Source organism: Podarcis gaigeae (genome assembly GCF_964106915.1).
Source record: "Podarcis gaigeae genome assembly, chromosome: 16".
NCBI classification, from domain to species: Eukaryota; Metazoa; Chordata; class Lepidosauria; order Squamata; family Lacertidae; genus Podarcis; species Podarcis gaigeae.
In genome coordinates this window covers 10,100,937-10,220,253 of record NC_139693.1, presented here as the reverse complement: position 1 = coordinate 10,220,253, position 119,317 = coordinate 10,100,937, and the positions used below count along the sequence as shown (strand labels likewise).

The window sequence follows — 119,317 nt, the reverse complement described above, 5'->3', positions numbered from 1 at the left end:
GAAGAGACCACAAGGGCCATCGAGTCCAACCCCCTGCCAAGCAGGAAACAAGTTGTTAAGAGAAACACACCCCTTCCCCTCACCGAAGTACAATTCCCAGAGTTCCCTGGGCAGAGGGATTGATTGTTAAACCACTCTGAGAATTGTAGCTCTGTCAGGGGAATAAGGGGTCTCCTAACAACTCCCACCACCTGTAACAAACTACAGTTCCCAGGAGTCTGGGAGGGGGGAGGTCATGATTGCTTAAAGTGGTATAAAGGTAAAGGTCCAGTTGTGGCCGACTCTGGGGTTGCGGCGTTCATCTCGCTTCATTGGCCAAGGGAACTGGCGTACAGCTTCTGGGTCATGTGGCCAGCGTGACAAAGCCGCTTCTGGCGAACCAGAGCAGCGCACGGAAATGCCATTTACCTTCCCGCCGGAGCGGTACCTATTTATCTACTAGCACTTTGTGCTTTCGAACTGCTAGGTTGGCAGGAGCAGGGACTGAGCAACGGGAGCTCACCCCGTCGCGGGGATTTGAACCGCCGACCTTCTGATCAGCAAGTCCTAGGCTCTGTGGTTTAACCCACAGCGCCACCCGCGTCCCTTTAAAGTGGTATAAACAGCTTTCAGTTTCTAGCACAGATAGGGTCTAAGCGTCCATTAGACTTCCTCTGTTGTTTTTGCTGCAACGAAAACAAAGACGACAGCTACGTTTCTGGAATTTGGCAGATTTAGGAATGAGAGGTTTGAGGGATGTCAAAATCTATTTAAAATGGCATATTGGTACATCGACTAGGATAGGTTATGGAAAACCCATTGATCGGTTAAAAAGATGGCCTGGGTGGTGCTGAAAAAGATTTTTAAAAATGAAATACAGTAAATGTAACTATGATTAATAAATAATGTGTGCAAAAACGACGCCTTGGTGGCTGGCCCCACCTCATTCCTCCCTCCCTCCCACATGGAAGATGACAGTGGCCAAAATATGTGATTACTTCCCATTCCATACTGTACTTGAATGATGATCCGTCCCACAGGAAAGAGGAATTTGGTTGAGGGTTGATTCCAGCCTGCTACCCACAACAGGGTCATGTGCCATTGACACGTAAGGCCAACATTTTTGGGCCGGTAGGAACATAAGGAACATGCCCTCCAACATTTTTCTGATGAAATAGGAGAGGTTTTGTAATTTATACTCTGTCTACCTGACTGGCTTCCCAAGCCACTCTGGGCTGCTTCCAACATATACAAAAAAACGCACACACAAAAACTAAACATTTTTTAAAACAAACCTTCTCTGTATAGAACTGCCTTCAGATGTCTACTTAAGGTTGTATAGTTACTTATCTCCTAGGCCGGGGGGTGGGTGGGTCGCATAACTCCATAAGGTAAAGGTAAAGGTAAAGAGACCCCTGACCATTAGGACCAGTCATGGCCGACTAGGGCTGCGGCACTCATCTCGCTTTATTGGCCGAGGGAGCCGGCGTACAGCTTCCGGGTCATGTGGCCAGCATGACTAAGCTGCTTCTGGCGAACCAGAGCAGCGCACAGAAACGCCGTTTACCTTCCCACCGGAGCGGTACCTATTTATCTACTTGCACTTTGACGTGCTTTCGAACTGCTAGGTTGGCAGGAGCAGGGACCGAGCACCGGGAGCTCACCCCGTCGCGGGGATTCGAACTGCCGACCTTGTGATCGGCAAGCTCAAGAGGCTCAGTGGTTTAGACCACAGCACCACCCACGTCCCATGCACAACTCCATACCCTCCAACATTTCTTTGATGAAAACAGAGACATCCTAGGGGAAAGTGGGACATTCCGGGATCAAAATGACGATGAAGATGAAACAGGACATCCCTATTTTCATCAGAGAAATGTTGGAGGGAATGGTCTCATTCGCTTAAGAATGCTCCTGATTCTGGCAATAGACATAAGGATATGTACAACTGGAGCCTGGTTCTCAAGCTCTTCCTCCTCCTCTTTCTATGCCAAGACGGCAAAAAACTGTGCTAACTCAGCACGCTTGGGTATCAGTACTTGCACTGAATTTATGGAGAAGCTCAGACTCTTCTCTGGCATTTCTGAGGGAGGTTCCAGGCCTGGGGAGAGAACAGACATTAATTCACCCTTTCCCACCCTGTTTAATAGACCAAGTGTACACTTAATTAAGTGCTTAAGAAGTCAGACATCAGAAGGGCCGTGGCAGACTTTGGTGCCTTCAATTTCAGAGGTCCGCTGCCTTACAATTTTCACGACTGGCCTTGATCCTCAAGAGCCCTGCTGGGTCACACCAATGGATCATCTCTTCCCGTATCCTGTTCTCACAGTGGCCAACCAGAAGCCTATGGGAGGAGGCCGTGTGAGCTGGATCTGAGCGCAAGAACACTTTCTCTGCTTGTGGTTTCCAGCAACTGGTTTTTAGAGGCTTAATACCTCTGAAAGTGGAACATAGCCTCGATGGCTCCTAGCCACGGATAGCCTTGTCCTCCTTGAGTTTTCCCCGTCCTCATTTAAAGCAATCCAAGTTGGTGCTCCACCACAGCCTCATGTGGGAGGGAGTTCCATAGTCTAACTATGCGCTGTGTGAAGAACAGCATTGTTTTATCTGCCCTGAATCTTCCAACATTCAGCTTCTTAACCAGACCTTCCCAGTGTCCCTATTTTCCAGGGACAGTCCCGGATTTACAGAAGCTGTCCGTGTTTCTGATCTGACCTCAGAATGTCCCGCTTTTCCTTAGGACACCCCTATTTTCATCCGAGAAAGGAGTTATGTGACCCCCCCGCCAAGCCTTTAGAAGACATCTGAAGGCAGCCCTGTATAGGGAAGTTTTAAAATGTTTAATGTTTCATTATTATTTTATATATGTTGGATTCAGACATGAATTGATGTGGGAAAATGATTGCTTGTACATAAGAGCATGAGCAAAGTTCTTATTATTGCAGGGTGATTTCATAGCTAAAAGCATCCTTGGAGCATGAACAGCGCGTGAATAGCCCGTGCTGTCCCAAATGATTGGTCCACGTAACATAGCCTGATCGTCGGCGTGGTCTAGTGCGATGGCCCTTATCTGCTGGCTGAGAACAAGTTGCATTCCTTGTATTTTGTATCTTTCTGACTTTACACAATAAAGGCTGTGCTGCAGCAGCTCTAAGGCAGCCAGATTTCTTCAACCCATCTCTGTGTGAGACTGATTCTTACTGATGGCGAGCTGGATCTCGTCAAATTGAATCAAAGCCTTTTCATAAAAATAAAAAAAGGTTCGATCAGAGCAGCATTTAACAACAATAACAAAAAGCCTTGTGCTTGCCATCTCCTGCAATGTACCATTTTCAGTGTAAGCGCCTCGGGGCAGGAAGCTTATTCTGATTTTTTGTTTATAAGGTAAAGGGTAAAGGGACCTCTGACCATTAGGACCAGTCATGGCCGACTCTGGGGTTACGGCGCTCATCTCGCTTTATTGGCCAAGGGAGCCGGCGTATAGCTTCCGGGTCATGTGGCCAGCATGACTAAGCCGCTTCTGGCAAACCAGAGCAGTGCACGGAAACACCGTTTACCTTCCTGCCGGAGTGGTACCTATTTATCTACTTGCACTTTGACGTCTTTTCGAACTGCTAGGCTGGCAGGAGCAGGGACCGAGCAATGGGAGCTCACCCCATCGCGGGGATTCGAACCGCTGACCTTCTGATCGGCAAGTCCTAGGCTCTGTGGTTTAACCCACAGCGCCATCAGCTAATCAGCAATTTAGTCACTGCCCCAGTGAGGAGGTTTTAACAATTCTTTCTTTGTATTTTACAACACACCTCTTTTAATCGCTTGTCTTTTTTGCCTCACTTGGTACAGAAAAAAAATGTTCCAGTGCGGAATGTTCTCTATTTCAGCCAGGCGCGCCCTCTTCTAGGAGACACTATTCCGTGTGCATTAACCTGCACATTGTGTCAGAGGGAGGGTCTGTGTTCCCTTGAGAATCAAGACGTGGCCGACCTGTTCTCTTGCATTGCCAGTGGCCCCCAGTGACCCGGGTATTGTTTCTTAATGTCCTAGGCTAGCTCAGGAATTCCTCTATAGCTTGTATTTCTCTTTTCCCACCCCAAATAGAGTGGTACCTTGGTTCTCGAATGGCTTGGCTCCCAAACAAATTGGCTCCCAAACACTGCAAACCTGGAAGTAACTGTTCCGGTTTGCGAACGTTTTTTGGAAGCCAAAGGTCCGACGCGACTTCCGCTTGAGTGCAGGAAGCTCCTGCAACCCATCGGAAGCCGTGCCTTGGTTTTTGAATGGTTCTGGGACTTCCAGAACAGATTGCGCTTGAGAACCAAGACACCACTGTAATCAAAATCCCACCATTTATTTATATCAATATACAGACACACCTCGGGTTACAGACACTTCAGTTTGCGTTTCTTCAGGTTACGGACGATCCGAAACCCAGAAGTACCGGAACGGGTTGCTTCCAGGTTTTGGAGTTTGCGCATGTGCAGAAGCATTAAATCGCGCTTTGCGCATGCACAGAAGCGCCGAATCGCAACCCGCCGCAGGCTGTGAACGCTGTGGGTTGCAAACGTGCATCCCGCACGGATCACGTTCGCAACCCGAGCGTCCACTGTACACAACTTGCCCATGGGCAGAGGGACATCCTAAGAGGAAGCAGGGCATTCCGGGATCAAATCAGAAACCAGGACGGCTTCTGTAAATCCGGGACTGTCCCTGGGAAACAGCGACACTTGGAAGGTCTGGAATGTGTCCTTGAGCTCTTGACTTGCTTTGTGGGTAAAGTGAGTTTGTGTAGAAACCAGCCTGCTGGACAAAGACAGAGGGGCTGTTTCCAACCCATTCCTGCTCAGAGTAGGCCTGTTGAAGATAGTAGGCCCGAGTTCACCATGCCCACTGGTTTTAGTTTGTCCACTTTGAGCAGAACCAACGCTGATGCAACCCCATAACAGCCCTGTTCCCTTTTGCCTCTGGCTGCTCTCGCCCCAGTCATATGCGGACCCCAGAAGAGAATGCCGCCCCCAAGCTGTATTCAATTTTACCCTGTGTCAATTTTATCACATGCGTATCACAACTTTGTCCTCACAAGGAGCCTGCGAGGGAGGTTAGGTTGATGGCCTATGAGATTTGTGGCTGCCTTCCATGTTCCCCATTTGAACCACAACACCACATTTGGCTTCTCAGGACTGCAATCCCAGTTCATGATAACGTTATGTGCTTTTAAAATTAAAAACTAGACAGCATCTTAAAACTAGACAGCATCTTAAGAAGCAGAGACATCACCTTGCCAACAAAGGTCTGTATAGTTCAAGCTATGGTTTTCCCAGTAGTGATGTATGGAAGTGAGAGCTGGACCATAAAAAAGGCTGATCGCCGAAGAATTGATGCTTTTGAATTATGGTGCTGGAGGAGACTCTTGAGAGTCCCATGGACTGCAAGAAGTTAAAACCTCTCCATTCTGAAGGAAATCAGCCCTGAGTGCTCACTGGAAGGACAGATCGCGAAGCTGAGGCTCCAATACTTTGGCCACCTCATGAGAAGAGAAGACTCCCTGGAAAAGACCCTGATGTTGGGAAAGATGGAGGGCACAAGGAGAAGGGGACGACAGAGGACGAGGTGGTTGGATAGTGTTCTCGAAGCTACCAGCATGAGTTTGACCAAACTGTGGAAGGCAGTGGAAGACAGGAGTGCCTGGCATGCTCTGTTCCATAGGGTCACAAAGAGTCGGACACGACTAAACGACTAAACAACAACAAAATAAAAAATGGTGGAGAGCAAGCCTGATGAGAGGGAAGCCTTTCCCTGAAGGCCTTAAACCATGGGTAGGCAAACTAAGGCTCGGGGGCCGGATCCAGCCCAATCGTCTTCTAAATCAGCGTATTTTTACATGAGTATTTTTATTTATTTACTTATTTTGGGGAGGCAACAGCCCCTGTGCCCCATGCTCCCCACCCAGCCGCCAATCCTTTGAAAGTCCAAAATGGTCAGAGGTGAAAAACTCCATATTAAAAGGGTGCGAGAGGTCAGGAACCACACAGAGATGGTGAGGACATCATGTGGACCCCTTGCTTTAACTGGGAGACAGGGAGGTACAAATGCATTTAAGCCACATACCATAGCTGTCAACCTTACCTTTTTTTGCAGGAAATTCCCTTATTCCAGTGCCGTTCCCCGCTGCTTCCCGCTTATTTCCTGGATTGTTAGATATCCTGTAGACTGTCCCCGGGACAGGTGAGGCTGCTGATCCCTTATTTTTGAATGGCATATACATTTAAGCCACATCCCACAGCACATTTCAAACACATTACTTGCACCACAGAATCCTGGGAACTGTAGTTCTCTCTCTCTCTCTCTCTCTCTCACACACACACACAAACACACAGCGCTACCATTCCCAGCATCCTTAAACTACAGTCCCCAGGTTTCTTTTTTGGGGGGGGCGGGGGTCATGTGTTTTAAACATGCATTGATTAAATGTATGGCGTAGTAGATCTACCCATATTATATTCACCATGGAGTCAGCGAGCTGTATTTTTACAGATGACGTTTCTGTATATGATGGAAGCTGTTAAAGAGTAGCTGTGGCGACCCAGTCAGATGGGCGGCGGTACAAATAATAAAATAATAATAATAATAATAATAATAATAATAATTATTAAACACTTTTTCGGGCTTATTTTTTTGGGGGGGGCGCAGCGATGAAAGGAGGCTGGGGGAGGCTACGACAGCAGATGACCGATCACGATTTACCAATTATCATGAATCACGATTAATTCCAGAGGGTGAGTGACAACGGGAGTCTCCGCTGCAGCCAAGAAAACTGCCTCGACCCTTTTGCAACCCAACAGATCGAGTGGGGAGAGGATGCAAAAACCTTCCCACGCCGGGAGAAATTTCCTTGTTTTAAGTCTCTTTGCAGGGCGGATCCGAGCCTGCGGCATCTTTTTTGCTCCGAAGCAAGCAACTGCCTCCCTCGATCCTAGGCTTGCTCCCAAGTAAAGGAGACCCTTCTGCTCCCATGGGGTTAATTGCTCGAACCCCGCCCGCAACACAGGTGTCATGTGACCGCAGATCATATGATCACCTCGCCTTGGGCTGGCTGTAAAAGTCCAGCTGTAAAATCGTTATCGGCTGCTTCCTGGTGGCTGCTGGAAAGGGAAAAAGATACCGACTTTCTTCTTTCTGGGTAAGTGGGTCTTTATATTTTTATCTTATTGCTGGGGAGAGATGCTTCTGACCCTCCCCACTTCGTTTCCTGGCACCAACTCTTTTATGAGCTGGCTTAAAATAAGGTTACCAGATTTTTTTCAATGAATCCGGGGACACAAATAAAATAAAATAAAATAAAATAAAATAAAATAAGAAGTAAAGTAAAGTAAAGTAAAATTAAAATAAATACTACACGTTCAGGACGTTGATGCAGCGATGGCAGTGGCAGAGGGGCAGCCTCCGCCTTGACCTCAACCGCCCCCTTTCCCCTTCCCCTGAGGCTTTTATCTCCTTTCTCCATGAGCCTGGGCAGCCCCTGACTTGTTGGTTCTTTGGTGGTGGTGGGGAAGCGTTGTGTGGTGGGTCAGGCATGGAAGGCAGAGAAGGAGGGCGGAGAGCGGCCCCAATCTCGTTCCTACTTGCGTGCAAGCAGGAGGGTGTGGGGTTCACATTGCCTTTCGACATAGCTGTCAACCTTCCCTTTTTTTTTTGCGGGAAATTCCCTTATTTCAGGGCTGTTTCCCACTGCTATGCCAGATTGTTAGATATCCTGTAGACTGTCTCCGGGACAGGTGAAGCTGCTGATCCCTTATTTATAAATCCGAAAGTTGACAGCTATGCTGCTGACCCCTTATTCTTGAGGCTGCTGATCCCTTGTTTTCAAATCCGAAAGTTGACAGCTATGCCTTTTGGAGCAGCCCCATCCCAACTCCTACTTGTGTGCAAGCAGGAGGGGGCAGGGATCTCTCAGGCAGCACGATGCCTCCCTTTCCATCGGAGCAGCCCCAATCCCGTTCCTACTTGCCTGCAAGCAGGAGGGGGTGGGGAATCCCTCAGCTGGGAAGGGAGGCTTCCTGTTGCCTAACTGAGAGATCCCTGCCCCGATTCCTCTTGCATGCAAGTAGGAGTTGGGATCAGGGTTGCTCCGATAGGCAGCATGAAGCTGCCCTTCATAGCCTAGTTGCTGGGGTCACGGAAGGTGGAGGCAGCCCGGAAGCTGCATCTTTGAGCCCCTGCACCACCACCGTATGGAGACTTCCGGGCAGCTCCTGAAGCCAGCCAGAGCCAACTGCTCCGAGCTGCTGAGACTGCCGCTGCTGCATTTCCCAGGGACGTTAGATGAAATCCGGGGACATTCCAGGGATGGAATTTGTCTCATAAATCCGGGGACTGTCCCCAGGAAATGGAGATGTCTGGTAACCCTAGCTTAAAACTTAACATCAAGTCTCTCTCCCCCACCTCACCTCCTACCTTTAAATATTTATTGTTAGGGTGGCCATATTCCAAAGGTTCCTGTGCATTGTAACTATTGTGTATAGAAAAGGGGATTCCGGCTTCTCCGGTGAAATCCAGCTGCTTAAAGACCCCTGCCCCCCTATTATTATTATTATTATTAATAATAATAATAATAATACATTTTATTTATATCCCGTCCTCCCCAGCCGAAGCTGGGCTCAGGGCGGCTAACAACAATCAAAATAGTCCAACATTCTAAAAACATTCATTATAAATTAATTAAAATCAAATTAATGGCAACCATCAAGCAAAATTCTGTGCAGATTGCCAGAGGAGGGGGTCAGGCTGCGCCCTGACCAAAGGCCTGGTGGAACAGCTCTGTCTTGCAGGCCCTGCGGAAAGATGTCAGATCCCGCAGGGCCCTAGTCTCTTGTGACAGAGCGTTCCACCAGACTGGAGCCACAGCCGAAAAAGCCCTGGCTCTGCTTGAGGCCAGCCTAACCTCTCTGTGGCCTGGGATCTTTAGGATGTTTTTTTATTATTTGCCTTCCCTTAAAATGCTTGTCAGTTCATTAATAGAAGGCAGGAGGTCTCTGCCCCTAGATGCTTACAGTCAAACAATTGCTGCAGAAGAGAGAACACCCGAGGGAATGGAGTGGGAAGGAGGCTTGGGTGGATTATTTAGATTTCATAGCGTTAGGCTTAGATACTGTAGGTGTAGGAAAAGGAGAGATTTGGAGGGAGCGAGAGTCCCCACTGCTATATGTACATGCTGTGTGATTTATAGGAGGTTTGTTGCAGTTTTCTACTGCGGGCCGGAGGGTCACCTCAGCAGCATATATTTAAAGCACTAGACCAGCCTTTCTCAACCTGTGGTTGTAGTTGAACTACAACTCCCATCACCCTAGCTAGCAAGGCCAGAACTCAGGGACGATGGGAGTTGTAGTCCAACAACATCTGGGGACCCACAGGTTGAGAACCGCTGCACTAGACAGTCACAGTTTGTCCCCCCCAAAGAATTCTGGGAATTGTAGTTTGTTCAGAGAGTTGGGGGGAGGCCCCTATTTCCCCCTATGATTCCAGTTAAATGGAGCATCCCTCTTCCTGGGGAATTTCCCCCTTTGTGAGTGGGCAAGGTGCAGAGTGGGTGGAACCGGTTCCGCTTCTTCAGGCGTGCTGGGACTGGGCCAACAAACCAAACCCTGTAAAGCCAGATGTCAAACCTGGTGACAAAGTACAGGGACATAGCATTGTAGAGTTGGAAGTGGACTCCTACGGTCATCTAGTCCAACCCGCTGCAATGCAGGAATCCTTCACCCAATGTGGGACTCGAACCCCCAACCCTGAGATTAAGAGTCCCATGCTTTGCCAGGTTTCTTCAACCTTTTCAGACCCGGGGCCGCTTTTAACCCAAACAGGGCTGCTGTCAAGGTTACTGAGGCACTGAGATGCTTAAGGTCTTCTGCTGAGGCTCTTTTCCATGGAACTAACCCAGTGTTGTCTACACTGACTGGCAGCAGCCCTTCAGCCCACCCGCAACCCCACCTGGAAATGCTGAGTATTTTGTTTGGGACTTTCTGCATGCATAGGAGATGTTCTGCCATCAAATTTAAAAGGTAAAGGGACCCCTGACCATTAGGTCCACTCGTGGCCGACTCTGGGGTTGCGGCACTCATCTCGCTTTATTGGCCGAGGGAGCCAGCATACAGCTTCCGGGTCATGTGGCCAGCATAAAATCATAGAATCATAGAGTTGGAAGAGACCACAAGGGCCATGGAGTCCAACCCCCTGCCAAGCAGGAAACACCATCAGAGCACTCCTGACATATGGTTGTCAAGCCTCTGCTTAAAGACCTCCAAAGAAGGAGACTCCACCACACTCCTTGGCAGCAAATTCCACTGTCGAACAGCTCTTACTGTCAGGAAGTTCTTCCTAATGTTGTTTAGGTGGAATCTTCTTTCTTGTAGTTTGGAACCATTGCTCCGTGTCCGCTTCTCTGGAGCAGCAGAAAACAACCTTTCTCCCTCCTCTATGTGACATCCTTTTATATATTTGAACATGGCTATCATATCACCCTTTAGCCTCCTCTTCTCCAGGCTAAACATGCCCAGCTCCCTTAGCCGTTCCTCATAAGGCATCGTTTCCAGGCCTTTGACCATTTTGGTTGCCCTCCTCTGGACACGTTCCAGTTTGTCAGTGTCCTTCTTGAACTGTGGTGCCCAGAACTGGACACAGTACTCCAGGTGAGGTCTGAGCAGAGCAGAATACAGTGGCTATACTCCTATTGATGCAGCCCAGAATTGCATTGGCTTTTTTAGCTGCCGCGTCACACTGTTGGCTCATGTCAAGTTTGTGGTCAACCAAGACTCCTAGATCCTTTTCACATGTACTGCTCTCAAGCCAGGTGTCACCCATCTTGTATTTGTGCCTCTCATTTTTTTTGCCCAAGTGCAATACTTTACATTTCTCCCTGTTAAAATTCATCTTGTTTGTTTTGGCCCAGTTCTCTAATCTGTCAAGGTCGTTTTGAAGTGTGATCCTGTCCTCTGGGGTCTTAGCCACCCCTCCCAGTTTGGTGTCATCTTCAAATTTGATCAGGATGCCCTTGAGTCCATCATCCAAGTCGTTGATAAAGATGTTGAATAAGACCGGGCCCAAGACAGAACCCTATGGCACCCCACTAGTCACTCTTCTCCAGGATGAAGAGGAACCATTGATGAGCACCCTTTGGGTTCGGTCAGTCAGCCAGTTACAAATCCAATGGGTGGTAGCATAGTCAAGTCCGCATTTTACCAGCTTCTTTACAAGAATATCATGGGGCACCTTGTCAAATGCCTTGCTGAAATCAAGGTAGGCTACATCCACTGCATTCCCTTCATCTACCAGGCTTGTAATTCTGTCAAAAAATGAGATCAGGTTAGTCTGACATGACTTATTTTTCAGAAATCCATGCTGACTATTGGTGATCACAGCATTCCTTTCTAGGTGCTCACAGACTGTTTGCTTAATGATCTGCTCCAGAATCTTCCCTGGTATTGATGTCAGACTGACTGGGCAGTAATTATTTGGGTCCTCTCTTTCCCCCTTTTTTAAAATAGGGACAACATTTGCCCTCCTCCAGTCTGCCGGGACTTCGCCTGTTCTCCAGGAATTCTCAAAGATGACTGCCAGTGGTTCTGAGATCACATCTGCCAGTTCTTTTAATACTCTTGGATGCAGTTCATCTGGCCCTGGAGACTTGAAAACATCTAAACTAGCCAAGTATTCTTGTACTATCTCCTTAGTTATTCTGGGCTGTGTTTCCTCTGCTGAATCATTTGGTCCAAATTCTTCAGGTCGGGCATTGTTTTCTTTATCGGAGAAGACTGAGGCAAAGAAGGCATTGAGGAGTTCAGCCCTTTCTGTGTCCCCTGTTTGCATTTCACCATCTTCTCCTCTGAGTGACCCCACTGTTTCTTTGTTCTTCCTTTTGCTACGAACATACCCATAAAAGCCTTTTTTGTTGCTTTTAACCTCTCTAGCAAGCCTGAGTTCATTCTGTGCTTTAGCTTTTCTGACTTTGTGTCTACACGTGCTGGCTATTTGTTTGAATTCCTCTTTGGTGGTTTCCCCCATTTTCTATTTTTTGTACACATCCTTTTTTAATCTTACCTCAGTTAAAAGTTCTTTAGATAGCCACCGTGGCTTCTTTAGGCACCTTCCATTTTTCCGTCTCATTGGTATTGCCTGAAGTTGTGCTTTTACTATCTCCCTCTTAACAAACTCCCAGCCATCATGAACTCCCTTTCCTTTTAGTATTACTGTCCATGGGATCTCACCCAGCACTTCCCTAAGTTTTATGAAGTCGGCTTTCTTAAAGTCAAGAAATTGAGTCCTAGTATGCTTGGCTGCTCCTTTCCACTGTATAGTAAACTTCAGAAGAGCATGATCACTCGCGCCTAATGATCCTTCCACTTCTACCCCACTAACCAGGTCATCAACATTGGTTAGGACCAGATCTAAAATGGCTGTTCCTCTTGTTGCTTCTCCCACTTTCTGGACAACGAAGTTGTCTGCAAGGCCAGTGAGGAATCTGTTTGACTTTATGCTCTTGGCTGAGTTTGACATCCAACAAATATCTGGGTAATTGAAGTCCCCCATTACTACTATCTCCCTTCCTTTTGCATGCTTGGCCATCTGTTCCAGGAAGGCATCATCTATGTCCTCCGTTTGGCTTGGGGATCTATAGTAAACTCCCACAATGAGGTCACTGTTATTCTTCTCTCCCTTAATTTTGACCCAAATGCTCTCACTTTGGCTTTGAGGTTCTAAATCTTGGATCTCTTCACAAGTATACACATCCCTGACATATAACGCCACTACTCCTCCTTTCTTGTCTGGTCTGTTTCTCTGAAATAGATTGTATCCCTCCATTATTACATTCCAATCGTGGGACTTATCCCACCAGGTTTCAGTGATGCCTATTATGTCATATTTAGTTTGCTGTACTAAGCCGCTTCTGGCGAACCAGAGCAGCGCACGGAAACGCCATTTACCTTCCCGCTGGAGCAGTACCTATTTATCTACTTGCACTTTGACGTGCTTTTGAACTGCTAGGTTGGCAGGAGCTAGGACCGAGCAACGGGTGCTCAGCCCATCACAGGGATTCGAACTGCCGACCTTCTGATCAGCAAGCCCTAGGCTCTGTGGTTTAACCCACAGCACCACCTGCATCCCTGCCATCGAGTTTATGGCCCTTCTATTCTGCATGGGGATTTGCAAACTGCTTGGCTAGGCCTGCACCTTTAAGAGCAGCCTAGGATGTGGGAATTCAAGCAGTGATGCTTTTCTTGTTATGGAGATAAAATGCAGATAAAATCTTGGGCTGGAACTGAAGTGACTGGGAGGCGGGGCGAGATCACTTCAAGTGTGGGATTTCTGTCTAGCGTGTTGTATTTTGTAAAAAAAACCCACATACCGTAGAGCATGGGTAGGCAAACTAAGGCCTGGGGGCCGGATGCGGCCCAATCGCCTTCTCAGTCCAGCCCTCGGATGGTCCGGGAATCAGTGTGTTTTTACATGAGTAGAATGTGTGCTTTTATTTAAAGTGCATCTCTGGGTTATTTGTGAGGCATAGGAATTCGTTCACATTTTCCCCCAAAATATAGTCTGGCCCCCCACAAGGTCTGAGGGACAGTGGACTGGCCCCCTGCTGAAAAAGTTTGCTGACCCCTGCTGTAGGTAAAGGTAAAGTGACCCCTGACCATTAGGTCCAGTCGTGACCGACTCTGGGGTTGCGGCGCTCATCTCGCTTTATTGGCCGAGGGAGCTGGCGTTTGTCCGCAGACAGCTTCCGGGTCATGTGGCCAGCGTGACTAAGCTGCTTCTGGTGAACCAGAGCAGCGCACGGAAACGCCGTTTACCTTCCCGCCGGAGCGGTACCTATTTATCAACTTGCACTTTGTGCTTTCAAACTGCTAGGTTGGCAGGAGCAGGGACCGAGCAATGGGAGCTCACCCCGTCGCGGGGATTTGAACCACCGACCTTCTGATCGGCAAGTCCTAGGCTCTGTGGTTTAACCCACAGCGCCACCCTGCTGTAGAGGAAGGGTAATGTTCTCTCTGAGGCAGTTTGTCCACCTTTGGTTCCCAACCCTGCACTCATCTCTCACCTGTGGCTCCTGGAAGCTGTCAGCATGTGACAGCAGCCATACCCTGGGAATGGCTTTGAGTGAGGGGAGCCGATGGGTCTCAAACCCTTGGTGAGTGAGGGGCTTCCCCCGCATGCAAAGACAGGCTCTGGCGGATGGAGCGGACGAGACCAGGATTGGGTCAAGAAGGGGATTTCTTTACATGCTGCTGAGGGAAGTGAGGGGCAGATTGGGCTCGTCCACCTGGGAAGGGAGCCTATCTCAGAGAAGGAAACCTCCAATCCTAAACCTCCGCTGCCTTGTGGGATATTTTCAGGAGAAAAAAAGGCTCAGGAGTAAACCCTACACAAATCCGGAACAGAGTCCCTAAGATGGGAAAGGAAATCGTAAGATGTTGTTGTTTAGTCGTTTAGTCGTGTCCGACTCTTTGTGACTCCCTGGACCAAAGCACGCCAGGCATTCCTGTCTTCCACTGCCTCCCGCAGTTCGGTCAAACTCATGCTGGTAGCTTCGAGAACACTGTCCAACCATCTCGTCCTCTGTCGTCTCCTTCTCCTTGCGCCCTCCATCTTTCCCAACATTGCTCTTTTCCAGGGAGTCTTCTCTTCTCATGAGGTGGCCAAAGTATTGGAGCCTCAGCTTCACGATCTGTCCTTCCAGTGAGCACTCAGGGCTGATTTCCTCCAGAATGGAGAGGTTTGATCTTCTTAATCGTAAAATAGGCACAGTTATATTTGTGGGTCGAGGTACGAAGTCCAGGTCACGAAAGAGAAGAAGTGAGAATAAAAGCTGTCTTCCAGTAAAGTGAGATGTGGCAGGTAAAAGGTAAAGGACCCCTGGATGGTTAAGTCTAGTCAAAGGCGACAATGGGGTTGTGGCGCTCATCTCGCTTTCATGCCGAGAGAGCCGGCGTTTGTCCACAGACAGCTTTCCAGGTCATGTGGCCAGCATGGCTAACCTGCTTCTGGCGCAACGCAACACCGTGACGGAAACCAGAGCGCACGGAAACGCTGTTTACTTTCCCCTCCGCAGCGGTATCTATTTATCTACTTGCACTGGTGGGCTTTCAAATTGCTAGGTTCGCAGGAGCTGGGACAGAGCAATGGGAGCTCACTCTGTCACGGGGATTCGAACCGCCAACGTTCAGTTTGGCAAGCCCAAGAGGCTCAGTGGTTTAGATCATAGTGCCACCCATTTCTGGGAATGTGACAAGAATCTCCTGGCAAATGGTTGTCTTGAAAATTATAGTTCCTTCTGTGGGCAAAGCTATTTTTCCTTCTGCCTAATAACAGTGGGTCACCATTCTGCCACTAGGTCTTAAGTTGGCTCACCTTCCTCCTCCGCTGTCTCTTGTGCACACCCACACCCCAGATGTGTAGTGTGATAAATTGAGTGAAACATCTGGGTTCCCTATCTGTACGTGACATCTATGATAATAATAATGTATTCTTTATATCCCGCCAGTCTGGTTGGGTTTCCCCAGCCACTCTGGGCGGCTTCCAACAGAACACTAAAATACAATAACCTATTAAACATTAAAAGCTTCCCTAAACAGGGCTGCCTTCAGATGTCTTCGAAAAGTCTGGTGGTAGTTCCCTTCTTTGACATCTGGTGGGAGGGCGTTCCACAGGGCGGGTGCTACTACCAAGAAGGCCCTGTGCCTGGTTCCCTGTAACTTGGCTTCTCACAGAGAGGGAACCCCCAGAAGGCCCTTGGCACTGGACCTCTCCCTTTGGCACCCTTAGTTGTGGCCTTATCTTGCCTAGGCTGGGGTGCGGCCTACCTTACGTGGAAACAACCAGCAATTTGGGACACACGTTGCCAGGAGGAAGAGATGTGGACCTACTTCCAGACTATGTGTTCACTGATTGGTTTGCGGGGAGCGTAGAGGATGTCGGCTGCTTAATGTGCGTCCCGTAATTCCCACAAAGAGGGACTCCCTCTTTAAAGCAGAGCTTTCCAAACCGTGTGTCATGACGTGTTAGTGTGTTGGCTGTAGTGTGCGGTTGTGTCGTGCTGAAGGAGTGGGGACCAAGGGTCCACCTGGGTCCACTTTGGAGAGCCAGACTGAAGCCATTTTATAAGAAGCAAGCTAAAAGCTAAAAACTATTTCTCTCCTCTGCCTGCACACAGCATTTTTGTAAATGCTGCAAGTGTGGTCAGAGCGCTTCACACCTGCTCTAGCTATTGACCCAATTCCCGTAAACAGACCGAGAAGAGAGCAACAACAGGAAGATGTAGCCCACCACAAAAATAAGGTGGGAACACGGATGGCCAATGTGGTTTTACAAGGAATTGCAAATAGGTCAAGAGGATTATAAGCTTACAGCGCCACCTAGTGGATAATGCAGCTTGGAACCGAAGGGCCACCATCAATTCTTTAATTGGTTGAGCTTCAATGAATATGCATAAAGGGGAATGTTTAAGGGGGGTGGGTGAAGGGGCTGAACTTTGCTTTGCCTAAGGGGATAAAAACTGTCTGCCCCTGGTGTTCGGGGGCATTCTCTCATTTTTGCTGAATGTACCCACTTTGCTTTGCTTGTCTGACAAATAAACCAAAGTCAATAAAACTTCTTTTAAAAATATTGCTGCCTGGATTTTTCCATTCTGGTCCGGATTCTGAAGTCTCCAACAGTGCGAATGCTCCCCATGCTCCTCCCAGGGTTGGAAAGGGGCTAGTTTAACCCCTGGTTTGCAAGTAAAACTGGATGACCGCATTGCACAACGATGCGTGTCTAAAAATTGGGTTGCCAAAGTGAAAAGTTTGGAAAGCTCTGCTTTAAACCACAATTGTAGTTCTGGAGGGGGAATAAGGGGTGTCTCCTAACAGCTCTCAGCACCCTTAACAAACTGCGTCTCCCAGAATTCCTTGGGGAAGCCATGACTGTCTGCACTTCTAATACATTTGTACCTCGGAAGCCAAACGCCTTGCGATTTGGGACGTTTTGGCTCCTGAATGCCGCAAACCCGGAAACAAGTGTTCCGGTTTGCGAACGTTCTTTGGAACCCGAATGTCCAACGTAGCTCCCAATTGGCTGCAGGAGCTTCTTTTTTTGATATAATTTTTATTAACAAAGCAATCAAATCACATTAATTCCAAATTACAGAGCCAAATTTTTAAATTTTTGTTGTGGGTAACCCATGCTTCGAGCTCAGAAAGGGATCCAATCATCTCTTTTGCTGCTGCTTTGATGTTCACAGTTCTGTCCAAATAATATTCACATTTTTATCCATTCTTCTCTTTTTTAAAGAAGATATTTATTAAAGTTTCCAATATTAATACAAAAATAAACATCATAAAGAAAAAAGGAAAAATAACAGAAATACAAAAATAAAAATAATTAAAAGCACACAAAGTTTCCATAACTTATTTTCCATTAACATATTTCCCAGACCTCCTCATACCTCCCTTTTTTGTATTCCAATTCAAATTGTTAATTCAGCAAATCCTTATCAATAAGTTTTAACCTGCTTCTAAACCTTTTTTTTCCATACTCTCTTAAAACATTACAGCTGGAAACCGCTTCATTTCTATCCGACATCATTCTAACATTCAATAATTTTACAGTATTTCTGTAGATAGTCTTTAAATTTCTTCCAGTCTTCTTCCGCTGACTCTTCTCCCATGTCTCGGATTCTGCCAGTCATTTCTGCCAGTCCCATATAGTCTATCACCTTCGTCTGCCATTCTTCCAGAGTGGGTAGATCCTGTGTCTTCCAGTACTTTGCAATGAGTATTCTTGCTTCTGTTGTGGCATACATTAAGAAAGTTCTATCCTTCTTTCTATCCATTCTTCTCTTTATGGTTTTCCTCATCTTCTTGTTATCGTATATTTTTCCTTTCTTTGTGACCTCTGATAGTCTCCACAAGCGAGTTGAAAACAATCGTCCTGTGTGGATTTTTCATTTCTCCAAGAGCTATATTCAAACAGACAGACGCCATTTCAACACTTCTGTACAAAACAATCTTAACGTCTGCCCATTAATCTGCGCAGGCCTGTCACTCCCTCCTCAAGCTTCTCAGAGGGTTCTGGCAGGTCATACTCAGAGTCCAATATGATGACAAAGCGGTTGGCCTCCTCCCCCTCGATCGTAAATCTTGCAACAAAGCCTGCCTCTGGCGAGTCTCTTTTTATAAACTGTGTCATTCCAAAAGCCTTTCTTTCCTTTCCAGATATTCCACAGACCATGTCTTTGGTTAGTAATTCATTTCCACACAGTTCTTAATCATCCCGCTTATAATCAATTGTTACAATGTTTCTTCTGGGGGGGATTGTTAGGTAATCACATAAAAAAGAAAAAAAGAAAAGTCCCCCCCCTTTCCGTCCCATTCCAACATACCAACAGCTTTGATGTGTCTTCTTCTTGATATATTTTCCTGTTGGATCCAGCCCGTCGCTCAACTTCACAGAGGTCACTTCACATAGCAGTCTAAACTCCCGTTCTTCACTCGAAACATGTGCATTTGCTGCTCTCTAATTGTTTATTTTGAGCTGCTGCAACCAGGCGCGCGATCAGAGACAGCGTCCGGGAGAGCCATAAACCCACACAAGGGCTGTGCGCCTAGTGCCCTCACCCCTTGCATCTTTCGAACTCGGGGGTGATTTATTGGCAACCGCAGGCGAAGGCAGTGTTTCCCCATTCCCTGGGGTGACAAACGGAGGCTGCATACTCCCATATCAGCCTCTTAATTACCTCGTGTGAGCCGGAGAGATGGTATTGTCGGCCATCTTCCAATGCGCCCCTAGCGGCCCCCCGGCTGCAGGAGCTTCTTGCAGCCAATCGGAAGCTGCGCCTTGGCTTCCGAACGTTTTCCGTTCAACGGATTCCAGCAGAGGTTATATTTTTTGAGAATCCTCTGGAATAACAATCTCTCAAAGGACCTGTTGATGGCATTTTACCATTGTACTGTGGAGAGCATATCAACTGATGGTCTGTGTGTGTGGTTTGGCAGCTGCATGGTCAGGGGAAAAACAATGCTGTCCAGGGTTGTAAAGACTGCAGAGAGAATAACTGGGTGCACTCTTCCCACCTCGGATCTAATCTATGCTTTCAGGTGCCATAAGAAAGCTGCAGAGATAGCGCAGGATAGTGCGCACCCTGGAAATGATCTCTTTCAGCTTCTGCCTTCTGGAAGAAGGTACAGGGTTATAAAGACTAGGACTAGCTGCTTGAGAAACAGTTTCTACCCAAATGCAATTCTGGTTTTAAACGCAGTGCAAGGAGTCTCTATAGGAGTATATTGTATTTAAAAAATGGGGTATCAGAGTATTTAGAGGGCTAACCAGGCTGGGATAGCTGGGAATGTTTTATGCAGTTTTGTAGTAGTTTTATGTGGTTTTTCAATTTCATTGTTCTGCATGGGACAATAACAATAAAGATATCGTTTATCGTATACAGTGGTGCCTCGCAAGACGAAAAGAATCCGTTCCGCGATTCTCTTCGTCTAGCGGTTTTTTCGTCTTGTGAAGCAAGCCCATTGACAGCTTAGCAGATTAGCGCTACAGCGGTCTAGCTGCTTCTAGTGATCAGCTGTTAAGCGGCTTATCAGCGGATCAGCTGTTTAGCGGCTTAGGAAAAGGGGGGGGAGCGAAAAAAACCCGCGGGGACTCGCAAGATTTTTTCGTCTTGCGAAGCAACCCCATAGGGAAATTCGTTTTGCGAAGCGCCTCCAAAACGGAAAACCCTTTCGTCTAGCGGGTTTTCTGTCTTGCGAGGCGTTCGTCTTGCTGAGCACCACTGTATCGTATTGTATAGTAGGCTTGTTGGTTTTTGAATGTCTTGTGTAGATTTTTCAATTTCGTTGTTCTGTATGGGACAATGACGATAAAGATTATTGTACTGTACCATATCGTATATGCCTTAATTGGACACAGCCCTCTCAGCTGGAGGGTGGGGGCTCTGGATTCTGCCACAGCCCTTGGAGCCAATGATGGGTGCTGCTTTGTTTCTCAAGTACCAGGTAAGCTTGGTCCCATCTGCCAGCCACCTCACACCCTGCAAAAAAGAGGAGGCGGATGTAACAGTTAGTTTCCCGGAGATGTGGAAGCAATGGGGAATTACAGTCTGGAACCAGTTCCTCGTATCAGTCTGTGGTTTGGATGTGACTCCAGATCTCTGAAATCCCAAGATTGCTCTGTGGTCAGAGGTTTAATTGTACTTTATTTGCTATTACAAATGCTGTGCCTTCCAAGGAGTACCCGATTCTCCCTATTACAGTGGTACCTCAGTTCTTGAACGCCTCTGTTTCAGAACCCGAACGCCAAAAACCTGGAAGTAAAGGCTTCCATTTTCGAATGCGCCTCAGACGTTCCGCTGTGTGTTTTTGAATTTTCTCAGTTGAATTTGCAGACAGCCCTTTGCGCCTCAGTTTTCGAACGTTCCGGAACTTGAACGGTCTTCTGGAATGGATTACGTTTGAGAACCAAGGTACCACTGTATATCCTCACTACAGCCCCATGAGGTTAGGCTAGGCTGAGTGACCGTGACAACAATGACAACAAAAGCCAAAATACCTTAAATAAAAATGGAGGGGGAGCAGGAGGCCTTAGCCAAGGGGGTGTCTCTGAATGCCATGTTGCCACGGGGCACTTGAGTGCTAACCTAAGAAAACAAAGAAAACATAAGCTTTAGCCTTTCCTCATTAAGGTGTTTCAACACTGTGATTGTTTTTTTGAAGCCTGAATTACACGCGGTTTTCCAAATGCCCCCTAGAAATCGATTCCTCAGCTCAGGAATCTCGTTCTTAAAAAGGAACCTGTTCCAAGTTCAAAGTGCCCCTAAGGAACTAATTCCAGCACACGTCTTTCCCTTACAACATGAGCCAGTTTGGTTACTTCAATCCATCTTGGTAATATTTTTATTTATTTATTTTTAATCAAAGTTTTATTCAAGACATATTATCCAAAAACATATCCTTATCCCCCCCCCCCATTTTTCCTCCCTCCCCCCCACAACCCCCACCCCACCTCTCGACTTCCCTCAGTTCCAGTCTTTGGTTTCTCTAATATTGCTATTTTCTGCATGTTACAAAGTTGTATAGATCCTCAAACTGTTTAGCTGATTATTATCAGTAAAAAAAATTGTGGATGTTTATTCAAAACCTGCCAAGGAGTCCAATTCACTTTGTTGCATCTTCAGATACTTTGTGAAAGGTTCACATTCATCCTTAAAGTCACAGTTATCCTTGTCCTGTAGCTTATATGTCAGTTTTGCCAGTTCTGCATAGTCCATCAATTTTTCTTGCCATGATTCTTTAGTTGGGGTTTCTTCATCCTTGCGCAACCAGAACTCTCGCGGCTGTTGTCGCATACATGAAGATGTTTTTCAACTTTTTTGGCAGATCTTTCCCTACAATCCCCAACAAAAATGCCTCGGGTTTTTAAACAAATGTTAAATGGAACATTTTCTTCAATTCATTGTATATCATTTCCCAATTTTTTAAAATTACCTTACATTCCCACCACATATGATAAAATGTTCCCTCCTTTTCCTTACACTTCCAACATATATTTGAACTAGTTTTGTACATTTTCCCTAACTGCACTGGTGTTGTATGCCACCTGTACATCATCTTCATGTAGTTCTCCTTCAATAGGGAACAATCTGTAAATTTTAACTTTTCCATAATTCAACCCAATCTTCCATCATAATGTTGGGTGACCTACATCTTGTGCCCATTTAATCATAGCTGATTTTACCTCTTCATCTTTCGTCTCCCATTCTAATAGTATGCTATATGCGGCCTTCAGTAGTTTCACTTTCCCTTCAATCACTTCCGTTTGAAACCTAGATCTAGTATAACTAAATCCTTTCTTACTGTCTTCTTTATGTGTTTCATATAGTTGTCGATAATGCAACCAACTCTGAAAGTGGTCTTTGATTTCATCATAATCTCTTAATTTCCATTTTCCATCATGTTCCTTTAATAAATCAACATATGTGAGCCATTTTCCTTTCTTTCCAAGTGGTTTGAGCAGTAATGCTTCATGTGGTGAAAGCCACCACGGGGTCTTTTGTTCCAATAAGTCTTTGTATCTCTCCCATACTCTCATTAATGATTTCCTAATTATATGGTTGTAAAAACGTCTATGAATCTTCCCTTTCCCATACCATAAGTATGCGTGCCAGCCAAATCTGTTATCATGTCCTTCTAGTTCTAATGCCTCTTGCTTGTCCAGTCTCATCCAGTCCCTGATCCATACCAAACAAGCAGATTCGTAATGCAATTTAAGGACCTCATCTTGATAATAATTTTGATTAGTTTTCAGTTACATCCAATCATAGCCTCATTATAACAATACCAATTTATAAGTCAATTATTAATACCAATAGTTCACATTATATACAGTGGTACCTCAGGTTGTGGACGAGATCCGTTCTGGAGCTCTGGTCGGATTCTGAGGTTTCCGCAACTGGAGACACCGCTTTTGCACACGCACGCGGGATGGTAAAGCGCTTCTGCACATGCGCGCGCAGCAAAAACCTGGAAATATACTTCTGGGTTTGCCGCTTACGTATCCTGAAGTTTACATAACCAGAAGGATAAGTAAGCGAAGGTAGGACTGTAATTTAGATAAGGTGCTAGAATTGATGGCTTAATTATTTGCTTTATTTCTGCGTTCCAACATCTAATTAATTTCTATTCCATTGCGGTCATAATAATAATCCCTTCTACCAGGGGTGGCCAACTCCCAGGAGACTGCGATCTACTCACAGAATTAAAAACTGCCAGTGATCTACTGCCTTTTGAAAGTGCAGATCAAAGCCCCATTTTTTTGAAGATCCGTCTTTCGTTCTGCAGATCATGCAACAATGGAGGGCGGGGCCGGATTCTAAATTACAAATAGATTTGGAATGGAAAGGGACCCGGCAAGATCTACCAATACCTCCCAGGCGTCTGTCTACCAGTAGATCGCGACTGACCTGTTGGACGTCCCTGCTTATACAACAACTGCAATATTCATAACTTCTATTCGTGTTGACACATTAAATGATTGATGAAACTACAGGTGGAACACTCAAACTATATTCTTGTTCTTCCTGTGTGTGGCAATTATACTGTCCGTGGTGTTTCTTTCTGTCCTTAAAAATTTTTTTGTCTGTCTTTTCCCAGTTTGTGCTGTTCTCCATCATGCCTTGGGCAGAGCTGATATCCCATTGTTGTTCCAGAAATTTCTCCCTCCCTCTGTCCTTTGTTGTTTTGCAACTTTAAGAACAACTGCAAAAACCACGCATTCCCAATAAATATCCTGTTTTCGCCATTTTTCCTCTCAGTCTGGGAAGAAGAGTGGTCTGTCGAACTGCAGAGGACTCAATAATGAACCTTATCAGTTCCTTGGCAAGTTCGCAGGCGCCTTTCGTTCTTCCGTCTGACTGAAGATAAATGAGCAGTTTTACTTCCAATTACCATAATTTAAATTGCAAGTCGTCTTAGCGTTATTGTTATTCAGAGTCAGCTCAAGTTTCCATTGTAAACCTTTTGCAAAATAGAGCTTCCCCTCCCCTTTCCCCCCCTTTTTACACACACAGTTCCCTTTAATGTTATATTCCATATCTATAATCCAATTCCTTCCATCCTCACTTGTCCAGATATAATTTGAAGTAAATATTCAGTGTGTTTCCTTGGAAAGGGTGATATAAATGTGACAAATTAATAAATAAAACCAGACACGTGTAAATCACCTGATACAATCATTGAATACAATTCCATGCGTCATACGTAATTTGGACTCTTAGAGATCTCAATCATCATCAGTAGTATAAATATCGTACATCCTAGGCCTAGGGCCATTCCTTCCTTTCTGACAAATTGCAAAAGGTCGGCATAGGGCAGACATTCTGTGCATGTTCTACCTCCTCTGTCAGAGGCAGTGAATGCCCATTGCTAGGAATCACAAGAGAGGAGAGTTGCTGTCGCACTCAGAACCTGCTCACAAGCTTCCCATCGGGGCAGCTCCTGTGAGAACAGATAACACCGGTCCTAAGGGATCTGTATTGGCTCCCAGTATGTTTCCGAGCCCAATTCAAAGTGTTGGTGCTGACCTTTAAAGCCCTAATCAGCTTTGGCCCCGTATATGTGAAGGGCCTTCTCGGTGGTGGCACCCTACCTATGGAATGCCCTCCCATCAGATGTCAAGGAGATAAACAACTCTTTGAATTTTAGAAGATATTTGAAGGCAGCCCTGTATAGGGAAGTTTTTAATGTTTGATGTATTATTGTGTTGTTGATATTTTGTCGGGAGCCGCCCAAAGTGTCAGATGGGCGGCATATAAATATTATTATTATTATTATTATTATTATTATTATTATTATTATTATTAGGGGCCTTTGGCCTCATCCAGCAGAGCTCTTCTTAGATTCTTACCTCTAAAAAGGATAAAAATATAGCAAGTAAATAAATAGATGATGGGAAAGTATAATTTAACAAATCGTGTGGTTGCTCCAGTGAACTGAGCGTATCAGATTATGAAGTGGAAGGCAGCAAAAACCCCAATTCCAGGAGATGTGGTGCCCCGTTATGGACTCTTCAGCAGGTTGGGCAAAACAGAACAATTAACTTTTGCTTGCTTTGTTTTTAACTGTGAGTAGATCGCAGTTTCTTGGGAGTTGGCCACCCCTGGTATAGACCCACTGAAATGCATGGCTCCAAGGAGTTTTGATGACAAATTTCAGAACATGTGCTTTGAGTAGAATTAACACAAGCTCAAGGGCAGGACTATTGACTGAAATAATTGGCAGGCTCATTCAATTCTGGAACACGTAGTACTTTCCTTAACAGATAGGGAACGCAGCCCAAGGAGAGCAATTAACATAACCTTTTCATGTTCAGGTAGCCTCAGTGGCATGAAGAACATTGTTTGGGTTGAGGCTGATGCACAGACAGTGAGCAGCTGCAGTTATCCATGCCCTGGGAACTTCAGCGCTTGATTACTGCAATGTGTGTTACGTGGGGCTGCCCTTGAAGACAGATGGGGAACTGTAGCTAGCCCAGAATAAGCATGCTATGTTGCTAACTGGATCTGGAGAGGAGAGCTCTCTTGCTGGTATTGAATCACATGTTCCAAAAGGAAGGAGAGCTTTCCCCCTTCAGGAAGATAGTTTTATGCTCAGGCAAATGCATGCAAATTAAGCTGACCAATCCACGAATCGGCTCAACGCATGCAATTAATCCAGATGAGATTTCTCTTGGCTGGATTATGACTCAGTTGTTTTTGTTCTTGCTGTTATCAATTCATATTGACTAGTTGAATTCTTTTGCGCCAAAAATTGACCCGAAACGGTAAAGATGGAAATAGCAAGGTCATTGAAATTAGATATAATAACAGTCACAGAAATATCCATCCGAAGCAGGGTGGATTTGATTTAAATCACTAGTCAGTAAGACTTGATTTAAATCAATTTTTTTACAGAAAGACTCATTCTTGCTGGCATAATCTTAATATTTACAACCAGACAAAGGTTTCATTTTTTGAATAATAAATTTCCAGAGTAGTTTTTACACTTATATATCAACTGATTTGGTTATACTATCAGAAATACATAGACCGATAATTTTGAAATTATTCAGTGTGTTTCCTTGGAAAGGGTGATATAAATGTGTCAAATTAATACAGTGGTACCTCGGGTTAAGTACTTAATTCGTTCCAGAGGTCCGTAGTTAACCTGAAATTGTTCTTAACCTGAAGCACCACTTTAGCTAATGGGGCCTCCCACTGCTGCCGCGCTGCTGGAGCACAATTTCTGTTCTCATCCTGAGGTAAAGTTCTTAACCCGAGGTACTATTTCTGGGTTAGCGGAGTCTGTAACCTGAAGCGTATGTAACCCAAGGTACCACTGTAAGTGAAATTGGACACGTCAAAATCACCTGATACAATCATTGAATACAATTCCATGCGTCATACGTAATTTGGACTCTTAGAGATCTCAATCATCATCAGTAGTATATCCTAGGCCTAGGGCCATTCCTTCCTTTCTGACAAATTGCAAAAGGCCGGGATAGGGCAGACATTCTATGCATGTTCTACCTCCTCTGTCAGAGGCAGTGAATGCCCATTGCTAGGAATCACAAGAGAGGAGAGTTGCTGTCGAACTCAGAACCTGCTCACAAGCTTCCCATCGGGTCAGCTCCTGTGAGAACAGATAACACCGGTCCTAAGGGATCTGTATTGGCTCCCAGTATGTTTCCGAGCCCAATTCAAAGTGTTGGTGCTGACCTTTAAAGCCCTAAACAGCTTTGGCCCCGTATATGTGAAGGGCCTTCTCGGTAGTGGCACCCTACCTATGGAACGCCCTCCCATCAGATGTCAAGGAGATAAACAACTCTTTGACTTTTAGAAGATATTTGACTTTGACTTTTAGAAGATATTGAAGATATAGGGAAGTTTTTAATGTTTGATGTTTTATTGTGTTTTTGATATTTTGTCGGGAGCTGCCCAAAGTGTCTGGGGAACCCAGTCAGATGGGCGGCATATAAATAATAAAATCATTATTATTATTATTATTATTACTGGAGAGCCAGTGTGGTGTAGTGGTTAAGAGAGGTAGACTTGTAATCAGCCTTACTCACCTCACAGAGTATTTGTTGTGGGGGAGGAAGGGAAAGGAGAATGTTAGCCGCTTTGAGACTCCTTTGGGTAGTGATAAAGCGGGATATCAAATCCAAACTCTTCTTATTCTTCTCTGTTGTTGTTGTTGTTGTTGTTGTTGTTGTTGTTGTTGTTGTTATTGGCCTTTGGCCTCATCCAACAAAGCTCTTCTTAGATCCTTACCTCTAAAAAGGATAAAACTACCGCAAGTAAATAAATAGATAATTGGAAATAACTTAACAAATTGTGTGGTTGCTCCAGTGAACGAGATGTTTCACTCAATTTATGACACTACACATCCGGGGTGTGGGTGTGTGCAAGAGACAGCAGAGGAAGAAGGTGAGCCCATCTTCAGACCTAGTGGCAGAATGGTGACCCACTGTTATTAGGCAGAAGGCAGCAAAAACCCCAATTCCAGGAGATGTGGTGCCCCGTTATGGACTCTTCAGCAGGTTGGGCAAAACAGAACAATATTAACTTTTGCTCGCTTTGTTCTGAAATATTCGTTGACATTTGATTAGTCGGATGCTAGGGAAAGGATAATGCAGATGTACAGCAGAGAGTAAACTGATGAACCAGGAAATAGAGTGGAAGATCAAATTAATGAAACAAAAAACCTTTGAATCGGCAAACAAATGTGGGAAACTGCTGGCTTGGCAGTTGAAGAAGAGACAAAAGTTAAATATAGTCACAAACCTGGAAATTGAAGGAAGAAACATTCAGAACCCCGTGGAGATTAGAAAGTGTTTTCAGAAATATTTCAAAAAATTATACACTCAAGGGCCGCAGGATGAGGTTGAGATTAAACAATTTTTGGAAAAAAATGGACTTAAAAAACTGTCACAAGAAAACAGATCTCTCCTGAACAGCAAAATAACACGACAAGAGATCGAACAAGCCATTCAGAACATTAAATTTGGCAAATCTCCAGGGCCAGACGGCCTGACCTCCAAGTATTATAAGACATTAAGAGATTACTTGATACAACCATTGATGGAGGTCAGTAATGAAATTATGGAGGGAAAGAAGGCGCCGGAATCGTGGAAGGAAGCTTTCATCACATTGATACCAAAATCGGAAATTGAGAAGACACAACTCAAGAACTATCGTCCCATCTCCCTTTTAAATGTGGATTACAAAATATTTGCAGATATCTTGGCAAGCAGACTTAAAAGAGTTTTAAATGAAGTAATTTATAAAGACCAGGCAGGCTTTCTCCCAGGTAGACACATGTTTGCTAACACAAGGAACATCATTGACATTTTGGAACTTTTGCAAACAAACATAAATACAAAAGCAGTGTTAATTTTTATAGATGCGGAGAAGGCCTTTGATAATATCTCTTGGAAATTTATGAAGGGAAACTTAAAAGAAATGGGAGTGGGACGGGGTTTTGAGAATGGGATTGGTGCAATATATTCAGAACAGAAGGCAAAACTGATAGTTAACAATGTGGTTACAGAAGAGTTTAAAATTGAAAAAGGTACACGACAAGGCTGCCCGATTTCCCCTCTGTTATTTATCTCGGTTCTGAGGGTGCTCTTGGATTAGAGGGGACCAGTTGGTGCAAGGGATTCAGGTCGGAGCGAAACAATACAAACTTAAAGCTTTTGCAGATGACCTAGTTTTGACTCTGCAGGAGCCAGAATCTAGTACAAAAAGAGTATTACAACTGATTCAAGACTTTGGTCGGGTGGCGGGATTTAAACTAAATAAACAGAAAACTAAGGTGTTGGGAAAAAACTTGACAGATACAGAGTCAGAACGGTTTCAGAGAGAAACAGAACTAACTGTGGTTAAAAAAGTAAAGTACCTAGGGGTAAATATAACAGCAAAAAATCTGAGTCTATTTAAGGATAACTATGAAAAATGTTGGGACGCGGGTGGCGCTGTGGGACGCGGGTGGCGCTGTGGGTAAAAGCCTCAGCGCCTAGGGCTTGCCGATCAAAAGGTCGGCGGTTCGAATCCCTGCGGCGGGGTGCGCTCCCGCTGCTCAGTCCCAGCGCCTGCCAACCTAGCAGTTCGAAAGCACCCCTGGGTGCAAGTAGATAAATAGGGACCGCTTCCTAGCGGGAAGGTAAACGGCGTTTCCGTGTGCGGCTCTGGCTCGCCAGATGCAGCTTTGTCACGCTGGCCACGTGACCCGGAAGTGTCTTCGGACAGCGCTGGCCCCTGGCCTCTTAAGTGAGATGGGTGCACAACCCCAGAGTCTGTCAAGACTGGCCCGTACGGGCAGGGGTACCTTTACCTTTACCTTTATGAAAAATGTTGGTCTGAAATTAAGAGAGACTTGGACAGTTGGACAAAATTGAAGCTTTCTTTGTTAGGCCGAATTGCTGCTATTAAGATGAATGTATTGCCAAAGATGTTGTTTTTGTTTCAAACATTGCAAATTGTGGACAAGACGGAGTGTTTACGGAAGTGGCAGAGAGATATTTCTAAATTTGTCTGGCAGGGCAAAAAGCCCAGAATTAAGTTTAAGATTTTAACTGATGCGAAAGAAAGAGGGGGCTTTGCCCTGCCAGACTTAAAGCTGTACTATGAAGCCGCAGCTTTCTGCTGGCTAAAAGACTGGCTACTTCTCGAAGACACTGATGTATTGGATCTGGAAGGTTTTAACAATGCTTTTGGCTGGCATGCATACTTATGGTATGATAAAGTTAAGATCAATAAGGCCTTTAAGAACCATATTGTCAGGAAAGCAGTATTTAATGTCTGGACAAAATACAAAGACTTATTGGAAAATAAAACTCCGAGGTGGCTTTCCCCTCTGGAAGCTAAGGCCCGAAAAAGACCCAATATGGAGGCCAAATGGCCAAAATATTGGGAAATATTAGAAAAAGATGGAGACAATTGGAAATTGCAGAGTTTGGAGAAAATGAAGGATAAAGTGCGAGACTGGTTACATTACGCTCAGATTAAAGAAGTTTTCAAAAATGACAAAAAGTTAGGGTTCCAGGTGGAGAAATCAAAGTTGGAAACAGAATTGTTAGAACCAAAGACTAAGGTACTATCAAGAATGTATAACTTGCTGTTAAAATGGAACACACAAGACGAAATGGTTAAATCTGCTATGATAAAGTGGGCACAGGATATTGGGCATAACATTATGTTTGAGGACTGGGAAAGGTTGTGGACCACTGGGCTGAACTTCACTGCATGTAATGCGTTGAAGGAAAATGTAATGAAAATGATATACAGATGGTACATGACCCCAGTTAAACTTGCCAAAATATACCATTTGTCTGATAACAAATGTTGGAAATGTAAAGGAAATGAAGGAACATTCTTTCACCTCTGGTGGACTTGCCCTAAAGTGAAGGCCTTCTGGGAAATGATATATAATGAGTTGAAAAAGGTATTTAAGTATACCTTCACTAAGAAACCAGAGGCTTTCCTCCTGGGTATTGTCGACCAGAAGGTGTTAAAGAAGGACCGAACATTTTTTATGTATGCAACAACGGCAGCAAGGATACTCATCGCTAAGAATTGGAAAACACAAGATCTACCCACACTGGAAGAGTGGCAGATGCAGCTGATGGACTATATGCAATTGGCGGAGATGACTGGCAGAATCCGAGACCTGGGAGAAGAAAGGATTGAAGAAGATTGGAAGAAATTTAAGATTTATTTACAAAAATATTGTAATTTGGTTGAATGTTAAGAAGGATGTTCGATCATAAATAATTGGCCACCACTAAACTAGACTGGAATTTGATGATATGTGAGACTAAGGAAAACATAAACCTTTTGGAGAATTGCTAGACCATATTTAAATGAGTGGATATAAGATTGTAAACAAGATGATAATTTGCTTGGAAAAAAACTTTTTAACGATGTAAGTGGGAGCAGGAGACGTGAGGAAGTCCAAATAAGTTATGAAATTTTGTTATGACATAAGCAATGTTGTTTATTATCTATGTATTTCTTTTTTTAAAAAAAATCTTAATAAATATTTATATAGATGTACAGCAGAGAAGTTATAGAGCAGATGTTTGGGAGTCTGCGGCCTTCCAGATTCTGGACTCCAGCTCCCATCAGCCCCAGCCAGCATGGCCAGTGGTCAAGGATGATGGGAGTCGGAGTCCACAAACATCTGGGCAGCCTCAACCCTCTCCTTGACACGTGTCCTAATCAATCAGGGGTCACATAACAGAGGTGTAAGGCAAGGATGGAGGAACCCGGTGCCTTCTAGAGGGCGTTGGTGCCATTGGCTAATCGTGAGGGGGTGAGGGGAGGGCACCAGGTTGGGGAAGGGTGTTGAAGGACACTAGGTGCTGTTTAGTGTGTGTGTTTGTTTAGCTTTTAGGGAGAGAAAACAGGTAAGTTGGCGCATATCTCGCTAAATATTGTTTACTCCAGGAGTAATTATTGTTTGCTTCAAAATGATACACCCCAGAAGTAATTGGCTAGCCAGCCCCACATTGCAGGGCTGATGGGAAGACAGGGTGGGAGTTGTGGTCCAGCAACTTCTGGAGGGCCACAGCTGCATCATCACTGTCCCAGACACATGTCCCAACCAGTCAGGGATCACATAATCACAGTCACAGGGGTGTGGAGGAGGGATGAGCTGTGTGTGGCTCTCTGTAGACAGATGCCATCGGGCCTCGAAGCCGGAATATGACTGATCGTCACCTCCTGCAACAAGTCAGGCGAGATCTTTGCAGAGATTTGATTTTGGAACGTTCTCAAAAAGCACTTGGGCACGCAGTGCAACCATCGGCCTACTGATTAGCTTATCTTTATTGCCACTGTAGTGTTGCGGGCCCCTTGATTTCATATAGATACAGGGTGTCTTGACCTAGAAAGGGATGCCAGGGGGAGGCCCGTTGCCCACAGAAGGGGCGTGGCAAGAGTGGGTGAGTCAGCGGTGCAAATAAAACTGCCGAGGGTTGGCATGGAGGTAGGCAGGTGGCGGATGAATGGCACGGAGGGCACAACTGCCAATCTGAAGCAGAGAGAGCGAAGCTTGACGGGTAGGTTAAAGAGCCATGTGGCGCAACGATTTCAATCAGAGATGGGGAACTTTTCGCTCTGTGGATGGTGACGGACTACAACTCCCATCATCCCTGACCGTCCTTTGTGCTGGCAGCCGGGAGCTGGAATCCAGCACATCTCGAGGGACGCAGGTTCCCCAGCGTCGCTTGGAAAAGTGGGGGTCTGCGTGAGTTTTTGCCAGTGGGGGCGAGTAAGATGAAAGGGGGGGGGGGGAGAGCAGGCTAATTTCTTGCGGAAAAAATAAGAACAGGGCCTGTAACTTTTCATTTCATATCTCAGGTTCTACCAGTGCTGGAATCTCTCTCTCTCTCTCTTTCTCTCTCTTTTTAATGCAAGATGGGGATTTGGGGCTTATGGTTCATTTGGTTCAGGGGGGCTTGGCCTGCGCCTTTTTTTTTTTAATAGAATATTTATTAAGGTTTTTAATAATAATACAATGGTGGTAAAAAGAAAATAAAAAATAAAAAATCGTAACAAAAATACAGAAGTAAAAATAATTAAAAAGAAAAAGATAAAACATGCAGATTTTCCATTTCTCATTTTCCTTTAACATGTTTCCCGGACCTCCTCATACAGTACCTCCATTTTTTGTATTCCGATTCAAATTGTTAGTTCAGCAAATCCTTACCATTAAGTTTTAACCTGTTTCTAAGCCTGTTTCTCATATTCCCTAAAGACATTACAGCTGGAAACCACTTAATTTCTATCCAACATCATTCTAACATTCATTTATTTTGCAATATTTCTGTAGGTAATCTTTAAATTTCTTCCAATCTTCTTCCGCCGACTCATCTCCCTGGTCTCGGATTCTGCCAGTCATTTCTGCCAATCCCATATAGTCCATCATTGGCCTGCTCCTTTTTGCCCCTCCCTCGTGACACCCATGAGGGTGAGCTGTGAGCCAAGATGCTCTAGGTTCAGAGGCCATCCTGGCTGTAAACTCACTAAGGACGCGATCCCTGCGGCTGTTTCACGGTGTCGGTTTTCTTAGGTCAAGACACCCCCTTATAGACTGGGATGCACTTGCGGAATACTTACAGTAATAATGCATTTTTGACAGTCATGTGCTTTATAAGAGTGATAATTATCAATAGTTGTAAGTCAGCTAAGTTCTGGCTAGTATAGACCAGGTATGTCCAACAGGTAGATTGTGATCTAGTAGATCACTGGACTGTGGTAGATCAATGGCTCTCCCCAAAGAAGCTCAAGAACATAGGCCTGAACCCAAAAAAACAGGCCTTACTTCTTAAAAAAAAGCTCAATCCTGAATCCCTAAAAAACAGGGGTAGATCACTGCGATCTACTCACTGTTTTTAACTGTGAGTAGATCGCAGTTTCTTGGGAGTTGGCCACCCCTGGTATAGACCCACTGAAATGCATGGCTCCAAGGGGTGGTGATGACAGATTTCAGAACGTGTGCTTTGAGTAGAATTAACACAAGCTCAAGGGCAGGACTATTGACTGAAATAATTGGCAGGCTCATTCAATTCTGGAACACGTAGTACTTTCCTTAACAGATAGGGAACGCAGCCCAAGGAGAGCAATTAACATAACCTTTTCATGTTCAGGTAGCCTCAGTGGCATGAAGAACATTGTTTGGGTTGAGGCTGATGCACAGACAGTGAGCAGCTGCAGTTATCCATGCCCTGGGAACTTCAGCGCTTGATTACTGCAATGTGTGTTACGTGGGGCTGCCCTTGAAGACAGATGGGGAACTGTAGCTAGCCCAGAATAAGCATGCTATGTTGCTAACTGGATCTGGAGAGGAGAGCCTCTCTTGCTGGTATTGAATCACATGTTCCAAAAGGAAGGAGAGCTTTCCCCCTTCAGGAAGATGGTTTTATGCTCAGGCAAATGCATGCAAATTAAGCTGACCAATCCACGGATCGGCTCAACGCATGCAATTAATCCAGATGAGATTTCTCTTGGCTGGATTATGACTCAGTTGTTTTTGTTCTTGCTGTTATCAATTCATATTGACTAGTTGAATTCTTTTGCGCCAAAAATTGACCCGAAGCGGTAAAGATAGAAATAGCAAGGTCATTGAAATTAGATATAATAACAGTCACAGAAATATCCATCTGAAGCAGGGTGGATTTGATTTAAATCGGACCCGGAGGCTGAACCTGAGGAATCCCAGCCTGCACAGGATTCCCCGGCTCCAGAACCTGCTGAGTCGGGGCTGGGTCCTGAGCCTGAAGGGTCCTCACCTGTGCTGGATCCTCAGGTGCAGGCACCAACTGAGTCTGCTCTGGCTCCTGAGGTGATGGAGGACCCATTGCCTGCAGGTGCTCCACTCTCAGCCCCGTCAGGGGAAGCTGAGGTTGCCTCTGGGTCCGGTGACCCTCCAGCCTTTCCTGAGCTGCAGAGGCTCAGGGCAGAAAGGCAGAGGGAACTAAGTTCCCGCAGGAGGAGTGCTCGCCTCCAGGCCAGGAGAGGCGAGTCACCTGTGGACTGGGGCTGCCCTATGCCTCGGGGCAGATAAAAGCCAGTCAGCCCCAGTCCCAGGTTGCAGGAGCAACGTTGTTGGTAGCCAGTTCCTGCCTGCACATTTCCCACAGGAAGTGATGATGATTCTGATGATGATGATGATGTTGATTTTATTGAGTTCAGTAGTACTGGTGATGACAGCGATAGCTCAGACAGCTCAGTTGTCACAGTCATTGAGAGGAAATCTCACATAATGACTAGACCCTCAGAAGAGGAGGATGAACCACTGTTTACAATTGGTACTGGTTCTCCAAAGAGTCCAAAGGTTGAACCAGAAAGCAAAGAAGAGCAGCACCTCTTACGTAGGTCTGAGAGAGCAACGAAGGGTGTACCACCCAAGAGGTATTCACAAGAGTTTGCTAACTTAGCTGTTGCTGTTGTAAACGACCAGGGTCAAATTGAAGCTGTGTCTGAGTCAGAGACAAAGGCACAACAGAGAGTTGCTAACCAAGGTAATGCAGAAGCACTCATTCCTTGGAAGTCACACAACCAGAGAGGTACATTGGTAAAACCAGTGGCGGGTAGTTCCAAGGGTGGAACTGAAACAACAGGGGAATGTTATAAGTATAACAACTGTTTGTTTTCTTCTCTGGATGACGCTTTGCTCGCAGCACACATTGATACTTTAGGGGGAGTATGTTATTCTAAAGCAGCAATGCTGCAGCAAGCAAAGGCTCTAGCAGCTCAGTCTGCTGGTTGTGGCTGGAAAGCCAAACAGGAAGTGTGTGACTGTTGCCATGGGAACAAAGGGGCAGTCCATTCTGTACTGAGCACCGGATGTTAGCTCAGTGTGTGTCATATGACCTGTACTGGAAGTACATGGGTGGAGTTTGGAGTTTCTCTCTGTTTGTTGAAGAGAGCAGACATCTTTACTGTATGACTGCTAAAAGACACAAATAAAGACATGTAGATACGTTTACTGTCTGTGTCTGATTCCCCTCCCTGGGGATATGCAGGGAGGAGGAGAAGCAGGAGAAGCAGTTGGTGTGTTTTTCTCACAGCCTGAGGAAAATCGCCGGAACGGACCTCGTGTATGTTTTATTCTGCCGGGAGTCGCCGGAGGGAGGTCTAAGGAATTCAGCCGGTGCCTGAACAGATAGGCACATACCTTTGAACGGGCTTGAATTCTAACACTCACCCGACTCCCTGCCTTGGACCCAGCTTCAGCTTTAATGGACGGCCTCAATACTGCACCCTTGACCTCTTGTCTGGACTCGGACTCTGTCACCCTTGTCTGGACTCGGACCTCGCCTCACAGAAACCCACGGGACCAGCACTGGGGCAAAAGTGGAATCAGCTGCATATGGCGCCACCTACTGTTGGCTCCCTGCCTTCCGCTCTCCTAGTCCAAAAGGGCGCTAGCAGCCACCGTGGCGCAATACATATCATGCAGTTTTTGATCTTTGTCTATAATGTCTTCGTACACCTTACCTGACCGGAGAACGGCATTGGGAAATTCACAGAGGCATGCCCTGGCTATGTTTCGGCTTGCCTGCAGTTTTCAAAAATGCAGATTAGGAAGGGCTGCCTTTAATCGCGAGCTGGGGCGGATTTCTACACCACCCGCCTTCCCGCTGCTGGCTCGGAAGGGTTGCGGGTCAAGCTGGTATCTGAAGAAAACAGGAAGCAACTTTAGAGTGAGTCAGGCTGCTGTTTTTGTTGTCATGCCGGTTTCCTTTCCATTTCATCACCCACCCTTTGCCCCAAGGACACAGTTATAATAATATAATAATTTATTATTTATATCCCACCCATCTGGCTGGGTCCCCCCAGCCACTCTGGGCGGCTTCCAACAAAACACTAAAATACAATGACCTATTAAACATTAAAAGCTTCCCTAAACAGGGCTGCCTTTAGATGTCTTCTAAAAGTTTGGTAGTTCTTTTTCTCTTTGACATCTGGTGGGAGGGCGTTCCACAGGGCGGGCGCCACTACCAAGAAGGCCCTCTGCCTGGTTCCCTGTAACTTGGCTTCTCGCAGCGAGGGAACCGCCAGAAGGCCCTCGGCGCTGGACCTCAGTGTCTGGGCAGTTGCAGCAATTATAAAAACGCATTAAAAATTAGTTTAAAACAAATTAGAACAAGATGTGCCCTAATCTGTGGTTTCTTCCTGAAAGAAAAGGTGCTGGAACTCCCCTTGAATGAACCTTTATTCTAGTACAGGGGACTCCCCATTTACAGAGCTTCTGTTCCAGGCGCCTGCGCACATTCATGATATTGCGTGTGGTGATGAGCGGGGAAGCTCCTTCCTTATTCCCCAGCCCTGTGCTGCCCAGCTGAGGGGTGGCAGTGCTGTGCTCTGGCAAGCTCCAGCTAAAAAACACCCCCCCCCCCCGATTCTAACATTTGAGCATTTATCTCAGTTGTCAAAGCCCGGAGTAAAGGGGCGCACCTGCAGCATTTAGCACCATACCTCACCCTGCTGCAAATGCAGAAGAGCCTAGACTTTCTGGAACCAACGCTGGGTTTGGGGCAACTGTCTAAAATGCTTTGAAAGGTTTTAAAAGTCTCCTCTCCTTGTGTGCAGATGCGAAGAGGCGTCGCAGTGGGCCTCGCTCTCCCGGGTCCATCCTCGTCCAGCCTTGACACCGTTTGGACTCCAGCGCCACGATGGGGTTCTGCCGAGCTAGACTTCTGGGTTTGCTTTTGCTGCACGTAGCAGCTGGAGTGATGGGTGAGTAAGATGTTGGTGAAGCTGTGTGCGCGCTGGGGAGAAAATCACCAAGGACTTGTGTAGAGTTTGTTATTTGGAGATATTCCCTAAGTTCTGAGAAGTCGGTCAGTTGGCAACCTGAATCAAGAGCCCAGTTGCTGCTGCACAATTTTGGCCCCGGAGGCCCTGAAGAGTAAAGCTGTTGCTCATTCCTCTAGTCCAGCAGTTCTCAACCTGTGGGTCCCCAAATGTTGTTGGACTACAAATCCCATCATCCCTGAACTCTGGCCTTGCTAGCTAGGGGTGGTAGGAGTTGTAGTTCAACAACAACTGGGGACCCACAGGTTGAGCAAGGCTGCTCTAGTCTGTTCATGGGTCTAGAATCATTACCTCATGTCCGAAGTGCAGAATGAGGTGTACCTAGAACCAGCTGGGAGCAGTTTTCTGGATGCACAGCTCAAAACAGCTAGATGCTAAGGCCACATTCATTTAAAACACTTCATCACTTTAAGCAGTTTAAACATTTCAAACACTTCATCACTGGCTCTCCCCCCCCCCCCACAGAATTATGGGAGCTGTAGTTTGTCAAAGGTGCTGAGAGTTATTAGGATACACCCATATTCTCCCAAAACTAGAATTCCCAGAGTTCTTTGGGAAGAGGCATTGATGGAGAAACCACTCTGGAATTTGTGAGGCCTCCTGCTGCCTTTCCTCACCAATAGCAGAGGCCAGGGTTCGCATGCCTCTGATTCTGTGGCTCCAGGGCACTATGCCATTTTTTAAAATTAAATACTCTGCAGGAATATAGGCGGAGGGGCTTCTTGGTAGTTGTGCCTGCCCCCCTGTGGAACGTCTTCCTGTCAGAACGTAAAGGAAATAAACAAGTATCTGACTTTTAGAAGACACCTGAAGGCAGCCCTGTATGTGGAACTTTTTAATGATGGATTTTTTACTGCGGTTTTATAATTGTTGAGAAGCCCAGTCAGATGGGCGGCATCTAAATTATTGTTGTTCTTGTTCTTGTCATTATGCCTTTTCTGATTCACACTGCTGACAGGCATTTTGAAACTGGCTAATGAAGGCCACAGTCTGAGTAGTCGTTATATTTATAGAATTCTCTTGACTATTTTGGGACTGCATTGCCCGGAGCACAGCAGAGGAACTATTTCAGGTCAACTGTTTCAGAGGACCGGGAACATCAGTATACAACAAGTGGGACCTGCAACTGGATTTTGCAGTGTAAACAGGGCCGTTCCTAAAGGCGTGCAGAGCCCCAGGGGTCAGTCACACTGTTTAGGGGTAGCGGCCCAGTATAATGTGTGTACCGTATTTTTTGCTCCATAAGACACACTTTTTTCTTCCTAAAAAGCAAGGGGAATGGAGCAAATGCATGATCCCTGGAGCCGAATTGCCCAGGGGCAAAAAGCAGATCATGCTCTTTTTTTTTTTTAAAAGAGGGAGATGGGTGTTGAAACAAAGCCGCTGACCGTTTGCCGATCAGGAGGGAGATAAGAGACGCTAGCAATAAAGGAGGCTGCCTGGGAGGGGGGAGGTAAAGACAGCAAACTTGCAAGGAGAGGAGACAGGACCAAAGCAATGAGGAGAGAAATTAGAAGAAAAGGAAGAGCAAAAAACTGCTTCAGCTAAGGAAAAGACACTAAGGCAAACAAAAGGAAAGGGAGTGTTGAAAGGAAGCAGCTGATCAGTAAGGGATTAGGAGAAAGATAAGGGAGGCTAGCGATAAAGGAGGCTGCCTGAGAGCGGGGAGGTAAAAGCCCATGGATCCTCAGGATTTTTACATTGGGTCTATCAGTGTTTGTAAAAAGCAAAAAAGGAGGAAAGGGTTCTGACCTCCCTTTGTCTCCTCAGCCTGGTCCTCGGACCCTTGTCGGCACAAAAGAGTCCACGAGAATATCCTTGCAGAGTTTTATTCTTAAAAGTCTTTGTGCAAAACACGACTGAATAAGAATACACACCAGCACCAACCAACCCAAACACCAGCCTCAGCAACAAACTAACATTTCTCACTTATATATACAACTTGGTGCAGACCACTGAGTCATGCTGACCCACCTTTATTCGCATTAAAGAAACAGCGGCCATTTTAGCCGTGACAGGGTCACCCCAAATTCACCATCAGATCACATAGCATGTCCATGGCTACAGTCTGCACCAAAAAAATCACGCACCCACTGTTTCGTGGGGCTGCAATGGTGCAAAAACATGGTTACAAAACACGGATCCACATGGATCCTCAGAATTTTTGCATTGGGTCACCCCAATTTCACCATCAGATCACATAGCATGACCAATACGATATATCATTTTTGGGTTTTTTCCATGCTGAGTCCCCTTATAAGGGCTGCCCTGTTCTCCTTCCACATCTGTCTTTCCTGGGGGGGGGGCTCAGAGTGAAGATGTGGGTCTTGCTCTGCCCCACCCAACAACTGACCTCTTCCTTATCGCATCCAGGCAGCCGGCCCTGCATCCCAAAGTTCTTTGGCCGGGACTCGATGGTTTGCGTCTGCAACAGCACCTATTGCGACACGCAGGACCCGGTCTCCCTCCCGCCCGCCGGCTACTTCGTCAAGTACGAAAGCAGCAAGTCCACTAGCCGGATGGAACGCAGCGAAGGGAAATTCCAGGGGAAAACGACCACCCCAGGTACCCCTTTTTGTTTGTTTTTTTCTTTCTCATTTATTGCTTCACATAAAACTTTGCTATTAATGTACATAAAAATAATTACACAAATCTAGAGGGGAAAATGCCTGTTGTCTTTGTGCATGGAGTTTTCTTGGCAGGGATACTGGAGTGGCTTGCCGGTTCCTGCTCCAGATGGATCATGTTTGGTCAAAACTCTCCACTATGACCTGTTCATCTTGGGTGGCCCTGAATGGCATAGCTCATAGCTTATCTGAGTTATTCAAGCCCCTTCGCCACAGCAAGGCAGTGATCCATGAAGGGGTTTATGGAAGTGATGTATGGAAGTGAGAGCTGGACCATAAAGAAGGCTGATCGCTGGAGAATGGATGCTTTTGAATTATGGTGCTGGAGGAGACTCTTGAGAATCCCATGGACTGCAAGAAGATCAAATCTCTCCATTCTGAAGGAAATCAGCCCTGAGTGCTTACTGGAAGGACAGATCCTGAAGCTGAGTCTCCAATACTTTGGCCACCACAGGAGAAGAGAAGACTCCCTGGAAAAGACCCTGATGCTGGGAAAGATGGAGGGCACAAGGAGAAGCGGATGACAGAGGACGAGATGGTTGGACAGTGTTCTCGAAGCTACCGGCATGAGTTTGACCAAACTGCGGGAGGCAGTGGAAGACAGGAGTGCCTGGCATGCTCTGGTCCAGGGGGTCACAAAGAGTTGGACACGACTAAACGATGAACAACAAAGAGGAGAAAATCTAAAATATTCTATCCTATTTTTTTCTGCATTATTAAATCTCTCTGTATAGTGATTTGTCTTCCCCCAAATTAAGATGACATTGACATGAAGATGACACTGGCCCACTTTGCATACAGCCTTGAATATTTGCTTTATGAACAACAGCTGCAGTTGCACATGAAGTGTTGATGCTGACCTTTAAAGCCCTAAACAGCCTCGGTCCAGTATACCTGAAGGAGCGTCTCCACCCCCATCATTCTGCCCGGACGCTGAGGTCCAGTGCTGAGGGCCTTCTGGCGGTTCCCTCATTGCGAGAAGCAAAGCTACAGGGAACCAGGCAGAGGGCCTTCTCGGTAGTGGCGCCCGCCCTGTGGAACGCCCTTCCAGCAGATGTCAAAGCGATAAACAACTACCTGACATTCAGAAGACATCTTAAGGCAGTCCTGTTCAGGGAAGTTTTTAACGTGTGATATTTTACTGTATTTTTGGTTTCTATGGAAGCCGCCCAGAGTGGCTGGGGAGGCCCAGCCAGATGGGCGGGGTATAAATAATAATTAATTATTATTATTATTATGAACAAGCCGCATTCATTGGAACTTCCCTTCCTGGAGAAATGAGCCTGGCTCCCTCCTTTTGGCCAGCAGGTCAAGGCTTCCTTGTGCCAAGAGGCTTTGGGGAAGTGACGGCTTTGCGTGAAAGCGCTGGTGACTTTTTGGAGTCCTCTGGGTGTGAGAGAATCAGAGAGTTGGGATGTAAGCTAGCTGTCAAAGCCAATCCATGACACTAGCCCAGTGATCTTGAGGTTTTTTGACCTTCCAGGTCAAGGGAACTCATTGTCCTGCTCTGTTCCGCCTTGGTCAGACCACACTTGGAATACTGTGTCCAGTTCTGGGTGCCTTAATATAAGAAGGATATCGACCAGCTGGAAGGTGTGCAGAGAAGGGCAACCAAGATAATCAAGGGCCTGGAAACCGAGCCTTATGGGGAACGGTTGAGGGAATTGGGCATGTTTAGCCTGGAAAAGAGGACATGATACCCATCTTCAAATATCTCAAGGACTGTCACGTGGAAGATGGAGCAAGCTTGTTTTCTCCTGCTCCAGAACATGTCCTTGACCCAGAATATTGTCTCCCGTTCTGAGCACCACAATTTAAGAAGGGTGTTGACAATCCGGAACAATTGCAGAGGAGGGCAACCAAGATGATCAAGGGTATGGAAACCAAGCCGGATGAGGAACAGTTGAGGGAACTGCGTATGTTTAGCCTGGAAAAGAGGAGACTGAGAGGAGATCTACACACGGGAGATGGGGGTGGGGGAATGCTATCAATAAGTCAGAAATTAAGTAGTCTGCTAATCAAGTTACAAGAAAGGAGATTCCGGCTAAATATCGAGAAGAACTTTCTTACAAAAAAAATTCCTTCCAGTAGCACCTTAAAGACCAACTAAGTCAGTTCTTGGTATGAGCTTTCGTGTGCATGCACACTTCTTCAGATAGCACTTCAGGTATCTGAAGAAGTGTGCATGCACACGAAAGCTCATACCAAGAACTGACTTAGTTGGTCTTTAAGGTGCTACTGGAAGGAATTTTTTTTGTTTTGACTATGGCAGACCAACACGGCTACCTATCTGTAACTGGAACTTTCTTACAGTAAGAGCTGTCAACAGTGGAACGGTCTTCCTCAGAAGGTGGTTGCATTCTCCTCCCTTGGAGGTTTTCAAGCAGAGGTTAGATAGCCACCTGTCATGGATGCTTGAGTTGAGATTCCTGCATTGGACTAGATTTCCTTTGGGGGTTCCTTCCTAATCTACAATTCTATGATTCTATAAGCCTGGCTAAACACAAATGTTCTCAAATCCCCCTGGAAAGGTAATAATGATGGCATACCAGGGAGCCAGCACTGAAAAGGCCCTGGTGGATGTCTCACTCCTGCTGAAAGCGCACCCTTCTCTCCTTCTGTATTTCTGCTGCTCAGCCCTTGTCCTGGTTCTGGAGGTGGCCCAGCGGTACCAAATCATCAAAGGCTTTGGGGGCTCCATCACTGACTCGGTTGGCATAAATGTCTACTCTCTGACAAAAGAAACCCAGGACAATCTGCTACGTTCCTACTTCTCAGATGAAGGTAAGGGCTCAGGGACTGGTGGTTGGGGCAATCAGCACTTGGGGAGACCAGGGAAAGGGCTGGATCCATCCAGCAGTGACCAGGTCTTTGGGTCTGAGGCTACATTGTCAACAGCTAAGGATCCAGACCTGGTTCCTGGCTCTGAGCTGGGGGGATCAGAGGGGCTGCGGAGCCCAGGATGGTGGGCAGTGGTCCATTGAACCAGATTCAGCAACAATTCCCCTAGAACTAGGAACCTCACGCTTTATAGTTTTAATAAAAATCTCAAAGCGGTTTACAGCATATTAAGTAAATCAATCAATAAAACAATAGCCGGGCGATGTTTCCCCGGCCTCTTGTTCAGCCTCTTCAGTAGGGCTGGTGAGTCTGGGCCTCGCCCCCTAGACCAGGTGGAAAATACCTTGCAGGGAGTGGCTTTCACAGCCAGGCAATGTTCCTCTGGCCTCATGAATTAAGATCTTTAGAGGTCCCAAGCACTTCATAGCTTTTGGTGCCCTCCATATATATCTAATTCAAAATATAGACAACAATAAATTGTAGAATAGCGTATTTTTCGCTCCATAAGACGCACCTTTTTCCTCCTAAAAAGTAAGGGGAAATGTCTGTGCGTCTTATGGAGTAAATGTGTGGTCAATCGCTGGCTCCCTTTCTGGTCCCACCCCCTTGCCCAGGCTTCCATTGTTCAATGTTCTGCAGATGGAGGCTGTTTGTTTCCCCAGTGACATGTGACAGGCCGATTAGATTATCTGTCTGGAAACTGTAGAAATGGCTCCTTTCCTTTCCTAAAGAAGTGCAGAACTGTGAGTTGAACCCCATAAAAACCGGATTCTTTCCCTTTGCAAAGTACCGTAATTTTTGCTCACTTTTTCCCTCCTAAAAAGTAAGGGGAAATGTGTGTGCGCCTTATGGAGCGAATGCCGGCTGCACAGCTATCCCAGAAGCCAGAGCAGCAAGAGGGATTGCTGCTTTCACTGCACAGCTATCCCTCTTGCTGTTCTGGCTTCTGAGATTCAGAATATTTTTTTTCTTGTTTTCCTCCTCCAGTCTTGTGGTCTGATGTGTCTTATAGAGCGAAAAATATGGCTAAGCTCAACTTTGAGCTGATCCTCAAAAAAGGAGGCTTTCCCCCTTTGCAAAAGCAGCTGCACAACTTTCAGCTGATCCTCAAAAAAACAGGGCTTTTCCCCTTTGCAAAAGAAGCTGCACAACCGTGAGTGGATCCCCTCAAAAATGGGGCTTTCCCCCTTTCCTCCTCTAAAAACTAGGTGCGTCTTATGGTCAGGTGCGTCTTATGGAGCGAAAAATACTGTCGTTTTTTAGTTTTTCAAAACAAAACAGACAGTAAGATGGGGAATAATGTTTGTTTTTTTATACTCCACTTTATTTATATTTCTTTAAAAATCTGCTTTTTTCTAATTGCAAAGTCTTTGATCGGATCCTTATGTAACACATCTGCTTCTATGCATGGTATAGGGGCATCCAGCCTGCCTTGTTGCATAGTAGTTCTGCTGGAATTTTTTGATACTCTCCAGCTGAGAAAATGAACGCTCAGCAGAGCAATCTGTGGCCATTAATGTTAATGGAAAATTTACGCGGTGCCCCCTTTCCCTCGATGCCCTAAGCATGTGCCTGTTTTGCTTAATGGTTAATCCAGCCCCGGAGATCATAATAATAATAATAATAATAATTTATTATTTGTACCCTGCCCATCTGGCTGGGTTTCCCCAGCCACTCTGGGCGGCTTCCAACAGAGATGAAAAATACACTAAAATGTCACATATTAAAAACTTCCCTGAACAGGGCTGAACAGAGGCTCTGCATGCAGAAGGCTGAGTCCCCAACATTTCTTCTTGAGTAGAAGGGCTGAGAGAGATCCTGGAAGAGTGGCTGCTGATTGGAGTATACCATGGAAGCTGTCGTCCTCCAGATTTTGCGGAACTACAACTCCCATCAGCCCTGCTCATTGGCCATGCTGGTTGGGGCTTGGTGGGAGCCGGAGTCCAGCAGTTTCCAGGAGACCCACAGTCAGTCAGTCAGTTTTATTGCACATAGCCAAATGCTGCCACAATATACACAGAATCATTCAACAATTAAAAGAAAATATACTGGCTTGATACAAAAAACTTAAAACATTTATATTATCAAGACATTACCTACTCTAAACAGAGCTATAAAAGTACCTCAATATACAAGTTAAGACATTAAACACTAAAATTTATAAGCTAAACTTATCACATGGCCACTAATATATTAAAAAATAATGTTAATTAATACAATGTGCAATTATATTCGGAGTTTGGTGATAAAGATAGAATATACAGGTGAAACTCGGGAAATTAGAATATCGTGGAAAAGTTCATTTATTTCAGTAATTCAACTTAAAAGGTGAAACTAATATATGAGATGGACTCATGAGATGCAAAGCGAGATATGTCAAGCCTTTATTTGTTATAATTGTGATGTACAGCCTAGCATGCTCTGGTCCATGGGGTCACGAAGAGTCGGACACGACTAAACAACAACAATAACTGAAATAAATGAACTGTCCCACGATATTCTAATTTTCTGAGTTCTACCTGTAGCTTGATGCAGCACTCAGCTCGATGGATCGGTGCTCTGACTTGGTATAAGGTGGTCTTCTCTCCCTCCACACCTGCAGGAATCGAGTACAACCTCTTGCGCATGCCAATGGCAAGCTGCGACTTCTCCGTGCGCCCTTACTCTTATGACGACTCGCCGTACGACTTTGAGCTGAAGAACTTCAGCTTGGTTCACGAGGACATCAAACTGAAAGTGAGTGGGGCGGCTGCGGAGGTGGCAGGGGGTTGGCAGGCAGGGGGTGGCGGCTGCAGCCTTCCTCCTTCGTGGGCAGAGGCCTGTGTCGTTTATCTTGCTTACCGTATTTTTTGCTCTATAAGATTCACTTTTTCCCTCCTAAAAAGTAAGGGGAAATGTGTGTGCGTCTTATGGAGCGAATGCAGGCTGCACAGCTATCCCAGAAGCCAGAACAGCAAGAGGGATTGCTGCTTTCACTGCGCAGCGATCCCTCTTGCTGTTCCGGCTTCTGAGATTCAGAATATTTTTTTCCTTGTTTTCCTCCTCCAAAAACTACCGTATTTTTCGCTCTATAAGACGCACCAGACCACAAGACGCACCTAGTTTTTGGAGGAGGAAAACAAGAAAAAATATTCTGAATCTCAGAAGCCAGAACAGCAAGAGGGATCACTGCGCAGTGAAAGCAGCGATCCCTCTTGCTGTTCTGGCTTCTGGGATAGCTGCGCAGCCTGCATTCGCTCCATAAGACGCACACACATTTCCCCTTACTTTTTAGGAGGGAAAAAGTGAGTCTTATAGAGCAAAAAATACAGTAGGTGCGCCTTGTGGTCTGGTGCATCTTATAGAGCGAAAAATACAGTAATTTATATTCTTCTTTGGCGATCTCTCGTAGCCGAGTAAGATTGTCTCCATAAACATGGTTTTAACAGTGAGTCTGTAAGCCACTGTGGAGGCCAGTTCTGGATCCACACGTCCTTCCACAGTGGGGACAGAGGTTTCCGGGCGGGAGTTGATCACAGTGAGGGTTTGCCAAGCGTGCCTTCCTCTTAGTACTTTTCTCTTTTTCGTCCTGAGTTTGAGCATCCTCAAAGCCCATGACACCTTTGGTAAAGGCTGTTCTCCAACTGGAGCGCTCGCAGGCCAATGTTTCCCAGTTGTCGGTGTTTATTTAATTTATATCAGGTGCGGGGAACATCTTTGGCTTTCCAGATGTTCCTGAAATTCAACTCTTATTGTCCCTGGGTGTGAAGTCCAGTAGGCCAACCTCTCCCTGGATGACCTGCAGTGGGACTTTATTTTTCAGATACGGGGGCCAATGTCGATAAAATCAATTCCCTGCTGCCCAGTTCGAACAAACCGGTTATGTTTAACACAGCGAAGTTTGCAATAAAAGCTTCTCAACTCAGGAAAGCCCAAGAGTCCTGTCTGGTGCCCTAAGTTTTCTGCCATTTGTGGATTATTATGTTTTCATCATATGAGCTATATTATGCTTTTGAGACCCGTCGTTTCTTTCTTTCTTTGTTTTTTGCTATAACCTGTATTTGGTTTGACCACTAGATCCTGATGATGATGATATGGCAACAACCCCCAAAAATGGTTTTAAAAGGATTTGTTCTAGAATATGCAGAGGCGTCCTTCCGGCCTTGAGCTGTAATCAAACGAGTTGCACCTCACGAAGGAATAACTGGAGCTTCAGTTCCTTTTGTCCGAAGTCTTCCTCACCGGCTCCTTGTTCTCTTTCTCTCCACAGATCCCCCTCGTTCACCGTGTCAAGGCTATGTCTAAAAAACCCTTATCCCTTATGGCCAGCCCCTGGTCCTCTCCGCTTTGGATGAAAACCAGCAATGCGTGGAAAGGGAAGGGGTCCCTCAAAGGGCAGGCGGGAGACCGGTATCACAAGGCGTGGGCCAACTATTTTGTCAGGTAAAATCGGTATTAGCGGAGGGAAGGGACTGAAGATGAGAGAGAGAGAGAGAGAGAGAGAGAGAGAGGACAGTGGTGTGGCAGGGCGATCCGCGCCCATGCGGACAGGGCGAGCCTCTCCGCCGCCTCCACCTCAGATGTAGGGTGGCTGAGGGAGAAGCGGTAGACAGACGCAAGTCCCACGCTGCCGTTTCAGGCAGCGCAGAACCTGCCGGCGCCTAAGCCACCACTTCACTCCTAAAAAGTTTCATGAGCCCAATTTTTTAAAAATACATTTTGTTGCCCCCCCCCCCAGTGATGACACCTGGGGCAGACTGCACCCCCCCTTCCTCCACCACTGAGCGTGGATTCATGGTGCTGGACACTGGGAGACCAGGATTCACATCCCCACTGGGAAGGTTTGGCCCAGTCGCTGAGTCTCTCAGCCTGACCGACCTTGTTGTGAGGATGGATGTACGAAGCTGCCTCGTGCTAAGCCAAAGCCCTTGGGCTGTCTAGCCCAGAGGCTGCCAGCCATGGCATGTGTGCAAGGGCCTTCATTGGCCAGGGGCTGTGAGCTTTCATTTAAACACACACACACAGAGTAGTCTCTAGGCCAGAAAGAAAGAAAGAAAGAAAGAAAGAAAGAAAGAAAGAAAGAAAACAGCCACGTACTACCCATCTATGTGGACGCGGGTGGCGCTGTGGGTTAAACCACAGAGCCTAGGACTTGCCGATCAGAAGGTCGGCGGTTCGAATCCCTGCGACGGGGTGAGCTCCCGTTGCTCGGTCCCTGCTCCTGCCAACCTAGCAGTTTAAAAGCACGTCAAAGTGCAAGTAGATAAATAGGTACCACTCTGGCAGGAAGGTAAACAGCATTTCCGTGCGCTGCTCTAGTTTTGCTAGAAGCGGCTTAGTCATGCTGGCCACATGACCCGGAAAAACTGTCTGCGGACAAACGTTGGCTCCCTCGGCCAGTAAAGCGAGATGAGCGCCGCAACCCCAGAGTCGGCTACAATGGGACCTAATGCTCAGGGATCCCTTTACCTTTACCCATCTACGTAGTTTTTGTGAGTTGGGCCAGCCTGGCTGTTGCCTCCTGTCAGCAATCTTAGCCATTGTGGCTGCTGGCCATTTGCAGCCTTCTCCTTGAATTGGTCAAATCCTCTTTTAAAGCCATCTAGGTTGGATCTTCCGGAGGCGGCGCGAAACAGCAATGGCGGTCCTCTTTACTTAGTGAAGAGGGGCTCCGCGAAAAAGGGTCGTCCGCTACGGCAAAGCGGAGACCCATCAAGAAAAACCGCAGGCAGAGCGAGCCTGCGGCCGTGGGACTCGGCGGGCGCCCAAAGCCCCCCCGGAAACGAAGAAGGAGCTCCGTAAGGGGCTCCGGAACGCGAAAGGGGGAGCGGCGCTGTGAGTTCATCGCTCTTTTCGTGGACGCAAAGCCGCGCTGCTGCTGCTGATGAGCGCCGACCTTTCTTCTCGAAAACATCAAAATTGGCTGCTACATACCCGTGAGTAAGGGGAGTTAAACATCGGAAAAATTTGGGAATTTGGTTGAAATTCGGCTGAAAACAGGAGGCGAGTAACAGGAAGTCCGCCTCCCGATCCTGCTAACCAGATTAAAGCAATTGCGCAGAAGAGTGCTGAAGCGCTTAAAAGGGACTGTAAAAGTAAAACGAGGGTGCATTTGACAGAAGTGAAAAGATAAGTTGGAAATCTTTGCAAAAGTTGTGGATCTTATTTTTGGGACCTTCTTCCTAATTTTGAGCTATGTGGAGTTAAAAGGGACAACCCAGCTATCGGGCTGTCAGTGTGTAAAAGAGAACTGTCAAACTGCTGATACTGTTATTGGAGTTTAAACTGATACATTGACTGAGGCACTAGAGTTTAAACATTGTTGCTGGGACCTTTCTTGACACCTTGTGGCCTTTCTTCAGGAGAAAGAAAGCCTGGGGAAACTTCCTTTTGTGCTCTGGAACTACTAAAGATTTAACATAGGGAATATAAGAACTTCAATGGCGGACAAGAGCTCTCTCCTTCCTTGAAATTTTGAAATACCCCCACCTAGAGGATTGTGGAGATATAGAGGCCTGGGAACTGTACTTTATTGTGACTCTCTGTGGTTAAATTGTTTACACTCTGGTCTTGTCTAACTTATGAAACAAAAGAAAATTTGACCTTGAACAGAGGCAGGTGTGGAATGAGTGGCACAGGGAGAACAAGAGCAGCTAAAGCTAAAGAAAAAGAAAAGAAACCAGGGCAACTTGTTCAAACAACCCTATCTCATCAACGAAGATCATCCGTCCCAACTGTGCTGACAGCACAGGAGGTGGAAATTGAAGAGCCTGCTGTAGAGCCTGCTGCAGAAGATATGGCAACTGGAGGATCTGAAACAGTCCTGAAACAAATCTTGGAACAACTGGCAATTTTAAACCAAAAAGTGGACAATCAATCATCAAAAATTGACCAAGCTACATCCTCTATTACTAAATTATCCGAGCAAGTTTCTCATCACACTCAGGCAATTGAAAAATTGCAAGGGGCAACGACTGAAAATTATAAACTTGCTGTGGAAGCTAGTCAAAAAGCAGAACAGGCGAACAAAAAGGTTGATGAGATTAGGGGGGAAGTAAGGCCTCTGAAAAGACAGGTAGGGGAACAACAAGCCTACCTGTCATTGGTTGAATTGAAAAGTAAGGAAAATAATCTCAGATTAAGGGCTATCCCAGAACTGGAGGAAGGAAATCTACAGGGATTTTTAACACTTTTGTTCTCCAAATTCTGGGGGATTGAGGAAGATAAGGATTTTAAGATTGTGACTGCCTTTAGACTGGGAAAATTGATAAAGAAGGACAAGTCCAGAGACTGTTTGGTTATTCTGAGATCGAGAGAGGAAAGAGACAAGATACTAGGCCTACATTTTAAAAAATCTTTGGAGATAGAAGGTAAAAAGGCTGAAATTTACAGAGACATTCCTAAACACCTTTTGGATCTTAGGACCACTTATACAGATTTGACCAAACTGTTGAGATACAACACAATCCCTTATAGGTGGGAGTTTCCGCAAGGACTATCATTTACCTACAAAGGAAGGAAAGTAAGAATTAAAACACCGGAGGACCAACAGAAGTTCCTACACGACCACGAGGAGGACCTCCAGAAAGGAGCTGCAGCTTCTTGGCCTCCACCACCACCGGGACCATCTCCAAAGCCTACACCGCCTGGATCTGGACCAGCACTACCACCTCCGGGATCGGAGGGAAACCTAGACACCCCATTGTAGACCCACCAATTAGACCAGGATGTCGCTGCAGCTTCTTAGTTGGAATATAAATGGCGGAAATTCTCCGGAAAAAAGAAGAAAAGTATTTCACATTTTGAAAAAAGAACAATTGGACATTATTTGCCTGCAGGAAACGCATGTGACAAGGCTCCACAGAAAAGTGCTAATTAATAAAAGACTAGGCCAAGAATTTATCTCTTCGGACAAAGTGAAGAAAAGAGGAGTGGTGATATATGCAAAGGAGAGCCTGTCACCGAAATTCTTATTTAAAGATGAACACGGCAGAATTTTGGCGATTGAAATTCAGACACAAGGAGGAAAATTTTTGATATTAGGAATATACGCCCCAAATGAAGGAAAATCGGAATTTTTCAGGAAGCTGCATGAGATTATGCTGGATTACTTAGACTATAACAACATCATCATGATGGGTGATATGAATGGGGTTGTGTCTGTAAATATGGATAAGTCGCAAAGTGCTAACTTAACGAAAGATGGCAGACTACCTAAAACTTTTTTTGAAATGACTGACAATGTGGATTTAATTGACATATGGAGGGTTAAGAACCCCCTAGGAAAAGAAGGGACTTTCTTTTCTGAAGCTCATCTGACATGGACACGAATCGACCAAATATGGATAACTAGAGGACTGGCACCCAAGACTAGAAAGGTGGAAATCTGCCCAAAAACCTGCTCCGACCATAATGCTTTGAAAATGGAATTGAGACTAAATACAACCGGATCCTTCAGATGGAAAATGAATGACAACTTATTAAGGGACGAGAAGATTGTTAAGAAGGCCCAAAAAACTTTAAAGGACTATTTTGAGATAAATTTAAATACCACTGTGGAAAAAAGAACAATCTGGGACGCAAGTAAAGCAGTCACGAGAGGGTTTCTAATACAACAAAATACGATCAAGAAAAAACTCTGGAATGAAAAGAAGGAGAAGATATTGGAAAAAATAAGAGATGGAGAGAAAAAACTAAGATCCAGGCCTAGGTCGAAGGAGGTGCTGAGAGAAGTGAAATTTTTCCAAGCACAATATTTGAAACTGATAAATCAAGAGGTGGAATGGAAAATTAAACAAATGAAACAAAGATCTTTTGAATCAGCAAATAAGTGTGGGAAACTGCTAGCATGGCAGTTGAAAAAGAGACAAAAACTTAATACTGTTACAAATCTAGAGATTGAAGGGAGAATGGTTCAGAAACCCGAGGAAATCAGAAAGTGCTTCCAGAGATATTTCAAAGAACTTTATTCACAAGGGCCACAGAAAGATTCGGAGGTGGACCAATTTCTCAAAACCAATGGATTACAGAAAATACCTCAGGAAATGAGAACAATCCTGAATAGTAATATCACACAGCAAGAAATTGAAAGCGCCATTCAGAACCTCCAATTAGGCAAATCTCCAGGCCCGGATGGACTTACCTCCAAATACTATAAGGTTCTGAAAGACTATTTGATACAACCTTTGTTGGAGGTCTGTAACCAGATTATGGAGGGGAGGAAGGCACCGGAAACGTGGAAAGAAGCCTTCATCACATTGATACCCAAACTAGAAACTGAGAAGACCCAGCTTAAGAACTACCGCCCCATCTCACTCCTAAATGTGGATTACAAAATTTTTGCAGACATTTTGGCAAGTAGGTTTAAAAAAGTGCTTAATGAAGTGATCCATAAGGACCAGGCCAAATGCCTGGTAGGCATTTGTTTGACAACACAAGAAACATCATCGACATTTTGGAACTTTTACAAACAAAGCTTAACACTAGAGCGGTGTTAATCTTCATCGATGCGGAGAAAGCCTTCGACAACATTTCTTGGATGTTTATGAAGAAAAATTTGGAAGGGATGCGAGTGGGGCGGGGGTTTGAAAATGGAATAGAAGCAATATATTCAGAACAAAAAGCTAAATTGATAGTAAACAATGTGGTGGCAGAGGAGTTTAAAATTGAAAAAGGGACACGACAGGGGTGCCCTCTATCCCCTCTATTGTTTATTTCAGTTCTGGAGGTGCTATTGAACATGATTAGAAAGGACCGGTTGGTACAGGGAATTGAGGTCGGAGTGAAACAATACAAATTGAAAGCATTTGCAGATGACCTGGTATTAACATTACAGGAGCCAGTCTCTAGTACTAAAAGAGTGCTAGAATTAATTTCTGACTTTGGTCGGGTGGCGGGATTTAAGTTGAATAAGCAAAAAACTAAGGTTTTAGCAAAAAATTTGACAACTGCAGAAATAGATGAGTTCCTGAAAGAAACAGAATTAAATGTGGTTAAAAAAGTAAAATACCTAGGGGTGTATCTGACCTCCAAAAATTTGAATTTGTTTAAAGACAACTACGAGAAATGTTGGTCAGAAATCAAAAGAGACTTGGAAACGTGGTCAAGATTGAAACTTTCCTTGTTGGGCCGAATAGCAGCTATAAAGATGAAGGTATTGCCAAAAATGTTATTTTTGTTTCAGACCCTACAGATCGTGGACAAGGTGGAATGCTTTGGAAGGTGGCAGAAGGATATCTCTACGTTTGTTTGGCAGGGCAAAAAGCCCCGAATAAAGTTTAAGATATTAACTGATGCGAAAGAAAGAGGGGGATTTGCCCTGCCAGACTTGAGGTTATATTATGAATCCGCAGCCTTCTGCTGGTTGAAAGATTGGATCTTACTGGAAAACACTGATGTCCTAGATCTGGAAGGGTTTGACAACGCTTTTGGGTGGCATGCATATTTGTGGTATGACAAGGTTAAAGTGCACAAACTGTTTAAAAACCACATTGTCAGGAGAGCAATTTTAATGGTCTGGACAAAATATAAAGACTTATTGGAGAGTAAGACTCCGAGGTGGCTCTCACCGGTGGAGGCCAAGGCACGTAAGAGACCTAATATGGAAGCCAATTGGCCTAAATATGAGGAAATTATTGAAAAGATTGGAGACAATTGGAGGTTGCAGAGCTTGGAAAAACTAAAAAACAAGGTGCGAGATTGGTTGCATTATGCACAAATTCAAGAGGTCTTTAAAGTAGACAAGAAGGTTGGATTCCAGGTGGAAAAATCGAAACTAGAGACAGAACTGTTAGAACCAAAAAGTAAACTACTTTCGAGAATGTATAACCTGCTGCTCAAATGGAATACTCAGGATGAGACAGTCAAATCCGCCATGATAAAGTGGGCGCAGGATTTGGGGCATAACATTATGTTTGAAGACTGGGAAAGGTTATGGAACACCGGAATGAAATTTACGGCATGTAGTGCCTTGAAGGAAAACATTATGAAAATGATATACTGGTGGTACATGACCCCAGTCAAGCTTGCTAAGATATATCACCTGTCTGATAATAAATGCTGGAAATGTAAAGAGGCGGAAGGGACATTCTTTCACCTCTGGTGGACCTGCCCGAAAGTGAAGGCCTTTTGGGAAATGATTCATAATGAACTAAAAAAGGTACTTAGATTTACCTTACCTAAGAAACCAGAGGCCTTCCTCCTGGGCATGGTGGACCAGAGAGTGCTTAAGAAGGACAGAACTTTTTTTATGTACGCTACTACAGCAGCAAGGATCCTGATTGCAAAACACTGGAAGACACAATATTTACCCACACTGGAGGAATGGCACACGCAGTTGATGTATGATATGGAACTGGCCGAAATGACTGGCAGAATCCGAGACTTGGGAGAAGAAACAATTGAGGAGGACTGGAAAAAATTTAAAGACTATTTGGAAAAATATTATAAGTTGTATGAATGTTAAAAAACGCACCTTTTAGGAAATTCTAGCTTCAGTAAGGTTAAATTAAAGAAATGGAAATCAAGGTACAAGAAGTCAGAGATAGAATAATGAAACAACTTTATTGTGTTAAAATGAAAACGTACATGATTTGGGTCATAATATATTTGAAATTGGGTAACATGATAAAATGGAAGATACAATAAGTATTGAAACAAGTTAACAAATTGCAGATGTTATGTATCACAGAGAATGCAGGGTTGGGAGGACGCGGGGAAGTCCAGTAGATTTGGAAAAAAGAACAAGAAAATTTGTAACTTTCTTTTTCTACTTTTATAATATGTTCTTTATTTTTTTTTCTGTATTCATAAAACTAATAAAAAATATTTTTTTAAAAAAGAAACTCTAGCTCACATGGCCCTTGAATGTAAAATGTATGATGATCTCCGCCAACAATTTCTAGACCATCTATGTATTCCAACATAGAAACCAGAGATGGAGGTTATACGCTTCTTATTACAGGGGAGAGACCAGGAACTCACCAAGACAGTAGCTAAGTTCCTCTATTTTATTTTTTGTCGCCAAAGTACGCTACAGGATCCTGCCCTTGCTGGAGACCCACCTAGATGAAATAGATTGCTCACCTCTTCTTCCCTTTGGCAAATGACTGTACTGTTGAAATGGCAAGGAGATTACACTGGCTTATTTATTCTGAATGTTTGTAAGTGATACCAATAAAGATTTGATGATAAAAAAAAAAAAAAGCCATCTAGGTTGGTGGCCGGTCACTGGCTGGTGTAGGAGCAAGTGCCATCATTTGCCCTGTGTGAATAAGTCACTTTTTAAAAAATTCTGTCCTCAAACCTCCATCTTTTAACCTTCATTGAACATCCACAAGTTCTTCTGATAGGAAGGAGGGAGAAAAGCTTTGCTCTGTCCACTTACCCCATGCCAGGTGTAAATTTCGTAAACTTCTCTCTTTACTCCAAACAAAAAGGTCCCAAATAATTGCTTCATCCTCGTTTCCATTGCCCTTTCCCCCCCCCCCCGAACCTTTTCCAACCCTACAGTATTGTTTCTGAAGCGACCAGAACCGAACACGGCATTCGCACCACAGATTTATACCTTGGTATGGTTGCTTAGAATCGAAGGTTTCAAGGCAGTCTCACTTAAAGCAACAGGTATATTCCCCCCGTCCCTCTGCCAGGTTCCTGGATGAATACGCCAAGTGGAATGTGACCTTCTGGGCGGTGACGGCGGAAAATGAACCTAGCGCGGGGCTTCTGGAAAACTACCCCTTCCAGTGTCTGGGCTTCACAGCTGAGCAGCAGCGGGACTTTATTGCTCTCGATCTGGGCCCTGCCCTGGCAAACAGCTCCTACAAGGATATCCGGCTCATAATCCTGGATGACAACCGCATACATTTGCCCAGCTGGGCCAAAGTGGTGAGTACCGCACGGTGTTTTATTTGAAAAAAGGAGGTGGCAATAAACTCCCTCCCCCATAGCTGTCAACTTACGGATTTGAAAATAAGGGACCAGCAGCCTCAAAAATAAGGGATCAGCAGGCAAAATAAGGGATTTCCCCAGCACAGGTATGTTCAACTTCTGAGCCCCTCCGAGCCAAAGGCAGAAAGCCCAGCCAGCAGCCAAACGAAGCCTCAAGCGGTGGTTCCCACAGCGCAGCAACCCGGCAAAGGGGATGCAGCAAGGAAAACTACCGTCACCTCTCCGCTGGGAAGCGCTGAGCAAAGGCGAGTCCCCAGGCAACGCGGCCGATTTGATCGGCACAAGGCATGCAGGTTCCACCTCCCAGTCGTTCTTAGACTCCTTATTGCGTGAGCAACGCAGCCAAGCAACACAGTTGGAGCCTCTCTCCTCCCTGACCGGCAGGGAGGGAGAGGGGCTGCTTCCTTTGAAACCCGGAAAATTTAAGGGACATCATCAATAAGGGACAGCAGCGGGACATGGCTCTGGGATAAGGGACTGTCCCACTACATAAGGGACGCTTGACAGCTATGCCCTCCCCTGCCTGCCCCTCCCCCGCCACTGCTGCTTTCGGCCCACTGGAGGCGTTTTGGTGTGAAAGTAGCACTGCTAGAGCTGAAGGACTTGATTTCCTTCCTCAGGGCCTGTAAGACAGAGCTATTCCACCTGGCCTTCAGTTTGAATTAGCCTGATTCTCCGTTCCCTTTTCCCTTTCCTTTTTTTATTAAGATACCCTTCTGGGACCCCACATTTATACTCTTCCCTGGTCTCCTTGCTGGCCCTAGTAGGACAAACTTGGCCAGCAGTTAGCCCTGGTGATCATTTGATGTTTTCTGACTGGGTCGCGCGCCCCCCCCCCCCGCAAAAAAATGACCCTGAATTTTTGAATTTTATTGACATTGATACTGCATTATGTGTTTTTATGTTGTTTTTAAGTCGCATTTTAATCATTGTTTTATATTTTTTAATGTGATTCCCCCCTGCATAATAATATTAATTATTATTATTATTATTATTATTATTATTAATTTGTATGTTTTTAAATGATTTTTCCCCCTGCAGGTTTTTTGTTTTTTTGAATTAATATGCCCCCCTTCTTCCCCTACAGAGGTTGGCAGTAATCAGAGGTGCCAACGAAAATTACGGGTTGCCGGACGTGACGTCCTGACGTTGCTGTTCCCTTTCTTTCTCTGTCCGTGTGCATTTCTTCCCCCTGGCTCGATGATCAACTGACGCTTCCTTCTTTTCTTCTGCTAGGTGCTGAGTGGAGACAGCCCGGCTCACCGTTACGTCCACGGCATTGGCGTCCACTGGTACCTGGACTTCATTGCCCCCATCGCCAGCACAGTAGGAATCACCCAACAGCTCTTCCCGGATTACTTCATTATCTCCACCGAAGCCTGCGCCGGGTCACACTTTTGGGAGAGCGACGTGATCCTCGGCTCCTGGGATCGGGGGAACCAGTACAGCCGCAACATCTTGGCGGTAGGACCTGTGGTGGCTGGGCTGGGGAGGTGGTTTGGGCCGCCCTGGCTCCTTCTCTCCTCTCCCCTCCAGTTGGCAGCGCGCGAGACTCTTGATCTCAGGGCTGTGAGTTCGAGCCTTGCGTGGGGCAAAAGTTTCCTGCATTGCGGGGGTTTGGATTAAATAATAATAATAATAATAATAATAATAATAATAATAAATTTTTATTTATATCCCGCCCTCCCCAGCTGAAGCCGGGCTCAGGGCGGCTAACAACAATTAAAAAAACCAACATTCTAAAATCATTTCATTATAAAATTTATTCAAATCAAATTGATGGTAACCATTGGGCTAGAGTTCTGTGAAGATTGGCAAAGGAGGGAGTCAGGCTGTGCCCTGGCCAAAGGCCTGGTGGAACAGCTCTGTCTTGCAGGCCCTGCGGAAAGATGTCAAGTCCCGCAGGGCCCTAGTCTCTTGTGACAGAGCGTTCCACCAGATCGGATCCACAGATGACCCTTCTGACTCTTTGCAGTTAAAACCTAGCAGCTTCTCCTTACAGAACCTTAACCAACACGTCACGGGCTGGATCGACTGGAACCTGGCCTTAGATCTGGAAGGCGGACCCAACTGGGTCAAGAACTTTGTGGACAGCCCCATCATCGTGGATGCGGGCAACGATATTTTCTATAAGCAGCCGATGTTCTACCACATGGGTCACTTCAGGTGAGGCAATGCCTGCTGCTGGCATGTTTGCTGCCCTTGTGGTGTACTGGTTAGAGGCCTGGTCTGGGTCCTGGGTTCAAATCCCTCAGCGCTTACTGGATTACCTATCAGACTATCATTCTTATATGAAATCATGCGCAGGCTTTGAGAACGTAGAGAATGGACTTTGGGAGCTTAGAAAATAAATATAGATGTGTTTTAATGCAGCTACTAAGGGGGAATATTGAAAAAAGCATGAGAGAAGGGGCGACAGGAAGTCAAGAAGAAAATGTGTAACAACAACAAAATGATACCGTATTGGCCCGAATACAAGCCGCACCCGCAAATAAGCCGCATCTTTAAAATTAAAGGGTGGGGGGGAGAGAAAAAGACAATACCCGAATATAAGCCACTCCCTTAAAATTAGAGAAAAAGAAAAGTAAATTTAATTCAGGGGATAAAATAGTGGTTTTATTTTATCATGTACCATATATCTAGTATTTGGAAAACAATAGCTAAAATCGCAAATTGCTATTCCGCAGGCACTCACACCTGCAAATGGCAAATGTGGAAGAAAATCCTACAGGTGCTAGAGAGGACCTGTCAGTGGCTTGAACACCTGTTCGTAACATCGTAAATGCAAATAAAAAAGCAACACTGCACTGTAAAATATGGGGAAAGCGATGGATGACATTAGAATTAATTGCACAACAGTCTCAAGCTTGCAAACTGGCAATAAAACATTTCTTTGTTCCGTTTTACTGTATGTCTGTTTCAGCAGCGATATCGTAAAAGCCATATTTGTAAGGTCGCGAATTTAAGCCACACTTTAAATTTTCATGGTTGGATTTTTTTGGGGGGGAAGTGCGGCTTATATTCTGGCCAATACAGTATGTGTGATTGGAATTATGAATTATTGCATGGTTTGGAAGGTTTAATAAAAGATTTAATTAAAAAATCACTACTAAAATAATAATAATAAATCCCCCAGCGCTTTCCACAAGGCCAGGCTTTCCTGTTCTTCCTCTGATGAGGAACTCCCTGGCTGAAACCTGGCAGTTATCAGATTTTCTGTCTCCTCTCTCTTTCTCTCTGCGCAGCAAATTTATTCCGGAAGGCTCCCAGCGCATCGGGCTGAGCGTAGTGCAGAAAGGCTTTGGGTGCAGCCTGGAGCATGTGGCCGTACTTCGCCCCGACGGAGCTGCCGTGGTCGTTGTTCTTAACCGGTGAGCATCGGGCACTCGGGTAAAAGGCACAGGGCAGATCTTGCAAGCAGGGAACTGAGAGAGTGAGACCTGGCCAGCCAGCGGCAAGCAGGGTAAAAGCAAAAAGCAAAACGGCTTAGTGGTGTAGCAGTCTGGCACCACAGGGGAGTCTAGCCTGATAGGTGAGCTGTTCAGAAAGCACAGTTGACCATATCATGTCAATCCAACCTTTTTAAAAAAGATAAGGTAAAGATAAAGGGACCCCTGACCATTAGGTCCAGTCGTGACCGACTCTGGGGTTGCGGTGCTCATCTCGCTTTATTGGCCGAGGGAGCCACAGACAGTTTTTCCAGGTCATGTGGCCAGCATGACTAAGCCGCTTCTGGCGAACCAGAGCAGCGCACGGAAATGCCATTTACCTTCCCACCGGAGTGGTACCTATTTATCTACTTGCACTTTGACGTGCTTTTGAACTGCTAGGTTGGCAGGAGCAGGGACTGAGCAACGGGAGCTCACCCCGTTGCGGGGATTCGAACCGCCGACCTTCTGATCGGCAAGTCCTGTGGTTTAACCCACAGCGCCACCCGCTTCCCTCTTTTTAAAAGATAGGCCAGCCTTATTCTTCCAGAGCAGTCTTGTTTTTCAGCACGTGTTATCTACAGGTACCTGTTTATTTGTTTATTTATTATATAATGAGCATTCATTCTGATCTGTATGCAGGGAGAAGGAATGTAATCGAAGTTACAAAACATAGGAGCAGAACAGAGACAGTTTCCCCCCTGCCAAAAAAAAAAAAAAAAAGATTAGATAATGCAGAAAAGTAAAAAACATTTTTTAAAAACCAGTCAAATCCTCTTAAGCTAATAATTTCAAGGCTTCTGAAAGCAGTCTATTTCAGCCATGAAATGTTTGGGGGAATAGGAATGTGTTGTTGTTGTTTTTAAAAAAATCCTCCTCAATGTTAATAATGAGAGGGAGGGAGACCCATCTCACCAGGGAGATTCCACTTAGAGGGAGCCACCACCTAAAAAGCTCTGACATTGTTCAACACCAACCCATGCAGTCCTGATACGAAGTATTGTTTATTCCTCCTCTCATGTTCTTAATTTGCTTCCTTCCCCCTTCTCAGCTCCGGGTTCAATGTCCCCTTTGCCATTTCCGACCTGAATGGCCTTATTCTGACCGAGATCCCCGCCAACTCCATCCAGACCTATCTGTGGAAGCGCCAGTGAGCCCAGCGCTCAGGATTTCACCCCCCACACTTGGAAAACTGTGAGCTTCTTCAGCACGATGCACAATGATACCCAGGCCTGGTTTGAGGCCTGCCTCGCTTCCTCTCAGATCCAAGTGGGCCTTACATGGTGGGTCTACTACTGACCGGGCCTGGTTTGGGATCTACCTCATGAACTTGCACTTAAAGCGGATTTAAGTGGTGATGCTTTTGTTTCTGCCGCACATTTGAAATGAGCCGGACTGCAGGGAGACCTGAAGGAAACTACCGGAAATTCGTTCTCTTGCTCAGTGCAAGAAGAGGAACCACTCTGAGCATGAGAGCACCCAGATTGAATGAAATAATGAAATGAAATGAAATGAAATGAAATATAAAATGAAGAAGGCCCCGCTGGAAGGGTGCCCAGATTTGAAAGGGGAACAATGTGTTCTCTTTGCCTGCTGCTTAGGAGCCTGCTGCTGTTGTTGTTGTTGTGTTATGTGTGATTCTTTTTCTTGTCGGACTTCTGGCATTAAAAGAGATCCCACTTGGCCAGGTTGCCTGCTCTCTGTGTTTCCTCCTCATATCTGCAAGAGCTGTGTGGCCCCTCCACACACGCACCCCCAACTGTACCTATATCCTTGGGGATCTCCCAGTTGAAAAGGGATCATTGGAAGGGATCCTGAGGGTCATCTAGCCCAACCCCGCCCTATCTTGACACACGGTCCCCCATCCAATGGGAAACCATACCGGACCCTGCTTAGCTTTGAAAATGTGCTCGCAGTTTTAGCGCTGCACCACTTTGGATCTGTTTTAACCTCTGTGCGAACTTCCAGGCATTAGACAGTTCGGCAGCACTCAGCCATTGCTGTTCTGCTTCCACCACAAGTGGAACGGCAACTCTGCTTTTGGGTTTCTGAAATCCCAGGTTACGTTTCTGGTCACTACCACACCCGTGCACAACACTCCCCACCCCCCCCTTTCTGTGAGGGAGGAAACTACAACTCCCAGGATTCCTTCAGGGAATCCATGGCTGTAAATGTGCTTTAAATATACAGTGGTACCTTGGGTTACATACGCTTCCGGTTACAGACTTCGCTAACCCAGAAATAGTGCTTCAGGTTAAGAACTTTGCTTCAGGATGAGAACAGAAATTGTGCTCTGGCAGCACGGCAGCAGCAGGAGGCCCCATAGGCTAAAGTGGTGCTTCAGGTTAAGAACAGTTTCAGGTTAAGAACGGACCTCCAGAATGAATTAAGTTCTGAACCCGAGGTACCACTGTATGGTGAGGATGTGTGAGCCTTTTCCTCAGACCCCAACGTTGACATAAAGGGGCATGATTTTCATTGGGACCATATGCGGCCTAGGACCCACGTACCTACGGGACCGCCTCTCCTGGTATGCCCCGCGGAGGACCTTAAGGTCCACAAATGACAACACTTTGGAGGTCCCAAGCCTCAAGGAGGTTAGATTGGTCTCAACTAGGGCCAGGGCCTTTTCAGTACTGGCCCCGACTTGGTGGAACGCTTTGTCACAAGAGACTAGGGCCCTGCGGGACTCGACATCTTTCCGCAGGGCCTGCAAGACAGAGCTGTTCCGCCTGGCCTTTGGTCTGGACTCAGTCTGACCCTTATGTTTCCCTCCCCTTATAGTTTTGATCTATGGGCTACCCTTTGCCGCCCTGAGCCCGGCTCTGACCGGGGAGGGCGGGGTATAAATAAAATTTATTATTATTATAGTGGGTGGGCGTGATTAAGGTGGAAGGTGGTGGACTCTCCTTCATTTGATGGTTTCAAGAAGAGGTCGGATGGCCAACTGTCAGGGCTTCTTCAGCTGTGATTTGTGCATTGCAGGGGGTTGGACTAGATGATTCTATGAGATATTTTTCCTCACTTGGTGCACTCTCAGTCATTATTCCTGCCCCTCCACTGCAGTTTAGAGGGAGTGGCGCTGTGGTCTAAACCACTCAGCCTCTTGGGCTTACCGATCAGAAGGTCAGCAGTTCGAATCCCTGCAAGGAGGTGAGCTCCCGTTGCTCGGTTCCTGCTCCTGCCAACCTAGCAGTTCGAAAGCACGTCCAAAAGTGCAAGTAGATAAATAGGTACCACTCCGGTGGGAAGGTAAACGGCATTTCCGTGCGCTGCTCTGGTTCACGGCTTAGTCATGCTGGCCACATGACCCGGAAAAACTGTCTGCGGCTCCCTCGGCCTGTAAAGCGAGATGAGCGCCGCAACCCCAGAGTCGTTTGCGACTGAACTTAACCGTCAGGGGTCCCTTTACCTTTAAGAGAAGAAATGGATATAACGACAATGCTGTTTTGGAAGGGGTTAAAGTCACAGAGTAATTATAATAAAAAATAATAATATGATCAAAGTATGACTCCACAATAATTGCCCAGTGTGCAAGCAGTCTCCCTCATCTTTCCAAAATATAAAAATTGCCTAGTTTACTCACTAGGTGGGGCTGGAATTTGTCACAGTGCTTGGAATTTTTCTCTCTGTACCTGTCATGCTGGATAGAGACAATTAAGTCTTGCTTTACTTCTGGACAGACATGTACAGTAGTACCTCAGGTTAAGAACTTAATTCATTCTGGAGGTCCGTTCTTAACCTGAAACTGTTCTTAACCTGAGGTACCACTTTAGCTAATGGGGCCTCCTGCTGCTGCTGCTGCGTGATTTCTGTTCTCATCCTGAAGCAAAATTCTTAACCTGAGGTACTATTTCTGAGTTAGCGGAGTCTGTAACCTGAAGTGTCTGTAACTGGAGGTACCACTGTACTCTAAGCCTTTCATGACATCCCTCATTTCCATCTCTCATTTTGCATCCTTTGGCCTGCATTAAAAAACAAACAAACCAAATATTCAAACGTCTCGGCTGCCGAATGTTTTGGAAGCCAAATGCCGAAAACCCGGAAGTGAATGCTTACTTTTTTTCTTTTTTCTTTCTATTTTACAACAAGAGAACTTGACAGGCATTACTTTAATCAGGATGTAGCATTTAACCAGTTCATCACCAGAAAATAAAAGAACGAACGGCTTCCAAGGCGCGTTTTTCATTATTTTTCCATTCACTTTGCAGCCAGCCCTTTGATCATCGGTTTTCGAGCGTGTTGGAAGTCAAACAAACGGACTTCTAAAATGGATTATATTGGAAAACCGAGGTTCCACTGTACTCTGTAATTTTAATTAGTTCACCCTTCTGAGATTACAGCAAGCATTGCCCCCAAACCTTTCAGCAGTCCTTTTTTCCGGGGGTACACAGGGGTACACATACGCCTAAATGTTTTGTGAATCTTTGTACTTACGTCCATTTACTGTATTTATCTTTCCCGATTTGAACTATAAAATGGTGATCTTCTTGAGTCAAAATGAGAGTACCCCTAAACACTTTTTCAAAGAAAAAAACACTGCCTTTTAAGCATTCCATCGCAACCATAACAACTACAAACTTTTGTAAAAGAAAGAAAAGCAACTCGACTTCTCCACCAGTAGCACATTTTGTGTCTTTCCTTTGCTCCCGTGGAATTGTGATGTACACACAACTAAACCGACTAAAACTCGGCTATTTCCTGATTAGCTGTGATGTCATGGAATTTTCACAATCACTGAAACTGCTGCACTGAGGACCGTTTTGTTTGTCTACTTCCTAATAATATTCACATTGGCTGGGCGATGGAGGAAAATTGTCTCCAGTTTCCTCCCTGCCCATCAGGCAGGAGGCAGAACAGAGGGGAAACTGGGAAACTGGCCAGGAAGTCAAACCAGGAAGTCAAACTGCACTGTAGTTTTGGAACACACAGCTGTAATCTCTTACCCACCCCTATTTTAATACATCACATATGATGCATATGCAGTGAGTCCGCCACTTCCACTTGCTTTTCCTACGCAATCAGCAACCTTATGCAGGCGGACAACAAACAAACTGGGAAAACGTGGTGGGAATTTAAAAAATGACGTGGTAGGAAAACAACAGAAGGATGGCAGAGAGTGGGGAAACAACAGTTGGTTATTCTGTCCGCCATTACACTCGCCCTGAGAGGCTGTTCAGGCTTTGTCGGAGAGCTGGAGCCAGAGCTTTAAAGCTGCAGAGATTAAAACTGCACTGGAAACCATAGCCCAGGGGTCAGCAAACGTTTTCAGCAGGGGGCCGGTCCACTGTCCCTCAGACCTTGTGGGGGGCCGGACTATATTTTGAAAAATATATATGAACGAACTCCTATGCCCCACAAATAACCCAGAGATGCATTTTAAATAAAAGCACACATTCTACTCACGGAAAAACACACTTGATTCCCGAACCGTCCGCTGGCCGGATTTAGAAGGCGATTGGGCTGGATCCAGCCCCCGGGCCTTAGTTTGCCTACCATTGCCATAGCCTGTGAGTACTCAGTGTGTCAGGATTTAGATGTGGGAAGCTAGTTTCAAAATACACAGCAATTTTCTGAGTCATCCAACAGTCATGAGTATATAAAGTTGTGCTGTTGGCAACTGCAGTGAGAATCTCAGTTTGAAAAGCTGACTCATTGATTTGAGCAAGTTACATCTGAGGGCACAAGATTTGAGGGCACAAGAAGAAGGGGACGACAGAGGACAAGATGGTTGGACAGCGTTCTCGAAGCTACAAACATGATTCTGACCAAACTGCGGGAGGCAGTGGAAGACAGGAGTGCCTGGCGTGCTCTGGTCCATGGGGTCACGAAGAGTCAGACACGATTAAACGACTAGACAACAACATCTTAAAGAGTAAAACCCAGGAGGTTTTAAGGTTCATTTTAATTCTGATTGCATTTTAAACAGAGAGTATGTTTATGCATGGTTCTATGTCTGTGCTAATAGGCATTCTTCCCTATTTGCAATGGCCTCTGGCTACAAGCAATAAATGTTTATCAGGTAGCAAATGATTCATGCAGCCTCTCAGCCTAGTCGACCTCACAGCCTTGTTGTGACTATAAAACTGAACAAGTCTTATAGAGCAAATAAATATTACAGTGGTACCTCGCAAGACAAAATTAATTCGTTCTGCGAGTTTTTTCGTCTTGCGAATTTTTTGTCTTGCGAAGCACGGGTCACCAAAGTCTTCAAAAACCTCAAAAAAGGCTACCACAACGCATGCTATGAGTTGCTCCTCGAAGTCAAGTCGCAACTGCACCTCTTCAAGCAATGCACCCTGGGTATTAACGGTTTTTAAAAAAGGAAACAAACTTGCAAGACGTCTTGCGAAGCAAGCCCATAGGGAAATTCGTCTTGCGAAGCAACTCAAAAAACGAAAAACTCTTTCGTCTTGCGAGTTTTTCGTCTTACGAGGCATTCGTCTTGCGAGGTACCACTGTAAATGTCCAGCTGCCCGAATTCTACTATGCGGGGACTTCAACGCCTGCATTGGGGATGGCTCAGAAGGAAGCCGAACATCACAAGAAATAGATCTCAATGACATTTTCCTCTTTACTTGCACTTCCATGGATAAGAAAGTTAACCCTCAAGGACTGAAACTTCTAGAATGGGCTTTTCTGCATGATTTTCTAATATTAAATGGATGCCCAGCTGACGCCTCTAAGGGCCAACTTACCTTTTTACACAGTAGGGGAGGAAGTGTCCGAGACTACTTTATAGTTTCACCACCACTTTTCAGCCTGGTGAAAACAGCAGATGTGTTGGTAAGAACCAAAAGCGACCATTTCCCTCTTTTAGTTACTTTAGCTCCTTTCCTGGATTGTCAGCTCCCTGCAGAGACAACGTGTTCAGTTGGCGAATCTTCGGGCACGTCAAGAGTGAAATGGTCTTTGAAGTGTTGAATGGTCTCTTTAAATGTGGAGGTTCATTATTGTTTCACAAGATGTGTATGTCTTTAACGACCAGAGCAAATAACGTGACCCAGTTTTACAGCTGTGAAACAGTATAGCAGGTGCTGCTGAGTTGTGATAATTAAGCTGTGTCAGCAATTGGGTATAGTATATAAAGAGCAGCACCTAGCTCTCTCAGTACCCTGGGGGGGGGGGTCGGGTCGGGTCGGTGGTTGGGTCATGCTTGTTGATATATTTAGTGTAAAAGGCGTTTTAGTTTTTGTTATTAAAACCTTGATAAAGTTATTTTTGAGTTCGTTGTAAAGCATGGTCTCCCCAGCAAGCTTTCTGCAGCGCAACTAAACTGCAAATAGCCAACATGAAGGTGAATGATGAAATACATAGGATCTTGGAGAGTGATTTAATGAAGAGCCTAAAACACCACCTCATAAACACCTCAACAAATCAGTACACTCTTCAGACCCTACTTAGCTAAGGCCAAGGCCACAAATTGTATACAGGGAAATCAGGGGGGTGGTTTGACGAGCAATGCAAGGAAGCAAAGAAAGATCTGGTATGTGCTATTAGAATCTATCGGGGGAAACCTTCCGAAACCAATAAAGTGTTACGATATGGATGCAATGCAGCTGCAAAGTGCTAGCTTGAAAAGTAAACATGTTGGGACTGTCCGTGGGAATCAGAGGGACAGTCATTTCACAGTGCGAAGCACCGGAATTAGCTCAGAGTGTAATATGAGCTCTTCCATTTGTTCCTATCCACGAAGTGTTTGTCTCTTCACTGCTGGAGCTTGAAGAGAGCAGTCATGTTTTTTGTAACGCTGCAAAGACAGAAATAAAGGCATGTAAATACGTTTCTGTCTATCTCTTTCCCCTGCCCGGGGGGGGGGAGGAAAGGGGGTGTGTTCTTCTCACGTTTGAGAAGAATCGCCGATCGAGACCTTGCCTGCGCCTGCTGGGGAATGCAGCCAGGGAGGTCAACAGGGAATCAAGCCAGGTGCCTGGGAGAGTTGCCAATTTCTCCTGATAAAGGGCTTGATATCCCGACATAAAGGAAATCTAGAAAGGAGCAGAGTAGCATATAAGAAAATCCTCAAGAACAAGAAAGCAAGCTTTGTGAGAAGCCAGTGGCAAGAACTAGCGCTGGCAGTGGCTGAGCAAAGAGAGGACAAGTTTTGGCTTCTGGTATCTCAGGGCATGAATGAATCAAGATCAACACTAGACGCCACCATATCAGTACAACGTTGGGTGGATTACTACGCTGAACATTTTGGAGAACAGACAGGGCAATCGCCCGATGCAGAGGTGATGATCGATCAGTCAAATTTACCAGAGTGGCAAGCGGTGACCCCTGTAGAGATAAAATATCTGATAGGGAGTTTAAAACTAAACAAAGTGCCAGGTGAAGACATGATGCCTCAGCAAAATCGAAAGCAACACAATGGCCAGAAACAATTACAGTGTAGAAAACTTTATGGAATAATGCAAAACATCAAAACTATCAAACTGAAGTCTCTGAAAGTCCTTGAATAAGTCACGGTGCCAGACTTTACCCTGCAGAGATCAAGCTTGTAAAGGTTTGTATAATCAGCAAATGTCCAATTCTGATGTCCAACTCTGAACTCTGATGAACAGTGTTTCCGGATAGCAACTACTGTTTCGTTCAGTTCTTCATCAGCCAATTAGTTCAACAAACACTTGTAAAAAGAAAGATGTATAATTTCTTCATTGACCAATCTTTTTTCGAATTGATATAATAGCCATGAGAATGAAAAATACTCTGGAACAGTGGCTACATAATCGCATGAGCACTGTTCCAGAGTATTTTTCATTTTCATGGATGTGTCTGTTAGTTTCTGTTTTGCCGCTGTGCAGCTGCTTAGAGTCACAAGACTCTGTTTACATTCCAGATACAGTCCAGGCTGTTGGAAGTCTCACGGAAGACAGGAGACGGATGTGATGTTTACTGGTTTCCTGTTCCTTTGTTTTCAGTTGCTCTCTGCTTTCCTAGAGAGAGGATGATTATTTCTTTGCTGTCTGCGTAGTAAGAAATAAAGCATAGTGATGTAGCCATAAATCTCATCACTTCCCTGTGCTGGAAACTCAGCTGAACGGGAATGTACCTGAGGCCTCATCATAGGCTCAGGTCGTTAATTATCGTCGGAGGACTCGGCTGGAGGAAAATGAGCTTTATCAGCTTGGCCGAGCCGAGATCCCGACAGTGTCCGGATCAAGGGAAGTCATAGTACTGCTCTGTTCTGCCTTTCTCAGACCACACCAGGAGTACCGCGTCCAGTTCTGGGCGCCACGATTTGAGGAGGAGATTGATAAGGTGGTAGGTGTGCAGAGGAGGGCAACCAAGTTGATCAAGGGTCTGGAAACCAAGTCAGATGAGGAACGGTTGAAGGAGCTGGGTACGTTTAGCCTGGTAAAGAGGAGACTGAGAAGAGATATGAGAGCCATCTCTTCAAACATCTAAAGGGCTGTCCCATGGAAGATGGAGCAAGCTTGTTTTCTCCGCTCCAGAGACTAGGACCTGAAGCAATGACTTCAAGTTACAAAGAAGGAGATTCCGACTAAATATCAGGAAGAACTTTCTGACAGGAAGAGCTGTTCAGCAGTGGAATGGTCTTCCTCAGAAGGTGGTGGATTCTCCTCCCTTGGAGGTTTTTAAGCAGAGGTTAGCTATCCATCTGTCATGGATGCTTTAGCTGAGATTCCTGCATTGCAAGGGGTTGGACTAGATAACCCTCGGGGTCCCTTCCAACTCTACAATTCTTTGATTTTATTATTCAAAACTCTGCTCTAAACTCTGGCTTTTGTCCTTCTCACTATCTGCCAGCTGTGGGAGCAAGCAGCCCTACCCATTTTTAATTAATCACTGATTTAAAAAAAATATATGTTCTAAATAGTTGCTTTTAACAGTTTTTGCCATGACCTTTATTGCTTTGTTCTTTGTAGCAAAAAGGAACCTCAAAACAGTTCAGAAAATCATGTGGTGTATAAATTTTTATGAAATAAGTAAATGAAATAAACCTTTTCATCTTTGAGATGTACCTTAAGCCATTTGGCTAGATTTGTTTTAAGCATTTTAAATACTGCGTACACTGAGTATTTAGATTGCTGCAACGTGCCCTGAGATCTCGTGAAGAAGGGCGGGTAGGAAATATAATGAATGAGTAAACGACTAAACAACAAAATAATAAACCTTTCTCCCTAGGAGGGTTTTTGTGTGTATGACAACTCGAGGATGGGCAGAAATTCATCAGGTGCAGCTTTCCTCTGTGTTGGAGGGAGAAAACTTCACCTCTTGGTTGTTGTTTTTTCCATGCACCTGCTAAAAGACAAAAGAGTCATTGCAGGAGCACACAAGTTGCTATGTATGCATTTAATGTATTAGTTCCTTCCTACATTCCCTTAATATAGAATCATAGAATCATGGGATTGGAGTTGAAAAGGACCCTGACATTTTGCCACCTCAAAGGTACACAAATCTGCCCTCAAGGCAGGCAAACTAATGGTACCACTTGAATTAATGAAGCCACGGATGTAAAACTGCTCAAACCACACAATTAAAATTCCTCCCATGTATTTTCATTCTTGACCCACAACGAAGATTCATATCCTTCTGGAGGGAGCAAGCAAAGATTTGTTTAGTCTGCTTCCTCTTCTTCGTTTTGTTTTGTTTTATTGTTGTTATTTATTAAATCTGTATACCGCTCACCATCTGTATATCACAACGCAAAATGACAATATAAAAAAACACAAAACACATAATAAAAATAAGAACAACCACAAACCAATCACCCCCCCCCCCAGTTCTTCTTGTTGGTGTCTACATTTTGTACCGAACCTAATTAACTTTACGTCCCTGGTCTTATAGTCGGTTGGAATGCAGCTAATCGCTCAGATGGTACATTTCTCTGAATTTTAACGATGCAAATTTGATGCCAGAAAATTGCACAAAAATCGATACTTAATGGGAAATGCATGATGAGATGCATACAAAGAATGTATATACTATACAGTGGTACCTTGGTTCTTGAACTTAATCCATTCCGGGTGTCCGTTCGACTCCCAAAACAGTTTGAAAACCAAGGTACAGCTTCTGATTGACTGCAGCAGCTTCCTGCACTCGTTCGGAAACCACGGAAGCCACGGCAGACGTTCAGCTTCCGAAAAACGTTTGCAAACTGGAACACTCACTTCTGGGTTTGCGGTGTTCAGGAACCGATTTGTTCAGGAGCCAAGCCATTCAAGTACCAAGGTGCCACTGTATTAGGGAAAGACTGTGAACAAAATGTATAAAATTTACTTGCAAGTGTGTGTTTGCGGGTTTTTTAAAACTCATATAAAGCAGGGCGAAATAGACTTTTTAAAAATAAAAATAATAATTTTTATTAGTTTTCAATTACAATCTAATAATAGCCTCATTGAACACAGGAGTGCCTGGTGTGCTCTGGTCCATGAGGTCACGAAGAGTCGGACACGACTAAACGACTAAACAACAACAACAACAAATAGCCTCATTATAACAATACCAATTTATAATACAATTACGAATACCAATCATTCAAATACCAAGTTATATAATTTTGCCCCCCCCTGCATTCTAGAATGAATGGTTTGATGATTTTATTTCTGCGTTCCAAAATCTTATTAATTTCAATTACATTCCATCACAATAATACTCCCTCATACAACAACTGCAATATTGATAACTCTTATTCGTTTTGACACATTAAATGATTTATAAAGCTACAAGTAAGGCACTCAAATTATATCCTTGTTCTTCCTGTGTGTGACAATTATTCTGTCTGCGCTGTAGGGCAGAGTAGACCTAATAATACACAAAAGCATCACAGAATAGAAATTGGCTTCCGGTTTCAGAATATTACCTAATGTGCAAATGTATCTACATGTGAGCTGCAGGTTAATCCATGATCACCATAAACATACATATTTAATCAGATTAAATTGTTTAATTGGACGGAAGCTCTAATGTGTGTGGGGTTATTTGGGGCCGTGGCGCTGTGGTCTAAACCACTGAGCTTCTTGGGCTGGCCGATCAGAAGGTCGGCGGTTCGAATCCTCGCGATGGGGTGAGCTCCCATTGCTCCTGCCAACCTAGCAGTTCGAAAGCACGTCAAAGTTCAAGTAGATAAATAGGTACCACTCTGGCGGGAAGGTAAACAGCGTTTCCGTGCGCTTCTCTGGTTCGCCAGAAGCGGTTTAGTCATGCTGGCCACATGACCCGGAAAAACGCGGGTTGCGTTCACTTCTGGATACCAGCGGGGCTCCGGAATGGATCCCGTTCGCATCCAGAGGTACTACTGTACCTTTTTAGGAATAAAAAAGCCCTAAATGATAACCTCCAGTTTTCCTCATATACCATATGGGGAATATTTGTCCCTTTCTTTATTGCATTCATGTCCTGCCATTTTCCTCCCAGGAGCTCCAGGTGGCCTAAATGTTCTCCCCCTCCTCCTTTAATCTCCACAACCACCTTGCGAGGTAGTTTAGGTTGAGACATTGCGGCTTGCCGAAAGTCACATCCTGCAAACTACATGGCCAAGTGGGGAATTGATCCTCGTCTCTTCCACGTCCCAGTCTGACATTCTAACCACCTCCCCTCATGGGCTCTGAACAGGATATGTTTGTGTAGATCAGACCCTCCAAGTACCCCTATTTTCCAGGGACAGTCCCAGATTTACAGAAGCCGTCCCAGTTTCCGATTTGACCCCAAATGTCCCGCTTTTCCTTAAAGGTAAAGGGACCCCTAACCATTAGGTCCAGTCATGGCCGACTCTGGGGTTGCGGCACTCATCTCGCTTTATTGGCCGAGGAGCCAGCGTACAGCTTCCGGGTCATGTGGCCAGCAGGACTAAGTCACTTCTGGCGATCCAGAGCAGCGCACGGAAACGTCGTTTACCTTCCCGCCAGAGCAGTACCTATTTATCTACTTGCACTTTGAGGTGCTTTCGAACTGCTAGGTTGGCAGGAGCAGGGACCGAGCAACGGGAGCTCACCCCGTCACGGGGATTCAAACCGCTAACCTTCTGATCGGCAAGTCCTAGGCTCTGTGACGCCCCTATTTTCATCGGAGAAATGTGGGAGGGTATAGAGTTATGCGACCCCTGAGCCAAGGAGGTAAGTAGCTATGTAACCTTTAGAAGACATCTGAAGGCAGCCCTGCTGAGGGAAGTTTTTTAACGTTTAATGTTTTTTATATGTGTTGAATGCCGCCCAGAGTGGTGGGGACAACCCAGTCAGATGGGTGGGGTACAAATAATAAAAACTACTGTTATCAACACCATTGTCATTATTGTTATTATCATTGAATAGGACGTGCCTATTTTCATCAGATAAACTTTGGAGGTTAGGGTACCTTGTCAGTGGTTGACCTAAATTTTGGGGTCCCCTGAAGTTTCAACTGTTTATGGGGATGCCTTTACAACCAGTAAAGTAACCACTGTTATCTTTTTCAAGACAGATCGCCCCAAATTTCCCAGGAGATTGCGTTTTGAGTACAGTGGACACTTGGGTTGCAAATGTGATCCGTGCGGGATGCATGTTCGCAACCCACAGCGTTCACAACCTGCATCTGCACACGCGCGGGTTGCGATTCAGTGCTTCTGCACATGTGCAAAGTGCAATTTAGCGCTTCTATGCATGCATGACCGCCAAAACCTAGAAGTAACCCGTTCCGGTACTTCCGGGTTTCGGGGGTCCGCAACCCGAAAAAACACAACCTGAGGCGGCTGTAACCTGAGGTATGACTGTATCCACTTAAGTACTTTCATGAACTCGTTGCTATTTCTCCAGTATCTCTGTTAAAAAGGGGGAAAATTGCATTAGCCACAGCAGAACAGCTAACTTACCACAAAACTCCGCCATTACAACATTCCAGATCCTCCAAGTGTCCCATTTTCCAGGGACAGTTCCAGATTTACAGAAGCTGTCCCTGTTTCTGATTTGATCCTGGAACATCCCGCTTATCCTTAGGATGTCCCTATTTTCTTCAGAGAAATGTTGGAGGGTTTGTTGAGATATATATACAACAAATAATTAATAAATTTGAGTTGCGCAACTCAAATTGGGTCTGCTAGACCCAATGTTTTAAAAGCAATGTGGACAAAATTCATTTCGGGGGGGACAAAATTCATTTCATTTGTAAGAAAGCAATTGAATGCCACAAAAGGGCAACAAGAACTTCACAGACTTATTCACAGCTGTCAACTTACAGATTTGAAAATAAGGGACCAGCAGCCTTGAAAATAAGGGGCCAGCAGCCAAAATAAGGGACCTGCAGCCTCACCTGTTCCAGGCACTCCAGTCTTCCTGTCCTCCTGCAGTCTGGTCAAACTCAGGCTGGGTAGCTTCGAGAACACTGTCCAACCAACTTTGTAACCAGAGGTTCAACTGAAGAGAATCTGAATCACATGCACCACAAGGCCTATGCAGCCTCAACTTAAGATGGCTCCCCAGCCTGGCTTTGCACTGCAAAGTTTGCAGCAGCACGTGCAACAAAATGGTGTCCAGCATTCAAAAAACCCCTCAGCTTGCATTAACTAGCCACACACAAGGCATGCAAGCTCCACCCCCCAGTCGTTCTTAGACTTCTTATTGGGTGAGCAACACAGCCAAGCAACACAGTTAGAGCCTCCCTCCTCCCTGGCCGGCAGAGAGGGAGGGAGAGGAGCTGCTTCCTTTGAAATTTAAGGGACATCATTTAAGGGACATTTAAGGCACATCCATCAATAAGGGACAGCAGTGGGACATGGCGCTGGAATAAGGGACTGTCCCTTCAAATAAGGGACACTTGACAGCTATGGACTTATTCCATTTTGTGTCAATTCCCTCATGCCTACACCTTGCCCCCCCCCCCAATTCACTTGGCCTGGGAATTGTTGGACTGTCCCAAAAAGCGCTTCGGACCTCACATTAGAAACATAGAAACACAGAATTGTGGAATGGGATGGCACCCCAAGGTTAATCTAATCCAACCCCTGCAATGCATGAATAATACATGTCCCCTAGATCCTTACAGATCCACTGTGATCCACGCAACGGTCACCTCCAGACTGGATTATTGTAACTCGCTCTACGTGGAGCTGCCCTTGAGACTGACCCAGAAACTCCAGCGGGTGCACAATGCTGCGGTGAGACTCCTTACGGGGTCAGTGTGGTGTAGTGGTTAAGAGTGGTAGATTTGTAATCTAGGGAACCGGGTTCGCGTCTCCCCTCCTCCACATGCAGCTGCTGGGTGACCTTGGGCTAGTCACACTTCTCTGAAGTTTCTCAGCCCCACTCACCTCACAGAGTGTTTGTTGTGGGGGAGGAAGGGAAAGGAGAATGTTAGCTGCTTTGAGACTCCTTCAGGTAGTGATAAAGCGGGATATCAAATCCAAACTCCTCCTCCTCTTCTTCCTCGCTGTGGGACTAACCCAGAAACTCCAGCGGGTGCAGAATGCTGCAGTGAGACTCCTTACGGGGTCCTCGCTGTGAGATCACATTCACCCAGAGCTATACCAGCTGCACTGGCTCCCAGTGGAGTACAGGATCAGGTTTAAGGTGCTGGTTTTAACCTTTAAAGCCCTATATGGCCTAGGACCCTCGTACCTATGGGACTGCCTCTCCTGGTATGTCCCACGGAGGACCTTATGGTCTTCAAACAAAAACATATTGGAGGTCCCGGGCCACAGAGAGGTTAGGCTGGCCTCAACCAGAGCCAGGGCTTTTTCGGCTGTGGCTCCGATCTGGTGGAACGCTCTGTCACAAGAGACTAGGGCCCTGCGGGACTTGACCTCTTTCCACAGGGCCTGCAAGACAGAGCTGTTCCACCAGGCCTTTGGCCAAGGCACAGCCTGACCCCCTCCTTTGGTGATCCTCATAGAACTGTAGCCCAGTGGTTGCCATTAATCTGATTTGAATTTATTTTATAATGAAATGGTTTTAGAATGTTGTATCATTTTACTGTTGTTAGCCGCTCTGAGCCCGGCTTCGGCTGGGGAGGGTGGGATATAAATAAAATATTATTCTTATTAACAGATGGTGTCACCCATATTACATGTGACGTGTCTGAGCCACAGGGACCATGGACGACGACAACAAAATGGCAATTAGAAGGTTATGAAACGTTCCTGGAATCATCTCCTCGCTCAGTCTCCCATTAATTCAGTTCTGGGGATCCTCCTCTTTAACTGTAGATGCCACCTGGCTTGAAGAGCCAGAATTTCCATCTCAGTTCCTATAAAGATACAGCCTTCAGAGCCTTTGGTCTTCCGTGAGCAAAGAGGTGTGAGCAGCACCTGCCACCCAAGAGCAGCATCTTCTCAATTGACCTTCTTGCTCGCCCCAGGGCCCCAGGGACAAGCTTCCTTCTGAATCGTCGCAGGGAAGAATTTCCGGGCGGAACAGCTCTGGGGTGAGTACACTGGGGTTTCTGGAACTGAAACAAGGTGCAAACAAGAACTGATAATACTGTATTTTCCCATATATAAGCCACACTCCTCCCACCCACCCATTCCGACCATGAAAAGTTAAAAGAGCAGCTTAAATTTGTGACTTTACAAAAAAATGGCATTTACGATGTTGCTGCTGAAACAGACATACGGTAAAACAGAACGGGTGTGAGTGCCTGCGGGATTTTAAGGGAGCGGGTTATATTCGGATTTTGTTTTTGTTTTTTCCCCTCCCTGAATTTTAAAGGTGCGGCTTATTTGTGGGTGCGGCTTATATTCGGGCCAATACAGTATTTTTTATTATTAATTTTCAATAATAGCCTCATTATAACAATACCAATTTATAATACAATTACTAATACCAATTGTTCAAATACCGGGTTATATAATTTAGATAAGGTGGCCTCCCCTCCCCCCCCCCGCATGCTAGAACTGATGGTTTGATTATTTTCTTTATTTCTGCATTCCAAAATCTTATTAATTTCAATTACATTCCTGTCAAAATAATAATGCCTTATACAACTGCAATATTCATAACTATTTCTGTTGACACATGAAATGATTTATGAAACTACAAGTGAGGCACTCAAACTATATCCTTGTTCTTCCTGTGTGTGGCAATTATTCTTTCTGTCCTTGTAAAATGTTATGTCTGTTTCCCCCCCGGTTGTTGCTATTATCCATCATGCCTTGGGTGGAGCTGATATCCCATTGTTGTTCCAGAAATTTCTCCCTCCCTCTGTCCCATACTTCGTTGTTTTGAAACTTTAACAGCAGCTGCAAAAATCACTCTGTCCCAATGAATATCCTGTTTTTGCCATTTTCCCTCTCAGTCTAGGAAGAAGAGTGGTTTGTCAAACTGCAGATGACTCAATAACTGTCAAACTGCAGATGACTCAATAACTGTCAAACTGCAGATGACTCAGTTCCTTGGCAAGTTTGCAGACTCCTGTCATCCTTCCGTCCAACTGAATTAAATTCTAAGTCCACTTAGCGTTATTCAGTTCACTCCATAAATAATAAAGGATGGGGAATAGTTGGCTCTAAGTTTCCATTGTAAACTTTTTGCAAAATCGAGTTTCCCTCTCCTTTTCCTTTTTTTTTACTCACAAAGTTACGTTTAATGTTATATTCCATATCTATAATCCAATTACTTCCCTCCTCGCGTGTACAGTGGTGCCTTGGTTCTCGAACTTCATCCATTCCGGGAGTCCATTCAAATCCTGAAACCATTCGAAAAGCAAGATGCAGCTACCGATTGGCTGCAGGAGCTTCCTGCACTCAAGCAGAAGCCGCGTCAGATGTTCAGCTTCTGAAAAATGTTTGCAATCCGGAACACCTACTTCCGGGTTTGCAGTGTTCAGAAGCTGATTTGTTTGACGACTAAGCCGTTCAAGAACCAAGGTACCACTGTACAAATATAATTTGAACTAATGTTCAAAGGAAGGTTGCCGAATCATAAACATAGAGAAGAAAACTTAACATAAAGAAACTGTAGCCTCCCCATAGTCTTTTTGTTACCAAAAAGTAGCAATGCAGCAGCGAGCAGCTGGCTGGAAAGCCAAACAGGATGTTTGTGACTGTTACCATGGGAACAAGGGGGCAGTCCATTCACTGTACTGAGCACCGGATGTAAGCTCAGTGTGTGTCATATGACCTGTACTGGAAGTACATGGGAGGAGTATATTCTCTCTGCTGTTGAGTGCAGACATGTTTCTCTGTACTGCTGCAAAAGACAGAAATAAAAGCATGTAAATATATTTCTGTCTGTCTCTTTCCCCTCCCTGGGGATAGCAGGGAAGAGGGGGAAAGGAGTGGTGTGTTCTTCCCACATTTGAGAAGGATCGCCGATAAGAGACCTCGCCTGTTTTCCTGCCGGGAGTCGCAGCGGGGAGGTCAACAAAGAAATCAGCCGGTGCCTAGCAAAGTGGCACATTCCTCTGGCAAGGCTGGATTCCAACACTTTTGCACCTAATGAAGTCTGATCTCAAGTTCAAACCGTAAAGTCCTTGCAGTTGGTTCTGTTCTGCAGTTTATGATCTCATCTCTTCTAGCACATGCCCGTACTTTATTCCAAATTAAGCTCCAATTAACAGGAGAACCTCTGCTTCTTAATGGCGGTGTTTGTTGGGTTGAAATAATGACAGACGAGTGGTGAGTGTCATATGGGAGGCATCTCCCGAGCATGTCTCGGGGAGTCTCTTTTATTGACTATTACAGCATTGCCACATATGTGCTTATTGCTGATTGGTTAACACAAGTACAAAGCAAAGTTTGCATATAAGCATTAATCACCAATAGATTAAAGGCTGGGAAAGGGAGCACAAAACTAGACAGGCATGAAAACCTCCTAATTGAATGATTATGATTGATATAGCAAGACTTAAACAATTACGTTCCGATAGATGTGGTCAACTATGCATTAAGAACAGGTCAGAGTATAATGTTTTCCTGAACTCAATGTGAACTGAACATTCTAAGGTGATGAGGGAATGTCTTAGTATTAGAACAATTTGTGCAGCATCATGTGCAGAAACAAAGCTTAGAAGCAAGACTTCCCATCATGCCACAGTCATGTGCAGAAGCAAGGCTTCCCTTCAGGTGTTGGAGGGTTTTCGGCAGGCAAAGTGCTTTTGCACTCAGCGCCTCCCTGCCCCCTGCATTCCATGTCAGAGTGAGAGCCAGGTAACGAGACAAACTGCAAGTGAAGCCCATCCCCCCGTCCTGGGGGGGGGGACTTGCAAGGATAATTATCCTCAATCATCCTTGTTTTTTCTTTGCCAACGATCTCCCGCTGTCATGGGAGCTGCCTCCATTAAGGCAGACCGCAACCAGAGGCCATGTCTAGGAGAATTGGCCAGGCTTCCAAACAGAGTACAGGTTGTTTCAATATCCTAGAACACCATGAGATGCAGTATACCTGCCAACTGCAAAACGGTCACACTTTGGAGAATGGGTCGGGACAGGAAGAGCAGGAAACTTGGCTTTTGATCCCTATTTGGTCACGATGCTCCGCTCAGCTCACCCTTCTTCGCAGGGTTGTTGTGAAGCTAAAACGCAGGAAGGGGAAAGAGACTTACGTAGGCTGCCCTGGGATAAAAATACAATAACTTATGAATGAAATGAAGAGTGCAAATGACCTTGCTAGGTCCTGCTGTGGTTAGACAGAAATCCCTAGCAAGTTGGATAGTGAAGGGTGGTTTTTAAAAAAATATTATTTAATGCTGCAATGTTGTTGTTTCAATGATCTTAAACATATTGTATTTTAGCGTTTATTTTTAAACATACAGTGGCACCTCGGGTTAAGTACAGTGGTACCTCAGGTTAAGTACTTAATTCGTTCTGGAAGTCTGTTCTTATCCTGAAACTGTTCTTAACCTGAAGAACCACTTTAGCTAATGGGGCCTCCTGTTGCTGCCGTGCCGCCAGAGCACGATTTCTGTTCTCATCCTGAAGCAAAGTTCTTAACCTGAGGTACTATTTCTGGGTTATCGGAGTCTGTAACCTGAAGCGTATGTAACCTGAAGCGTATGTAACCCGAGGTACCACTGTATTGCATTTTAGCATTTTATGTTTCTCAACTACAGCTGATATACCATATTTTTTGCTCTATAAGACTCACCTTTTCCCTCCTAAAAAGTAAAGGGAAATGTGTGTGCGTCTTATGGAGCGAATGCAGGCTGCGCAGCTATCACAGAAGCCAGAACAGCAAGAGGGATTGCTGCTTTCACTGCGCAGCTATCCCTCTTGCTGTTCTGGCTTCTGAGATTGAGAATATTTTTTTTCTTGTTTTCCTCCTCCAAAAACTAGGCGCGTCTTGCGGTCTGGTGCGTCTTATAGAGCAAAAAATACGGTAAGTAGGGAGAGGAGTGAATGGGAGGAAAGATTGTCTTGCATGGAGGTCATATTTACCTGTGCCAGATTTGTCCTTGCAGACAGGACCTTGTGATGGATAGAGCAAGGAATGTGAGAGCCAATGTGGCGCTGTTTCTAGAATGTTGGACTGGGACGTGGGTTCAAATCCCCACTCGGCCATAAAACTCAGTTGGTGACTTTGGGCAGTCTCTCAGCTTACAGGGGGTTGGGGTTGGGGGGGAATAAAACAGGGAGAAAGAGAACAATGCATGCCACCTTGAACTCCTTGCAGGAAAGGTGGAATACAGATCTAATAATAATACCACCAGTTAAGGTAAAGATAAAGGAACCCCGGACCATTAGGTCCAGTCGTGGCCGACTCTGGGGTTGCGGCGCTCATCTCGCTTTATTGGCTGAGGGTCATGTGGCCAGCATGACTAAGCCGCTTTTGGCAAACCAGAGCAGCGCACAGAAACACCGTTTACCTTCCCGCTGGAGCGGTACCTATTTATCTACTTGCACTTTGACATGCTTTCAAACTGCTAGGTTGGCAGGAGCAGGGACCGAGCAACGGGAGCTCACCCCGTCGCGGGGATTCAAACCGCCAACCTTCTGATCAGCAAGTCCTAGGCTCTGTGGTTTAACCCACAGTACCACCAGTTAGCCTTTCCCAAATGGGCTGCTCTCCATAGATATTAAGTAGTGAGTGGACATAGCAGACAACACAGAGATTTCTCCAAGTAGTTCTTTATAAGTATGCTGGAACTGAACTGAACTGAACAGCTCAGCCGGTCTGCTTTTATAGGCAGCCGGCTGTCAACATTGTAACAACAACACCCCAGGGTTTCCTGCCTAAATTAACTGACGTGGACCCGAGTGAAATCTATATGTACAATACCCCTGGTGGCCAGGGTGAGAACTTCAATACATAACACCTCTCCCCACCGAGATAAGGCATTAGTTACAATCATATTAGTTCCATTACATACAGCAAAATCCTTATTGGTTTCAGTAAGGTGCTTAACAGCATCTTAAAAAGCAGAGACATCACCTTGCCAACAAAGGTCCATATATTTAAAGCTATGGTTTTCCCAGTAGTGATGTATGGAAGTGAGAGCTGGCCCACAAAGACCACAAAGATCACCGAAGAATTGATGCTTTTGAATTACGGTGCTGGAGGAGACTCTTGAGAGTCCCATGGACTGCAAGAAGATCCAACCTCTCCATTCTGAAGGAAATCAGCCCTGAGGGCTCCCTGGAAGGACAGATCCTGAAGCTGAGGCTCCAATACTTTGGCCACCTCATGAGAAGAGAAGACTCCCTGGAAAAGACCCTGATGCTGGGAAAGATGGAGGGCACAAGGAGAAGGGGACGACAGAGGAGGAGATGGTTGGACAGTGTTCTCGAAGCTACCAGCATGAGTTTGACTAAACTGTGGGAGGCAGTGGAAGACAGGAGAGCCTGGCGTGCTCTGGTCCAGGGGGTCACGAAGATTCGGACACGACTAAACGACTAAACAACAACAAGGCACATAAGCATATTGATTCCAATTTTGCAAGTTCACAGGCATAGCTTTTTCACTGTTAACAATATCGCCCGTAAGACTCACCATCACATATTAATTGACCCTATTCACCATACAGCTTTACATGTGCACTTTGTCCGGTGAACATTGTAACAACAACAACCCAGGGTTTCCCACCTAAATCAGCTGACGTGGACCTGAGCGAAAACTATATACACAATATCCCTGGTGGCCAGGGTGAGAACTTCAACACATAACAATGGATGATGTTGGATTTCCAACCCCAGCCTGTTTGGTCAGGAATGACGTGAGCTACAGTTCAACCACATGTGTGGAAAACACCAGGTTGAGTGAAGCTGCTGTGAGTAAGTAAATAGTCACCGCCTTTATAAATGGAGGTTCCCCTCCTGGCTGTTTGGAAAGAGAAGGCGAGTCCTCCAGGACCAGACCACAGCCCCCTCTGGCCTGGTCTCATGTGATTCTCCTGAGAAGCCCTGTAGCAGGTGGCAAAGGTTGCTTTTCTGGGTGGAGGCTATTGTGGCTGTTGGCTGAGCAATTGTGGCTAGTAGCCTTAACATCATGAACATAGGAAAGGCCTTGTTGGGTGCTGAGATTCGCCCAGACCTGCAGAAACCAACCCGGTACTGCTAGCCGGTGCTTTTTCCCAAGGAAAATAGGTGCCGGAACTCACCATGAAGTTGTTACCATTAGTTGCCGGGCGACTCGGGGCAGCCCTGAACAGAGGCCGGTTTGGCAACAGCCACATCCATCGCCCACAGAGGTACAAGCTGTCTCCCTAGCTGGTTTCGGGGCCAGCCCTGGTTCTGGTACCGGTCAAATAAATGCACCCCGCCTCCCTGATTCTCTGAGATTCAGGTAGATGGCTAGGGCATCTCAGAAGGGCCCTTGTGGAAACATGTCCACATGAAACGCTAGAGGTCTGGCTGGAGAGCTTAAAGCCTACTGCTGCTATACGGGAGATGGACTGAAGAAATAATACTTGGCCCCAGTGCATAGCTCAATTGTGGCTAGGAACAGCTAGGACCTAGGTGGAGTCATAGTAAACAAGTGCAGACTCACACATGCTGGCCAGCTTCCATGTTGACTCAAGATGTTAGTTTTGGGCTTCTCAGAAGTACGTAAAGGCAAGTAGCAGGCAGAGGAAGTGCCAGCCTGCAATGGTGCCCACCTGAGAGGGGCCGGAACTACACTCCGGCTGAATAAAAAGCACTGCTGGTAGTTACTGTATTGTTCTGTGTCTAAGACAATGCTTTTTGCTATTAAAAAAATTTAGGCAAAAATTGGGTGTCGTCTTATACACTGATAGTGAATGCAAAGGGGGGACGTGCGATTAATGGCAGCAGCAAGCAGGAGAATGGCAGCGGCGATTGGGCAGGCGATTGTTGGCTGTGGCAAGTGGGCGGGCGGGCATTTTGTGGCGGCGAGCGGGCAGACAATTGGCGGCTGCGGCGAGGTGTGCGATTGGCAGTGGCTGTGGCAAGCGATCGGCAGTGGCGGGCAGGTGGGTGAGCGATTGGTGGAAGTGTCTTCCCCCACCCTCCAAAAAAGCTAAACAACTTAATTTCTTAATTTGGGGTTTTTGAAAAAGGGGGTCGTCTTCAACATGGGGGCATCTTATACATGAAAAAATATAGTATCCACACACCAATCATGGTCTCTGTGCTTCATTTGCTCTAAAAGCTTCCAGAGTACAGTGGTACCTCTGCATGCGAACGGGATCCATTCCGGAGCCCCGTTCGCATCCTGAAGCGAACACAACCTGCGTCTGCGCGTGTGCGGGCTCGCGATTCGCCGCTTCTGCGCATGCGCGTGTCATCATTTTGAGCATCTGTGCATGCGCGAGCGGCGAAACCCAGAAGTAACGCGAAGCTACTTCAACCCGAGGTATGACTGTATATGTTATCAATCTGTTGTCTTGGCCTGAGCAGAGCTGGTTGTGCCAGGACAACACTGTCTAATAAAACTGAAATATTTAGAGTGCCTATTAAAGTTCCATCATGGAGGTTTAAAGTTCTGTCATGGAGATTAATGGCTTCCTTTTGTGTCATGTTTCTGGGCCAGGCCTGAGCTTTAAAGCTCTGACACAATGTATTTTGTTTTTGCCCTCGTGCTTCCCCCACAAAACTCATTCTTTACTGCTGAATCAGAGCAAACGACAACTCTTGGAAACTCCTAGTTGCTGTTTGTCTTGATTCAGCATTAAAGAACAAGTTTCCCAAGAGAAAGCAGCAGAGCGAGAGAGAGAAGAAGAAGAAAAGAGGTTGGACAGTGCTTTAAAGCACAGACCTAGACCCATAGAGTTGTGAAGGACCCTGAGGACAATCTAGTCCAACCCCAGGAATATGCAGCTGTCTCTTACGGGAATCGAACCTGCAACCTTGGCATGATCAGCACCACACTTTAACCAACCGAGCCATCTAGCCTGTGTTTAGAAAGCGCAGGGCAATAGGTAAGTTTGGCTGAACCCTTAAACAACAGCCTGTAGCTGCTTCATCCCAACTGATAAAGAATCCCGGACCGAAAGAAAGAGGACTGAACTTTTAAGACTTGGGCGAACCAACAGGAAAGGTGCTATTATTCCCCTGGCAGCTGAGCCCAAATCTTCACAGCATGGGGAGTGTATAAAGGGGAGGGAAGAAATGTTTGTTTGGGGCCATAGGCGTAGCTGGGGGGGGGGCAGGGAGGGGCAGCTGCAGAAATGGATTGATTATACCTTTCTTTTATTAGAAACCACATCCAAATTCACTGCAAGCGGGTCACACCCAGCAGCTCAGCTTGAAAAGTGTTTAAGGAAGGCAAAGAAGGACCAGGCTTTTGTGGGTTCAGTTTTCTCTGAAGTTGGCATACTTACAGGACAGAGATTACATAAATCTTATGGGGCAGGCAAGTTGGAAGTGCATTTTAAGCCTTTAACCAGACATCTTCTGGTAGCAGCAATACTAATAGTGGCCGGTTCACTAGTCAGACTGCATATTCTGATTCCTCAGATCCCAAGTTTATTTCCTTTTAAAATATATGCTTAGTTGTAGTGGGTGGGAGGCTTGTGGGGTGTATTGCTGGGCTGCCAGACATTTAGCAGGCTACCTGAGGGGGGGAATGGGATCTTCTTAGCAAAAGAAAGAACATTCATGTTCAGTGGCAGCCTACCTCTGAGTGCCTGGGGCTGAGGGACACAAGCGAGTGAAGGTCTGTTGGCTCCTCTGCTCTATTTATGGGGCTTTCCCCAAAGCATATACCTCCCCTGGGGGGCACTGAAATGATCGGGGGGGTGTAGCCTTGGGTGCAATTGGGGGGCATTAAATAAAAATAAGGGGGTGGCAAAAGCATAGAGAAAAAATGGAAGAATAATTTGAGAAAGCGTTTGTACATGTTTGACGTGTTGCGTAATGGCGCCCAATGTAACATGGAGTTTAAGTCTTAGTGATTATTTTCCACATAGACACTCAAAATACAAGTTAACTATATATATGTGTGTGTGTGTGTGTGTGTGTACACACACACACACACACACACACACACACACACACACAGTGGTACCTTGGGTTAAGAACTTAATTCATTCCGAAAGTCCGTTCTTAACCTGAAACTGTTCATAACCTGAGGTACCACTTTAGCTAATGGGGCCTCCCACTGCCGACGTGCCGCCACCACACGATTTCTGTTCTCATCATGAGGTAAAGTTTTTAACCAAAGGTATTATTTCTGAGTTAGTGGAGTCTGTAACCTGAAGCGTCTGTAACCTGAAGCGCCTGTAACCTGAGGTACCACTGTGTGTGTGTGTGTGTGTACACCGATTGTAAATAGCTAATTGCGGTGACTTAAGAATGCTGCTGACAAAAATACAATGCAAATTTGTCACTGCATCTTTCTGTTTGTTTGCTTAAAGAAAGTAGATATCTAGGGGGGCGGGGGCGGACAAAGGCTGAGTATTTTTTTTTCTGAAAAGGGGGCTGTAGGTCAAATAAGTTTGGGACCCTCTGCACTCGATGGAGACCCCTTTGAGTCTTCTATGCCACCCACCCGCTCTCTGGCACTTGGGGTAAATGGGAGCACCACATGGCCCACGCAAAGCCCCCATTTCTGTGCAAACAAAGTGATTAATTAAGCCAGTGATGGCCAAACTCGCCCCTCCAGCTGTTTTGGGACTACAGTTCCCATCATCCCTGACCACTGGTCCTGTTAGCTAGGGATGGTGGGAGTTGTAGTCCCAAAACAGCTGGAGGGCCAAGTTTGGCCATCACTGAATTAAGCAATCTGGCCTGTTGCAAAATATTGCAATGTGGAGAGGTGATTAGTTAATGCCTGTTGCGGGTGCCGAGTCAGAAGGCAGAGAACCCATTGTTTTGTCCCCGTTTGCCCTCTCCTTCCTGAGTTCAGCAGGAGAGGCAGTGCCTCTGAACTGGTTGCGAGCAAGAAGGGTTGGTGGAGCAAGAGCCCCATTAGTCCTAATGGACTGCTGAGTTCAGGTTCTGGATTCCAGGCGGCCATGCCCTTTCCCAAGATACTCCGCTCCATTTCCACACCCACACCTAACGCTCCATGTAGGAGGCAGCCTACCTTTTGAACCTAGGAAAGGAGGAACAGGAATTGCCGAGGCAAGCCTGAAGAAAGCATGGCCCAGGCTCATTTCAAAGTTTGATTCAGACTCCCTGGCCCCAAAAGCAAGGAGTGGCTGTCCTCAAACTCCCGCTAAGGCAGGCTGTAGGAGTGCAAATATTCAGAGTGTGGGGTCAGGTGGGATTACTATGAGGAATTATAAAATATGCATCAAGCCATTGTGTCCACGATGAATGCATTGTGTTGACTGCGTTTGATACGTTGACAATAATTTCTGATCAAATCCCACAACCCTCTGCATCTCTGGCCATTTCCTCTACTCTGGTTATATCCTGCTTGGACTCTGCATGCTCTGGTTATCTCCCGCTTGGACTACTGCAATGCACTCTACATGGGGCTACCTTTGAAGGTGACCCGGAAACTACAACTAATCCAGAATGCGGCAGCTAGACTGGTGACTGGGAGCGGCCGCCGAGACCATATAACACCGGTCTTGAAATACCTACATTGGCTCCCAGTATGTTTCCGAGCACAATTCAAAGTGTTGGTGCTGACCTTTCAAGCCCTAAACGGCCTCGGTCCAGTATACCTGAAGGAGCGTCTCCACCCCCATCATTCTGCCCGGACGCTGAGGTCCAGCGCCGAGGGCCTTCTGGCGGTTCCCTCATTGTGAGAAGCAAAGCTACAGGGAACCAGGCAGAGGGCCTTCTCGGTAGTGGCGCCCGCCCTGTGGAACGCCCTTCCAGCAGATGTCAAAGCGATAAACAACTACCTGACATTCAGAAGACATCTTAAGGCAGCCCTGTTCAGGGAAGTTTTTAACGTGTGATATTTTACTGTATTTTTGGTTTTTATGGAAGCCGCCCAGAGTGGCTGGGGAGGCCCAGCCAGATGGGCGGGGTATAAATAATAAATTATTATTATTATTACTGCCCATCTCTCTCTTCATAAATCACGTACGCAGCCCAAACAGGCATCTTGGGTCATGAAAGATAGTGGGCAAGTTTATTTGATGTAGCTTTCTGATATGTTAATCCCAGGATGTTAATCTTAGGGCAGGGAAACACATGAAGGTGATAATGATCTCTGTCCTCCTGGCCACCCTTCTTATCATGTATATTGTTTGTTTATCATCTCCGGGGTTGCCAAATGCTCTCCTTTGTAGTTCTGTTCTTTGTTTGCCCCGTGCTTAATTAGTTTTGGTAGTTTAACTTTGTTCCCACGTGTGGTTTGTGGAAATGCTCAGAATAAATCTGATTGGTTCTTATGAACACCCTGTAAAAAGTTCTTTTGTGAATAAAACGACCTGGGCCGAGGGGTAGAGAGAGAGAGATTATTATACGCAACCTTCCCGGAGTCTTGCTGGTTCAAGCCTCTGTGTGTATTCTTATTAATCAGAGTTCAATCCTTCCTTTACTTTGAGAACGCCTCACAGGCAGGCAATGGCTAGAACAGGGGAAGACGGAGAGATGAGATGCACAACCTCTGGGTGTGTTAGTGTGTTGTTGTGGTGGTGGTGGTGGTGGTGGTTGTGATGTAGCCATTCCATGTTGCATCATGGAGATGATAATGAGCGAAGGCTGCTGGATTAGGCAAATGGTCCATCTTAGTCACGCACCTTGCTGTGGGAAGGCAGCAAGCAGTATCTGAGCATAAGAGCAACTCCTGGACCCTCAGGTTCTGTTAGTCTCTGTTTTGCCACTGAGCAGCTGAGTCACAAGGCTCTGTTTACATTCCAAATATTCCATACTGTTGGAAGTCTTATGGGAGACGGATGTGATGTACTGGTTTCCTGTTCCTTTGTTGTTCAGTTGCTCTCTGCTTTCATAGAGAGAGGATGTATTTTTCTCTGCTGTCTGCGTAACGAGAAATTAAACTCTTTAGCCATGTAGCCATAAATTCCATCACTTCCCTGTGCTGGAAACTCCTCTGAAGGGGAATGTGCCTGAGGCCTCATCGAAGGCTCAGGTCGTTAATTATCGTCGGGAGGCAATTCCGAAGGACTCGGCTGGAGGAAAATGAGTTTTATCAGCTTGGCCGAGCGGAGATCCCGACATTTTTGGTTTCGGGCCCAGAAAAATGGCAGAAGAATGGAATGCAGGTTATCTTCTCTGTGTGTCATCTCCAACTCTGCAATGCTACTGTTATAAAAGTCATGTTCTGCCCTCCCTCTCTGCAAGTCCAGGGGGGTTCCAGACACGCTCCCAGGGTCTGTCACGGGTGGTGCTGTGGTCTAAACCAATGGGCCTCTTGACCTTTCAAATCTCCAGTCTTTGGTCACACCCGGGATAAGAAGTTGTGGGCAACCCTTGATGGCTCTCTATTGTAATGCTAGCAGCTCTGCCCTTCCCTCAGCCAGCCAGCCAGGTTTGCGTAAGTCAGCCCAGGAATCCCCTTGCAGCTTGCGTTCTGCGTTCGTATCACAAAGAACCCCAAACCCGAGCATTTATTAATTTCTATGGTGGGGAATCCCCCTCCCTATTTCTATAACACTATTAACTCTCCCCTCCTGTGGCTTCCAGCAAGGCCTGCCATATTTTGAAGAGCAAAAAAAAAAAGAGAACACATTTGCCAGCTTCTAATTTTAACTATGAATCGTTATAATGACTCTAACTGTGAAAGAAAGCGATGTGTCCTGGGAAAAGAGGACATATGGCAACCCTATCTCCTCCATAAATTTGTCCAGTTCTCTTTTAAAAGCCATGCAGATTGGTAGGCATCAAAGCCAGACACTCCAAGTGTCACTATTTCCCAGGGATTTACAGAAGCCATCCCGGTTTCTGATTTAATTCTGGATGGTCCCACTTTTCCTTAGGACGTCCTTATTTTCACTGGAGAAATGTTGGAGGGTATGGAGTTATGTGACCCCGCCAAGCCAAGGAGATAAGTAACTTTACAACTTTTAGAAGACATCTGAAGGCAGCCCTTAGGGAAGGTTTTTTTAAAAAAAAATGTTTAATGTTTTATTATGTTTTTATATATGTTGAATGCCGCCCAGATTGGCTACCCAATCAGATGGGTGGGGTGAATAATAATAATTGCTCGCTGCTCCTTCACCTCAGCCTTCCCTGCAGAGTTCCCGTCTCCAAGCACCTCCCATTCCTGGTCTGAGTACTCACAGAAGGAATTGTAGGTGGGACCCGGGTGGCGCTGTGGGTTAAACCACAGAGCCTAGGACTTGCCAATCAGAAGGTTGGTGGTTCGAATCCCCGCGACGGGGTGAGCTCCCGTTGCTCAGTCCCTGCTCCTGCCAACCTAGCAGTTTGAAAGCACGTCAAAGTGCAAGTAGATATATAGGTACCGCTCCAGCGGGAAGGTAAACGCCGTTTCCGTGTGCTGCTCTGGTTTGCCAGAAGAGGCTTAGTCATGCTGGCCACATGACCCGGAAGCTGTACATTGGCTCCCTTGGCCAATAAAACGAGATGAGCGCCACAACCCCAGAGTCGGTCATGACTGCACCTAATGGTCAGAGCTCCCTTTTCCTTTACCTTAAAGGAGGCAATAGGGATGCTGGTGGTGCTGTGGTCTAAGCCACTGAGCCTCTTGGACTTTCCGATCAGAAGGTCAGCAGTTCAATTCCCCATGCTGGGGTGAGATAAATAGGTACTGCTCCGGCAGGAAGGTAAACGGCGTTTCCATGCGCTGCTCTGGTTTTGCCAGAAGCGGCTTAGTCATGCTGGCTACATGACCCAGAAAAACTGTCTGCGGACAAACATTGGCTCCCTTGGCCAGTAAAGCAAGATGAGCGCCGCAACCCCAGAGTCGTTCACGACTGGACTTAACCGTCAGGGCTCCTTTACCTTTACCTTTAAAGGAGGCAGTGGAAGACTGGACTGCCTGGTGTGCTCTGGTCCATGGGGTCACGAAGAGTCGGACACGACTAAACAACAACAACAACAACAACAAACTATACCTCCCAGGCTTCTATGGAGGAAGCATCACACATAAGCAGTTCCAAACGCAGCAATTATGGTTAATGCGCAACAGCACATTTTAAAATTACACCCCACCCTCGCATGGCCAGCTTGTGTGTTCCCTCTTCATTTCTAATCTTATGAATAATGTGCAAATTAGTAACAGCACAGAAACAAGCCTTGGGCACCAAACAGAACTAGTTTAGGAAGTCTAACCTCCTGGTTGAGGACAAGAGGAATCAAGTGAATCATCAGCTTATCTCTCAAGCTTGGAGACAGAAGGATCCCACAACAAGAAACAGTGGAACTCTTCTATTCCCAGGGAACAGCTTGTAGGTCACCAAGTATCTCTCTAGATGGTTGTGGGGCTTCCAGAAAACCATAATTGCAGCTGTCTCACTTTTCAACGCATGGCACAGGGTTGAAAGATTTCGACACACATGCACTCATGAGGGCTAAAACAAAAAAAATTCCTTCCAGTAGCACCTTAAAGACCAACTAAGTTAGTTCTTGGTATGAGCTTTCGTGTGCATGCACACTTCTTCAGATACACAGTGTATCTGAAGAAGTGTGCATGCACACGAAAGCTCATACCAAGAACTAACTTAGTTGGTCTTTAAGGTGCTACTGGAAGGAATTTTTTTTGTTTTGACTATGGCAGACCAACACGGCTACCTATCTGTCATGAGGGCTAGTAACTTTTAGTGTATGTGTTCTTAGATCGAAACTTATCTCTTTGGGACAGCAGATTCCTCAAGAAGAGGCCTCTTTAGCAGAAGCAAAAGTATATGAAGGTCTAGAAAGGCTTGTTCTCACCACTTATGGGCAGCTTCCCTGCTCGTTTTTGTCTCAGATATGTGGCTTTGTCCTGTGGCCAACTTCAACATGATGATCACAAGATGCTTATGATAGTCCCTCAGGCAGATGGGTTTAAGGGGTGCGGGGCGGAGGACGAGACAAAAATGTGGAGGTGGAATTAACTACCTGGAGGAGACTCTTGAGAGTCCCATGGACTGCAAGAAGATCAAGCCTATCCATTCTGAAGGAAATCAGCTCTGAGTGCTCACTGGAAGGACAGATCGTGAAGCTGAGGCTCCAATACTTTGGCCACCTCATGAGAAGAGAAGACTCCCTAGAAAAGACCCTGATGTTGGGAAAGATGGAGGGCACAAGGAGAAGGGGACAGACGATGAGATGGTGGGACAGTGTTCTCGAAGCTATAAACATGAGTTTGACCAAACTGCTGGAGGCAGAGTGAGGCCTGGCGTGCTCTGGTCCAGGGGGTCACGAAGAGTCGGACACAACTAAACGACTAAACAACAGAATAATCTACCAACAGGTAGTAGCCATGAGGTATAGCTCAATGGAAGGGATGTGGGTGGCGCTGTGGGTTAAACCACAGAGCCTAGGACTTGCCAATCAGGAGGTCCCTGTGACGGGGTGAGCTCCCGTTGCTCGGTCCCTGCTCCTGCCAACCTAGCAGTTTGAAAGCACGTCATAGCGCAAGTAGATAAATAGGCACCGCTCCGGCGTTTCCGTGCGCTGCTCTGGTTCGCTAGAAGTGGCTTAGTCATGCTGGCCACATGACCCAGAAGCTGTACGCTGGCTCCCTCGGCCAATAAAGCGAGATGAGCGCCGCAACCCCAGAGTCGCTCATGACTGGACCTAATGGTCAGGGGTCCCTTTACCCTTTACCTATAACTCAGTGGACCTTTCATGTTCGAAGGCTGTGTACCTCTGAAGTGACAGACCGAAGGCCTAGTGCAGATATTAATATTGTGTGGTTTGAAGCGACTGGGTGGTGCATAAGAACTGGCTCCTTTTGGAAGTCATCATTGTCCAGAGCCATAAAAGTTTTATTCAAAGTCTACTTGCAGAACCCTTCAAAAAACAGTAAATACAGCAAATGCAAAATACAGTATACATCCCAAATATCACAAGGTCTTGTGCAATGTCCAGCACAGGCTCAGCATCTTAGAAATAAAAGATCGCTCCAGAAATCAAAACAGTGTCTCTCTCATTCCAATCTGCTTTAGGCTGCCTAAGGCTATGTCCCTCTTGGAGAGCCATTATTATCCCATCATTTTGTTCTCTGTGGCTTTCAGAGAATGACAAACAGCCACCACCCTTTCAAAATGAGGATTTGCAACTCCTTGCCTTTGTCACATGATCAAAGGTTACACTCAGTTTAGAGTAACAGAAAACAATCAACAGGTAATCATTTAGGAACTTAGAGTCCCTTAGAAAACTAGTGTAGGGGGGGAAACCATGTTAGCACTATATATTTCAGTGTACATGATTTCAGAATTGTTAAGGAAGAATTGTTTCCTGCTTGGCAGGGGGTTGGACTCAATGGCCCTTGTGGTCTCTTCCAACTCTATGATTCTATGATTCTATTCTATGATTCTAAGTATAATTGGTTTAATGGACACTGAAATTGAATGGCTGTGTAGTGGAATGAAGGTTTAACATTGAGAAAGGCTAAATATGTGTTGGACCATGATGGCACAATCCAACAGGCTCCGAAATGCTGGTAGATTTCCATGAGGATTTTTTAAAATATAAAAGTTGCAAATTGCTGCAGAATGTCTGTTGCTGGCATCTGTCTGTATCGAGAAATCGTGGAATGAGCCTCCGGGGGCGTGAAGTCAAACTGCTGGCGAATAGCAGCGCCTGCTGTGACTGCAGAAACCGGTAACTCATAATTGCTGCCTCCTGTGCTGTTTTTGCTGCGTTAGCAGCACCAAAATAACCTCTCCAGGGAGCAGTCCTGGCTAGTCCTGGCTTGGACAATAGGGGATTGGGGGAGGGCAACTCCCATCTCTTGCGGGGGTGCAATTAGTGCCAGCATTGTCCGTTAATAGTTTGGGTGTACTCTTCAATACCTCCCTCTCCATGGAGGCGCAGATTACAGCTATAACAAAGGCGGCATTTTTCCATCTCCGCCAAGCTAAGCAGTTGGCTCCTTACCTCTCTCGCCCTGACCTAGCCACTGTGATCCACGCGACGGTCACCTCCAGACTGGATTATTGTAACTCGCTCTACGTGGGGCTGCCCTTGAGACTGACCCGGAAACTCCAGCGGGCGCAGAATGCCGCGGCGAGACTCCTTACGGGGTCCTCGCTGCGGGATCACATTCACCCGGTGCTATACCAGCTGCACTAGCTCCCAGTGGGGTGCAGGATCAGGTTTAAGGTGCTGGTTTTAACCTTTAAAGCCCTATATGGCCTAGGACCCTTGTACCTACGGGACCGCCTCTCCTGGTATGTCCCACAGAGGAACTAATGGTCTTCAAATAAAAACATCCTGAAGGTCCCAGGCCACAGAGAGGTTAGGCTGGCCTCAACTAGAGCCAGGGCTTTTTTGGCTGCGGCTCCAATCTGGTGGAACGCTCTGTCACAAGAGACTAGGGCCCTGCGGGACTTGACATCTTTCCGCAGGGCCTGCAAGACAGAGCTGTTCCACCAGGCCTTTGGTCAGGGCGCAGCCTGACTCCCTCCTTTGGCAATCCTCACAGAACTTTAGCTTAATGGTTGCCATCAATTTGATTTTAATTAATTTTTATAATGAAATGTTTTTAGAATGTTGCACTATTTTATTGTTGTTAGCCGCCCTGAGCCCGGCTTTGGCTGGGGAGGGCGGGATATAAATAAAATTATTTATTATTATTATTATTATTATTATTATTATTATTATTATTATGTGTATGGAGGTCCTGGGCTCCCCAGATGGCAATATCCCCCTCTTGACCTTGCTGATGTGGTCCAAAGGAAAGCAGAGCAATAAGTTTGGTACCAGCTTGGCTATAGGAGTCGCCAGAAAGAGGCGTTCAAGGCGCCATCCAACCGTCTTAGGGACTCCACTCCAGATTTGTGTAGGGTTTACCCCTTCACCTTTTCTTATCCCAAAAATGAAAAATTGGGGAACTGGGAAAATGAGAAACAGAATTAATGCAATGGTCTACCCAAGTCTGGTGCAAAAGGCAGGGCAGGCTGAGTTGGCACTGGGCATCAGGAAGGAAAGTGGCTTGGGCCTCTAAAATTCCAGGGAGTTGGACGATCATGGTGTTGTAAACAAAAATTGCCCTTTTCCCTTATGGGGTATCCAAGAGCCCATATAGAGTCCTTACATAGGTTCCCTCTTGGTAGGAGAAAATAACAGAGGCCAACCAGAGAATATTGAGAAGCAAAGCAGCTAGTAAGCTTGATCTTTACTGATCTGTTGCAACAGGGTGCTCCCCTCACACGCAGGAAAGGAGGAGGACCCAGAAAAATGGTGTGCAAGGCCTTATAAAGACTTTTGAAATTCCCCTCCTGTAGATCAAGACCACCCCCAGAAACATTATGCATTCATCACAGAAGGGGTGTAACCTAAGACCACCCCTCAGATACATCATACCTACATCACAGAAAAGGCGGTCTAAGCAGAAATTTAAATGTTGTTTATCTCTTGTCCTTGTTTATCACCTGTCTGGCAGGTTACTTGATTGGATTGCCTGGGTAGCCTGGCCAGTCTTTTGTAATGATAAATACTTAGTTCCTGGACCAGGTCACAGGCTCACACCCTATTCAAACACAGACAGGATTTGTGAAGGAAAAGACAATGGGGAGGCTTTTCCATTTTGACCTTGCAGAGAAAAGATTTGGTCAGTTTAGGAATCAAAATGGTTCCAGGTTGGCCTTCCTGTGCTGATCTATGTATGTGCTTGGTTGGTACACTTATGAACATGACCATATACCGGTATCTAAGACCATAAAATTCCTATTACAATGGGAAGAAGAAGAAGGGGACTGCCTAAAGCGCTTGAAATCCACTCCATCATTTCTGCCTGCCAGAAGTGTTATACTTCAAACCTCGGTTGTTGAACGTAATCCATTCCAGAAGCCAGTTTGGCTTCCGAAATGTTTGACAACCGAGGCACAGCTCCGATTGGTTGCAAGAGCTTCCCGCACTCAAGCGGAAGACGCGTCAGACGTTCAACTTCCAAAAAACGTTCGAAAACCAGAGCATTTACTTCTGGGTTTTCGGCGTTTGGGAGCCGAAATGTTCCAAAACGGAGCCGTCCAGGAACCGAGGTTTGATTGTACTTAATAAATTGTACAAAGTACAAGTACAATAGGTTCATCCCAGGTTGATGTTTGGGCTGCAGCTTTGGCCCAGAGGACGGCAGCATGTCATGTTGTCGATGGCTCCTGGCTAACTGCCCAGGAAATCAGAAAGAGAGAGAGAGAGAGAGAGAGAGAGAGAGAGAGAGAGAGAGCACTTTTCAGTTCTTTTATTTCAACCGGAATACAACAAGACTCAGAAAAAGCATCTGACTCTCAATCTGACGTTGCAAAGAGTAAAGCTCCCCTCCCCTCCGTTACTTAGGGTTGCCATATTTGGAAGAGCAAAAAAGAGAAGAAGAGTTTGGATTCGATATCCCGCTTTATCACTACCCTAAGGAGTCTCAAAGCGGCTAACATTCTCCTTCCCCTTCCTCCCCCACAACAAACACTCTGTGAGGTGAGTGAGGCTGAGAGACTTCAGAGAAGTGTGACTGGCCCAAGGTCACCCAGCAGCTGCATGTGGAGGAGCGGGGAAGCGAACCCGGTTCACCAGATTACGAGTCCACCGCTCTTAACCACTACACCACACTGGTGTTGTGTATGTGTATGTGTGTAGCTGGCTCAGCTGGGGATCGGGAGCCTCCCAACTGCATTAGTGCGCACACACAAACACACCCACACCCACAAAACAGAAACAAAAAACCCCGAACATTTCTTGTAAAGACATACAGGTAACAAAAAATGTAAAAACCAGAAAAAAATCAAAACAATATATTATTTATTTATCTATATATTACATGTATATACTACCTGTATCTTCCAAGCATCTCAAGGTAGGTAAGGCTAACAGATGGTGCCTGAGCCAAAGGTCACCCAGTGAGCTTCATGGCTGAGTGGGGATTCGAACCCTGCTCTCCCAGATCATAGTCCAACACAGGGATGGGGAACCTCGGGCCGGGAGGCCAAATGCAGTCCTCTAGGACTCTCTCCCTACTAGCCATGACCCCTCTCATCACAGCATATATACCCCTAACCAGTCCTGTTTTCCCTGGCTGGAACATGTCCTTGACCCAGAATATTGTCTCCCGTTCTGAGCACCACAATTTAAGAAGGGTGTTGACAAGCCGGAACATGTGCAGAGGAGGGCAACCAAGATGATCAAGGGTCTGGAAACCAAGCCGGATGAGGAACAGTTGAGGGAACTGCGTATGTTTAGCCTGGAAAAGAGGAGACTGAGAGGAGATCTACACACGGGAGATAGGGGTGGGGGAATGCTATCAATAAATCAGAAATTAAGTAGTCATAACAAAAGAAAAAGAAAAACCCTATGGGAAAATCACATGGAAAAATTGTCTGCTCTCTGGTGCCATCTGCTGTTGCATGTTTATAACGCATTCCAAGCGTTGTTTCTTGACTAATGGAGCTGAGTCCAGAGAGTAGATAGGATAGGTAAAGGTAAAAGATACCCCTGCCCGTACGGGCCAGTCTTGCCAGACTCTAGGGATATGCGCTCATCTCACTCTATAGGCCGGGAGCCAGCGCTGTCAGCAGACACTTCCAGGTCACGTGGCCAGCGTGACAAGCTGCATCTGGCGAGCCAGCGCAGCACACGGAACGCCGTTTACCTTCCCGCTAGTAAGCGGTCCCTATTTATCTACTTGCACCCGGGGGTGCTTTCGAACTGCTAGGTTGGCAGGCGCTGGGACTGAACGACGGGAGCGCACCCCGCAGCGGGGATTCGAACCGCTGACCTTTCGATTGGCAAGTCCTAGGTGCTGAGGCTTTTACCCACAGCGCCACCCGCGTCCCTTAGTAGATAGGATAGCCATCTTCAAATATCTAAAGGGCTGTCACGTGCAAGATGAAGCAGGCTTGTTTTATCCTGCTCAGACAGGTAGCACTCAAACCAATGACTTCAAGTTACAAAAAAAGAAGATTCCGACTCAATATCAGGAAGAACTTTCTTACAGTAAGAGGTGTGACAGTGGAACGGTCTTCCTCAGAAGGTGGTTGCATTCTCCTCCCTTGCAGGTTCTTAAGTAGAGGTTAGATGGCCATCTGTCATGGATGCTTTAGCTGAGATTCCTGCACTGCAAGGGGCTCGACTAGATGACCCTCGGGGTCCCTTCCAACTCTACAGTTCTGTTGACCTCTCATGATGCCTCGTGGGTAGAGAATTGGGTGTCTGAATGTGCATCTTGAAACTAGCCTGCTGTATACAGTGGTACCTTTGGCTAAGAACTTAATTCATTCTGGAGATCTGTTCTTAACCTGAAACTGTTCTTAACCTGAGGCACCACTTTAGCTAATGGGGCCTCCCGCCGCGGTGGCACGATTTCTGTTCTCATCCTGAAGCAAAGTACTTAACCTGAGGTACTATTTCTGGGTTAGCGGAGTCTGTAACCTGAAGCGTCTGTAACCCGAGGTGCCACTGTACAGTGGTACCTCTGAATGCGAACGGGATCCGTTCCAGAGCCCTGTTTGCATCTAGAGCAGAATGCAACCCGCGTCTGAGCGTCTGCGCATGCGCAGGTTGTGTTTCGCCGCTTCTGCGCATGCGCGTGACGTCATTTTGAGCGTCTGCGCATGCACGAGTGGCGAAACCCAGAGGTAACACGTTCCGTTACTTCCGGGTTGACGCAGAGCGCGACCCGAAAGCGCTCAACCTGGAGCATCTTTTTTTCAATTTCATTGTTCTGCATGGGACAATGACAATAAAGATATCGTATATATCTTCAACATGAGATATGACTGTACTAAGGTAAGACTGGCTCACAGCCCCTGGAAGGTTTTGCAGAAGGCAACGTGGCACATAGGTTGGGAAACGCTCCCTATCTTGCACTGGGTCTTGTCACATTGCAAGGCAGTTGTTGGGTTATGTCAAAGTGTGTGCAGTGTGTGTGTGATTTCCTGATAAGCAGGTCTCAACCCTTCTGCACATAGGTGCGACTTCTCTCAAGATTTGACGAAAGCATCATGAGGACTGTGGGGGCCAGCCTTTTCCTCCTCCTCTTCTTCCTCCTTCAGGTGGTCGCAGATGCCACAGGTAAGTGGAAAGGGCCACTGTACTGTGAGGGAGGGGAGACATAAGGATTCAAGAGCACTGCTGGGCTGGGTCATCTAAGGGCAGCTCTAGAGAGAACAGCCCTCTGTTTCAGGGAGAGGAGAAACTGGTGCTCTCCAGATGCTACTGAAGTTCATGGGAGTCGGAGTCCAAGGACACTGCTGAACTACAACTCCCATCATCCCTGCCCATTGGTCATTCCGACCGGGGCTGATGGGAGCTGGAGTATCAGGGGGCAGAGGAACGAACCCCCAAGGCAGGTTGCCAAGAACGGATAAGACAAGGAAAAGTCCTTACCACCTGCTTTTATCCAATATTTACAGAGAAAGAGAGTGTGTTTCGAAGATTATACGTTAAAGTATTGTTCTAGGAAAGATATGCTAATATGTTTAGGATAAGAATGTAAAGTATATGTACGAGCTGGAAAAGAAAAGAGGTAAAAGAGGTACAAACAACGACATATTTGGAGAATGCAAGGATAAATGTGGAGATAGAGATTTAAAGAAGTCGAACTGTGGCGGAGGGGAGCCGCAGGTGGGTGGGGAGTGCTATGCAACAAGTACGGTACATTTGTTTTCAATGTTTTTGAACTGTGTTTCTTTGTTCTTTTTAAATTTCATCCCCCCCTTTCTGTTGATGTTCTGTTTTTGCTGTATCATTTAAATAAATAATAAAATAAAATAAAATATTTACAGAGAGAGGGTTGGAAATGCAGCCTCTTGGAATAATGGCGCTGCCCAGAGTAAATCTCCCCTCCCCTTCTCTTCCACATCCTAATTCGTCATCCTTTCTATGGGTGGTGCTGAGGCCCCTTTGCTCCTGAGCTCTTTGCCTTCCTACTTTTAAAGCTCGCCGGGTTCTGGGAGATGGTGGGTCTGGAATGCTTTCTAGTGATAACATTGTCTGCCAGCTGCTCCAGCACTGCCTCCTCCTCCTCCTTCTCTTCCATTATTTCCCAACTTTCCCCCTCATCTTCCTCCGAGCTGTGACCTCCCTCAAACCCCTGTTGTAATTCTGAGCTGCCTCCTTCTTCTCTGGAAGAGTCAGGCTGGGGAAGCGGTCTCCCCCATTCCTTGCCCTTGCACCCTGCCCTTACTTGCAGTCTTCCCATGAAGGCATAAGGTTGGGCCCTGTGAGAAGAGGGTTCTGGATTAGATGGGCCCCCTTGGCTCGATCCAGTTTGAACAGCGCCAACAAAGAGCCCCAAAGAGGACCATAAATGTACACAGAGTTCCAGCGCCGAGGGCCTTCCGGCGGTTCCCTCGTTGCGAGAAGTGAGATTACAGGGAGCCAGACAGAGGGCCTTCTCGGTAGTGGCGCCCTCTCTGTGGAACGCCCTCCCTTCAGATGTGAAGGAAATAAGCAGCTATCTTATCTTTAAAAGACATCTGAAGGCAGCCCTGTTTAGGGAAGTTTTTAATATTTAATGCTGTGTTGTTTTTAACACTCGATTGGGAGCCGCCCAGAGTGGCTGGGGAAACTCAGCCAGATGGGCGGGGTATAAATAAATTATTATTATTAAATTTGCTCATCTCCAGAGCAGAGGGGGAGAGCTCAGTTGGAAAAGCATGGGACTCTTAATCTCAAAGTCGTGGGTTCGAGCCCACCTTGGGCACAAGATTCCTGCTTTGCAGGGGGTTGGAATAGATGACCCTCATGGTCCCTTTCAACTTTTCTATTATTCTATTACCATTATTATTAATAATAGCACCCTGCCTTTCCGCCTGTATTAACGTCAGTTCAGGAAATAACAGACCCTCCAAGTTTCCCAGGGACAGTCCTGGAATTACAGAAGTCCCAGTTTCTGATTTGATTACACTTGTTGTTTTTGAAGGTTGTCCCTATTTCCATCCGAGAAATGTTGGAGGGGGTGAAAGCTAAGGGACACTGGTGCTGTCCTCTAGGTTGAGGCCTTGTAGTGTTAATGTTTCCAGTGTGTACAACCAGAATTTCTCCATTATTATTTTTTTATACTAATGTTGAGGGATCTGTGGGTGTCCCTACAGCAATTATAGCAATTAACTGCAATAGCAATTAACTAATTTATGATTAGCTGCACCCTTCCCAAACCCAGATCAAACTTGCGCAACGCAAAGCATTTATTAGTGAAAACAAGATGCAGAAATGCATTAAATTAGGGCCGCTTGCCACAAACATGTCTGTGCTGTTAAGCAAGACTATATGCACAGAAGTGTGTATTAAGAGACATGCGAAAGTGATGACGGAATCTTGTGAGGGCGGATTCTTGAAGAATCCCAGTCTGGCACAAAAATGTGGTGAGCTGAACTTAAGATTGGAAAAAAGAGAAACCGCAATTATTATTTTGTAATTTGTTGAAATAATACATCACCCTTCCTCCCCAAGGGAGCCCAGGGCACAATTTAAAAGCACAGACACAACAGAAGCATCTTAAAACAGTTAAAACATTCCAAAAGCAATTTATGTTGAAATAAAATAAAATACAAACATTCTAGAAGCAGTTACGGCTAAAAGCAGTCTTTCATCAAGGTATCTTGAGTTGCCTGGAACAGGAGCCTTCAGCCAGCAAATGCCCTGGCTAAACACATAACCTCCAACATTTCCCCGATGAAAATAGGGACGTCCAAGGGGACACGGGTGGCGCTGTGGGTTAAACCACAGAGCCTAGGACTTGCCGATTAGAAGGTCGGCGGTTTGAATCCCCGCAATGGGGTGAGCTCCCGTTGCTCGGTCCCTGCTCCTGCCCACCTAGCAGTTCGAAAGCACGTCAAAGTGCAAGTAGATAAATAGGTACCGCTCCAGCAGGAAGGTAAATGGCATTTCCATGCACTGCTCTGGTTCGCCAGAAGCAGCTTAGCCACGCTGGCCACATGACCCAGAGGTTGTATGCCGGCTCCCTCGGCCAATAAAGTGAGATGAGTGCCGCAACCCCAGAGTCGGCCACGACTGGACCTAATGGTCAGGGGTCCCTGTATCTAAGAAAAAGGGGGACATTCCGGGATCAAAACAGAAATGGACGGCTTCTGTACATACAGGTCTGTCCCTGGAAAATAGGGACACTTGGAGGGTCTGAAAACAGTTATTGGTTGTTAAATTTGAACAACAAGAACAACAATGTTAGTGAAGGCCACCTCAGAGCATGTGCAGAGCACCCCCTCTGAAAGGAGCCATTTCCCTCCTCCTGCTCAGCTTTGTGTCTTTTCCATCTCTCACCTAGCGAGCTCCCCTTGCGCGCCCAAGCATGTCGGCCCTGGTGCCATGGTGTGCGTCTGCAACGCAACTTACTGCGACATGATGGGCCCCCTCTCCCTCCCGCCCGAGGGCACCTTCGTCAAGTACCTGAGCAGCAAGGCTGGCAAGCGCCTGGAGCGAAGCAAAGGGAAGCTTTTGGCAAACAGGAAACGCTCAGGTAAGGAGGGCCTTCTCTAAACAGGTGGGTTGGAGGAAGAAACCTGCTGCTCCATCAAGCTTTCTCTTCCTCCGCTGTTGCCTGGGAGTAGCTGTGCCACCAGACTGCTTCAGCGAGAAAGATGGGAAGTGAGGCTCATCAGCTATCCCAAAAGCCCAGCTCCATCAGGTACTTCTTGTCCCTGAGCTGTGCTAGCTGGTCATTATAACTGCCAAATAACTGGTGCCCGATTTAATTTCCTACTTTCTTCCCTTGTTGTCCCATCCCCCTTGCGTGTCATGTTTTCTTAGACTGTAAGCCTGCAGACAAGGACTGCGATGCTTTAATTTCTTGCACGTTTTTATTTAAATTGCATTTAATTTCTTCATGCATAGGGACGTGGGTGGCACTGTGGGTTAAACCACAAAGCCTAGGGCTTGCCAATCAGAAGGTTGGCGGGTGAGCTCCCGTTGCTCAGTCCATCCACGCTCAGGAACTTGGAAGGATTTTGCAAGTGAAAAGAACCATTGGGAAATGTTTTTCCTTCTACTGCAGAGAAAATAATCTTGGGTAATTTTTTTAAGAGAGCCAAGATGGCTTTGGGATTAAAAGGTAAAGGGACCCCTGACCATTAGGTCCAGTCGTGGCCGACTTGGGGGTTGCGGCGCTCATCTCGCTTTATTGGCCAAGAGAGCCGGCATACAGCTTCTGGGTCATGTGGCCAGCATGACTAAGCCGCTTCTGGCGAACCAGAGCAGCGTATGGAAACGCCATTTACCTTCCCGCTGGAGCGGTACCTATTTATCTACTTGCATTGGTGTGCTTTCGAACTGCTAGGTGGGCAGGAGCAGGGACCGAGCAACGGGAGCTCACCCTGTCGTGGGGATTCGAACCGCCGACCTTCTGATTGGCAAGTCCTAGGCTCTGTGGTTTAACCCACAGCGCCACCTGCGTCCCGGCTTTGGGACTGCTCTCCTGCAATACCTCAGACATGTGGTTTATGAGCATTTACCTTGTGCACTTAGGAACACTGATTTTATTCGTGACGCTTTAGAATTTTAATAACACAATAAAGGACTGCGCACCACATTTGGCCAAATCCTGAGCCTCATCAGGCCAATTTGCGGGGCAAGGACGATTGATTCCACGTTGATCCCAGAATACCTGGGTCAGGGTGGGCCTCCATTGTCAATCCCTAACATGTTAGAGAAACAACCTGGCAGGAGTCAACAGAGCCGTCTTTAGCATATGCGCCGCCGGGGTGCAGAGCTCCGCCCAGCACCCCCAAATTTAGTTTAGCCCCCATGTATTTCTAATTACTCCAAAATGTGTTTCTTGCTTAGCATTTGTCGCAAAATGAAGAAAAAATGCAGCTCGTGGAATTCATAGTGTGTGTGTGTGCTTAGGTGAATTTTTGCGGAAATGGAAAACTAAAATTGATTGCTGAAACGCATGTGAAGTAGAGCCCTAAGTACTAAGTAGTTAGTCAAAGAAAATGCTGACAATTAGCGAAAATAAACATTATTTTTTTAACGAATTCTCTAAACGAATTTGAACTGTAAGTGATGAAATTAAAACACAGTTTGCAATGTTTCACTTGGGGTCAGCAGCACCTTTGGCACGACTGATCTCGGCAGCGTGAGGTCAGTCGTGTCAAAGGTGCAGCTGACCCCACTGCTGTTGCTGGGTGCCCCCCAGAATTCAGTGCCCAGGTGCCCCACACCCCTTGCACCCCTGGGTAAAGACGGCCCTGGGAGCCAAACCTCCTGCTCTCAGTCAGGATGGAGGAAGAAGAAGTAGCAACTCTTTCTTACCCCACCCCACCGCAATGGACTCAAGGTTATTTTGGGCTGGGTTAGAGGCAATTGGGGGCCGTGATCGGGTCAGAGGGAAGCAGGCTACGAGCAGCTCTAGTAACCTCTTCTTCTCCCAGACCTAACTCACTTCCTCCATCTCTACCTCCTCTGAAGGGCTCCTGTATTCCTACAATCCCTGCGTTCGCTACCAGTGTATTAAAGGTTTTGGTGGCTCCCACACAGACTCATCCACAATTAATATCCTGCAGTTGTCTCCACCAGCCCAAGAGCACCTCCTCCGGTCCTACTTCTCCAAAGACGGTAAGCAAATCCAGAGGTCTGCATTTATTCAATCCATAAATAGATTCACTTAATGTCCTCTGTTTCCCTCCCCATCTCGCTGCAGGCATGGAGTACAACCTCTTGCGCTTGCCCATGGGCTGTTCGGACTTCTCCACTCGCCCGTACTCTTACGACGACGACTGCCCCAACGACTTTGAGCTGAAATGTTTCAGCCTAGTGGAGGAGGACACCAAGCTCAGAGTGAGTGGAGCCGGCTAGAAAGGGGAGGCCTCTGCTCCCCTCCTGTCGTTCTCCCAGATACCAAGAGCAGACTCCCTTCTCCAGGGGCCAACCTGAGGTCACATTCACACCACAAAAACGAAAGCTTTATTCTGATGCTTTCAACAGCCATGAAAGGCCTCTGGCTGTCCCTAAGGACTCTCAGCACCCTTAACAAAACTGCAGTTCAGGCTTGTTTTACAACAAAGAAGAGCTAAAGCTACGACGAGAAATTCTGTTTTAAAAACTGAAATGTAGCTGTGTGGAACAGCCCCAGGACAGTTCGTGAAAATTCACCAGTGTTTTAAGATGCACTTTTCAGTCGGACTTCCGGAATGGAAATTGTTCGACTTCTGAGGTACCACTGTACACATTTCTGCAAGTAGATTTCCCTAACATAATGTATTTCTGTATCTTATTTTCATGAATGTATACATATTCATACAATATGCATTTGCATATATACATACATATATATGCAGGTTTTGGTGTCCTCGGGTGTCTTCCCGTGTAAAAGTTGGGGTGTCTAGGCGACGTTTCGACGAGGTCTCACTCGTCATCTTCAGGCTGGTGCTTTCGGCTTCTTGTTACTGGAACAGAGCGGGATCTCAATGTTTGAGTTCCTATAAATACTGTAGAGGGGGTGTGGTGTCTAGCCTCCAATGTTCTGGGCAGAGAGGAAGTTCCCAGGCTAGTGTGCCTTTTCTTCTTTTGTTCCTTAATTACTTGAGAGATACCTTGAGTGATTTCTTGAGTGATATCCTGAGTACCACTTAGGTGGGTCATTAGGTGTGGATTAGTTGCTAAAGTCTTTGTGTCTTGACCTCTTGAACTTTGTGAAGAGTTTTCCTGAGAAGATGGCTGTATTGCACTTAGTTGTGCTTTGGCTTGGCTTCGTGTATAGGGGCGAGCTGTGGTTTTGTGGCTTGTGTCAGCCAGATCTGTGTAGGGATTGCAGGGGGGTGCAGCATCCGGAGGTGCCACCATGGATTGGCTACTGGATGGTGTCAGTAATTCATCTGTGGAGAGGGTCTGGGTTTGGGTCTGGTGTGGTTGATTGGTGTTGGCGTTCTGTGTGCCTCTGGATCTGGTGTCAGTTTTTGTGGGGAGGGCTAATTTCCAGATGTCTGGCAAGCGGGATGTGTCGTCACGCTTGTTCATGTTGTGAGGGTGTTTCTCTATCTCGATGGCTTCCATGATTATTCTCTTGTGGTGATGTTCCGTGTTAAAGAGCAATTTGGAATCTGCAAAATTAATTTCGTGTCCTGTTTCTTTCATGTGTTGGAAAAGAGAGGAAGTTTTTTCTTCTTTTTTGACGGCATTCTTGTGTTCTGCGATACGTGCATTTATTCGTCTGTTTGTTTGTCCAATGTACGTGGCTGGGCAGACTTTGCAGGGTATTTCATAGATCCCTTGGTTTTCCAACTGGATTTTATCCTTTGGGTTTCTGAGGATATTGGCTATTTTTTGGTTGGTGCAAAAGGCTGTTTTGATATTGTGTTTATGGAGGATTTTGCTAATTTTATCTACGAAAGCACATACATATATATGTATATACACACACATATGTATACAATATGCATTTCCCACCCCAACATTTCCCCCTAATAGACACGTTTTGATAAATGTTATTTGGTTGGAGAACCCCATTGCAAATTTCAGAGAAGTGCCCATTCCGACAGACAGTGGCACAGCGTGGGGGGGTGCAGGGGGGCCGGCCGCACCGGGCGCAACATCTGGGGGGGTGCTAATCTAGTGGAAGAGACTCGAGTGCTAAAATCCACGGGTTAGGGGGCGCAAATTACTTGCCTTGCCCCGGGTGCTGACAACCCATGCTACGCCACTGCCGACAGATAATTCTCTGCCTCAGCTCATGCGAATTAGTGCGTGTTGCGCTGAAACACAAAAACCAAACTGGATTTCGCCTCCATCCCTACACACACCCTAAAACTACAAATCCCCTCATTCCCCAGGGGCTTATGCAATTCCTCCAGAGGCTACTCATTGGCCTGGCCAATGGGGTGACTTTTTGTGGGGCTGTGGATGTTGCCAGATCCCCAAACCCAACTTGGAAGTCTATAGGGATTTTCCTGCTCGCCCCCACCCCCCCAGGTAGATGAGGGCACAATCTCCACCCGGCCTCCCTAAGCAGGTTAAGAAGGAAGGACCCCCTCCCTGCAGCTGGACCTTTAGCAAAGGTTTGCCTCCATTTCCATCCAGCGATGTAAATTCCTTGTTTGTTTAGACCAGGCTTCCTCAACCTCGGCCCTCCAGATGTTTTTGGCCTACAACTCCCATGATCCCTAGCTAGCAGGACCAGTGGTCAGGGATGATGGGAACTATAGTCTCAAAACATCTGGAGGGCCGAGTTTGAGGAAGCCTGGTTTAGACACTGCGTTTTAAATTTGAATGCCATGCCCCCAGGGACTGCGCTCCATGCTTAACCTGCCCCGCTCGATGACGTCCCTGGGGCTGGCCCCCTAGGCCTCAGGTATGGGCCCTAATATTGAAGCACGTGAAAATATAGTGGTACCCACTTAGGGCGGAACAAGGACCAGACAGACACAGCTTTGGAGAAAAAGAAGGTGAGGGTTTATTGCTGAGCAATAATGGACCCAGTTGGAATCTTTTCCAAAAGACTGGGACCCCGAAGCATACAAATCCTGAGGTTATATACCTGAGCAAATCACAGATCATGAGACAGTCACGCACGCCAGCGAAAAATAACCAATTAGCGCTTCTTGCCATGCCCCTGGCCATGCACAGAGTTCACTCCCAACTTCTGCTTTCCATTGTCTGCACAATGATGCACAATCTGACCTTTTCCCTAGTTCTGACAGAACGGGGAAATGAGACTCAGAGAGGGAATCTCCTGGCGCTACCACCCCCTATGCATTCTGCCTCATGTAGTTTTTGTGGTTTGGCCTTTCCTGTTTCGTGGACTATTTTAGCCTGGATTTGAGGGGGAGTTTGTACCAGTGTCTTCTGATTCATGGCTTCCCCTTTCCTCTAGGGTGCAAAGATGTTTCTAGGTAAAAGGTCGGTTCTGGACTTGCGGTTCCAAGCAGTTTGCAGTTAGCTTAGGCAAAAGCTTTTCTTGATTCAAATGGATTATAAAATTGTTAGAGACTTCAGAATCTAGACCAGAATGGAAAAATCCAGGCAGCAATATTTTTAAAACACAAGTTTTATTGACTTTGGTTTAATTTGTCAGACAAATAAAGCAAAGGGGTGCATTCAGGAAAAATGAGAGAATGCCCACCATCAGTCAGATGCAGACAACTTTTATACCTTTTGGCAAAAGCACAGTTCAGCCCTTGACCCACCCCTTACACATTCCTCTTTATACATATTCATTAAAAGCTCTACCAATTAAAGAATTGATGGTGGCCTTTCGGTTCCAAGTTGCATTATCCACTAGGTGGCGCTGCGAGTTTAAAATCTTTCTGACCTATTTACTGGTTTCCCGTAAATGCTCCTTGACCCCCGCCTCTTTCTGTGGTTTTTAACAGGTTGCTCGGTTTAGAACTTTGTGGTGGGCTAAACATCCTGAGCAAACGGACAGTTTCTCAGAAAGAGCTCAACCACTAGCAAAATCCCCTGGCCGCATCCTCTTGCAAAGAGCAGGGGCAAGCAGGGGAGAGAGAAATGTCTTTTTAGCTTTTAGTTTGCTTTCTAAGATGGCTTTCAGCTTATAAAATGGCTCCAGCCTGGCTCTCCAAAGAGGACCCAGGTGGACCCTTGGTCCTCACTCCTTCAAAATCACTGCTATGTGTGAGCATATATGAATATATTGATTACTGATAACTGATTATATGAATAGCATAAGGGTAGCCCCCCTTTTCTTGCTTCAATATCTCTGGGATGCTCCTGAATCTGCTCACTGGATCCCCATCACCTCTCCCCGTAGATCCCTCTCCTTCAACGGATCCTGGCCTTATCTAAGCGACCCCTCTCCCTTATTGCCAGTCCATGGTCTAGCCCAGCTTGGATGAGAGTCAACGGCAAGGTGGAGGGCAAATCGAAGCTGAAGGGGAAAGCCGGAGACATGTACCACAAAACGTGGGCCCGCTACTTCGTCAGGTAACACCTGTTGGTCCGCCAGCGCACATGCACACACACGTTCTTTGGAGAAAGGGAGGGATGGGATGAGTCGTGCCACAGAGACCCGTGGCTTGGAGCTGCCTCAAACAGCCCAATGCCACTGGCGCCCTTACCCCGAATTGAGACGTGGGGGAACCCGAGACGCAGGCCAAGCGGTTAATGCAATTTCACATGCAATCCCAAATTACCCCAACAAGAACTTGGGGGGGGGGCAAAACCCCACTCAGCAGAAGGAGCGGGGGGGGCGGCCCCCAGAATAACAAGGCTGGCTTATTGCAATTTGAGCATCTCATGCTGTTGTTTATGTGGTAATTCTATTTTACAGAGTTGTGTGGAATTTGTTTGACCCTGTTTAGGCGTACTGTTTTTCTCTCGGGAAAAAGGCTGTGAGAGATACTCGGCTTAGAGCTGTGGTTCCCAATGTGGGATACAGGCCCCACAGGAGGGCAATTTGATTTGGGGAGGGGGCAATTTGAGAATGAGTTATTAACAGTGAATGGCGTTTTAGGCTTCCTCCACATGAATAGTTCACTTTTTTAATAATAAAAATTATATGTCACGGGTGTGGGTGTGTCAGGATGTTGTTGTTGTTGTTGTTGTTGTTGTTGTTGTTATTATTATTATTATTATTATTATTATTATTAATACCCCACTCATCTAGCTAGGTTTTCCCAGCCTCTCTGGGTGGCTCCCAACAGGATATTAAAAACACAATAAAACATCAAACATTAAAAACTTCCCTAAACAGGGATGACTTCAGATAACCTTATAAAGGTTAGATAGTTGTTTATTTCCTTGACATCTGCTTAGGTGGGGCATAGCCAGAAAAAAAATGTTGGGAACCACTGGTTTAGAGTTTAAAAGAGCACACGACTTTGACTCGGCATACTTGTCCTTGTCAGATTGAATGTACAAGGCAGGTAGATAATAACTTGTGTCTCTGAAACATGTTTACTTGAATTCGTATCTGAGACTGGCTAATATTTGCAGGCTGACTCTGAGGCACAGGGCCGCATGCCTGCTGCTCTCACAGTTAAAACTCACTCAGCGGTCGATAGCTGAGCTAACTGAAAAAACTGCCTTTGTTTAAAATAGCTCAACAGCTTTGCCAAAAAAAGAGAGCCGGATTTTCACTGTTGGGAATATGGCAACCCTTGCAGGTGGCAGCCTGGGAGAGGGCCTTCTCTGTGGCAGCCCCTAAATTGTGGAAGTTCCTGCCCACAGAGATCCAACTGGCACCTTCATTATGCAGCTTCTGTCAAATGCTGAAGACGCATCTCTTTGCCCTGGCTTTTGATACCTGAGCTGTATACCGTATTTTTTGCTCTATAAGACTCACTTTTTCCCTCCTAAAAAGTAAGGGGAAATGTGTGTGCATCTTATGGAGCGAATGCAGGCTGCGCAGCTACCCCAGAAGCCAGAACAGCAAGAGGGATCGCTGCTTTTCACATCGCTGCAGGGATCCCTCTTGCTGTTCTGGCTTCTGAGATTCAGAATATATTTTTTTATTGTTTTCCTCCTCCAAAAACTAGGTGCGTCTTGTGCTCTGGTTCGCCAGAAGCGGCTTAGTCATGCTGGCCACATGACCTGGAAGCTGTACGCCGGCTTCCTCGGCCAATAAAGCAAGATGAGCGCCGCAACCCCAGAGTCGGCCACGACTGGACCTAATGGTCAGGGGTCCCTTTACCTTTACCTAGCTGAAGGCAACTTCAGTTCCATTCGTAGGAATTAATGCAATGCGCTACTTAAAAGTCCAGAATGTAAGACATATATTAAGAGCTTTTGTCCTCCGTTGTCAACAGACAGAAATTTCTCAGGTCCTGCCAACACTTTTACCAGAACCTCCTTCATGGAGGACCAAGTAGTAGCAGCAGCAGCAACAACAACAAGAACAACTAATAATAATACTAATACAGTGGTACCTTGGGTTAAGTACTTAATTCGTTCCGGAGGTCCGTTCTTAACCTGAAACTGTTCTTAACCTGAAGCACCACTTTAGCTAATGGGGCCTCCTGCTGCCGCTGTGCCGCCAGAACACGATTTCTGTTCTTATCCTGAAGCAAAGTTCTTAACCTGAAGCACTATTTCTGGGTTAGTGGAGTTTGTAACCTGAAGCGTATGTAACCTGAGGTACCACTGTAATACTAATAATAATAATAATCTGCAGTAAAGAAGGTTCAATGCCCATTACCAACAAAACTTTAAATTCTAAAGGATGAAGGCCTGCATTAGGACTTTTAACCCCAAAGTCCAGGATTACTCAGCTGCTCCACTGCCTCTTTGTAAGCAAAAGGAATAGAAACTATAATTTAAATTTAAAGCTGAACATTTGGGGATGGGGTAGAAAATCCCTGAGACCCTCACAGCCCCCTCCCAAAGCATAGCTCTGGCCCTTTTCATGTACTGAGCGCCGGGGCTAACATCCCCTCTTTCCTCCATCTGTTGGGGTCCAGGTTCCTGGATGAATACGAGAGACACAACATCACCTTCTGGGCGGTGACACCCCAGAACGAGCCCAATAGTGCTGTCCTCTCCCCCAGTGGTGACTTCCCCGTTAACCGCCAGACGGCCGAAGAGGCACGAGACTTCATCATCCTAGACCTGGGCCCTGAACTGGCCACCAGCTCCCACAAAGATGTCCTGCTCATCATGTATGATGACCAGAGGTCCGAAATCCTCAACTGGGCCAAAGTGGTAGGTCCTCAGTTCATTATCTCCCATTAAAGCGGCGCTCGGTCAAAGCGGTGCCATAGTGCCTGAAATGCATGGTGGAGGTGTGGCCTTGCAATTGTTGGCTCCACCTAAAAGTGGCTCTGGGTCTGCCTGCTGTTTGGCTCCCTGGCGTCCGCCTCCACCAGATCCCAATGGGCATGGCGATCTGAAAAGCCACTTTGCCATCCAAACTGACCCCACCAATGTGACCCACTGTGCTGGTCCCGGGGGGAAGGTTACCGTTGGCATAGTCAAAGTCGGTCCTGGGTCACTAGTCTGGAAACAGTTCACAAAGAGCGAGGCGGGGTCCGAAGCAGGAAGCCAGGCGGGAACGGGAACACTGGGAGGTCAGGTCTGGGTCCGGGCAGGAGCAGGAGCAGGTATTCAACGACGTTGCTCCCACAACGTTGCTCCCTTTATCTTCTTTGAGGCCAGGGGTGGTCCCAGCCCCCAGGAGACCCGCCTCTCCCGGCCTTAAGGCGAGCACTCCTCCTGGGAGAAACCAGTTCCCTTCGCCTCTCTGCCCTGAGCCTCTGCAGCTCAGGAGAGGCTGAAGGGTTACTGGGCCCAGGGGGAGACTCACCTTCCTCTGGCAGGGCCGGGAGAGGACCTGTAGGCACTGTGTACTCAATCACCTCTGGAGCTAGAGTGGAATCACCTGGTGCCTGCTCCTGAGGATCTGGCACAGGTGCAGGTGCTTCAGATCCAAGGCCCCACCACAGCTTAGCCAGCCCTGGAGGCGGGGATTCCTGAGCAGGCTGGGATTCCTCCAGTTCAGCCTCTGAATCGGATTCCCAGGCCATTACACCCACATTTTAATCTGAGGAATTCAAGGTGTTATTGGCTGGGGGAAAGCGAAGGTCACAGAAATACTCTGTACATGTTCAGAGGGGCTACTGCCACCTCTTCATTCCCTCGCATGTTACCGGGCAGGACTCTAAGTGCTGGGGACCAACCCTCCTTCCCTTTCCTCCTGCCCTCCTCTCACCCACCACAGCCGCTGGCTCCAATCTGCACTGTGGCCCTTTTAAGCCCATGCCCTTCTGTATCACTCTGTCTCTCTGCCTCTGGTTCACAGCAGAGCCCTGGCGAATGACATTATCAGGCTGCATTGCCCAGTCTGGAGCGGGCAACTATATTGTGAGGGGCTAAGAGGCAGGATCCATGTGGACCGGACCACAAGCACTTACCTTGCTGCTCCAAAATCCCACAAACCCCCTTGATGTAATAAAAAAACTATGGGAGGACATAGGCTATTGGATTAACTCCACCCAACGGACTAGAATGTGATCTAAACCTCCCTTTATACCCATATCAGTGAAAAGGAAAGAACTCACCCTGAAACTCACTTATAGCTGTTACCTAACACCAAAGAAACTGTGCTGATCCCGAGGGTTAACTGTGCAGTGAGGTCCGAGTCCAGTCTGAGGTATGGAGGCTGTCCACCAAAGCTGAAGACAGGGAGTCAGGTGGGATCAGGAACTCTGGCAGAAGAGCAGGACAGTGCACAGGCAGGAACAGGCTACCAACAATGTTGCTCCCGCCACCTGGGACTGGGGCTGGCTGGCTTTTATCTGCCCTGAGGCATAGGGCAGCCCCGGTCCACAGGTGACTCGCCTCTTCTGGCCTGGAGGCGAGCACTCCTCCTGCAGGAACTTAGTTCCCTCTCTGCCCTGAGCCTCTGCAGCTCAGGAGAGGCTGGAGGGTTACCGGACCCAGAGGCAACCTCCTCTTCCCCTGATGGGGCTGAGAGTGGAGCACCTGCAGGCAATGGGTCCTCCATCACCTCAGGAGCCAGAGCAGACTCAGCTGGTGCCTGCACCTGAGGATCCAGCACAGGTGAGGACCCTTCAAGCCCCAGTCCCAGCTCAGCTGGTTCTGGAGGAGGGGACTCCTGTGCAGGCTGGGATTCCTCAGGTTCAGCCTCCGAGTCTGAATCCCAGGCCTGCACTTTGACGTGCTTTCGAACTGCTAGGTTGGCAGGAGCAGGGACGGAGCAACGGGAGCTCACCCCGTCGCGGGGATTCGAACTGTCAATCTTCTGATCAGCAAGCCCTAGGCTCTGTGGTTTAGCCCACAGCGCCACCCGTGTCCCCTTTTATTCCTAACCTAACATTATAAAGCAAGCATTTACCTTGGAGACCCTACCTAGCCTCTGCGATCGGCCACCACCACCTCTCTCTCCCTCGCGGCGATTTCAAGTCAGAAGTCGTGATGGCTTTACGAATTCCAGGACCTTCCCGGCAAAACCGGGGCAGTTGAGGGGTGTGCAGCCGCACCCAATCATTTTGGAACGCTGCTTTTGACTTGGCACTCCATCTTCTCTTTGCCTGAGCAAGGAGAAACACATCAGCCTGCCATTAACTTTAAGGAGGGGTGGAGGGGTGGGAGACAATATTTTTAAATTGCCCCCACCCACTGCACAAGCCAAGGGATAGGCAAAGAACACTCGAATTCCTTCCTCCCTGGTGCAAATAAGAATGAAAGCTTTGCCCCCCCTCCTTTGGCAGATCCTTGGAAACAGCAGTTCCGCCAGGTACATTGCAGGCATTGGAATCCACTGGTACTACGATCCCACAACCCTTCCAAGCCTGACTTTGGATCCCACACACTCCCTCTTCCCCAATTACTTCCTGCTCTACACAGAATCTTGTAACGGTTATCCGCCAAATGTCGTGAGAGTGGACCTCGGGAGCTGGGACCGGGGCGTCAAGTATAGCCAGAATATCTTGGAGGTAAGGTACTGCTACCCACGGGCCCACGGTGGCAGCAACTTGAGAAGAGGGAGCTTTCTGAAAATCTTCATCTGAGGGGTGGGGGTGAGCGAACGTGCTGCGGTGCCCACGCAGGTTAGGGCTGGATCTACACTCATGTTCTTTAACGTTAAAGGTAAAGGGACCCACGACCATTAAGTCCAGTCATGGCCAACTCTGGGGTTGCAGTGCTCATCTTGCTTTATTGGCCGAGGGAGCTGGCATACAGCTTCCGGGTCATGTGGCCAGCATGACTAAGCCTCTTATGGCAAACCAGAGCAGCGCAAGGAAACGCCGTTTACCTTTCCGCCGGAGCGGTACCTACTTATCTACTTGCGCTGGTGTGCTTTCAAACTGCTAGGTTGGCAGGAGCAGGGACCGAGCAACGGGAGCTCACCCCGTCGCGGGGATTTGAATCGCTGACCTTCTGATCGGCCAGCCCTAGTCTCTGTTGTTTATCACACAGCGCCACCCGTCTCCCTTCTTTAACGTTAAGGGAGGGTTAATGAATGGTTTTGGCAACATAGATGGACATACGACATCCTACATCTTTAACTTGATGGGAAAAAGCCAAGGTAAAAAACATTTTAATGAACACGAGTGCTCTGTGATGTTTTAGAACGACATACAGCGGAAACTCGGTTTTCGAATGTAATCCGTTCCGGAAGACCGTTTGACTTCCAAAACGTTCGAAAACCGAGGAGCGATGGGCAGTTGGCAAAAGCCACTGAGGGAAAAAAGAAAAACACGCAGCAGAAGTCGTTTGAAAACGGAAGCAATCACTTCCGGGTTTGGGCCATTCAGCTTCCGAGATACTTGAAAACCGAGGTTCCGCTGTATCTAATATAATTATAATAGCGGGAAATAACGCTAAACAGGTCAGTGTAGATCCAGCCCTGGATGGAAGTGGTTTTGGGGGGGAATCTGGCAGAAGTCTTTTCCCAGAGAAGGGACCCTTGGGACCTCTTGCAGGCTCTGCTGTGGAGCCCCCTGCCCCTTCCCCTTGGTGGGCCACCCCCTCCTCCCTCCCACCTCCCTGGCTGACCTATGCCCTTTGAGCCCTTGCAGAACATCAACAACCATGTTGTGGGCTGGATCGACTGGAACTTGGCCCTGGATATGCGGGGGGGACCCAACTTCATTGAGAACTTTGTGGACAGCCCAATCATCGTGAACGCTGCAAAAGACGAGTTCTACAAGCAGCCCATGTTCTACCACTTGGCTCATTTCAGGTACGGCTTCAGTGGGTGACGTGGGCTGTAACTGCCCACCAAGGATGCCCTGAGGGTAATCAAAGAAGCTCCGTGGCACCAGCATAATGTACCTTTTCACGTAGCTATCTTGGTTCTGGTAATTACGACTGTGGGTGAACATATCAGACGACACAGCGATTCTTCAAACAGCTCTTGTTTATTCACAGGCCAGAACAGAACTGAACTGAAGGGTTTAGTCAGCCTGCTTATACAGAGCTCCAGTACAACGCAACTGTAACAATTTTCTAAAACTATCCAATCACTGAACGTCACTCTCGATCCCTTATTTGCATAACTATCTAAAGTATCCCCCTGCTGGCCCAGGGTGAGAACTTCAGTACACAACAACGACAATTAAAGCTTAATTAAAAATGCTAATTGTCATAATTATCTTGGGCTGTTAATGCTGTGTGCGGCTCCGCCGTAGGCTCAGGTAACTATATATGTGTAAAAAAGACCATATATCAGTCTCCCTCATTCCCGAAAAGAAACACAAACCCTGGGTGAGCTCCCCTTGGAGAATGGGGTAGCATGGAACAATACACACCTTCATACAGGCAGAAAGGTCAGTTTGCATTTCATAGTGCAGAAAGTATTGATCTGATGTGTGGAGACCTTTCCTATTCTACTTAATTCCAGAGGGTTCTGGAAGCTTCTCTGTGTGAAAGAAACAAGCAGAAGGTTCCGGATGTTTGGGTTATTCCTTCAGAGAAGCTGAGTACAGCTGGCTTAAACTGGTTCTCTTATCTATTTCTGTCAAGATCATGCTGACTATAAAAATAGACCACAAGGAGCCTGGATTTGACTTTCTCTTTCAATCTCTTTTCCTTCCGGTGTGGTTGTAATGGTTCTAGGGGTTGCTCGTGCGTAAATCGTCACCACACCTGGCTGGGTTACCTGGGTGAACCCTTTCTGTCTGGACAGCCTCTCACCCGTGGCTGTCTCAATCGCTGGCAGAATCCGTCAGTGGGCGTTTCTTGAACTTCTTACAACAAAGAAGTTCTTTGACGCCAAGTCTCCTCCTACTCTCCCTGCGCGGAAGTCTTCTGCGCAGGGAGCGTGTGGGCAGTGGAGGACCCGTGCTCTCCCCGCTGGTCTCCGGCGAGCAGTCCTGGAGCCCCCTCGCCGATTCCCCCATCTGCCCCCCTTCTCCACTGGTGCTACACTGATTTCCTTCCCCAGCAGATGGGCTGCCTCTCTCCCTACTAGGACCCTCTCCGGCATCCCTCGGGAGTCTTCCCTCCGCCTCTGTCTCCGATGGCAGTTCCCTGACAGTGGTGTTCTGTACATAGTATGCTATAATGTCAAGGTTTAGACTTATTATAAGTTATTGTAAGTTTAAGTCTGCTGCAACTGGATTTCTTACGGACAGTGCCAATCCTGAATGTAGTGGATTTGTGACCATTATGCTCATTTGCCTTCAGTAGCAGTAAAGCTCTGCTGGATGAAATATTAATTGCCTTTAGCCTATTTTGGGGGGAATCCTGCAACGTGTTTAAGTTGTTACTCTGCTAACTATACGTCTGAGTTCTGCTCTGGATCAATCCTGAGTAGTATTTCAAAGACAAGATATACTGGGGGTTGCCTCTCCTAGTTGCTACTGCCTACCCCTTGGCCCTTCTCCTACCCCTGACCAACCCCCTCCCTTCACCCCTCACCCACCCCCTTGACTCCCCCTACCCCACACACCCCAACTGTACTTTTTTATGCAGATGCGAAGATATACCGACGACACGTGGTTACCGTATAGAGCACGGCGTCGATCCTTTTTCCCCGCCACCCTCCTCCTAATTTCTCTTTTCTCTCCCCAGTAAGTTCATCCCGGAAGGCTCCGTCCGAGTCTTCCTGGCCTGCAAGAGCCTCCTGGGCAATTGCCAACTACAGACCCAGGGCTTCTTACGCCCGGATGGCGTGGCAGTGGTGGTTGTGCTTAACAAGTGAGTGCGCAGCCTTGGGGAAGGAAGAGTAGATTGCCTGGCAGTCAGCATGTATTTGGGGGCCCCGGGAGAACTTCGGGGCTGGAGCACGCAGCACATTCCAGCAAAACTGCTCAGTTGGTAGACCATGAGACTCTTATAATCTCAGGGTCTTGGGTTCGAGCCTGTGGGAATGTTGAGGAAAGTAGGCAAGGATATATTGATTAAATATTATCCCTCCTCACTCACAGTAGTGAGCAAGAAGCATAACACATTCCCTTGCACATTGTTAGAAGCAAGTTGATGGATTTGTTAGAATCATTTAATAATAATAATAATAATAATAATAATAATAATAATAATAATACATTTTATTTATATCCCGCACGCCCCAGCCAAAGCCAGGCTCAGAGCGGCTAACAACAGTAAAATAATACAGCATTCTAATATCAATTCATTATAAAATCAGTTTAAATCAAATTAATGGCAACCATTGGGCTAGAGTTCTGTGAGGATTGCCAAAGGAGGGGGTCAGGCTGTGCCCTTGCCAAAGGCCTGGTGGAACAGCTCTGTCTTGCAGGCCCTGCGGAAAGATGTCAAGTCCCGCAGGGCCCTTGTGACAGAGCGTTCCACCAGATCGGGGCCACAGCCGAAAAAGCCCTGGCTCTGGTTGAGGCCAGCCTAACCTCTCTGTGGCCTGGGACCTCCAGGATGTTTTTGTTTGAAGACCGTAAGGTCTTCTGTGGGACATACCAGGAGAGGCGGTCCCGTAGATACGAGGGTCCTAGGCCGTATAGGGCTTTAAAGGTTAAAACCAGCACCTTAAACCTGATCCTGTACTCCACCGGGAGCCAGTGCAGCTGGTATAGCACCGGGTGAATGTGATCTCTCAGCAAGGACCCCGTAAGGAGTCTCGCCGCGGCATTCTGCACCCGCTGGAGTTTCCGGGTTAGTCTCAAGGGCAGCCCCACATAGAGCGAGTTACAATAATCCAGGTGACCGTCTCGTGGATCACAGTGGCTAGGTCAGGGCGAGAGAGGTAAGGAGGTAAGTTGAGCAATGCAGTCTGGCTTGTCTAGATTGGATTGTTCCTGGTAAATTCCCCTTTCTTTCCCTCTTAAAAATAATAGCAACACGGCAGTCTTCTTTAAAAGTAATGGCAAAGTTTACTAACATTCAGTTCACAGTAGTGTCCTGAAGGCAGGCTTTAATCTTGTGGTTCCAGTTACGTTTCTACCTTGTGGTTTCCATCCTCTGTAAGGATGAGCCTTGTGCTGCTAGCTGAGAGCCAGCAGAGAGGAAGATGGCAAAAGAGGAAATGGGAAAAGGCGAAAAGAGGAAGACGGCTGTGTGACTAGCCCTTTTATAGGGTCTCCCAGGGTCACGCCCATCTACACAGGGGGAGGAGGCTCCAGAACAGGAATGCCAGGAAGTCCTCCCAGTCTGGACCAACATTCCCCTGTGCGTCCACTCTAGGAAACAGGAAATGCTGTATTTGACTGCTACAGTGATGATACATGCCACAGAGCCCCACATTGGGCTAAATATTCCTGCATTGTAGGGGGTTGGGATGGGTGACCGTCGTGGTCCCTTCCTGCTCTACAATTCTATGACGGTAATCTATGACCTAGGAAACCCGGGGAACCCATGCTACAGCTTGAGGCTAGCTGCGGCTGGGCTGCAGCTTTCAAGCTGCATGCACAGTCTTCTGAATAGTGATAAACAAATATTAAAGGCGTTCTGACCCAGATGGAGACTCAAGCTTCATTCCGGCTCTCTAGAATGGGCCAGACAAACTTGAAGGTTTCGGTTCCACTCTGGAGATCTGGCAACCCTACCTCTTGTTGAAAGCAAGGCAGTTTGCATCTCCCTACCAGCTGCCTCCCTTTTGACTGCTGGCTTGTTGGGACTCAGATATAGCGTATTTTTTGCTCCATAAGACGCACCTGACCATAAGACGCACCTAGTTTTTAGAGGAGGAAAGCCCCATTTTTGGGGAGATCCGCTCACAGTTGTGCAGCTTCTTTTGCAAAGGGGAAAAGCCCCTTTTTGTAAGGATCAGCTCAAAGTTGTTGAGCTTACTTTGCAAAGGGGAAAAATCCGGTTTTTATGGGGTTCAACTGACAGTTCTGCAGCTTCTTTAGGAAAGGAAAGGGAGCCGTTTCTACAGTTTCCAGACAGATAATCTAATCAGCCAGTCACATGTGGCTGGGGAAACAAACAGCCTCCGTCTGCAGAACATTCAACAATGGAGGCCTGGGCAAGGGGGTGGGGCCAGAAAGGGAGCCAGCGATCGACCACACATTCGCTCCATAAGACGCACAGACATTTCCCCCAACTTTTTAGGAAGAAAAAAGTGTGTCTTATGGAACGAAAAATACGGTTCATTTTTGTTTCTGCCTGCCCCCCACCTTGCCACCTGGGCTCATCACCTGTTGCATAGACCATGGGTTCACCTAGCTCAGAACTGTCTGCAGGGACTGGCAGTGGCTTTCTAGGGCTTCCAAAGAGGGAGTCTTTGCCAGCCCTGCCTGGAGATGCCAGGGATTCAACTGGGACACTCCTTGCATGCCCAATCGGCCCACTTTCCAGTAGTGCAGAAATCCACCAGGAAGCCTGAGGCAGCCCAGCCAGATGGGTGGGTTATAAATAAAGAAATTATTAAAAAATATATAAAACATTTCAAGGGCGCCCCTACCTTTTCCTTGCAACTCTGGTGGGGATAGGGGTGGTTCTGTGCCCCGCGCCATCCCAACCCCTGATCCAGACCTTTCCTCTGTCCCTCAGGTGTATCTGGAATGTGCCTTTCAGCATCTCAGATGGTCAGCTTGGCTACATTGAGGATGTCGCTCCGGCCAACTCCATCCAGACTTACCTGTGGAAGACTTCTACTACCTGCCTTGGAGGAACGGGGCAAGGGACATGCCTTTTCCCCACAAGGTGACCCGGATGCATGGAAGCAGCCTCAATCTCCCCCCTGCCTCACCCTGCAAACCTCAAGATCATGGATAGAGCCTGATTGTTGTTGTAGGAGGTGAGGACAGGTGACCCCACCTAGGCCGAAAGTCACCCCCCCCCCTAAAGCAGGCTCAAAGCTTCACAAAGCTTTTCAAAATCATTTTTTCTCAGCAGCTAAAAGGCATTAGCTAAGCATCAGAAACATTTTGCTCTGCTGTAACAAAGGTCGCTTCTCAGGCTATAGTTGACCTTGCCAAACAGTACGTTTGACTTCCAACTTTCTTTCCGGGACCTATGCCAGAACAAGAGATTGAAACATATCTGAACACTCTGAACCCCCTTGGCTTCTCACCCCCCCCTTTCCCAAGACAGCTTTCTGTTCATGCTCAGAGGAACTCATGGGCAGGACTCCTGAGGGAGGAGAAAAGGGGGAGGGAACTAGAAAGGGGTATATATGCTTGTGCACATGACTGTGAACTCGTGCATGCTTTTTGTGGGTTATCACACTTGCTCCTTCTACCAGTTCATGGATGGTAGAAATAAAGCTTTTTCTCTGAAACTACTCCTTGAGTGTCTGTTGACTCCCACCTCCCTTTCCCGGGCACAATATTTTCCCCACCCGAGGGCAAAGCCTCATAAGGCTACATTGTCAGGCTTTGGGGAATCAGATCCCTCCCCCGGTGGCAGTAAATAAACAGATCAAACGAAAGGAGTGTTCTTACCAGTTAGTTCTTTAATAATCACAGCGAGAGACAAAGGAATGCATATCTCTCTAGAAATGGCGGTGCTCCCAGTAAAGGTTTACCCCTCCTCCGTCCCCATTAAT

At 46.4% G+C, this 119,317-nt stretch overlaps 2 protein-coding genes across 13 annotated transcripts; both read left to right on the top strand.

Moving 5' to 3' along the window:
• Nucleotides 1-7,022: 7,022 nt before the first annotated feature.
• LOC310833248 (lysosomal acid glucosylceramidase-like) lies at nt 7,023-60,379 on the top strand. 3 transcript variants are annotated; one of them, XM_083715827.1, is made up of 11 exons: nt 7,023-7,156; nt 36,647-36,793; nt 39,245-39,436; nt 42,136-42,282; nt 44,942-45,075; nt 46,589-46,761; nt 54,966-55,203; nt 56,503-56,730; nt 57,269-57,432; nt 58,512-58,637; nt 59,746-60,379. In XM_083715827.1, the coding sequence occupies exons 2-11, from the start codon at nt 36,730-36,732 to the stop codon at nt 59,846-59,848; spliced, it is 1,569 nt and encodes a 522-aa protein (XP_083571953.1). In that variant the 5' UTR covers nt 7,023-7,156; nt 36,647-36,729; the 3' UTR covers nt 59,849-60,379. The 3 variants fall into 3 exon arrangements, with proteins under 3 accessions (XP_083571953.1, XP_083571952.1, XP_083571954.1); XM_083715826.1 differs by lacking the exon at nt 7,023-7,156 and adding an exon at nt 31,501-31,608; XM_083715828.1 differs by lacking the exon at nt 7,023-7,156 and adding an exon at nt 32,470-34,176 and having other exon boundaries at nt 35,221-36,793.
• A 14,524-nt stretch (nt 60,380-74,903) lies between these two features.
• Nucleotides 74,904-118,559, top strand: LOC310833233 (lysosomal acid glucosylceramidase-like). Of its 10 annotated transcripts, none has more exons than XM_083715783.1 (11): nt 74,904-75,050; nt 96,951-97,053; nt 100,268-100,459; nt 102,409-102,555; nt 102,641-102,777; nt 106,706-106,878; nt 109,353-109,593; nt 112,122-112,346; nt 113,433-113,596; nt 115,429-115,554; nt 118,321-118,553. In XM_083715783.1, the coding sequence occupies exons 2-11, from the start codon at nt 96,984-96,986 to the stop codon at nt 118,475-118,477; spliced, it is 1,632 nt and encodes a 543-aa protein (XP_083571909.1). In that variant the 5' UTR covers nt 74,904-75,050; nt 96,951-96,983; the 3' UTR covers nt 118,478-118,553. The 10 variants fall into 10 exon arrangements, with proteins under 10 accessions (XP_083571909.1, XP_083571905.1, XP_083571913.1 ...); XM_083715779.1 differs by lacking the exon at nt 74,904-75,050 and adding an exon at nt 80,216-80,828; XM_083715787.1 differs by lacking the exon at nt 74,904-75,050 and adding an exon at nt 80,813-80,832.
• The last annotated feature ends 758 nt before the right edge of the window (nt 118,560-119,317 follow it).

Coding starts and splice junctions, on each gene's coding strand:
- LOC310833248 (XM_083715827.1), top strand. CDS start 36,730: ATGGGGTTCTGCCGAGCTAGACTTCTGGGTTTGCTTTTGCTGCACGTA. Junction 45,076..46,588: donor ACGAGGACATCAAACTGAAA/GTGAGTGGGGCG, acceptor TTCTCTCCACAG/ATCCCCCTCGTTCACCGTGT. Junction 57,433..58,511: donor TACCACATGGGTCACTTCAG/GTGAGGCAATGC, acceptor CTCTCTGCGCAG/CAAATTTATTCCGGAAGGCT.
- LOC310833233 (XM_083715779.1), top strand. CDS start 80,727: ATGGATGATGTTGGATTTCCAACCCCAGCCTGTTTGGTCAGGAATGAC. Junction 102,556..102,640: donor GTCCTACTTCTCCAAAGACG/GTAAGCAAATCC, acceptor ATCTCGCTGCAG/GCATGGAGTACAACCTCTTG. Junction 109,594..112,121: donor TCCTCAACTGGGCCAAAGTG/GTAGGTCCTCAG, acceptor CTCCTTTGGCAG/ATCCTTGGAAACAGCAGTTC.